Raw genomic sequence first — 144,179 nt, 5'->3', positions numbered from 1 at the left:
ACTATTCTCCCGCTTTTTTATGGATTCTGGCAGGGGTAATTATCACATATATAGCCTCTGGGGCTATATATTGTGGTATTTTTGCCAGCCAAGGTGTTTTTATTGCTGCTCAGGGCGCCCCCCCCCCTAGCGCCCTGCACCCTCAGTGACCGGAGTGTGAAGTGTGTATGAGGAGCAATGGCGCACAGCTGCAGTGCTGTGCGCTACCTTGGTGAAGACTGATGTCTTCTGCCGCCGATTTTCCGGACCTCTTCTGGCTCTGTAAGGGGGACGGCGGCGCGGCTCCGGGACCGAACACCAAGGCCAGTTCCATGCGGTCGATCCCTCTGGAGCTAATGGTGTCCAGTAGCCTAAGAAGCCCAATCTAGCTGCAAGCAGGTAGGTTCGCTTCTCCCCTTAGTCCCTCGCTGCAGTGAGCCTGTTGCCAGCAGGTCTCACTGTAAAATAAAAAACCTATTTATATACTTTCTTTTTAGAAGCTCAGGAGAGCCCCTAGTGTGCATCCAACCTCGGCCGTGCACAAAATCTAACTGAGGCTTGGAGGAGGGTCATAGTGGGAGGAGCCAGTGCACACCAGGTGACCTAAAAGCTTTCTTTAGTTGTGCCCAGTCTCCTGCGGAGCCGCTATTCCCCATGGTCCTTTCGGAGTTCCCAGCATCCACTAGGACGTCAGAGAAAAATGGGAAAGTCCGCCAATTGTTGACGCATCTGTGTCCAAACTATCAAAAAAGGTGGTTTTACCTGTTCCGGGATCTATTGCCTTAAAGGAGTCGGTAATTGATAATACACTTTCTCATACATCCTAGAGGATGCTGGGGTCCACTTCAGTACCATGGGGTATAGACGGTTCCGCAGGAGCTGTGGGCAATCTAAGACTTTTCAAAGGTGTGAACTGGCTCCTCCCTCTATGCCCCTCCTCCAGACCTCAGTTTTAGAAATGTGCCCAGGTCGACTGGATGCACTCCAGGGGAGCTCTACTGAGTTTCTCTGAAAAGACTTATGTTAGGTTTTTTATTTTGAGGGAGGACTGCTGGCAACAGTCTCCCTGCTTCGTGGGACTGAGGGGGCAGAAGTAGGAACCAACTTCCTAAAGAGTTTCATGGCTCTGCTTCTGGCTGACAGGACACCATTAGGTCCTGAAGGGAACTGAACGCTAGATGTGCCTAGATGCTCACTCCCACAGCACGCCGTCACCCCCCTTGCAGAGCCAGAAGTCAGAAGACAGGTGAGTGTTAGAAGAGAGATATTCAATCAAGGTGACAGCTAAAGGTACCACGCGGCTGGCGGGAGCGCAGCGCACCATTACTGCCCACACATACACAGGCACTGCAGGGTGCAGGGCGCTGGGGGGGGGGGGGGCTCTGGGCAGCATATTACCTACAAAACTGGTTGACATGGGGCATAAGATGCCGAGGCACAGCCTTACCCCCACCAGTATAAAAAAATTACCTCAGAAATGCTGGGGAGAGACACGCCATTACGGGGGCGGAGCTTCCTCCTCAGTCAGCCAGCACACTGCTCAGTGCCATTTTCTCTCTCTCCTCAGGCTGCAGAGATAATGCTGGTCCTCCTCCACTACTGAATACAAATATCAGGGTGCAAAAAAGGGGGGTCACAGTACATTTGGTGCTTTATAGTGGGTATTTACATCATAAAAAGCGCTGCATGTCAGTGGGCATTTTATTTTTCACAGGCATTGTGTTACTGGCGCTGGGTTGTGAACTGGCAAATCCTATCTGTGTTCTTCTGACAGATTTTACTGTGGGTCTGTCCCCTATAAGCCCCGGAGTGTCTGTGGTGTGTTTGTGCACGTGTGTGACATGTCTGAGTCAGGGAGCTCTTCCTCTGAGGGAGCCATTTTAGAGACACAGAGTTGTAATGTGGTGGCGCTGCCAGCTCACCACGAGCCTGAATGGGTGAAAGAATTACGTGATAGTGTGAATCATATCAATAAGTGATTGGATAAGTCTGAGTCTCATGCAGAGAGCTGGAGAAAATCAGCGGAAGATGTGATTTTTAGTGGTTCTGCCTTTTCATTCACAGGCGACCCCTCTGGGTTACATAAGAGACCATTAGCACAAATAGTACATACTGATACCGACACAGACTCTGATCCCTGTGTCAACAATAGTGATTCCAGGGGGATAGGTCCTAAATTGGCAAAAAGCATTCAATACATAATTGTTGCTATAAAAGTTATGGAAGCCCCTCCTGTACCTCAGGAGAAGGCTTAGTTTTATAAAGAAAAGAAAATTAATGTAACTTTCCCTCCTTCTCAGGAGCTAAATACTCTATTTAAATGAGCTTGGGTAAACCCTGAAAAGAAATTTCAGATTCCCAAAAGGATTCAGGTTACTTATCCTTTCCTTGCAGAGGACAGGAAAAGATGGGAGTCACCCCCCATGTTAGACAGTACCCTGTCAAAGTTATCTAAAAAGGTGATTCTCCCTGCACCTGGGACGGCTTCACTAAAGGAGCCGGCAGACCGCAAGTTAGAGAAAAATCTATTTATGCGTGGGTGAATGGCGCTATCGAAAAGTGGCCAGACAGCTTGTCATCTGACATTGGCACGATAGAGACGAGATACTCCTAACATTAGGTAATATAAATAGACGCTGATGCATACATGCTAGAGGCCATTAAAGATATTGGGCTCTTGGGTTCAAAAGCCGCTAACATGGTAGTCTCAGCTTGGAAGGCACCAGTGGAATGCTGACGCAGATTCCAAAAGAAATATGGAGGCTCTCCCGTAAAAAGGTGAAGCCTTGTTTGCAGATGGGCTAGATGCGTCAGTCTCGGCGACTACCGCAGGTAAGTCGACATTATAGCCTTATGCTCCTGCGCCGGCGAAAAAGAAACATCACTCTCAGATGCAGTCCTTTCAGCTAAAAAAAAAAAGTCTGCAGCGTCTCCAGGATTGAAGGAGCAGAAATCAACCCCTGCTTCTGCCAAATCTGCAGCATGACGCTGGGGCTCCCTTGTGGGAGTCCGCTCGGGTGGGAGCACATCTGAAATTTTTAAGTTAGATCTGGCTTCAATCTAGCCTGGACCCATGGGTCTTACAAATAGTGTCCCACGGATACAAACTGGAGTTTCAAGACGTCCCCCCATGTCGATTTTTCAAATCGACCTTGCCAGTTTCTCTTCCAGACAGAGAAGTAGTAACAGCTGCAATAAAAAAATTGTGTCAGGATCAAGTCATTGTCCTGGTACCCTTGTCACAGCAAGGAGAAGAGTTTTATTCTAGCCTCTTCATAGTTCTGAAGCCGGACGGCTCGGTCAGACCAAATTTAAACCTGAAAAATCTGAATCTCTTCCTAAAAAAGTTCAATTCAAGATGGAATCTCTGAGAGCAGTGATTTCCAGTCTGGAGGAAGGGAACTTCATGGTGTCAGTAGACATGAAAGTTGTTTTCTTACATATTCCCATTTATCCTCCTCACCAAGCTTATCTGAGATTCGCAGTACAGGATTGCCGTTACCAGTTCTAGACGTTGCCGTTCGGACTCTCCACGGCCCCGAAGGTATTCACCAAGGTGATGGCAGAGATGATGGTCCTCCTTCGACAACAAGGAGTCAATATAATTCCTTACCTGGACGCTTTCCTGAGAAAAGCGAGATCCAGGGAACGGTTGGTGCTGAACATTGCCCTCTCCCTGTCAGTACTCCAATAACACGGTTGGATCATGAATTTTCAAAAGTCGCAATTGGAACCAACGACAAGATTGTAATACTGGACACAGAAGTACGGTGGGTATTTCTTCCAGTAGAAAAGACTCTGGAAATCCAGAGAATGGTCAAACAAATTCTGAAACCAACGAGAGTGTCAATCCATCAATGAAATCAGTTGTTGGGGAAAATGGTAGCGGCCTATGAGGCCAGACAGTTTGGCCGATTCCATGGTCCGGATCCCACCTACACATGCACCGGAAGATAATCCTGTCCTCCAAAGCCAGGATTTTGCTCCTGTGGTGGCTACACAGTTCTCACCTGTTAGAGGGACACAGATTCGGGATTCAGGACTGGGTCCTAGTAACCACGGATGCAAGTCTCCGAGGCTGGGGAGCAGTCACACAGGGTGAAAGCTTCCAAGGAAAATGGTCAAGTCAGGAAACCTGCCTTCACATAAACGTTCTGAAATTGAGAGCCATTTACAACGGCCTTCTACAAGCGATACATCTTCAAGATCAACCCGTGCAGATCCAGTCCGACAATGTAACAGTAGTAGCATACATAAACCATCAAGGTGGAATGAAAAGCAGAGCGGCAATGGCAGAGGTGACAAAGATCCTCCTCTGGGCAGAAAGGCATGCAAGAGCTCTGTCAGCAATTTTCATTCCGGGAGTGGACAACTGGGAACCTCAGGAGACACGATCTCCATCCAGGAGAATGGGACCTCCACCAAGAAGTCTTCGCAGAGGTGACAAGTCTTTGGGGAGTTCCTCAAGTAGACATGATGGCATCTCGTCTCAACAAGAAGCTTCAGAGATATTGTTCCAGGTCGAGAGATCCTCAAGCAATAGCAGTGGATGCACAGGTGATCCAGTGGATGCACTGGTGATCCAGTGGGTGTCTTCCCTCCACTTCCACTGATTCCAAAAGTTCTCAAAATCATAAGAAGAACAAGGGTTCGAGCAATCCTCATTGTCCCAGACTGGCCAAGGAGGGTTTGGTATCCAGATCTTCAGGAGTTGCTCATAGAATATCCTCGGCCACTTCCTCCTCGTGAGGACCTGCTGCAGCAGGGGCCGTGTGTGTATCAAGACTTACTGCGGCTACGTTTGACGGGCATGGCTGTTGAGCACCGGATCATAGCCCAAAAGGGTATTCCCAAGGAAGTCATCCCCACTCTTATTCAGGCCAGGAAAGGAGTAACGTCTAAACATTACCACCATATTTGGAGAAAATATGTGTCTTGGTGTGAATCCAAGAAGGCTCCTACGGAGGAGTTTTCAGTTGGGAGGTTTTCTCCATTTTTCTGCAGGCTGGTGTGGATGCGGGCCTTAGATTGGGGTCAATCAAGATCCAGATTTCGGACTTATCAGTTTTCTTTCAAAAAAAATTGGCCTCCTTTCCAGAAGTTCAGACCTTCGTGAAAGGGGTTCTGCACATCCAGCCTCCATTTGTGCCTCCATTGGTACCATGGGACCTTAATATGGTGTTGCAGTTCCTTCAATCGGATTGGTTTGAACCTCTACAGCAGATAGAATCGAAGTCTCTCACTTGGAAAGTGGTGATGCTTTTGGTCTTGGCATCCGCAAGGCGGGTGTCTGAGTTAGGGGCTTTGTCTCACAAGAGCCCTTACCTGATCTTCCATGAAGATAGGGCAGAGTTGAGAACTCGCCAACAATTTCTTCCAAAGGTGGTTTCGTCTTTCTATATGAACCAACCTATTGTGGTGCCAGTGGCTACTGACACTTTCACTGAGTCAAAGTCTCTTGATGTGGTTAGAGCTTTGAAAATTTATGTTGCAAGAACAGCTCGGATATGGAAAAGAGAGGCTCTGTTTGTCCTGTATGCTCCCAACAAGATTGGGTGTCCTGCTTCTAAGCAGACTGTTGCGCGCTGGATCAGAGGGACAATTCAGCACGCTCATTCCACGACAGCATTGCCGATACCGGAGTCGGTGAAGGCCCATTCTACTAGAAAAGTGGGCTCATCCTGGGCGGCTGCCCGGGGCATCTTGGCTTTACAACTTTGCCGAGCAGCTACTTGGTCAGTGTCAAACACATTTGCTAAATGTTATAAGTTTGACACTTTGGCCGATGAGGACCTCAATTTTGGTCAATTGGTGCTGCAGGGTCATCCACACTCTCCTGCCCGTACTGGAGCTTTGGTATAACCCCATGGTACTGAAGTGGACCCTAGCATCCTCTAGGACGTATGAGAAAATAGGATTTTAATATCTACCAGTAAATCCTTTTCTCCTAGTCGGTGGAGGATGCTGTGCACCCGACCCAGTGGGTACTTTACCTGCAGTTTGTTCATTAGAGTTACACATGTTGCTGTAAATGGTTCATGCCTGTTGGCGTGTGTTATGTTGAATGCCACGTTGTGCAGCATGGTTGAGGTGTGAGCTGGTATCGATCTCACCATTAGTATAAAAGTAAATCCTTTCCTCGAAATGTCCATCTCCCTGGGCACAGTTCCTATAACTGAGGTCTGAAGGAGGGGCATAGAGGGAGGAGCCATTTCACACTCTTGAAAAGTCTAAGAGAGCCCATGGCTCCTGCGAAACCGTCTATACCCAATGGTACTGAAGTGGACCCCAGCATCCTCTACGGACTAGGAGAAAAGGATTTACCAGTAGGTATTAAAATCCTATTTAAATTAATGTACACCGCTTCGGGGGCCATATTGCATCCCAGTATTGCTAGTGCATGGATTGCAAAAGCTATAGTAAAATGGTCGGGCACCTTACTTGAGGATTTGAATACAATGGATAAGGGTGATGTTGAATTGTTTTTTGCGTAACATTCACGATTCAGCAGGTTTTATGGTAGTACCATGAAAGACCTGGGTTCCATGGCTGCGGGGATCTGTTCCATGTCTGTTTCAGCTCGTCGGGGACTGTGGCTGCAACAGTGAACGGCCGATGTGGAATCCAGGAACAGTGTGGAGTCTCTGCCCTACACAGGTCAGGCTCTCTTTGGGGAAGCTTTGGATGCGTGGATATCCGCGGCTACGGCGGATAAGTCTCCGTTCCTTCCCTCAGCTGCACCTGCTCTGAAGAAATCTTTCTCTTCATCAGCATCACAGTCCCTTCAGTCAAACAAGCCTAGAAAGGCCAGACCATCCAATACCTTCTTTAGGGGAGGTCGAGCTAAATCCAAGAAACCTGCTGCGGCAGGTTCCCAGGAAACTAAGCCTGCTTCCAGTACGCCGAAGTCCACCGTATGATGGTGGAAAACACGGCCTGGAGGTAGGGCCAGTGGGAGCGAGGCTCAGACAGTTCAGTCACATCTGGCTATCGTCCGGCCTAGATCCCTGGGTGATAGATATTGTGTCCCAGAGATACAGGTTGAAATTTCAAAATCTCCATCGTCACTGATTTTTCAAATCAGGCTTGCCAGTTCTGCTGGCGTACAGGACTGTCCTACAAGCAGCAGTCTAGAAGTTGGTGGAGGCATGGGTCATTGTGCCAGTATCTCCTCATTTGCAAGCCACGGGTTACTATTCAAACCTTTTTGTGGTATCGAAACCGGATGGTTCGGTCAGGCCCATTCTGAACCTAAAATCACTGAACCCTTTTCTGAAGGAGTTCAAGTTCAAAATGGAGTCTCTCAGGGCGGTGATATCAGGTCTGGAAGAGGGGGAATTCCTAGTATCCCTGGATATCAAGTATGCGTACCTCCACATTCCGATTTGGCTACCGCATCAGGCTTATCTCCGTTTTTCAATACTGGACTGCCATTTCCAGTTCCAGGCCCTGACATTTGGCCTCTCTACAGCACCAAGGGTGTTCACCAAGGTGATGGCGGAGATGATGGTTCTATTCCAAAAACAGGGGGTAAACATCATTCCATATCTGTACGATCTATTGATAAAGGCATCATCCAAGGAGAAGCTGTTGCAGTCCATTTTACTCGCAACCCGCCTACTCAGAGTCCACGGTTGGATTCTGAACCTTCCAAAATCTCATTTGGAATCAACCCAGAGGTTGTCTTTTCTGTTGATGATCCTCGACACGGAAGTGCAGAGGGTGTTTCTTCCACAGGAAAAGGCGTTGGTGATACAAATAATGATCCGGGATGTCCTGAAGCCAGCCCGGGTGTCGGTTCATCAATGCATTCACCTTTTGGGGAAGATGATGGCCTCTTATGAGGCTCTCAAGTATGGGAGGTTCCATGCACATGCCTTCCAACTGGATCTACTGGACAAGTGGTCAGAATCTCATCTACACATGCACCAGAGAATTTGTCTGTCGCCAAAGGACAGGATTTCACTCCTCTGGTTGCTCCAATTGCCTCACCTTCTGGAGGTCCGCAGGTTTGGGATTCAGGACTGGGTCCTTCTAACCACGGATGCCAGCCTCCGGGGCTGGGGAGCAGTCACTCAAGGGGAAACCTTCCAAGGAAGGTGGTCAAGTCTGGAAGCCGGCCTGCCAATCAACATCCTGGAACTAAGCCATCTACAACGGTCTTGTTCAGGCGGCCCATCATCTAAGAAATCGGCCCATTCAAGTACAGTCGGACAATGCAACGATGGTGGCTTACATAAACCGACAGGGAGGCGGGCTTGGTATGCGGACCTTCTGAATCTCTTGCAGGAAGAGCTGCGGCCTCTTCCTCTTTGAGAGGACCTGTTGCAGCAGGGGCCGTTCTCCTATCAAGACTTACCGCGGCTACAGTTGATGGCATGGAGGTTGAATGCCTGATACTAGCTCGGAAGAGCATTCCAAAGAAGGTTATTCCTACCCTGATACAGGCTAGGAAAGGGGTAACGTCTAAACATTACCATCGTATTTGGAAGAAATATGTCTCTTGGTGCGAGTCCAAGAAGTTTCCTGCGGTGGAGTTTCAACTGGGACGTTTTCTCCTCTTCCTGCAAGCAGGTGTGGATATGGGCCTGAGGTTGGAATCTGTGAAGGTCCAGATTTCAGCCCTGACCATTTTCTTCCAGAAACAATTGACTGCCCTCCCAGAGGTTCAGACCTTTTTGAAGGGATTTCTGCACATCCAACCTCCCCTTGTTCCGCCTACGCCACCTTGTGACCTTAACTTGGTGTTGCAGTTTCTCCATTCGGACTGGTTTGAGCCTCTACAGGAGGTTGAGGTCAAATTTCTTTCATGGAAGGCTGTCACGTTGTTGGCCTTATCTTCTGCTAGACGTGTGTCAAAATTGGGCGGCTTTGTCCTGTAAAAGCCCTTACTTGATATTCCACGAAGATAGAGCTGAGCTCCGGACACATCAGCAGTTTCTTCCAAAGGTTGTGTCGGGATTTCATATCAACTAACCCATTGTGGTGCCAGTGGCTACTGACTCCTCAATTTCACTAAAGTCCTTGGATGTTATGAGGGATTTGCAAATCTATGTGAAGAGGACTGCTCATCACAGGAAATTGTACTCTTTGTTTGTCCTGTATGATACCAAGAAAATTTGGTGTACTGCTTCAAAGCAGACTATATCTCGCTGGATTAGGTTCACTATCCAGCATGTTTATTCTACAGCAGGATTGCTGTGTCCAAAATCTGTTAAGGCCCACTCTACTCGTGAGGTGGGGTCTTCCTGGGCGGCGTCCCGGGGTGTCTCAGCATTACAACTAGCGGCAACTTGGTCAGGGTCGAACACGTTTGCTAAGTTCTACAAGTTTGATACTTTGGCCTCTGATGATCTGAAGTTCAGTCAATCAGTTCTGCAGGAGCCTACGTGCTCTCCCTCCCATTCTGGGAGCTTTGGTACAACCCCATGGTACTAATGTGGACCCCAGCATTCTCTAGGACTTAAGAGAAAATAGGATTTTGGTTACCTACCAGAAAATCCTTTTCTCGTAGTCCATAGAGGATGCTGGGCGTCCGCCCAATGCTTCGTTTTCCTGCACTGGTTATCTGGTTCAGTATAACTTTGTTTAGTTATGTACTGCATTGTTACTTGGTAAGTAATGTTTTAGCAGTTGGGAGTTTTTCAAGCTAGTTAGCTTGATGTGCCTTGTATGTGTGAGCTGGTATGAATCTTGCCACTATCTGTGTGAAATCCTACTCTCGAAGATGTCCATCTCCTTGGGCACAGTTTCTATACTGAGTCAGGTAGGAGGGGCATAGAGGGAGGAGCCAGCCCACACTCTCAAACTCTTAATGTGCCAATGGCTCATGGTGGACCCGTCTATACCCCATGGTAGTAATATGGATGCCAGCATCCGCTACGGACTACGAGAAAAGGTTTTACCGGTAGGTAACCCAAATCCTATTTGTTCAGTTGTATATACAAGTTCTCATTTGTTGTGTATAAGTTAATACACGTGGGAGCAAAGGTGTCCAAGGTGATTTTTAAATTAAATTAAGTGATCTCACATTGCCAACAAACCACCATCACAGCTGCAGGCCACACCCATGAGTGTCAATATATACATCCATAGGTGGAGCTAGACACGCCCTTTGGGTAGAATATGACATGCCCCTTCAGCGTTGCTCGGCGCATTCTGCTACCACCTGCAATCTCCCTGAAACTAGTTTTCAAAAGTAGGCAAGTATGCTGAATCTGGAAGTTCGGGTGGGTGAACCGGACCATCTCCATACTAAATATTCCCATGCTAGAAAACATTTGCATCATTGTCTGAATAAATAAACTGAAACACTATAATGTTCTATGTGGGCATAAAATCGGTGAGACTGTTTATACATTAAATGGTTCTTTTACATTTTAAATGAACTATAACTAAGAATTATTTAAACACACACTACTTCCCAGTGTTAAAGATATTAGATTGCCACTTGTAAAGTAGATTAAAATTATAATTTATTGGATACACACTGCTTATGCAGCAGAACAATAGATATATGAAACTTGTATTTAACTAGACATCTCTATGGACAAGCTCAGTGTCAGTAAAGCCAGATGCAGTCTACCTGTCAGTCACAGACACACAAGGCAGTCCCATTGGGAGGTGTTTCTTCCCTCCGGGACAGCCAGACCTGGCTGCGATAAGCAGAGAGCTGGCTTCCTGTAGGAAGCTACTCCCTGCCTTTCATGCAGCCCAATCCAGCATCTATGGGGTGCTGCGTATGTGCAGGTGCTGGGACCTGGGGACTGGCTGCCTCCTCTCTGGTAACGGGAGTAGCAGGAGTAGTACATTAAGTAGGAGCCGCCACTGAAAGCAACAGGATATACACTGCTCAAAAAAATAAAGGGAACACTAAAATAACACATCCTAGATCTGAATGAATTAAATATTCTTATTAAATACTTTGTTCTTTACGTAGTTGAATGTTCTGACAACAAATTCACACAAAAATTATCAATGGAAATCAAATTTATTAACCCATGGAGGTCTGGATTTGGAGTCACACTCAAAATTAAAGTGGAAAAACACACTACAGGCTGATCCAACTTTGATGTAATGTTCTTAAAACAAGTCAAAATGAGGCTCAGTAGTGTGTGTGGCCTCCATGTGCCTGTATGACCTCCCTACAATGCCTGGGCATGCTCCTGATGAGGTGGCAGATGGTCTCCTGAGGGATCTCCTCCCACCCCTGGACTAAAGCATCCGCCAACGATTGGACAGTCTGTGGTGCAACGTGGCGTTGGTGGATGGAGCGAGACATGATGTCCCAGACGTGTTCAATTGGATTCAGGTCTGGGGAACGTGCGGGCAGTCCATAGCATCAATGCCATCATCTTGCAGGAACTGCTGACACACTCCAGCCACATGAGGTCTAGCATTGTCTTGAATTAGGAGGAACCCAGGGCCAACCGCACCAGCATATTGTCTCACAAGGGGTCTGAGGATCTCATCTCGGAACCTAATGGCAGTCAGGCTACCTCTGGCGAGCACATGGAGGGCTGTGCGGCCCCCCAAAGAAATGCCACCCCACACCATTACTGACTCACTGCCAAACCGGTCAAGCTGGAGGATGTTGCAGGCAGCAGAACGTTCTCCTTGGCATCTCCAGACTCGGTCATGTCTGTCACATGTGCTCAGTGAGAACCTGCTTTCATCTGTGAAGAGCACAGGGCGCCAGTGACGAATTTGCCAATCTTGGTGTTCTCTGGCAAATGCCAAACGTACTGCATGGTGTTGGGCTGTAAGCACAACCCCCACCTGTGGACGTCGGGCCCTCATACCACCCTCATGGAGTCTGTTTCTGATCGTTTGAGTTGACACATGCACATTTGTGGCTTGCTGGAGGTCATTTTGCAGGGCTCTGGCAGTGCTCCTCCTGTTCCTCCTTGCACAAAGGCGGAGGTAGAGGTCCTGCTGCTGGGTTGTTGCCCTCCTATGGCCTCCTCCACGTCTCCTGATGTACTGGCCTGTCTCCTGGTAGCGCCTCCATGCTCTGGACACTATGCTGACAGACACAGCAAACCTTCTTGCCACAGCTTGCATTGATGTGCCATCCTGGATGAGCTGCACTACCTGAGCCACTTGTGTGTCTGTAGACTCCGTCTCATGCTACCACTAGAGTGAAAGCACCGCCAGCTTTCAAAAGTGACCAAAACATCAGCCAGAAAGCATAGGAGCTGAGAAGTGGTCTGTGGTCACCACCTGCAGAACAACTCCTTTATTGGGGGTGTCTTGCTAATTGCCTATAATTTCCACCTGTTGTCTATTCCATTTGCACAACAGCATGTGAAATTGATTGTCAATCAGTGTTGCTTCCTAAGTGGACAGTTTAATTTCACAGAAGTGTGATTGACTTGGAGTTACATTGTGTTGTTTAAGTGTTCCCTTTATTTTTTTGAGCAGTGTATTTGCTAAGATACTAGGCTCTCAATCCTTGACCTGTTTCCATTGATATTGATGGGGCAGTTACAGTATATCGGCCATCGGCTGTGCTGCACAGCTGATGCGATATGTCTGTGAAGGACGTCGTTCTCAGACATATTGCTGGTATACCTCTGCCGATGTTCCCAATTGAACAGCTGATATATCAGCCAGTGTGTACCCATCTTTAGATTATGGTGGGGTTTGCCCAAATTTAAATCTATATTGCAGTGTAAAAATAAAGCTATCTAGTCTAATATTTGTGGGCTACATGAAAAAGCAGCCAGTATTTACCCTGCACAGACAAATATAAATGTAATTGCTCCACTTTCGTGGCAACCTTTACTTAAAAATCAGAATCACGAAAGCTAGAGGGGTTGCTATCCTGCTGAAAAATTCTATAACTTGCAAAATTTCTACAAAATTAAAAAAATTCTATAACTCACATTCTATTTGTAGTGATCCTAATGGTAGGTTTGTGATTGTAGATGTTACACTTATTACACAACGCTTAGTCTTATGTGCGATTTGTGCACCCACTCACTACTTATTGTAGATAGTTTTTTACCACGTTGGTAAGAAAATTGTATAAATTCATTGATTCTAAACTCCTACTAGGGGGAGATTTCAACACGGTGGCCTCATTCCTTCTAGACCGTAGTGGCCCTATGTCCAGTCGTGACATTTCTTCACAGTTGAGAATAAAATTAATGTGTGACCAATTACATCTCAGTGGTGTTTGGAGGGACAGGAACCCCTCTTCCAGCTCATACACTTGTGTTCCGGCAGCCCATGGATCACTTTCACGATTAGATTACCTCCTCCTTTCACATAGTCTAGTTTGTTACATCCAGAATAGAAATAAAACCAACAGCCATATCTGACCATGCTGCAGTATGGCTTAGGTTAGATACACATACAAAACAGGGCTCCAACAAGCATTGGTGACTTCCAGTCTTTTTGTCCTCTTACCACAACTTCCGCTCTTTTCTGCAATCAGCCTGGCAGGATTATGTATGTAATAACGCTGAACATGAATCAAACCCAACCTCCTAATCAGTAGTGTTCCTTAAAGCCAAAACCTCTCTATCTGCGGCCTATTACATTTTTTCTCATAACCCTACTACGATTAATAAAGACAAATAATTTCAGAGTAAGGCTCAGCTCAACACTATTACATCTCAAGAAGCTGCTAAAAGAACTCCGTCATCGAGATATAGGTTTTATCGATTTGGGAACAAGTCGGGTAAAATGTTATCTCATTTTCTCCAGGGACAGCGTACTCCGACTATCATAGCGGCATTGAAGGATGAAGCAGGCGTTATTCTTCTAAGGCTTCAGATATTATTAGAAATGTTATGGATTTTTATTCTAACTCATATAAGCAGAATCCTATTTCCATAGAGAATAAAAAAAATAAGATTTTACTTACCGGTAAATCTATTTCTCGTAGTCCTTAGTGGATGCTGGGGACTCCGTAAGGACCATGGGGAATAGACGGGCTCCACAGGAGACTGGGCACTCTAAGAAAGATTTGGTACTACTGGTGTGCACTGGCTCCTCCCTCTATGCCCCTCCTCCAGACCTCAGTTAAGGAAACTATGCCCGGAAGAGCTGACATTACAAGGAAAGGATTTTGGAATCCAGGGTAAGACTCATACCAGCCACACCAATCACACCGTATAACTTGTGATAACATACCCAGTTAACAGTATGAACAACAATCAAGCATCAACCACAGATGCCAACATAACATAACCCTTTATTAAGCAATAACTATATACACGTATTGCAGAAAGTCCGCACTTGGGACGGGCGCCCAGCATCCACTACGGACTACGAGAAATAGATTTACCGGTGAGTAAAATCTTATTTTCTCTAACGTCCTAGTGGATGCTGGGGACTCCGTAAGGACCATGGGGATTATACCAAAGCTCCCAAACGGGCGGGAGAGTGCGGACGACTCTGCAGCACCGAATGGGTAAACACAAGGTCCTCCTCAGCCAGGGTACCAAACTTGTAGAATTTTGCAAAAGTGTTTGATCCCGACCAAGTAGCTGCTCGGCAAAGCTGTAATGCCGAGACCCCTCGGGCAGCCTCCCAAGAAGAGCCCACTTTCCTTGTGGAATGGGCTTTTACTGATTTTGGATGCGACAATCCAGCCGCAGAATGAGCCTGCTGAATCGTGTTACAGGTCCAGCGAGCAATAGTTTGCTTACAAGCAGGAGCACCCAGCTTGTTGGATGCATACAGAATAAATAGCGAGTCAGTTTTCCTGACTCCAGCCGTTCTGGCTACATAAACCTTCAAAGCCCTGACGACATCTAGTAACTTGGCATCCTCCAAGTCACGAGTAGCCGCAGGCACCACAATAGGTTGGCTTACATGAAAAGATGACACCACTTTTAGCAGAAATTGCGGACGAGTCCGTAATTCTGCCCTGTCCATATGGAAAACCAGATAGGGACTTTTATGTGACAAAGCCGCCAATTCTGACACACGCCCAGCCGAAGCTAAGGCCAATAGCATGACCACCTTCCACGTGAGATATTTTAACTCCACGGTTTTAAGTGGCTCAAACCAGTGTGATTTCAGGAAACTCAACACCACGTTAAGATACCAAGGTGCCACTGGAGGCACAAAAGGGAGCTGAATATGCAGCACTCCCTTTACAAACATCTGAACTTCAGGCAGAGAAGCCAGTTCTTTTTGAAAGAAAATGGATAAGGCCGAAATCTGAACCTTAATGGAACCCCATTTAAGGCCCAAAGTCACTCCCGACTGTAGGAAGTGAAGGAAACGGCCCAGCTGGAACTCCTCCGTAGGGGCATTCCTGGCCTCACACCAAGCCACATATTTTTGCCATATACGGTGATAATGTTGAGCCATCACATCCTTCCTAGCCTCTATCATGGTAGGAATAACCTCATCCGGAATGCCTTTTTCTGCTAGGATCCGGCGTTCAACCGCCATGCTGTCAAACGCAGCCGCGGTAAGTCTTGGAACAGACAGGGCCCCTGTTGCACAAGTCCTGTCTTAGAGGCAGAGGCCACGTGTCCTCTATGAGCATTTCTTGCAGATCTGGATACCAAGTCCTTCTTGGCCAATCCGGAACAATGAGTATTGTTCTCACTCCTCTTTTTCTTATGATTCTCAGCACCTTGGGTATGAGAGGAAGAGGAGGAAATACATAGACCGACTGGAACACCCACTGTGTCACCAGTGCGTCCACAGCTATCGCCTGAGGGTCTCTTGACCTGGCGCAATATCTCTGCAGCTTTTTGTTGAGGCGGGACGCCATCATGTCCACCTGTGGCAGTTCCCACCGGCTTGCAATCTGCGTGAAGACTTCCTGATGAAGTCCCCACTCTCCCGGGTGGAGGTTATGCCTGCTGAGGAAGTCTGCTTCCCAGTTGTCCACTCCTGGAATGAACACTGCTGACAGTGCGCTTACGTGATTCTCCGCACAGCAAAGAATTCTGGTGGCTTCTACCATCGCCACCCTGCTCCTTGTGCCGCCTTGGCGGTTTACATGAGCCACTGCGGTGATGTTATCTGACTGAATCAGAACCGGTTGGTCGCGAAGCAGGGACTTCGCTTGACGTAGGGCGTTGTATATGGCCCTTAGTTCCAGGATGTTGATGGGAAGGCAAGTCTCCTGACTTGACCACAGCCCTTGGAAATTTCTTCCCTGTGTGACTGCCCCCCACCCTCGAAGGCTTGCATCCGTGGTCACCAGGACCCAGTCCTGAATGCTGAATCCGCGACCCTCGAGAAGGTGAGCACTCTGCAGCCACCACAGGAGAGACACCCTGGCCCTGGGGGAAAGGTTGATTAACCGATGCATCTGAAGATGTGATCCGGACCACTTGTCCAGTAAGTCCCATTGGAAGGTCCTCGCATGGAACCTGCCGAAGGGAATGGCCTCGTATGATGCCACCCTCCTTCCCAGGACTCGAGTGCAGTGATGTACTGACACCTGTTTTGGTTTTAATAGATTCCTGACCAGCGTCACGAGCTCCTGAGCTCTCTCTATCGGGAGATAAACCCTTTTCTGGTCTGTGTCTAGGATCATGCCTAGGAGAGGCAGATGAGCTGTAGGAACCAGCTGCGACTTTGGAATATATAGAATCCAGCCGTGTTGCCGTTACACTTCCAGAGAAAGTGATATGCTGTTCAGCAACTGCTCTTTTGATCTCGCTTGTATGAGGAGGTCGTCCAAGTACGTGATAATAGTGACACCTTGCTTCCGCAGGAGCACCATCATTTCCGCCATTACCTTGGTGAATAGTCTCAAGGCCGTGGAGAGACCAAACGGCAACGTCTGAAATTGGTAATGACAATCCCGTACCGCAATTCTGAGGTACGCCTGATGAGGTGGATAAATGGGGACATGAAGGTATGCATCCTTTATGTCCCGAGTCACCATAAAATCTCCCCTTTTCAGGCTTGCAATGACCGCTCTTAGCTATTCCATCTTAAACTTGAACCTTTTCAGGTATATGTTCAGGGATTTTAAATTAAATATGGGTCTGACCGAACCGTCTGGTTTCGGGAATACAACATGGTCGAATAATAACCCCCTCCTTGTTAAAGGAGGGGAACCTTGACCACCACCTGCTGAAGATACAGTTTGTGAATTGCAGTTAACACTGTTTTCCTCTCGTGGGAGGAAGCCGGCAGGGCCGTCGGTGAGGGGGCATCTTCTCAAAGTCCAGCTTGTATCCCTGAGACACAATATCTATTGCCCAGGAATCTAACAGGGAGTGAACCCACTTGTGGCTGAACTTACGAAGGCGTGCCCCCACCGGGCCTAGCTCCGCCTGTGGAGCCCCAGCGACATGCGGTGGATTTTTGTAGAGGATGGAAAGGACTTCTGTTCCTGGGAACTAGCTGTGTTGTGCAGCTTCTTTCCTCTGCCCCCGCCTCTGGCAAGAAAGGACGCACCTCGGACTTTCTTGTTTCTTTATTTGAAAGGCTGCATTTGATAATGTCATGCTTTCCTAGGCTGTGCAGCAATATAAGGCAAATTATCAGAATTACCAGCTATAGCTGTGGAGACCAGGTCCGAGAACCCTTCTCCACACAATCCTCAGCCTTCCATATGCCTCTTAAGTCGGCATCATCTGTCCATTGCATATTCTACAGGACACGTCAAGCAGAAATCGACATAGCTTTGACTCTAGGACCCAGTATACTCATGTCTCTTTGGGCATGTTTTATATATATATATATATATATATATATATATACAGGTTGAGTATCCCTTATCCAAAATGCTTGGGACCAGAGGAATTTTGGATATCGGATTTTTCCGTATTTTGGAATAATTGCATACCATAATGAGATATTATGGTGATGGGACCTAAATCTAAGCACAGAATGCATTTATGTTACATATACACCTTATACACCCAGCCTGAAGGTAATTTTAGCCAATATTTTTAATAACTTTTTGCATTAAACAAAGTGTATGTACAGTCACACAATTCATTTTTGTTTCATATACACCTTATGCACACAGCCTGAAGGTCATTTAATACAATATTTTTAATAACTTTGAGTATTAAACAAAGTTTGTGTACACTGAGCCATCAAAAAACAAAGGTTTCACTATCTCAGTCTCACTCAAAAAAGTCCGTATTTCGGAATATTCCGTATTTCGGAATATTTGGATATGGGATACTCAACCTGTATATATATATATATCTTAAGACAGCATCTTTAATATATATATAGATATATATATATCTATATATATACATATACATATCTATATACATACTAGGGTCTCAATCTCTGCTGATAAGGTACCTGTCCACGCTGCCACAGCGCTATTAACCCATGCCGACACAATCGCCGGTCTGAGTAATGTACCAGAATGTGCACGCTATCTGCAGGATCCCTGAGAATAGCTGTTACATCAGGGCTACCTTTTGTGCAAACGTGACACCCTAGGGGAAGATTCCCATCATATCCTGGCCCTAGTGGGGAAAGGATACTGCCTGAGAATTCTTTGTGGGAAACTGCAGTCTCTGGTCTGGAGATTCCCGCTCTTTTCCATCATGAGAGGAGGGAAATTTACCTCAGCTTTCTTCCCCTTAAACATTTGTACCCTTGTGTCAGGGACAGATGAGTTATCAGTGATATGCAAATTATCTTTTATTACAATAATCATATATTGAAAACTTTTCTGCCATTATGGCTGTAACTTTGCATTATCGTAGTCGACACTGGAGCCAATCTCCGTGTCGACATCAGTGTTTATTATTTTGGATAGTGAGCCTTGAGAGACACTGAAGGTCTCTGCGACAGAGGGACAGAAATGCGTAGATTTCCTGTCTGTTCTCTAATCTTTTGTGCAATAAATTCACCTTAGCACTTACACATATCCAAACAGGTGTCCGCGTTGACGACGGAGACACCCTCTCACACACATATTAGCTCCATCTCCTCCTTAGGGGAGCCTTTTACCTCAGACATGTCGACACACACGTACCGACACACCACACACACAGGGGATGCTCTATTTGAAGACAGTTCCCCCACAAGGCCCTTTGGAGAGACAGAGAGACAGGGCCAGATTAATAATGGGGCGGATGGAGCTCCAGCTCCAGGCCTCCACATAAAAATAGGCCCTTAATCATGGCAGCATGATGATCGCTAGCCACCAGCTGGCCACATGGTCGGCCTGAAATCATAACTATTAAGATGACATTTCTGTTTTTCTCACAAAATTATGCAATTTTGATTTATTTTTACATATTTAGGGAGACATTGGGGCTGACAGTGTAGGGGTGTATTCAGCCTTCCTTACATCACATCTGTAAACTAGGCTATAAAGGTACATTCTCAATTAAAGATAGGTCAGAGCATATTGACGCATCAGCAGGATATGTAGAGCATGCCCACATGGCTCTGATCACATCTCCCCCATTTCTCACAATAGGCCCTTGAATATTTTCAGCTCCAGGCCAATGAGGCCCTTAATCCGGCCCTGCAGAGAGAGAGTATGCCAGTACACACCCCAGCGCTATATGACCCAGGAATCACACAGTAACTTAGTGTTAACCCAGTAGCTGCTGTATAAATGATTAATGCGCTAAATTTATGTGCCCCCCCTCTCTTTTTACCCTCTTTCTACCGTGAGTCTGCAGGGGAGAGCCTGGGGAGCTTCCTCTCAGCGGAGCTGTGGAGAGAAATTGGCGCTGGTGAGTGCTGAGGAAGAAGGCCCCGCCCCCTCAGCGGCGGGCTTCTGTCCCGCAATTTTGTGTAAAAGTAATGGCGTGGGCTCATGCATATTACAGTGCCCAGCTGTATATAAGCTGCTTTTTTGCCAGGAGGTAATCTATTGCTGCCCAGGGCGCCCCCCCTGCGCCCTGCACCCTGCACCCTACAGTAACCGGAGTGTGTGGGTTAGTGTGGGCGCAATGGCGCACTGCTGCAGTGCTGTGCACTGCCTCATATGAAGACAGGAGTCTTCTGCCGCCGATTTTGACGTCTTCTTGCTTCAACCCGCCAGCTTCTGTCTTCTGGCTCTGCGAGGGGGACGGCGGCGCGGCTCCGGGAAAGGACGACCAAGGTCAAGTCCTGTGTTCGATCCCTCTGGAGCTAATGGTGTCCAGTAGCCTAAGAAGCGCAACCTAGCCGCAGTTAGTATGTTTGCTTCTCTCCCCTCAGTCCCACGTAGCAGTGAGTCTGTTGCCAGCAGAAGCTCTCTGAAAATAAAAAACCTGACAAAATACTTTCCTTTCTAGCAAGCTCAGGAGAGCCCTCTAGGAGCACCCAGCTCTGGCCGGGCACAGATTCTAACTGAGGTCTGGAGGAGGGGCATAGAGGGAGGAGCCAGTGCACACCAGTAGTACTAAATCTTTCTTAGAGTGCCCAGTCTCCTGCGGAGCCCGTCTATTCCCCATGGTCCTTACGGAGTCCCCAGCATCCACTAGGATGTTAGAGAAATACATTTTGGGAATCTATTACGTTACCACATATCTCCCCTCAACAGGTGGAGGCGCTATTGACTCCTTTCGCGGAGGCTGAAGTGGATAGAGTCATTAAAAACTTGAAACCTGCTAAGGCTCCCTTTAGTGGCGAGTTTTATAGGTTGCTTCGGATTCACATAACACCGACACTGACTCATTTTTATAATTTTGTAATAACAGGGAACATGCCTTTATATTTCAATGCTGCTGTGGTTAGAGTATTGCCTAAATCCGGAAGGGATCCCACCTCACCAGTTTCATACAGACCCATTTCCTTACTAAACTCTGACTATAAAATGTTCACGAAAATTCTGGCGGATTGCTTAAAGGTAATAGTCCCTTCTATAATTCGCAAGCTACTGACCATGATACAGAATTTGAGGCCTTCTGGAAATTTGGCCCCGGAGGTTCTTTTATCTCTACGCAAAAAAAAGTATTTGATATGGTCACATGGGATCATATATTTGAGACTCTCTGGAGGTTTTGATTCCCAGAGGTCTATCTGAATATCATAAAACTCGTGTATCATAATCCCTATACCCAAATTTTGGTTAATGGTTTGCTGTCCACTCCATTTGATGTACAAAGAGGGACAAGGCAAGGTTGTCCTATGTCCCCTCTTTTGTTTGCTTTAGCGCTTGAACCCTTGGCTGTAGCATTAAGGGATTGCCCCAATTTCCAGGGATTAGAATTGGTTCTATGGAGTACAAGCTATCTTTATTTGCTGATGATATGTTGCTATTGATTTATCAGATAGATCTATACCAGCTATTCTGTCTCTCATTTCTATATTTAGCTCTTTTGCGGGATATACATTTTTTTTTTTATAAATCGTAGGTTCTACCTCTTGGTAGATTGACGCATTGTAAATTTACATCCTCTGTCTTCTCATCTTTCATGGTAGTACAGGATAAAATTAAATATTTGGGAGTATATCTGACTCAAACACTGAGTGAGTTGTATGCAGAGAATTTCCTCAAGGTTTTTAAACAAATAGATCAACTTATGCAGCAATGGCAACCTACCATTATCGCTCCTTGGCAGGAATACTGTCATAAAATTGGTTCTCTTCCCTAAAATAACCTATTGTATTGTATGCAAATGCTTCCAATCAGGATGACAGCATCCGACATCCGTAAACTTAGATGCAAGCTCGTAAAATTCCTATGGCAGGGCAAGAAACCCCGTATAGCGTACCAAAAGCTCACCCTAGATAAATCCCGCGGGGGAATTGGATTCCCAGACTTAACAGCATTCAAAACTGCTACTCATTTTCAGTTTATTAAGGGGTGGTTATTGGAGGATTCCACATTTCTTAACCTAGAATTGGAGCATGTCCTTTTCTATTCCTACTCACCTGGAGCTCTCCTGCAAACTCCTCGAAATAAAATTCCTAAACAGATTAGGGAGAATATTCTCTTTCATGATACTTACTTGTCCTGGCTAGCTATAAATAAAAGACTGGGACGCCTAACATTAACTGCTAAATATATCTCAATATAGGGTAATGTTAATTTCCTGCCAGGTCTTGACAATGCTAAATTTCTTGAGTGGAAGGAGGTGGGAATTGCGCAAATAAAATATGTTGTTTATCCGGGAGGGGCTCTTTACTCTTTTCAACAATTACAGGAGAGGTTTGGTATTTCCAGGACTGATTTTTCATGTACTTACAGCTCCATGATTATGTGATAATACCCTTGTGTTGGAGAAGAGTCGTACCTGCTTTCTCCAGACGACGCTTGCTGATGTTAGATTATAGAAGTGTGCAAACCAAGTGCACTGCACTGGGTGTGCGGCAGCCCGTTTAGCACATGGATGGACGCCTGCTTCAGACAACTGTTTCGCTTGAGCTTCCTCAGTGAGACATGTCTCACTGAGGAAGCTCAACAAGCGAAACAGCCGCACTGCACTGGGTGTGCGGGACACACACCCAGTGCAGTGCATTTGGAATGCACACTTCTATAATCTAACATCCACTCTCAGGTATCTTCGTGTTTCTCTCGAGTGACACATTGCGGCACCACATGGTGGGTAGCGAATCCTGCAATACCTATTGGCATCAGGATCGTCACTGCCATTCACCTGGCTATCTTTTACAGGCACTATGGGGCGAACAGGAGAGTAATGCTCACCCTGCACCAATGTTTTATACATGCAGGGAAGAAGCTTACACTCGGTAAGGAATTAGTGCACTTTACATTATTCTATATATTCCATGCTCTCTCATTGTTAATGAGGACTCATAGGACCCCCTGCGCTGATTCATCAGGGTAGCCGGGGTTGTCTTTTCAAAAGCAGAAGCATTTCAACCTGTTTCCAAACCTTAGGTGCAGTCACAGCACACTCATTCGCTGTATAATGCGTGTCACACAGTGAGCAGCAGCTGCCTTTGCTCTTTTCTCGCTGCAAAAGAACATATCTGGGTAAATGTTATGGGATTTTTTATATCCCCAGACCCATGCACTAATTATACATGAATGGTATGTTGTATCAGGATGAGGATTAATTGACTGACACTGCCTTTTAAGTCACAGATGTGATTATACACTATTTCATTTTCCTCCCAATACTATTACAACAGTTACAGGTGTGAAATGATTCATGGATACATACTGGTCTGGGGTTACATAGATTTATTCAAAGTATCCATGCGTAATAACATCGAAATTACAACAGAGGACTGTTTTGAAACACCTTAGATGTGGAACAGTGAGCTTTATACAATGAATATGCTTACTATAAATTAAATATACTATTATTGTGCGAACCTCTATACCAGTGATGGCTAACCTTGACACTCCAGCTGTTGTTGAACTATACATCCCAGCATGCCCTGCATCAGTTTTAGCATGAACAACAAAACCGTAGCAGGGCATGCTGGAATATGTAGTTCAACAACAGCTGGTGTGTCAAGGTTAACCATCACTGCTCTATACTGCACTGGGTGAATTTTACAGGATCTGCACTGAGACAATTTTACAATAATCTCAGCTTGTACTATGGATATTTGCATTCTATATGTTTGAATGGTGCTTTATTACTTCGCAAATACCTCTACATGAGATAATATATCACGTGATTTATAGGGAGTTTTGGCTGTGGTGCCTGAAATCTTTGTTACACTGATACGATCAACTAATTGATACTTAACCAGCCATATTCACTGCCAAATGTGACACTATCTAAAAAATCCACACATAATTGTGGGTGTGGTTTGGGGAAATTTGGCTGTGGCATGTGTAATCCTTTACACTGACATTTTCAACTATAATTGGCTGTGGTGTCCGTAATTTCTTTACACTGATACTATGAATTGATTGACACTCAACCAACCTTATTCACTGCCAAATGTGATACTATCCAAAAATCCACACGGAATTGAGGGTGTGGTTTGGGAAATTTTGGCTGTGGCATGTGTAACTTTTTACAATTATATTTTGAACTAACAATTGGCTGTGGTGTCTGTAATCTTTTTACACTTATATTGTGAATTAATTGACAATCAGCCATATTTACTGCCAAATGTGACACTACCCAAAAATCCACACGGAATTGTGGGTGTGGTTTGGGAAATTTCGGCTGTGGCATGTGTAATCCTCTATACTGATATTATCAACTATATGTGACACCCAACCAGTCGTACCTATCTCCCAATGTGAAACTATCTAAAATTCCACACGGAATCATGGGTGTGGTTTTAGGCTATTTATGTGTATATGTCAATATCTTTGTCTTGTCTTGTGGTATATTATTTTAAACGTAAGAATTAAGTTATATGTTATGTGATAACATTTTCCAATGAGTGCCTCCCAAAAAATAAGAATTTACTCACCGGTAATTCTATTTCTCGTAGTCCGTAGTGGATGCTGGGAACTCCGTAAGGACCATGGGGAATAGCGGGCTCCGCAGGAGACTGGGCACTCTAAAGAAAGATTAGGTACTATCTGGTGTGCACTGGCTCCTCCCTCTATGCCCCTCCTCCAGACCTTAGTTAGGGAAACTGTGCCCGGAAGAGCTGCCATTACAAGGAAAGGATTTTTGGAATCCAGGGTAAGACTCATACCAGCCACACCAATCACACCGTACAACTTGTGATAACCTTACCCAGTTAACAGTATGAACAACAACTGAGCCTCACTCAACGGATGGCTCATAACAATAACCCTTATTAAGCAATAACTATATACGCGTATTGCAGAAAGTGCGCACTTGGGACGGGCGCCCAGCATCCACTACGGACTACGAGAAATAGAATTACCGGTGAGTAAGTTCTTATTTTCTCTGATGTCCTAGTGGATGCTGGGAACTCCGTAAGGACCATGGGGAATATACCAAAGCTCCCAAACGGGCGGGAGAGTGCGGATGACTCTGCAGCACCGAATGAGCAAACACAAGGTCCTCCTCAGCCAGGGTATCAAACTTGTAGAACTTTGCAAAGGTGTTTGAACCCGACCAAGTAGCCGCTCGGCAAAACTGTAAAGCCGAGACCCCTCGGGCAGCCGCCCAAGAAGAGCCCACCTTCCTTGTGGAATGGGCTTTTACTGATTTTGGATGCGGCAGTCCAGCCGCATAATGCGCCAGCTGAATCGTGCTACAGATCCAGCGACCTATAGATTGCTTTGAAGCAGGAGCACCCAGCTTGTTGGGTGCATGCAGGATAAACAGCAAGTCAGTTTTTCTGACTCCAGCCGTCCAGGCTACATAGATTTTCAAAGCCCTGACTACATCAAGTAACTTGGAGTCCTCCAAGTCCCGAGTAGCCGCAGGCACCACAATAGGTTGGTTCAAATGAAACGATGATACCACCTTTGGGAGAAATTGGGGACGAGTCCTCAATTCTGCCCTGTCCATATGGAAGTTTAGATATGGGCTTTTACATGACAAAGCCGCCAATTCTGGCACACGCCTAGCCGATGCTAAGGCCAACAACATGAGCACCGTCCACGTGAGATACTTTAGTTCCACGGTCTTAAGTGGCTCAAACCAGTGGGATTTCAGGAAATCCAACACAACGTTAAGATCCCAAGGTGCCACTGGTGGCACAAAAGGAGGCTGAATATGCAGCACTCCGTTAACAAACGTCTGAACTTCAGGCAGTGAAGCCAGTTCCTTTTGAAAGAAAATGGATAGGGCCGAAATCTTGACCTTTATGGATCCTAATTTTAGGCCCATAGTCACTCCTGACTGTAGGAAGTGCAGAAATCGACCCAGCTGGAATTCCTCTGTAGGGGCCTTCCTGGCCTCACACCAAGCAACCTATTTCCGCCATATACAGTGAAAATGTTTTGCTGTCACGTCTTTCCTAGCCTTTATCAGCGTAGGAATCACTTAATCCGGAATGCCCTTTTCCGCTAGGATCCGGCGTTCAACCGCCATGCCGTCAAATGCAGCCGCTTTAAGTCTTGGAACAGACAGGGCCCCTGTTGCAACAGGTCCTGTCTGAGAGGCAGAGGCCACGGGTCCTCTGAGAGCATTTCTTGCAGTTCCGGGTACCGAGTCCTTCTTGGCCAATCCGGAGCAATGCACATTGTACTCACTCCTATTTTTCTTACAATTCTCAGCACCTTGGGTAGGAGAGGAAGAGGAGGACATACATAGCCCTTAGTTCCAGTATATTGATGTGAAGGCAAGTCTCCTGACTTGACCACAGACCTTGGAAGTTTCTTTCCTGTGTGACTGCACCCCACCCTCGGAGGCTTGCATCCATGGTCACCAGGACCCAGTCCTGAATGCCGAATCTGCGGCCCTCGAGAAGGTGAGCACTCTGCAGCCACCACAGGAGAGACACCCTGGCCCTGGGGGATAGGGTGATTAACCGATGCATCTGAAGATGTGATCCGGACCACTTGTCCAGTGAGTCCCATTGGAAGGTCCTCGCCTGGAACCTGCCGCAGGGAATGGCCTCGTATGATGCCACCATCCTTCCCAGGACTAGAGTGCAGTGATGCACTGACACCTGTTTTGGTTTTAATAGATTTCTGACCAGTGTCACGAGCTCCTGAGCTCTCTCTATCGGGAGATAAACCCTTTTCTGATCTGTGTCTAGGATCATGCCTAGGAGAGGCAGATGAGCTGTAAGAACCAACTCCGACTTTGGAATACATAGAATCCAGCCGTGTTGCCGTTTCACTTCCAGAGAAAGTGATACGCTGTTCAGCAGCTGCTCTCGTGATCTCGTTTTTATGAGGAGATCGTCCGTGATAATAGTGACACCCTGCATCCGCAGGAGCACCATCATTTCCGCTATTACCGTGGTGATATTCTCAAGGCCGTGGAGAGACCAAACGGCAACGTCTGAAATTGGTAATGACAATCCCGTATCTCAATTCTGAGATACGCCTGATGAGGTGGATAAATGGGGACATGAAGGTATGCATCCCTTATGTCCCGATTCACGATAAAGTCTCCCCCTTTCAGGCTTGCAATGACCGCTCTTAGCGATTCCATCTTGAACTTGAACCTTTTCAGGTATATGTTCAGGGATTTTAATTCAATATGGGTCTTACCGAACCGTCTGGTTTCGGGACTACAACATGGTCTAATAATAACCCCCTCATGTTGAAGGAGGGGAACCTTGACCACCACCTGTTGAAGATACAATTTGTGAATTGCAGTTAACACTGGTTCCCTCTCTTGGGGGGGAGCCGGCAGGGCCGTCGGTGAGGGGGCATCTTCTCACAGTCCAGCTTGTATCCCTGAGACACAATATCTATTGCCCAGGGATCTAACAGGGGAGGTCATTCCGAGTTGTTCGCTCGGTAAAAATCTTTCCATCGCAGCGATTTTCCGCTTAATGCGCATGCGCAATGTCCGCACTGCGACTGCGCCAAGTAAATTTGCTATGCAGTTAGGATTTTTACTCACGGCTTTTTCATCGTTCTGGCGATCGTAATGTGATTGACAGGAAATGGTTGTTACTGGGCGGAAACAGGCCGTTTTATGGGCGTGTGGGAAAAAACGCTACCGTTTCCGGAAAAAACGCAGGAGTGGCCGGAGAAACGGAGGAGTGTCTGGGCGAACGCTGGGTGTGTTTGTGACGTCAAACCAGGAACGACAAGCACTGAACTGATCGCAGATGCCGAGTAAGTCTGGAGCTACTCAGAAACTGCTACGAGGTGTGTAATCGCAATATTGCGAATACATCGTTCGCATTTTTAAGATGCTAAGATTCACTCCCAGTAGGCGGCGGCTTAGCATGAGCAAATCTGCTAAAATCCGCTTGCGAGCAAACAACTCGGAATGAGGGCCAGGGAGTGAACCCAGTTGTGACTGAACTTACGAAGGCGTGTCCCCACCGGGCCTAGCTCTGCCTGTGGAGCCCCAGCGACATGCGGTGGATTTTTGTAGAGGCCGGGGAGGACTTCTGTTCCTGGGAACTAGCTGTGTTGCGCAGCTTCTTTCCTCTGCCCCCGCCTCTTACAAGAAAGTACGCACCTCAGACTTTCTTGTTTCTCTATTCGAAAGGCTGCATTTGATAATGTCGTGCTTTCTTAGGCTGTGCAGGAATATAAGGCAAAATATCAGAATTACCAGCTATAGCTGTGGAGACCAGGCCCGAGAACCCTTCTCCACACAATCCTCAGCCTTCCATATGCCTCTTAAGTCGGCATCATCTGTCCATTGCATATTCTACAGGACACGTGAAGCAGAAATCGACATAGCTTTGACTCTAGGACCCAGTATACTCATGTCTCTTTGGGCATGTTATATAATTATATATCTATCATTTAAGACAGCATATTTAATATATATATATATATATATATATATATATATATATCTATATCTCTATACATACATATATATATATATATATATATAAATATCTATATGCATAATAGGGTCTCAATCTCTGCTGATAAGGTACCTGTCCATGCTGCCACAGCGCTATAAACAAAATGCCGACACAATCGCCGGTCTGGGTAGTATACTAGAACGTGCACGCTATCTGCAGGATCCCTGAGAATAGCTAGTGCTACCGTCTGTGCAAACAGGACACCCTAGGGGAAGATTCTCAACACATCCTGGCCCTAGTGGGGAAAGGATACAGCCTGAGAATTTTTTTTTTTTTTGTGGGAAGCTGCAGTCTCTTGTCTGGAGATTCCCGCTCTTTTTCCTCATGAGAGGAGGGGAATTTACCTCAGCTTTCTTCCCCTTAACATGTGTACCCTTGTGTCAGGGACAAATGAGTCATCAGTGATATGCAAATCATCTTTTATTACAATAATCATATATTGAATACCTTTCAGCCATCTTGGCTGTAACTTTGCATTATCGTAGTCGACACTGGAGTTAAACTCCATGTCGATACCAGTGTTTATTATTTTGGATAGTGAGCATTAAGAGACTCTGAAGGTCTCTGTGACATAGGAACAGACATGGGTAGATTTCCTGTCTGTTCCCTAACCTTTTGTGCAATAAATTCACCTTAGCACTTACACATATCCAAACAGGTGTCGGCGTTGTCGACGGAGACACCCTCTCACACACACATACGCTCTATCACCTCCTTATGGGAGCCTTTTACCTCAGACATGTCGACACACGCGTACCGACACACCACCCACACAGGGGATGCTCTATTTGAAGACAGTTCCCCCACAAGGCCCTTTGGAGAGACAGAGATAGAGTATGCCAGCACACACCCCAGTGCTATATAACCCAGGGATTACACTACAACTCAGTGTTTACCCAGTAGCTGCTGTATATACAAAAATTTTTCGCCTAAATTTATGTGCCCCCCCCCCTCTTTTCATCCTTTGTGTACCAGGATACTGCAGGGGAGAGCCTAGGGAGCTTCCTTCCAGCGGAGCTGTGAAGAGAAAATGGCGCTGGTGAGCTGAGGAAGAAGGCCCCGCCCCCTCAGCGGCGGGCTTCTGTCCCGCTTTCTGTGTAAAAAAATGGCGTTTTTTTTTTACATATATACAGTGCCTGACTGTATATATGTATTTTTATGCCAAAAGGTACTTCAATTGCTGCCCAGGGTGCCCCCCCCCAGCGCCCTGCACCCTACAGTGACCGGAGTGTGTAAGTGTGCTGGGAGCAATGGCGCACAGCTGTGGTGCTGTGCGCTACCTTAAATGAAGACCGGAGTCTTCTGCCGCCGATTTCGCTGTCTTCAAGCTTCTGTTCTTCTGGCTCTGCGAGGGGGACGGCGGCGCGGCTCCGGGAACGGACGATCGAGGACAGGTGCCTGTGTTCGAACCCTCTGGAGCTAATGGTGTCCAGTAGACTAAGAAGCGCAACTTAGCTGCAGGCAGGTAGGTTTGCTTCTCTCCCCTCAGTCCCTCGTAGCAGTGAGTCTGTTGCCAGCAGAAGCTCACTGAAAATAAAAAACCTACAAAATACTTTCTTTTACTAGCAGGCTCAGGAGAGCCCTCTAGGACAGGGCCGAAACTAGGAGTTTTGGCACCCGGGGCAAGCCATTAACTTAGCGCCCCCCCTCGCATTCAAGTGTATATGTATATATATATATATATATATATATGTAGCAATAGAGGAATAGGCGCCTTTGGGATGTACTTCCTCCCAATAATAAATAGGATTCAGCAGGAATCTCTAGACGTATATTAATATATGTTTGCTCAGTATTTTAGAGCATAAAAATCACATTAACATGTTCCATATAAAATTTATTAAAACATAAAAACACAAGCAATGGTACAATGAATTAAGTATCCATCCTTAACAAATGACACCGAACAATTATACAGAGGACAAGTAGGATAACTTTTACAGACTCCTCCTTCTCCTTATAGCAAGTTTGGAGATTGGTGTGACAAATAGAAAAACCCAACGCGTTTCGTCTTGCTCAAAGACTTCATCAGGGGTATATCTCGAATGCTTGATAAAAATTGATAGACTGTCAAATGAATTAACAAATAGGCGTTCAGGATACTTGAATACTACCCACACATCAGTGGGATATATAGATGAAAAATAGATTGGGCCTTTTATTTCAAATGCTTGACTGACAAGTTCAAATACACAGGTCTAACAAGGGTTCATATAGATGTGTGACCCTCCAGCAGATCAGCAGTGTTCAGCTCTGGAACTGAGCTGAACACTGCTGATCTGCTGGAGGGTCACACATCTATATGAACCCTTGTTAGACCTGTGTATTTGAACTTGTCAGTCAAGCATTTGAAATAAAAGGCCCAATCTATTTTTCATCTATATATCCCACTGATGTGTGGGTAGTATTCAAGTATCCTGAATGCCTATTTGTTAATTCATTTGACAGTCTATCAATTTTTATCAAGCATTCGAGATATACCCCTGATGAAGTCTTTGAGCAAGACGAAACGCGTTGGGTTTTTCTATTTGTCACACCAATCTCCAAACTTGCTATAAGGAGAAGGAGGAGTCTGTAAAAGTTATTCTACTTGTCCTCTGTATAATTGTTCGGTGTCATTTGTTAAGGATGGATACTTAATTCATTGTACCATTGCTTGTGTTTTTATGTTTTAATAAATTTTATATGAAACATGTTAATGTGATTTTTATGCTCTAAAATATTGAGCAAACATATATTAATATACGTCTAGAGATTCCTGCTGAATCCTATTTATTATTGGGAGGAAGTACATCCCAAAGGCGCCTATTCCTCAATTGCTACATATTTCTATTTTTAGTCCCTCCTAACAAGGAACTTAGCAGAATTTGGGCAGCCATATCTAATTCCCCATTTTTCTTGTTGTGTTAAAGCGCAGAGGGAGAGTATTTATCTTTATATATATATATATATATATATATATATATATATATATATGTATGTATATATATATATATATAAGAAGAGGAGAACACAAGCGCCAAAATGTGTTTTTTAAAATATATAAAAGGTGAACATGGATAGGTGAGGTGGTAGGTTTGACTTGATCACTTATCTGATTTAGATATGCAATGATCTGTCATCCTTCATTTGGATTCAGTACATGGAAATAAAAACAAAGCAAAACATAGTGTGTACCATTCATAAAACATGTCGCATATACACTGTCTGGATCAGAGCGGCATCATTAGGGATTTAGCAAATTCCCATTAGTAAATATTTCTTAGCCACATCAGTGTAAAATTTAAAAACATAAATTTAATACAATAATATAAGAATGGCTGAATGACACACGTACAAGAAATAAAAACATATAAAGCTTATCTGTCCATAAATTGGATATCTGCAAAGCGTCCCGACGCGTTTCGTCCGTCAATAGTTGGACTTCATCATGGGGATAACAACAGTGAGTCTGGAGGTCCTATTTATACCAGAGAGGGGTGATTCCTAATGTCCATTAGTTATGACCTCACTTCCTGTACTCCTGAGTTGATAGAAGATAAACTTAGAATAAGTAATTCATCCAGTAGTGAACTTTATACCGAGATCCAGGGTAAAGATATACTTAAATATCATGTGAAAATGTGTAGGGCAAGCTACAAGAGCTTCACCGCGTGAAAAAACGGCGGTGGAACGCATTTGGAACGCACCGTCGTAAATGGCAGCGGTGGAACGCACCGCCATTTTGGGAAAGTTCCGGCTGCCGTAAATCATATTTCTTACGGCGGTGGAGATAGGTTAAACAAGTATCATGTTTAGTAACCTGTATTCGTAGGCAACATGGGGATTTAATGCTGTGAACCCAGGAATAGATAAAGGTGAATAGTAGTGAATAGCGGTGAAACGCACCGCCATATTAGTGACGTCACTTCCCTTGTAAACAAGGAAGTGTTGGAGCGTAATAGATTGTGAGATAATAGTGCAGTATATGTAACTATAGATTTATAGGTACGGGAGATCAAGTGATGTGTGATGATCTATTTTTGAGTGTGATAAAAAATTGTGATTTATATACTATATGTGATCCGCGGTGAAACGCACCGCCATATTTGGGAGGGCTAAAGTGGAACGCAAAATGGTGCCCAAAGAAACTGGAAGTATTAATCATATAAATGCTGACGAATACTGATGTGTCAATTCATCCAATACAAAAGGTCATGTTGAGAATCAAACGCCATTCCAGTTCGATTTAATACTGATATGTCCATAGTCTTTTGTGAAACATTCACTTTAGAAGGCTGTTTTCTTGATTTAGGGGTAGCTGGATCATTTTGGGCTGAAAAAGAATATATATATATATATATATATATATGTACCCATATTGACAATTTTTTAGAGTCGAATTTTAAAATTAATAAATATATACTGATAGTGTATAAATATAAAGATATATAATAATAATATACAGCAGGAAAGAGGGTAGACACGTTCTGGGTGAAAAAAGTACTAGTGAAGGAGTGTGATGTGGTAGGTATTTTAGAGAAAAGGAGCAATTTCGAAGGCTTCGTTGAGCCCTAATGGTGAGAGAGTTTTCAGTTCGTAAATCCAAAACATTTCACGTTTTGATAATTTGTTAAGGATGTCACCTCCTCGTTCTCCTAATTTGACTAGTTCTATTGCCTTAAAAGATATTTCTTCCGGATTTGATCTGTGTTTTTCAAAAAAGTGCTTTGATACTGTATGGTTCTCAACTTTATTTTTGATGTTTCGGATATGTTCTTGGATACGTAATTTGAGAATCCTCTTGGTTTTTCCAACATATTTCAACCCGCAGGTGCATTCTAATATGTATATTACCATTGATGAGTTGCAATTTAAAAAGTCCTTGATATGGTATTCCTTTGTATTATTGTAGTTACAAAATTTCTTTCTGTTTGGATGGTGGAATTTGCAAATGTTGCAATTTCCGCATTTGAAGCTTCCTTTGCATTTTATGGCAGTGGTTGTATTTTTACTGGACAGGTGACTTGGTGCTAGTTTGTCCTTTAGATTGTTTGTTTTCCTAAAGACAATATCTGGTTTCGAAGGGAGGATATCTTTAAGTATTGGGTCTAACAGTAAAATATCCCAATGTTTGTTTAAAGTTTTTCTGATGATGGACTCTTGATTGCTATAGGTGGTGATAAATGGGGTGAAGTTAGCTGACTTTTTCTGTGTTTTTTTGATAAAAAGTTATTGTCTTTTTGTATTTTCGGTTTTCACTAGTGCCTTTTCAATGACATGTTGAGGATATTCTCTTTCTTTAAATCTGTCGGCATAAGTTTTGAGCTGATTCTGGCAGTCTTGTTCGTTGCTGCAGTTGCGTTTGATTCGATAAAACTGGGAATAAGGGATATTTGTCTTCCAGTTTTTAGCGTGGCAACTTTTAAAGTGAAGGTAGCTATTGGTATCTACCTTTTTGATATGGTCACTAGTTATGATTCGGGATTCAATGCTTGAAATTGTAAGATCCAAGAAGTTCACTTTAGTTTTGTTCATTTCGTGTGTGAACTTTAAGTTGTAAGAATTGGTTTCAAGTATTGTAAAAAATTCTCTAAATAACTGTTCACCTCCTTCCCATATGATCAGGATATCGTCGATATACCGTTCGTAGACGATGAGATGTTTTGCATATGGATTGTTAATGTAAATGCAGTCCTCTTCCCATGAGCCCATCAGCAAATTGGCAAAACTGGGCGCAAATGTCGTGCCCATAGCTGTCCCGCAGATTTGCATATAAAATGTGCGTTGAAATATGAAGTAATTGTGACTGAGTATGAATCTCAAAGTCGCAGATGGCATTTTTATGTAAGGTTGGCATTTCCTGGTGCCTGTTCATAAATCTTCTGCATGCTTCAATGCCCTTCTCATGGGCAATGCATGTATAAAGACTTTGTACGTCTATAGTGATCCACGTGTATGAGTCTTTCCATTCGATATTAGCAAGAATATTAATTATGCTGCCGGTGTCCTTCAGGAACGATGGTAGAGTGATCACATATTTCTGTAAAAAGATGTCAATATATTCTGATAGATGGCTTGTCAGTGAATCAATCCCAGATATGATGGGTCTTCCTGGTGGTCTATTGAGAGTCTTATGTATCTTGGGAAGATGATAAAATGTAGGTATTACCGGTGTCGTCATTATCAAATATTGGAACTCATTTTTATCCAGGATATTCTTGTGGAAGTAGTGTAAAAGGATTGTTCTTAATTCATCTATGAAAGGGTTTGTTGGATCTTTTGGAATTTTCTTATATGATGATTCATCATTCAGAAGGCGATAGGTTTCTGTCTCGTATGCGTCTCTATCAAGGAGGACGATGCCCCCTCACTTATCTGCTTGTTTTATAATGATATTGCTGTTTTCCTGGAGTTTCTTGAGGGCCTCCTTTTCTTTGTTCTTGAGGTTCGATTTAATTTGAGGTTTTAATTCGATCTCACAAATATCCTTTCGCACTAGTTCTTGGAACACATTGATATAATTACCTTTTGACTCTAGTGGGTAGAACTTTGATTTTCGCTTAAGACCTGATTTTGAGTCCTCCGGTTGTTCTAGGTTGTATTCTTTTTTAGCAAAATGTCTCTTCAGGGTTAGGGACCTTGAGAATTTATTTAAATCGATAAATGTATCAAATTTATTCATTTGTTTCGTGGGCGCAAACTTTAGGCCCTTACTTAGTAAGGAAATTTCAGCATTGTTTAAGACGAGGCTTGATAAATTGAAAATGCCTCGTTCAACAGGATCTTTATTTAGAGGTATCGTCTTTTGTTTATTCTTCCTAAGTCCGCCCCTGGTTCCTCTTCTTCTGGGAGGCCTCTTTTCATTGGGGTATTGCCTTTTAGTCGTTCCTTGAAGAAGGTTTTCCTCGTAAAGAACTGAGTCTCTGTAGTTGGGTCCGGGGACAAAAAATCTGAGTCGCTATTTGAATCGAGTCGTTGAAGAGCCGAGAATCTGTTATTTGTGGCAATTCTTGATATTGTTGGGTTCATGTTTTCTCTTCCTCGGTATCCTTGTTGATCTTGACCTATTCTGTAGTTTTTCTTTTGATGCGGTGTTTTCCATTGTTTCATTCTTGGGTCTTGAAATACAGGAATATGTTGGTATCTCTTGTTCTGGAATCTACTCCAATTATGTATTTTGTTCTGGATGTAATCTTGTTTATCTCTGAAGTATTTCTTTTGTTTGTTTTTGCTGATATCTTCTTCTATACGTTCAAGTTTTCTGGTAAGGGTTAGATTGTTTGCTTTAAATGCTTCCTTATCCATGTGTATAGTGAGTTGTTGTTCTTTTATTTGGAGATCTTCCTCGATCTTGGCTAAGGTTTTAAGGAAAACATGAACCCAACAATATCAAGAATTGCCACAAATAACAGATTCTCGGCTCTTCAACGACTCGATTCAAATAGCGACTCAGATTTTTTGTCCCCGGACCCAACTACAGAGACTCAGTTCTCTACGAGGAAAACCTTCTTCAAGGAACGACTAAAAAGCAATACCCCAATGAAAAGAGGCCTCCCAGAAGAAGAGGAACCAGGGGCGGACTTAGGAAGAATAAACAAAAGACGATACCTCTAAATAAAGATCCTGTTGAACGAGGCATTTTCAATTTATCAAGCCTCGTCTTAAACAATGCTGAAATTTCCTTACTAAGTAAGGGCCTAAAGTTTGCGCCCACGAAACAAATGAATAAATTTGATACATTTATCGATTTAAATAAATTCTCAAGGTCCCTAACCCTGAAGAGACATTTTGCTAAAAAAGAATACAACCTAGAACAACCGGAGGACTCAAAATCAGGTCTTAAGCGAAAATCAAAGTTCTACCCACTTGAGTCAAAAGGTAATTATATCAATGTGTTCCAAGAACTAGTGCGAAAGGATATTTGTGAGATCGAATTAAAACCTCAAATTAAATCGAACCTCAAGAACAAAGAAAAGGAGGCCCTCAAGAAACTCCAGGAAAACAGCAATATCATTATAAAACAAGCAGATAAGGGAGGGGGCATCGTCCTCCTTGATAGAGACGCATACGAGACAGAAACCTATCGCCTTCTGAATGATGAATCATCATATAAGAAAATTCCAAAAGATCCAACAAACCCTTTCATAGATGAATTAAGAACAATCCTTTTACACTACTTCCACAAGAATATCCTGGATAAAAATGAGTTCCAATATTTGATGATGACGACACCGGTAATACCTACATTTTATCATCTTCCCAAGATACATAAGACTCTCAATAGACCACCAGGAAGACCCATCATATCTGGGATTGATTCACTGACAAGCCATCTATCAGAATATATTGACATCTTTTTACAGAAATATGTGATCACTCTACCATCGTTCCTGAAGGACACCGGCAGCATAATTAATATTCTTGCTAATATCGAATGGAAAGACTCATACACGTGGATCACTATAGACGTACAAAGTCTTTATACATGCATTGCCCATGAGAAGGGCATTGAAGCATGCAGAAGATTTATGGACAGGGACCAGGAAATGCCAACCTTACATAAAAATGCCATCTGCGACTTTATGAGATTCATACTCAGTCACAATTACTTCATATTTCAACGCACATTTTATATGCAAATCTGCGGGACAGCTATGGGCACGACATTTGCGCCCAGTTTTGCCAATTTGCTGATGGGCTCATGGGAAGAGGACTGCATTTACAATAACAATCCGTATGCAAAACATCTCATCGTCTACAAACGGTATATCGACGATATCCTGATCATATGGGAAGGAGGTGAACAGTTATTTAGAGAATTTTTTACAATACTTGAAACCAATTCTTACAACTTAAAGTTCACACACGAAATGAACAAAACTAAAGTGAACTTCTTGGATCTTACAATTTCAAGCATTGAATCCCGAATCATAACTAGTGACCATATCAAAAAGGTAGATACCAATAGCTACCTTCACTTTAAAAGTTGCCACGCTAAAAACTGGAAGACAAATATCCCTTATTCCCAGTTTTATCGAATCAAACGCAACTGCAGCAACGAACAAGACTGCCAGAATCAGCTCAAAACTTATGCCGACAGATTTAAAGAAAGAGAATATCCTCAACATGTCATTGAAAAGGCACTAGTGAAAACCGAAAATACAAAAAGACAATAACTTTTTATCAAAAAAACACAGAAAAAGTCAGCTAACTTCACCCCATTTATCACCACCTATAGCAATCAAGAGTCCATCATCAGAAAAACTTTAAACAAACATTGGGATATTTTACTGTTAGACCCAATACTTAAAGATATCCTCCCTTCGAAACCAGATATTGTCTTTAGGAAAACAAACAATCTAAAGGACAAACTAGCACCAAGTCACCTGTCCAGTAAAAATACAACCACTGCCATAAAATGCAAAGGAAGCTTCAAATGCGGAAATTGCAACATTTGCAAATTCCACCATCCAAACAGAAAGAAATTTTGTAACTACAATAATACAAAGGAATACCATATCAAGGACTTTTTAAATTGCAACTCATCAATGGTAATATACATATTAGAATGCACCTGCGGGTTGAAATATGTTGGAAAAACCAAGAGGATTCTCAAATTACGTATCCAAGAACATATCCGAAACATCAAAAATAAAGTTGAGAACCATACAGTATCAAAGCACTTTTTTAAAAAACACAGATCAAATCCGGAAGAAATATCTTTTAAGGCAATAGAACTAGTCAAATTAGGAGAACGAGGAGGTGACATCCTTAACAAATTATCAAAACGTGAAATGTTTTGGATTTACGAACTGAAAACTCTCTCACCATTAGGGCTCAACGAAGCCTTCGAAATTGCTCCTTTTCTCTAAAATACCTACCACATCACACTCCTTCACTAGTACTTTTTTCACCCAGAACGTGTCTACCCTCTTTCCTGCTGTATATTATTATTATATATCTTTATATTTATACACTATCAGTATATATTTATTAATTTTAAAATTCGACTCTAAAAAATTGTCAATATGGGTACATATATATATATATATATATATATATATTCTTTTTCAGCCCAAAATGATCCAGCTACCCCTAAATCAAGAAAACAGCCTTCTAAAGTGAATGTTTCACAAAAGACTATGGACATATCAGTATTAAATCGAACTGGAATGGCGTTTGATTCTCAACATGACCTTTTGTATTGGATGAATTGACACATCAGTATTCGTCAGCATTTATATGATTAATACTTCCAGTTTCTTTGGGCACCATTTTGCGTTCCACTTTAGCCCTTCCAAATATGGCGGTGCGTTTCACCGCGGATCACATATAGTATATAAATCACAATTTTTTATCACACTCAAAAATAGATCATCACACATCACTTGATCTCCCGTACCTATAAATCTATAGTTATATATACCGCACTATTATCTCACAATCTATTACGCTCCAACACTTCCTTGTTTACAAGGGAAGTGACGTCACTAATGGCGGTGCGTTTCACCGCTATTCACTACTATTCACCTTTATCTATTCCTGGGTTCACAGCATTAAATCCCCATGTTGCCTACGAATATAGGTTACTAAACATGATACTTGTTTAACCTATCTCCACCGCCATAAGAAATATGATTTACGGCAGCCGGAACTTTCCCAAAATGGCGGTGCGTTCCACCGCGGCCATTTACGACGGTGCGTTCCAAATTCGTTCCACCGCCGTTTTTTCACGCGGTGAAGCTCTTGTAGCTTGCCCTACACATTTTACACATTTTCACATGATATTTAAGTATATCTTTACCCTGGATCTCGGTATAAAGTTCACTACTGGATGAATTACTTATTCTAAGTTTATCTTCTATCAACTCAGGAGTACAGGAAGTGAGGTCATAACTAATGGACATTAGGAATCACCCCTCTCTGGTATAAATAGGACCTCCAGACTCACTGTTGTTATCCCCATGATGAAGTCCAACTATTGACGGACGAAACGCGTCGGGACGCTTTGCAGATATCCAATTTATGGACAGATAAGCTTTATATGTTTTTATTTCTTGTACGTGTGTCATTCAGCCATTCTTATATTATTGTATTAAATTTATGTTTTTAAATTTTACACTGATGTGGCTAAGAAATATTTACTAATGGGAATTTGCTAAATCCCTAATGATGCCGCTCTGATCCAGACAGTGTATATGCGACATGTTTTATGAATGGTACACACTATGTTTTGCTTTGTTTTTATTTCCATGTACTGAATCCAAATGAAGGATGACAGATCATTGCATATCTAAATCAGATAAGTGATCAAGTCAAACCTACCACCTCACCTATCCGTGTTCACCTTTTATATATTTTAAAAAACACATTTTGGCGCTTGTGTTCTCCTCTTCTTATATTCACCTTTATGTGTCTAACAAACACAAATTTCTGTTTCATAAGCTGCCACTCAAAGAAATATTGAGACGTGTTATATGCTAGAATTAGGTGTTTCTATGTAATTTTGTAAAACTAGTACCACAAACATTACCTAAGCGCCGGCTTCTCCACTTCTCTACATGTATATATATATATATATATATATATATATATAGCAGCAAAAGATACGGCACTGAAGCTGATTCTCCGTAATTAAGAGACACACACGGTCCTGCATTTGAAGCGCAGGACCGTGTGTGTCTCTTAATTACAGAGAACCAGCTTCAGTGCCGCATCTTTTACTTCTGTATCTACTTACACCTGCATGCTGACCAACAGGAACCCTCCACAGCGTGGCAAGCGCAGCGAGCCTGCAAAGGGGCTTGCTGCGCTCGCCACCTCCCCATCCCCCAGACGACATTCCGCTCCTGGGATACCAGCGTCGGTATGCCCGGTCACGCATACCACACCCATACAGATATGTAGTGACACACCTAATCACATACAATCACACACATGCACACATTCATACACACATATAGCAGTCACAGAAACATACAGTGCCCTTCCCTGAGTTATACTCACTGTTAAGGCTGTGCTGCTCTTCTCCCCTCCTCTCTCCCACGCTGTTGCTGGCTGGCATGGTGGCACTGTGTGTGCAGTGCCGTTTAGCCCCGCCCCCTTTTCGGACCTAGCATTTCATGTTCACTGCAGCAGTGGCTGCAATGATTAAAGGCTCTAGCAGTGGGGTGAGTCCGGGGGAGTAGTAATTTGTCCCCCGTGCCCCCTCTTAGTGCTGCTCTGCTGTGCCGATCACAGCACGCTGCAGAGATGAAACTGAAAGTAAAGTACAGCTCCCGGCAGCAAAGGCTGCTGGGAGATGTAGTTTATTTTCAGTGTCATCTCTGCGATGCACTGCGATGCGGTGTGTGTGCCTGCCTGGCTAGGCGCGAGCTCCGCCAGGTGTAACAAGGTATCGCTGCCGCAAAGGGAGGGGGCGTTAGGGGGGGGTTAAAGTGACAGTTTCGGCGCCCCCTCCAGTCTGGCGCCCAGGTCACATGCCCCCCTAGCCCCCCCCTAGTTTCAGCTCTGTCTAGGAGCACCCAGCTCTGGCCGGGCATAGATTCTAACTGAGGTCTGGAGGAGGGGCATAGAGGGAGGAGCCAGTGCACACCAGACAGTACCTAATCTTTCTTTAGAGTGCCCAGTCTCCTGCGGAGCCTGCTATTCCCCATGGTCCTTACGGAGTTCCCAGCATCCATTAGGACGTCAGAGAAAATTAGTTTATTTTTCTTCTGTATATTCTATAGCTGCATGCAGTATCAGAGGAATGTCAAACATGGGGAAAGAGGTGTACCCCTGAGTGTCCCTAGAAAGGTCCCTCCATGAGGCGAGTGGCATTAAACTGGCAATGAGGTTTGGGGCACTGAGTGAGATAGTAGGAGGCTGTCAGCATCCAATGCACTGTACTGAGTGGGTCCTGCTCAAAGTGGAAGGGGCTGTTTTTAATAGGGTCCCAGTTACTACAGGGGGCACAACATCGGGGAAGCAGGTACTGATATCTACTGTGTTGCAACACTCTCCAGGCTTGTCTGTCCCACAACCGGCTCTCCGCAGCATAGTCCCTTCCCGGCCGCAGCGTGACGTCACCCCTCACTGCCTGGCGGTCGGTGGCAGCTTGTCCTCTCTTGGGTACACACTAATAGATATATCTGCAGATCAATTGATCTGCAGATAGATCTATGTACGGATCGTGCAGTGTGCTGTGCATACACACTGCTCGATCCGTCGGGGGACTGACGTCATGAACTGGGCGGGCGCCTGCCCGCCCGCCCAGTTCACCTGTCAATCACCGCCGGCCGCCGCAGCATGTGTACGGGCGCTCGGACGACTGCCCCGTACACATACAGCGACGCGCCAATATATCGGTAGATATATTGTCCGTCGGCTGTGCTGCGTGGCCGACGCGATACGTCTGTGAACGATGGAGTTCACAGACGTATCGCCCGTACACACTGGCCGACGCTCCCGGGATATATCGGCCTTCAAGAGAACGGCCGATATATCGACCAGTGTGTACGGGCCTACACCCGGCGGCTCTCCTCATCACGGCTGCATCTCTGCTCAGGGCGCACACCGTGGCTCTCTTCTCTCCACAGTGTGGCAGTTCCGGACGGCGGAATGCACTCCTTAATGCTGGTGCTCAGCTCTCTCTTCTCTGAAGTCAGCTCCAGCCACGGATCCCGTCTCTCCTCTCTCTCCCGGTGAGCTCCTCCTCCTTTTGGTGTGCAGCCCTTCCTCCAATCTCCGGCACTCCAGGGCTCCCTCGCTTAGGAAGGAAAGACGGATGGGCTCTCCTAGGTGCCAGTGCCCTATAGCTCTGTTCTCTCCCTGGGCCATTGCTAGGTAACACAGGGGAAGAGGAATTAATCCTTACAGGGCCACTTAAACAGTCTTGCAGGTAATGTTGGCTGCCATTCAGGGCTGCAGTGATATGCAGAAGGGGTAACCAAACGTGGGTATCACAATTATGCTAAAACATTTACCTCAACTTCACGCTTATTAACTCCTTCAGATAAATTGGAGTTATTACAGCTTCTTAAATCCAAACCTTATAGAGTTAAATACCTTTATTCTGCATTGATAGGGACAGTTATTACAGGTACCAAGGTATGATCGAATACATTCAAAGCCTGGGCTTCCGCTATCATAGGTCCAGAATCTTCGGATTACATTCTTAAATATTATGCTAATACCTTAAAGTATCTTTTTATTGTACTACCCTACAGGAAACACATATAAAATTCATTAATAGAGCATATATATCACCTGCACAGAGAAGTCATTTTGTTCCTGAAGTGGAGGGACTATGTCCAAAATGCAAACAGCCAGGAGCTACTCTGTTCCACTGTTCCTGGGAATGTAGAAAGGTAGCCAGATTCTGGAACAAGGTCATGGGACTCATTAGAGATGTCACCAAAATACAATTCCCTTGTCATGTTATTCCTATACTGTTTTGCAATTTTGATGTCTGGGTTCCTCACATGCGAAGTGTCCCAAAACTTGATTTATTCCCATTTCTCACCATTATTTTGACTGTGGCAAAAAAAGCCATTTTGAGAAATTGGACAAAGTCAACAGCTCCTTATATCTCTGATGTTCGGAATCATCTATTAGACATTCTCTATTTTGATAGACGCTCAGTGTTTACCAATATTTGAGACTGGTATTACAATCTTTTATAAAAGGTGGAGAATATATATTACTCATATTGATACCATGCTTCAAACTGATATAATGAGGGTTTTTGATTCCTCAACAGGTTATCTCCACACATTTTAACTGTTCTGTCTGGTCGGGAGCACATTCTGGTATATCATAGCACACTATACTCTGTTACTTATTATTTAATGTCCAGGGTATAGGGTAGCATCAATGCCTGATGTGATTTTGATAAGGGCTTGGGTTCAACCCTTAGGCTATTTCCTATGTACTGAATTCAGATAACTGTATAACATGCGGGACTTTCAGTTTTTGCACCTTTGCTGTTTACTTGCCTCTGTACACTAATCTAGCATCTAGTCAGATGGGACCTTCTCCCTTGTGATACCACTTTGGTTATATTTGTATTTTGGTATATTATGGATATACAGTAGTACATTTTATGTCTATATATAAACACCCTCTTTTAACAGCTTCTGCTACTATACTTAATATTGTGTCATTAGGTATGTTGACTATCATGACAGGAGCTTGTCATTGTATGTTATTTTTATTTTTTATGCTTCCTCAACTTATGTGTTGTACACGTTGGCTGCTACGACTATATTCTGATTTTTATGTACTGCTGTGTGTATCAGGTCGGTCCTGGTTAAAACTCTGGGCCTAATTAATTTCACTATGCTGATATTCAGGTTCATTATGATTTCCCAGTAGTCGGTATGCCTGCTGTCACAATACCGATGCCGGCATCACGATATGTGAAATCACGACAGGGGGGGTAAGTATGTTCTCCTGTCCCCTACCCCCTAACCCATCGGTTCCCGCAGCCTAGCCCTAACGTCCCCCTTAGTGCCTAACTGTAACCTCCCCCAGGTGGAGGTTTTAGTGATATCCAGGCATCAGCATAGATGGTTAAATCAAAATAACTAAATCACCTGTGCTCAAGCAAACCTGAACTGCTAGTGTGCCTTGAGGACCAATGTTGGGAATGCATGGTCTAGTGCACAGGTTCTCAAACTCGGTCCTCAGGACCCCACACAGTGCATGTTTTGCAGGTCTCCTCACAGAATAACAAGTGAAATAATTAGCTCCACCTGTGGACCTTTTAAAATGTGTCAGTGAGTAATTAATACACCTGTGCACTTGCTGGGTTACCTGCAAAACATGCACTGTGTGGGGTCCTGAGGACCGAGTTTGAGAACCACTGGTCTAGTGTGTATCCAGCTTTAGGCTCCGTCTAGATGGGGAGTCCCCAGACCATCACTGCATTCATCAGTGGCTAGGGTAATGTGTGCATGCCTGGCCTACCTGCTTGCCCCCTTCCTTCTCTTCCAGGCAGAGATGCCGATGCACACATACATCAGCAGCCTTCCTGCAATAGATGCACCGCTGACCGGTCAGTGAGTGACTGACCTCACCAGAAAGCTGCCCCCTCCCTTTGTCATGCTGCCCACAGAGCAGAGCCATAACTAGACTTTTGTTGCCCTGTGTCAGAGAGAGAATTCCACCCAACACACACCTTTTTTCCAATAGGGAATAAGGTGCATGCCTCGTGGGGAAGGGGCATGACAAAATAGATCCCAGAGATATATAATATCAATATACTGCCATACCCAGGATTCAAACCCATAATCTGTTGCATTCCAGCCGAACACTCTACTCCAGTGGTTCCCAAACTTTTTGGCCCTAAAGTATCAGAAATTTTTCACAGCACCCCTTGGCCAAAAGTTTCTTATTGAGAAATTCAGAAAAAAATATTAAATTAAATAAATTGTGTTTATATGTCATCCTTGGGTTCAGTTATGTGGTGAGGGACAGGAATTACTTTTGGTTTTCCACATATTTTATGACTGGAAGCCACAAGCACTGCTTTTGTCTATTACATTGACCGTAAATTATTTGAATTGGTCCTGGACCACCAACCCAGGGCACCCTTGCAAGTACTCTGAGGCACCCCAGGGTGCCATGGCACACAGTTTGAGAACCACTGCCCTACTCATTGAGCTATTTGATCCTACGTAAAAACTATGAGAACTATATGAAGCTACTTGTACTTTGTAAACAAATGGGGATATATTCAATTAAAGTCGGATCTATTCCGACATGTATTTGTCGGAATGGATCCGACAACCGTATTCAATCTGATCTAGTATTCAACTTTTCAAGTCGAATTTAGATGGGACCCAGAGGAGGAGAGGGGGGGGGGGGGGGGCGAGCTGCGGGGGGACAGCCGGCGAGCATACAGAGAGATCAGCGCTACAGAGTAGCACTGCAGCAGCATGTCACTCAGCCGCCCGACCTCACGGCAGCTTCCACCCGGCTCCAAAAAACAAAGCAGCATGCTGGAGCCGGGTGGAAGCTGCCGTGAGGTCTGGCGGGTGAGTGACATCCAGCTGCAGCGCTACTGTAGCGCTGATCTCCCTGTATGCCCACCGGCTGTCCCCCCATCTCCCTGCAGCTCCCCCCCTCACCTCCTCTGGGTCTGCATCTCAGTCCGACATCATTTTGATGTCGGACTGAGATGGTCGAAAAGGGGGCCAAAACCTGTCGGATTTGGCCCCGTTTTCAACATCAACACGTGGATCGGCAGCTATTCCGCCGATCCACGTGCTTTTCGACAAGTCGAATTTATCGACTTGTCGAAAAAATTTAGCAAAATATTGAATAGGTCAAATTAGGATTTGACCTTAAAAAGTCGAAAACTGCCATCTTTTCGACAGACGGCAGTTTTCGACTTCAATTGAATATACCCCATAATCAGCAATGCAGTTGAGCAGATCTTTGTGCAGCCACATATCCAATCCATTGCAGCCACACACTGCATAGATCTGCTCACCTGCAATGCTGATCATTTTTTCACAAAGTACAAGGCAAGCTTCAAATAGTTAGAATCCTCTAGCTTAGAATTATGTACCTCTCTATGCATTGGCTGATAGCTCAATGAATAGAGTGTCTGATTGCAATGCCACAGGCAATGTGTTCCTATCCAGGGTATGTCAGCATCTTTAAATATAATAAAGGATAGTGTGACTGAATAACAGAGATACCAAGTTAAGTTCATGAATGTTGTATAGGTATTAGCAATAGAAGGGGTGGGGGTAGGAGACAGGGGCAGTCAGGAGATGCTAGGCTTCAAAAAGGGGGAAGCTGCAAGTGAAAGCAATTAAAACAGGTAATTGACAAGTGCCGCCAACAGCGCCCCCTACCCTGTAGAGCTATGTGCGGTGGCATACTCCGCACACACCTAGTTACAGTCCTGCTGCAGAGCATGGTGCTGCATGTAGGGTATAAAGGTGAGCACTCTCCCCTCTCCATCCTGCATGCTGTTAGCAGGCACTGGTACAGACCTACTGCAGAGCCAACTCTGTGTCAGAGGCTCTCATACTGCTGCTTCTCTGTGCAGCAAGCTGCTGGAGTACAGGTGAACTGTTCGGGCTTGCTGGACCCGCACCCCTCCCACACACACCTGTCTGTTAATCTGTCTGACTATCCCCCCCCCCTCCACACACCCCTGTCTGATGCCGAGCCAGACGGAATGCCCTCAGATGATTCGCTCTGCCTCCATGAAGGGAAGTGACCCGGCATATGCTTTTGATGAGTCACTGCTGACTGCCTGCTGCCCCCCACTCTCCCACAGCTGGCTCACTCTGACAGCGGGTACCAAGAACAAATGCAGTGCAGCAGTGATCCTTCTGAGGAGGCTGACTTTCTGGTACACTGCAAGATGGGTGAGTATTTCTGAATCACAAGGTAACATCAAGATATATCACATCATTATGATGCAAACTGTCTTGAAACGCTTTGTGACCTGTTTCCCTATCTTTATGAATATACCCTTCTGTGATCAGTCAATCAAAATAACAGCAGAAAAAGAACTACGTAGACTCCAATCTGTAAATGGAGGGCATTTCTAATCAACTTATTTGACATAATGCCATATGACAGAGGTCAGTTGTGTTTCCTGAAACAACTACAGCTTTTGACTTTATAAACCTTTTTTAGAATTGTGAAAGAACAGGCAGTTGCTGTGCAGACTACTGGTACAGAGGAATTCAATTAACCAGATTACATTTCTATAAATTCACTTTTCTGCAATTGTGGGAAAGTAGTCCATTCATTACTAAATGAAGAACATCATTTTCAGTATATTCTGAATAGGAGATCATGTGTTTATCTTTACTGGGGTCATTGAGCATTGCATGATTTTATCCTGCAACCAGAATTCAAATATGTTTAACATATAAGGTACTGTATATAGAATCTCCCACTGTCTTTCATATTTTGTAAAAGGTAAGTCTATTTCAGCAGGTACCTAGACAAAAGAGGACATATGCATAATACAAAAGATAAGTTATAGACCAAGATAAACATAGGCTAATACAGGGGTGGAGTTCCAGTTGCCTAGAAACCCCCTTCCTCCACAGCCTGGCCAGCGGCCACTACATGCAGTATAAAGGGTAGAATAGAGCTGATGCACATGCCCAGTGGCAGATTTTCCTTACAAATCTGCCATGTGTGTGTGTCTGTGAATCGGAGTGCTCAAACTGTGTGGAGTTTGTATATTCTCCCTGTACTTGCGTGGGTTTCCTCTGGGTACTCCGGTTTTCTCCCACAATCCAAAAATATACTGTAGATTCATTGGCTCCTTACAAAATTAACCCTATTGTGAAACTGTCTGTGTACATGTGGTAGGGAATATATATTGTAAGCTCCACTGGGGCAGGGACTGATGTGAATGGCCAAGTATTCTCTGTAAAGCACTGCAGAATATGTGTGTGCTATATAAATAAATGGTAATAAATAAATAATAAATAATTGTACCAGAGAAAGAATCTGGTAAGTGGCTTACCATGATCATGGCCTGCATATGTCTGAAGACTATTATAGAAACTGGACTGTGGGGTACACTATAGCTTGTTACATGCTGATTATGCATCCTTCATGTGCTGGGGACAATCTCTCTAAAATGAAACCCTTGGGAACCCCCCTCCAAAAATCCTTTGTTTGCCCCTAATAAACTAGTCCCTGGTAATTGTAACAAACCTGTAAACTCAATTAGGGCCGTAACTAGGTGTGTGCATGGAGTGTGTCACCACACATAGCACTGCATGGTGGGGGGAGCTGTTGGTGGCACTTTTCAATTATCTATTTTAATTACTTTCACTTGCAGCTTCCCCCCTCTTTGAAGCCCAGCATCCTACACCCACCCCTTCTGTCACTAATACCTATACAACATTCATGAACTTAACTTGAGATCTCCTTGTTGTTCAGTCACACTGTCCTTTATTACATTTCAAGATGCTGACAGGGACCGATTGCCTGTGGCATTGCAGTCAGACATTCTTCATTGAGCTATCTGTCCTTGTGTAGAAAGGTAGAGAATTCTAAGCTAGAGGATTCTGTTTAAAGCTTACAGATGGGTCCTCCATTATCTTGGCTGATTATGTGCCTAGACGGAGGTTTAGTCACGCCTAGGCGATAGCTTAGGTTGCTGAGTTTAATCACGGACAGGCGGGTTGAGGCACGATTACATACTCAACATGCAATACACATCACCACCACTGGGTGGCTAATGCTCCACTAATCCAGTACTTTAGTTTGAATAGCAGCGGATTGATCTACATTGCAAGCTCTGGCAAATGGTCAGTGACAACTAATGTTAATATACAGTCCTGTACTTGCAACTGTACACACACAGGGGGACCAATGGTCAGACGGACTGCAAACAAATGTGTTAAAACACTTGTGTATGCAGAAGCAAGTAATGTGTGAAAGGAATAATGTAGCTCATTGACTTTAAGGTATGTAGAGTGCACTAAATATTGTGTTTTGTATATGAGCGTCTGAGTCCCCTAACGGCATAAACGAACCCCAATAGGAAAGAATATCTGCTTGCATTACTTTTACACATGAACTTGTGTATCTTTCATGCAGCGATGTGGGCAATCGGGGTACATCTGCTGGAGTGTCTGATTCCACTATCTAAAATACACAGCGGTAATGAGCACCCGTAGACATACTGTACCAATAAATATAAATGAGTGTATCCTGACGCAATCAACTGTTCGAGCAACACAGTACTGTAGATCATCGGCGATAGGAAATCTGTGTTGTACTTTATGAGAAGAGATCACTGCTACTGTACCATTTACACACCTACTGTATCTATCAAAGCGACTGCAGTTCTCTGTGTGATTTTCATATACAGTATACTGTAGTATTGTGTTGTACATTTATTGTAACCTGACCTCCCTCCCTGTCTACTGCTTGAACTGTGCAGGCTCACAGGGGGGAAGGGGGCATGGGATGGGGGTAGGGCATGGCGGTGGAAAATACTGTGTTCAAAGAAAAGTCATAATCAAAACCAAGGGGAACTGATGTCCTGGGTGCAAGATGAACAATGTGGGACACCTGGGACGCACGCCATCTGGAACGCACGACATCTGAGACGCATGATGTCTGAGATGTTCACTGTGATTGTGATACAGTATATGATGGCTGCCAGGAACTGTCCATATTCTGTGGGGGAGCTCCATCTCCTCATTTGCTGGTGGGACAGAGCTCTCGCCAGCAACGAGGAGAAGGTTAGGGCATACCGGTGGGCATGCAGGGAGATCCTCCGGAAGTACAACCGAAGTAGGACCGCGAGGTCACTCCAAAGGCGGTAGAGTGACCTTGTCCGGAGGACCCCAAGGCGCCTGCAGGCCATTCATGACTGCAAGTACAGTACATTAGATTACTGTACTTTAAGTTACTGTAATTACAGCTACTGTATAAAACAGGTCTGCTGTAGAAGCAGGTATCCGATCTATACAGTACCTGTGGTAAGCAAATGGTTAAACAAGGTTCAAACGTTAACCAGGGTTAAAAGATCAATTATTTTAGACATTTTTCCAATTTTTTTTGCATTTACTATCCATGTCAAAAATGACACTGCCTAGGTCGACACCCCTTCGGTTGACACCTACTAGTTGACACCAGATATAGGTTGACATGGCAAAAGGTGACATGAGTTTTTTAAATTGTTTTTTTTTTTTAAACTTGTTTATACAGTTCTTTACGATCCACCAGGACTATGATTGTGAATAGTAACCTGTGCCGACCACAGCGAGGCATCTTGCCCGAAGCATGGCGAGGGGACATGGGGCACTAATTGGGGTTCCCGTTCACTTTACGAAGGAAACGACACCCAAAAAACATAAAGTCGACCTTGACGCCTTTCCACAAATTGGGGTTACATTTTTTTTTCAAACATTGAGTGTCGCCCTTTTACTGTCGACCAAATGACTGTCTATCTTTTTAACGTCTGCAGTATCTTCTTTAACCTACAGTATCTTCTGCAACCATAGCAGCATTACTGTTTGCCTTAATGTACTGTAAATGACAGTCAGGTGCTGTATGGTGAGGTTCTAAGGGGCATTCATGTTGCAGATTGTGTTTCAGATACTGTAAGGGCTTTACTGTGGTACAGTACAGTAGAATGTATTCTAAGGGCATTACTGTGGTACAGTATAATGTATTCTAAGGGTATTACTGTGGCACAGTAGAATATATTCTAAGGGCATTACTGTGGCAGATTGTATTGTAAGGGAGATTTGTGTTTCAGATAGTATTCTAAGGGACATTACTGTGGCAGAATGTATTCTAAGGGGCGTTACTGTGGCAGAAATTATTTTAAGGGACATTACTGTGGCCTAATGTGTTATGAGTTGCATTACTCTTCCATAATGTGTTAAAAGGTCCATGACTGTGGCAGATCTCTACTTTGTGACATAATGTGAATATACTACTGAACTACTGTGATGTACAATAACATGAATAAGGTGCTCTACTGTGTGACACAACGTGAATCAAGGGCAGTACTGTGACATGAATAAACTGCATTACAGTGGCCTGACGTGAATAAATTGCATTACTGTGACGTGACGTGACGTGACGTGAGATGCGGCTGCTGGCCGGCTGGCTTTTCTATCATGCATTGCTGTTATTAATCTGCTACATTATCATGCATGCACTGGCAATATTGTCTGTATATGTATCAAGGGCTCCAGCCCATGCAGTCTCTAATGGTTAAGTAAACCAATGTGGTGGCTGGCCACACCCGTATGCCCGTACCCTACCACTGCATGCACTGGCAATATTGACTGTATATATATCAAGGGCTCCAGCCCATGCAGTCTCTAATGGTTAGGTAAACCAATGTGGGGGCTGGTTGCACCCATATGCCCGTACCCTACCACTGCATTCCCCTGGTAGGCCCTTCATGCCCCAGTCCAACACTGAGTGCAAGGGAAGGGGAGTTTCTTCCCGGGGTAAGAGTGAATTTGTGAGGGGGATACAGGGCTGGCAATGCATGAATCAACCTGTGGGCTGTGTGGTGTAGGAAGGAGAGATACTGTACTGCATACTGTATATTTTATACTGGATAATTTATACACTACAGCGTCACCTATGGTACTGTTACATTTTTTATTAACAGTACTACCGCCGCCCCAGGCTGATGAGGAGGAGCCAGGCCCCAGCAAGTAAGCACACTACTCTCCGATTTCTGCCTCGCTTCCCAATGGTATTGTGTAAAACAATTTTGGTGCTACTGTCTTCATTACACTACTGTATATGTGTCCTGGATACTGTACAGTACATGTTACAAATTGACAGCTTCACGTATGATACTGTTATTTCTGCTGCGGGGTACACTGGGCTCCACAAGGATTAACATTGGGGGTGTAGAGTAGGATCTTGATCCGAGGCACCAACAGGCTCAAAGCTTTGACTGTTCCCAAGATGCACAGCACCACCTCCTCTATAACCTCACCTCTGTGCACAGGAGCTCAGTTTGTAAGTTGGTGCCATGCAGTAAGCAGGAATATAAGAAAAGCTAATTTCAGAAGAAAGAATATCTGAAGACTTTAAGGGCTGCAGCAGTGTTAGATGTCAGTCAGACATCCCCTGCTGCAGCTCCATCACTCCTCCAGCAGTGCTGTACACTCCCGCACCCTGGTTGCCGGGTCACTGCAGCGGAGGCTCCGGTGTTCTTCATACGTTAGTCACACACTCGCCGCTGTCTCCCGGATCGCGTGGCTACATTAGAAGGGAAGGTAAGGGGTCTCTTTGGCCCACTGTACTCGCGATCCAGCACGGCCGTGGATACTGTAAAGGGCAGTCGCTCCACTAGCCTCCGTGACACAGGGCACAGGTATGGTTTTTGTCTCTGGGAAAAACCTTTTCATTACAGCCCACAGTGCCCGGTGGGGAAGCCAGCAGGGCGATAAGGCGTGACTCTAGCCCCTCCTCCAGCCCCAGGGCGCCATTTGGGTAAATGTTCCCGCCCTGGAGCTGCATGTATATCTCCCTCACTCCCGGTCAGCTGCCATTACACGGAGCTGCGCTGTTCCTGGGACTGCTGGGGCAAATCCTCCTCTGTAAAGCCGCCTGCTCGCCAACGCTGTGCATTTTACAGGACACTTAAGTATTCTACCGGTCAGTGGACAGTGTTAGTTAAGAAAGAGTGCATACAGTCAGGGTTATGTGGTACGAACACTGTGATATACATCCAGTACTTACTGTGTTTTGTTATGTCTACTGTTTACATATATATATATATATATATTGAGCATTTACCAATATATATATATATATATATATATATATATATATAAAATCTACATAGCTATACTGAGTATCACTTTGTATTGCTAGTCCAGTGCAGTCTTATTTGGAATAACTTCTGCATTGTACATTTGGGACTATATGTGTGTGTGTGCATGTAGCTGCTGCGTGGTTTCCATCTCGTGTATTTCACTCAGCTTGTAACCTGAGGGGGCTAAGTGCGTCAGGTTTAGGTATAGGTAACTCACAAGATATGGTATAGGTATTTCACAAGATATACTTATTGTGTATTTCTCTAACGTCCTAGTGGATGCTGGGGACTCCGTAAGGACCATGGGGAATAGACTGGCTCCGCAGGAGACTGGGCACTCTACAGAAAGATTAGGTACTATCTGGTGTGCACTGGCTCCTCCCTCTATGCCCCTCCTCCAGACCTCAGTTAGAATCTGTGCCCGGCAAGAGCTGGGTGCTCCTAGTGGGCTCTCCTGAGCCTGCTAGTAAAAGAAAGTATTTGTTAGGTTTTTTATTTTCAGTGAGCTTCTGCTGCCAACAGACTCACTGCTACGAGGGACTGAGGGGAGAGAAGCAAACCTACCTATCTGCAGCTAGGTTGCACTTCTTAGGCTATTGGACACCATTAGCTCCAGAGGGTTTGAACACAGGCATCTGTCCTCGATCGTCCGTTCCCGGAGCCGCGCCGCCGTCCCCCTTGCAGAGCCAGAAGAACAGAAGCTTGAAGACGGTGAAATCGGCGGCAGAAGACTCCTGTCTTCATTTAAGGTAGCGCACAGCACCGCAGCTGTGCGCCATTGCTCCCAGCACACTTTCACACTCCGGTCACTGTAGGGTGCAGGGCGCTGGGGGGGGGGGGGGGGGGCAATTGAAGTACCTTTTTGGCATAAAATACATATATACAGTCAGGCACTATATATGTGTAAAAACCCCCGCCATTTTTTCACACAGTAAGCGGGACAGAAGCCCGCCGCTGAGGCCTTCTTCCTCAGCACACCAGCGCCATTTTCTCTTCACAGCTCCGCTGGAAGCAGCTCCCCAGGCTCTCCCCTGCAGTATCCAGGTACAAGAAGGGTAAAAAAGAGAGGGGGGGGCACATAAATCTAGGCGCAAAAGACATAAAATCGGCAGCTATTGGGTAATCACTTATTATAGGGAAAATCCCTGGGTTATATAGCGCTGTGGTGTGTGCTGGCATTCTCTCTCTCTCTCTGTCTCCCCAAAGGCCTTTGTGGGGTCCTGTCCTCAGTCAGAGCATTCCCTGTGTGTGTGGTGTGTGTCGGTACGGCTGTGTCGACATGTTTGATGAGGAGGGTTACATGGAGGCGGAGCAAGTGCAGATAAATGTGGTGTCGGGGCCGACACCTGATTGGATGGATATGTGGAAGGTCTTAAATGATAATGTAAGCTCCTTGCATAAAATTTTTGATGACGCTGCAGCCTTGGGACAGCCGGGGTCTCAACCCGGGCCTGCCCAGGCGACTCAGAGGTACTCTGGATGCCTATAGCGTGCTCGATACCAAGCGTGAGTCCGTGAGCGCACGTGTCGCACCCACGGCCTAGCGTCTGCTATGCTAAGTGCGTACCATTATGGTACTCAGTGCGCCAATAGCGTACTTAGTCTGTAATAGAATATTGCTTAATGTTTAAAGGTAATAATTGACATTATCACTCCTTACATAGAAGATTGGATAAAGCTGAAGCCTTGGGACAGTCAGGGTCTCAACCCATGTCTGATCCTGCAGCTCAGAGGCCGGCAGGGTCTCATAAGCGCCCACTATCTCAGATAGTTGACACAGATGCCGACACGGAGTCCGACTCCAGTGTCGACGATGATGAGGCACATTTACAGCCTAAGATGACCAAGGCCATCCGCTACATGATTATTGCAATGAAAGATGTATTGCACATTTCAGAGGTTAACCCTGTCCCTGACAAGAGGGTGTATATGTTTGGGGAGAAAAAGCAGGCAGTGACTTTTCCCCCGTCACATGAATTAAATGAGTTATGTGAAGAAGCGTGGAGTTCCCCTGATAAGAAAGTAGTGATTTCCAAAAAATTACTGATGGCGTACCCTTTCCCGCCAACGGACAGGTTACGTTGGGAATCCTCCCCTAGGGTAGACAAGGCGTTGACACGCTTATCTAAGAAGGTGGCCCTGCCATCTCAGGATACGGCCGCCCTAAAGGATCCTGCGGATAGGAAGCAGGAAGCTATCCTGAAGTCAGTGTATACACACTCTGGTACTCTACTGAGACCAGCTATTGCTTCAGCCTGGATGTGTAGCGCTGTAGCAGCATGGACAGATACTCTGTCAGAGGACATAGATGCCCTGGACAGGGATACTGTTTTGCTAACCCTGGGCCATATAAAAGACGCCGTCTTATATATGCGGGATGCCCAGAGGGAAATTTGCCTGCTGGGCTCTAGAATTAATGCAATGTCCATTTCTGCCAGGAGGGTCTTATGGACTCGGAAATGGACAGGGGATGCCGATTCTAAAAAACACATGGAGGTTTTGCCTTATAAGGGTGAGGAATTGTTTGGGGACGGTCTCTCGGACCTCGTGTCCAAAGCGACAGCTGGAAAGTCGACTTTCTTGACTCAGGTTTCCTCACAGCCTAAGAAAGCACCGTATTATCAAATGCAGTCCTTTCGTTCTCAGAGAATCAAGAAGGTAAGAGGTGCATCCTTTCTTGCCAGAGGCAGGGGTAGAGGAAAGAAGCTGCACCATGCAGCTAGTTCCCAGGAACAAAAGTCCTCCCCGGCATCCATAAAGTCCACCGCATGACGCTGGGGCTCCACAGGCGGAGCTAAGTGCGGTGGGAGCGCTTCTAAGAAAATTCAGCAACCAGTGGGTTCGCTCGCAAGTGGATCCCTGGGCTGTACAAATTGTATCTCACGGATACAAGCTGGAATTCGAAGTGACTCCCCCTCACCGTTACCTAAAATCAGCCTTGCCAGCTTCCCCCACGGAAAGGGAGGTAGTGCTGGCGGCAATTCACAAGCTGTACCTCCAGCAAGTGATAATAATGGTCCCCCTCCTTCAACAGGGAAGGGGTTACTATTCCACAATGTTTGTGGTACCGAGACCGGACGGTTCGGTAAGACCCATTCTGAATTTAAAATCCTTGAACATTTATATGAAAAAATTCAAGTTCAAAATGGAATCGCTCAGAGCGGTCATTGCAAGCCTGGAAGAGGGGGATTTTATGGTATCTCTGGACATCAAGGATGCTTACTTGCATGTCCCCATTTATCCACCTCACCAGGAGTACCTCTGGTTTGTGGTACAGGACTGTCATTACCAGTTCCAGACGTTGCCGTTTGGCCTGTCCACGGCACCGAGAATATTTACCAAGGTAATGGCGGAAATGATGGTACTCCTTCGGAAGCAAGGAGTTACAGTTATCCCGTACTTGGACGATCTCCTCATAAAGGCGAAGTCCAGGGAGCAGTTGTTGATCAGCGTAGCACACTCTCAGGAAGTGTTGCAACAGCACGGTTGGATTCTGAATATTCCAAAGTCGCAGCTGATTCCTACGACGCGTCTGCCCTTCCTGGGCATGATTCTGGACACAGAACAGAAGAAGGTGTTTCTCCCAGCGGAGAAGGCACAGGAGTTAGTGACTCTGGTCAGGGACCTCCTAAAACCAAAACAGGTGTCGATGCATCACTGCAAGCGAGTCCTGGGAAAGATGGTGGCCTCATACGAAGCCATTCCCTTCGGCAGGTTCCATGCGAGGATCTTTCAGTGGGATTTGTTGGACAAGTGGTCCGGATCGCATCTTCAGATGCATCAGCTGATCACTGTCCCCGAGGGCCAGGGTGTCTCTTCTGTGGTGGCTGCAGAGTGCTCATCTTCTCGAGGGCCGCAGGTTCGGCATACAGGACTGGGTCCTGGTGACCACGGATGCAAGCCTCCGCGGATGGGGGGCAGTCACTCAGGGAAGAAACTTCCAAGGGCTGTGGTCAAGTCAGGAGACTTGTCTGCACATAAATATACTGGAACTAAGGGCCATATACATTGCCCTGAGTCAAGCGGAGCCCCTGCTTCGAGACCAACCAGTGCTGATTCAGTCAGACAACATCACGGCGGTCGCCCATGTAAACCGCCAGGGCGGCACAAGAAGCAGGGTGGCAATGGCGGAAGCCACAAAGATTCTTCGTTGGGCGGAGAATCACGTGCAAGCACTGTCAGCAGTGTTCATTCCGGGAGTGGACAACTGGGAAGCAGACTTCCTCAGCAGACACGACCTCTACCCGGAGGAGTGGGGACTTCATCAAGAAGTCTTCACACAGATTACAAATCGATGGGAACTGCCACAGGTGGACATGATGGCGTCCCGCCTCAATAAAAAGCTAAAAAGATATTGCGCCAGGTCAAGGGACCCTCACGCGATAGCTGTGAACGTGGTAGTGACACCGTGGGTGTTCCAGTCGGTATATGTGTTTCCTCCTCTTCCTCTCATACCCAAGGTACTGAGAATAGTAAGAAAAAGAGGAGTGACAACAATACTCATCGTTACGGATTGGCCAAGAAGGACTTGGTACCCAGAACTACAAGAGATGATCACAGAGGACCCATGGCCTCTGCCTCTCAGACAGGACCTGTTGCAACAGGGGCCCTGTCTGTTCCAAGACTTACCGCGGCTGCGTTTGACGGCATGGCGGTTGAACGCCGGATCATAATGGAAAAGGGCATCCCGGATGAAGTGATTCCTACGCTGATAAGAGCTAGGAAGGATGTGACAGCTTAGCATTATCACCGTATATGGCGAAGATATGTTGCTTGGTGTGAGGCCAGGATGGCCCCTACAGAGAAATTCCAGCTGGGTCGATTTCTGCACTTCCTACAGTCAGGTGTGACTATGGGCCTAAAATTAGGGTCCATAAAGGTCCAGATTTCGGCCCTATCCATTTTCTTTCAAAAAGAACTGGCTTCACTGCCTGAGGTTCAGACGTTTGTAAAGGGAGTGCTGCATATTTAGCCCCTTTTTGTGCCACCAGTGGCACCTTGGGATCTTAACGTTGTGTTGGATTTCCTGAAATCCCACTGGTTTGAGCCACTTAAGACCGTGGAACTAAAGTATCTCACGTGGAAAGTGGTCATGCTGTTGGCCTTAGCATCGGCTAGGCGTGTGTCAGAATTGGCGGCTTTGTCATGTAAAAGCCCCTATCTGATCTTCCATATGGACAGGGCAGAATTGCGGACTCGTCCCCAATTTCTCCCAAAGGTGGTATCATCGTTTCATTTGAACCAACCTATTGTGGTGCCTTCGGCTACTCGTGACTTGGAGGACTCCAAGTTGCTGGACGTAGTCCGGGCTTTGAAAATATGTTTTCAGAACGGCTGGAGTCAGGAAAACTGACTCGCTGTTTATTCTGTATGCACCCAATAAACTGGGTGCTCCTGCTTCAAAGCAAACTATTGCTCGCTGGATCTGTAGCACGATTCAGCTGGCTCATTCTGCGTCTGGATTGCCGCATCCAAAATCAGTGAAAGCCCATTCCACAAGGAAGGTGGGCTCTTCTTGGGCGGCTGCCCGAGGGGTCTCGGCTTTACAGCTTTGCCGAGCGGCTACTTGGTAGGGTTCAAACACTTTTGCAAAGTTCTACAAGTTTGATACCCTGGCTGAGGAGGACCTTGTGTTTGCTCATTCGGTGCTGCAGAGTCATCCGCACTCTCCCGCCCGTTTGGGAGCTTTGGTATAATCCCCATGGTCCTTACGGAGTCCCCAGCATCCACTAGGACGTTAGAGAAAATAAGAATTTACTCACCGGTAATTCTATTTCTGGTAGTTCGTAGTGGATGCTGGGCGCCCGTCCCAAGTGCGGACTTTCTGCAATACGTGTATATAGTTATTGCTTAATAAGGGTTATTGTTATGAGCCATCCGTTGAGTGATGCTCAGTTGTTGTTCATACTGTTAACTGGGTAAGGTTATCACAAGTTGTATGGTGTGATTGGTGTGGCTGGTATGAGTCTTACCCTGGATTCAAAAATCCTTTCCTTTTAATGTTAGCTCTTCCGGGCACAGTTTCCCTAACTGAGGTCTGGAGGAGGGGCATAGAGGGAGGAGCCAGTGCACACCAGATAGTACCTAATCTTTCTTTAGAGTGCCCAGTCTCCTGCGGAGCCCGTCTATTCCCCATGGTCCTTACGGAGTCCCCAGCATCCACTACGGACTACGAGAAATAGAATTACCGGTGAGTAAATTCTTATTTATTTATGAAGACAAAAAGATATATCTTGTTAGACAGAAGGAGACAAAGAAGGTAATCAGATGTGCAAAGGCACAAGCTGAGGAGAAAATGGCCCAGTCAGTGGGTAAAGGAGGCAAAACTTTTTTTAGGTATATAAGCGAAAATAGAAAAACAAAAGGCGGAATTATAAAACTAAAGACGGACACTGGGAGTCTTGTTGAAGGAGACAATTTAATAGCAGATCATCTTAATGATTATTTTTGCTCAGTATTTACTACTGAAAGAGAGGGGAAGGGGCCACAGTTAAGTTGCAGGGATATTCAGGAAAATGAAACAAGTACATTTACAGAGGAGAAGGTCCTAACAACAGAACTCTCAAAGCTGAAAGTGGACAAATCTATGGGGCCAGATGGGATACATCCAAGGATACTAAAAGAACTTAAAGAGGTGCTGGTAGCACCATTGACAGAATTATTCAACCAGTCATTAGCTACAGGAGTAATTCCAGGGGACTGGAAAAGAGCAAACGTAGTCCCACTGCACAAAAGTGGAAGCAAGGAAGAGGCAAACAACTACAGACCAGTGAGTCTTACATCAGTAGTAGGGAAATTGATGGAAACACTCTTAAAAGAAAGAGTTGTAGATTATCTCAAATCCGGCAATTTACTGGATCCCAAACAGCATGGATTCACTGGGGGGAGATCATGTCAAACAAATCTTATTGACTTTTTTGATTGTGTGACTAAAGTGATGGATAAAGGTGGAGCCATGGATATAGCTTATCTAGACTTTAGTAAGGCTTTTGACACGGTTCCACATCGCAGACTGCTAAATAAACTTGAAAGTTTGGGATTGGATATTAGGATTATTGAATGGATAAAATCTTGGTTGAAGGATAGAAAACAGAGAGTTGTGGTAAATGGAGTGCATTCACAGGAGGGAAATGTTACCAGTGGAGTACCCCAGGGATCTATACTTGGACAAGTGCTTTTTAATATCTTTATTGGTGACATTGCAAATGGCATTAAAGGGAAAGTATGCCTTTTTGCAGATGACACAAAGGTATGCAACAGGGTAGACACGCCAGGTGGGGTAAAACAAATGATTGAGGATCTAGGTAGACTAGAGGAATGGTCAAGAGTCTGGCAATTACAGTTTAATGCCAAAAAATGCAAAATCATGCACTTGGGTCTCAAAAATCCTAAAGCTAAATACAGTATTAATGGCACTATACTGGAAACTACTGAAGAGGAAAGGGATCTAGGAGTCACTATTTCAGATGACTTAAAGGCAGGTAAGCAATGTAACAAGGCAATGAGGAAGGCTAGTCAGATGCTTGGCTGCATTGGGAGAGGAATCAGCAGCAGAAAGAAAGAAGTAATAATGCCACTGTATAGGTCATTGGTACGGCCTCATCTAGAATACTGTATTCAGTTCTGGAGGCCATATCTTCAAAAGGATATTAATACATTAGAAACTGTACAAAGGAGGGCAACTAAAATGGTGCATGGCTTACATCACAAAACATACCCAGAAAGACTAAGAAATCTCAATATGTATAGTTTGGAGCAGAGAAGGGAAAGGGGGGACATGATAGAAACTTTCAAATATATCAAGGGTTTTAGCAAAGTCCAGGAGGGAAACATTCTCCAAATGAAGAGAAGCAATAGGACACGAGGACATGCACTGAGACTGGAGGGGGGGAGGTTCAGGGGAAATTTGCGGAAAAATTATTTCACAGAAAGGGTAGTGGACAAGTGGAATAGCCTCCCATCAGAGGTGGTAGAGGCTAAGACAGTAGAGCAATTTAAACATGCATGGGATAGACATAAGGATATCCTTACAAAGAAATAAGGATCAAATAAGGTTAGAGATAAAAATAATATATAAAAAAAAAAAAAGGGGCAGACTAGATGGGCCAAGTGGTTCTTATCTGCCGACAAATTCTATGTTTCTATTTTTTCTTTGTGATTTATAGTCACCATATATCTCTTGGATTCCCGGTTTGTGCTGACACACTGCACTGGGAGTTCTTGCTAGGTATATTGCTGCTACTATTGTACTGGGTTGCCTGATTTTGAGCTTATCATTATGTCAGCTACACGGGGCAACGGATCTCTGGCTTCTCCCACATTGCGTGGTGGTGATGCTGCAGACACTTTTGGGGACAACATGGCAGCAGAGAGTTCAGGTTCAGGGGGTTTCTTATCTCCCAGTGGGTCTGTAGCACCGGTGGCCACTAATGACCCACCTTGGGCTACCATCTCCACGTTATTAAATATGCTGGTAACAAAACTGTGGGACCTCCTATGCCAGTTCAGCAGTTTATGGTCCCTGCAGTCAATCCGCAATGGGCAGATCAAATTTCATCTCCGTTACAGCACTTGAACCGATCACTGACTAAAAATAAGTCTCACTCTCACCCGCCTAGGACTAAGAAGTCTTCTAAACAGACCGATATGTCTTTACAATCCACCGCTGTTTCGGACACATCCTCTGAGGAGGATGGCGCCATATACTGACCCGACAGACACTGACTCAGATGCTTCGGATGGGGAAGGGAAGTCACTGGTGGATGTCCCTGATTTGATTGAGGCTATCAGGCTCATTCTTCAGGTCTCTGATGATCCTGAGCCTGAGGCTGTCTCTAAAAATCCGGACAGATTTAAACGTAAGAAGGTGGTTAAACAAGTTTTACCTCATTCTCAACACCTGACTGACATAAGTCAGGAATCCTGGGAAAATCTGGGAACAAAATTCACACCGCATAAGAGACTGTTGGCTCGGTATCCTCTCTCTGCATAGCTATGTAAGAATTGGGAAACTCCGCCTGTAGATTCTCATGTTGAACGCATGGTAGTTTCCTCAGCTCTGCCAGTGACTACCGTCACCTCTCTGAAGGAACCGATGGATAGATGTGTGGAGGGTTGTTTGAAAGTGATTTACACCCAAGCGGGGGCTGTGCATAGACCAACCATTGCAGCAACATGGGCTGCTGAAGCTGTTGAAGCATGGGCTCAGGAGCTGGAGGTGGAGCTACTTTCCAACGCTTCTGATCATGCCAGACAATGTCTCTCATATATTGCCACAGCTTCTCTTTACCTTAAGGAGGCAGCTTCTGATGCCGGGGTGCTGGCGGCCAAAGCTGCCACTACGTCCATCTTGCCTCGACGTATCCTTTGGTTGAAATCCTGGATTCTAAGAAAACCCTGGAGGTGCTTCCTTTTAAGGGACATATTCTTTTTGGAGAAGACCTCAATAAGATTGTGGCTGACCTGGCTTGTGCTATAACAGCTTGCCTACCAAGTACGGCTCCTTCCGCACAGAATGCTAAAAGTACTTTCTCTCGGCCCTTTCGTCCTCCAGGTAAAGCAAAAGGTCAGGCCTACCCGAAACGAGCTTGTACTTCCAAATCTGCCAAGCCCAGACCAAAGCGGGCCTGGACTGCCCATCAGCCAGCTTCCAAAACTGACAAGCCTGCCGCATTGTGGGGCAGGCCTTCCCCTGGGGGATCCCAGGGTGGGAGGCCGGCTTCTAGGTTTTGCCTGGGAATGGTTGAAGACCACTTCCGATGCCTGGGTAAGTGAAGTCGTCACTCGAGGTTACGCTGTATCCTTCAAGAAACGTCCCCCTCATCGATTTTGCCTGACAGATGTCCCGTTGGACCCGATAAACATTCTGGAACTGCGGGCGGTGTTCAATGCTCTGACCCTAGCCCAGCATTTGATACAGAACAGACCTGTTCATGTACAATCGGACAACGCCACTATGGTGGCATACATCAATCATCAAGGCAGCACTTGAAGCCGCATGGCAATGAGAGAAGTATCACGGATTCTTCAGTGGGCAGAACGCCATCTACCGCCATATCCGAATTGTTCATTCCGGGAGTCCTAAACTGGGAAGCGGACTTTCTCAGTCGTCAGGATGTACACGTCGGGGAGTGAAACCTCCATCCGGAGGTCTTTCAACTTCTCGGCGACAAGTGGGGACTTCAAGATGTGGACCTGATGGTGTCTCTACACAATCTCAAGGTTTCGGTCTTCGGAGCAAGGACAAGGAATCCTCAAGCAGCGTTCGTGGACGCTCTTGCAATTCCATGTCACTATCTGCTGCCGTACGTGTTCCCTACTGTGTCACTCCTGGCCAGAGTAATACGGAAGTTCAAGCAAGAAGGAGTAAAACCTACTTCTGATCGCTCCAGAGTGGCCCAGATGGCACTGGTTCTCCAATCTACAGGGCCTCTCGCTAGGTCGTCCCCTTCTACTTCAACAATGACCAGACCTCCTCGTTCAGTCTGAGGGCCAAGGGTTTTTCTGAGGCGGTCGTTCAAACTATGTTGAAGGCCCGTAAGCCGGCTTCTGCTCGGATTTACCATAGGAATTCTTACTTTACTTGGTGCACGTCTCATAATCATGACGTTTTCAAGTTTAGTACGGCCAAACTGTAGGCCTTCCTACAACAGGGCCTGGACTTAGGCCTTCATCTGGCCTCCCTCAACGTTCACATTTCTGCCTTGTTGGTTTAGTTTCAAAGAAAGATTGATGCCCTACCTGATGTTCATACCTTCACTCAGGCCATGTTGCAGATTCAGCCTCCTTATGTACCATCTGTGGCCCCTTGGGATCTGTCTTGGTTCTAGAGGCCTTGCAAGAGTCTCCATTTGAACTTCTTGTGTCTACAGACCTTAAGTTGCTTTCACTTAAGGTTTTGTTTTTGCTTGCTATCGCTTCAGCTAGAAGGGTATCGGATATAGGTGCCTTATCCTGTAAGTCCCCCAATCTGATATTTCACCGTGACCGGGCGGTTCTTAGAATGCGTCCGGGTTATTTACCCAAGGTGGTGTCTTCCTTCCACCTTAACCAGGAGATTGTGGTTCCGGCCTTTAATTCTCCTGAGTTGTCATCTAAAGAGCGGTCTTTGGATGTGGTACGGGCTCTCCGTATCTATGTGAAGAGAACCGCCTCCATTCGGAAATCTGATTCTCTTTTTGCACTGTTTGGTTTTCACAAACGTGGCTGGCCTGCTAACAAGCAGACTTTGGCCAGATGGATTAGAATGGTGATTGCACATGCTTACGTACAGGCTGGCTTTCCAGATCCTGCTACCATTAGAGCCCATTCTACTTGGTCTGTCGGACCTTCCTGGGTGGCCCGCCGTGGTGCGACCCTTGAACAATTGTGCAAGGTGGCTACGTGGTCCTCAGTGAACACGTTCATTAGGTTCTATGCCTTCGATACTTCCACCTCCCTGGATGCTTCCTTTGGATGCCATGTTCTTGTTCCCGCTACAGTGCGTCCCCTCCCATAAGGAACTGCTTTAGGACATCCCCAATGTTAATCCTTGTGGAGCCCAGTGTACCCCGCAGCAGAAAACGTGATTTATGGTAAGAACTTACCGTTGTTAAATCTTTCTGCGAGGTACACTAGGCTCCACAAGGCGCCCACCATGACACACTTGGCTTCTTTGGGTTGGTATGGCATTAGCCGCTGACACCCTCTCCTGTAGTGAGTGTGTGGTGTATGTGGCTACTCACGATAGTCGTCTTTGGTACCTGCCACTGCATTGGACTGGTTAACGAAACTGAGCTCCTGTGCACGGAGGCGGGGTTATAGAGGAGACGGCGCTGTGCATCTTGGGAACAGTCAAAACTTTGAGCCTGTTGGTGCCTCGGATCAAGATCCTACTCTACACCCCCGATGTTAATCCTTGTGGAGCCCAGTGTACCTCACAGAAAGAGATTTAACAACGGTAAGTTCTTACCATAAATCTCGTTTTTTTTTCCACAGCACCACCCCCACCTTCCCGTCCGCACCCACCACAGGGCCAGGAGGAGGAGGAGGCGCCGCCAGGTCCCATCTCATCCGGTAAGCACACTACTCTCCTATTTCTGCCTTGCTTCCTTGCGACTTTCATGAATTGGGATCTCGGTGTTCGAGATCCCGGTGCCGGAATCCACACACCCCTGAAAATGGCGACGACGATGGATCAAATTGGGTGGGAGACCGGCCTCTTGATCCCAACAGATGTAAGGAAGCTGGATGAAGTGAGTATACAGCCAGGGAAGGGAAAGTTAGGTTTAGGCACCACCAGGGGGGACTTATGGTTAAGCACTAAGGGGTAGGTTTAGGTTTAGGCTGCAGGAGGGAAGGTTTTGGGTTAGAGGGGAGGGGGTTACTACAATATCAGTGGTGCAAGTACAGTAGAAAATTTTTCTTAGTGGTACTGATAGTTGAAATGGGTGTGGAAATGTTTCATGAGGGGAAATGGTAACACAAAACTAGGGGAGTTGCTACATGACAATAGGGGCATGGCCATATTATGCCAGACACCATAATGCCCCTTACACATTATGCCAAACACCGTAATGCCTTCCATATTATACCACACACCGTAATGCCTATTACAGTACATATGCCACACACAGTTATGCAACTGTTAAATCCATTTAACTTACAGGGAAATGCAGTACCTTTATAATACTACAGTTCAGGCCGCTGTGGCCATTGAATGCAAACAATAATCCCTGCGATGTGAATGCACGTAGCGTACACACGCCGACACGCTATGTGCACTGTACAGCGTCATGTGTGGCTGAATACACTTCTATACCCAAACAAGAATGGAATGTGACACCAGTTGTATATGTTATGTGTCAGATTGTGTTTGGGCTGTGTCCCCGGAGGGGGCGCTAGTGGGTCAGTGGAGGTAGATGGGAGAAAACGAGGAGGCTGGATAACGTTCCTGCGCATGAGCGCAATGGTATTTTATTTGGCAGATGATATAACACAGAATGGTAGCAGAAACAATAATAACAGATGAATAAAGTCAATCACTCAGTATGATAACTGAAAGTCTATGGCAATGGATGACAGATGACTTGAGAAAATAATATCCGGTAATATATAAACAGAAGAACAAGTGTTTGTGAAATGGTTCTGGTTTGGAAACCAGTGCAGGTTTTAAAACAGGAAACTTAGGCAGCAAGGTGTAGAATGGCAAACCTGAGCAGAGGCAGGAGTCTGACTTCACAGTGCAGGTGATGAGGCACTGGCAGCAGCAAGCTGTATCACAGGTGGAGGAATGAGACACACCTGGAGTCAGTCTTCAACTGCAGGCTGAAGCACACAAGGTGGTGATGAGTGTGAAGCCTTGTTTGCAGGTTGCAGGTATTGCTGGGCCTTGAAGTTCCACGGAGCAGTGCAGAGTAACCAGGAGTACAAGTTCTTAACCAGAGAACCAGGAACACAGGAGGAACAGGAACAGATCCTTTCACATGGGTCGCTGGAGTGACACAAAGTCCAGGATGCCTGCAGACTGATCCTGCAGTCTCTTATGTACCCCATGGTGCACAGGGATTGGATGAGTGAAGGAAAGTGGGTGCGGCCAAGCACCGGATTGGCCGCAGTATACTGGCTGTTTACAGACTGTCATGGCGGCGCCCACGCTGCGGCCTAGCAGGGACGCGGCGCGCTACATGCCCGCTGTCTCAGGAGTGTTCCCAGGCCCTTGATGATGTCCCATGGCAGGGGCATAGGTGACAGGTGACCGCAGGGAGCCAGGACGGAGTCCGCAGCGGCGGACGGATGTCAGCCTGGTAAGTCGATTCCTGACAGTACCCCCTCCTTTAGGGGTGGACACCGAACACCCACGTGGTTTGGAGGGATGAGTGCTGTGGAAGACACGGACCAACCTAGGAGCATGGACATCGGACGAATTCACCCAACTTCTCTCCTCTGGGCCATAACCGGACCAATCGACCAGGTACTGGAGACGTCCATACCGACAACGGGAGTCCAGAATTTTGTTGATCTCGAATTCCACGCCCCGCTGAGTTCGAACCTTGGGACCTACTGGAAGAGTATTCTGAAAGCGGTTTAGGACTAGAGGTCTGAGGAGAGAAATATGAAAAGCGTTAGGTATACGAAGGGAAGATGGTAACTTTAATTTATAGGCCACTGGGTTGATGACTCTTTCGACAGGGTAAGGACCAATGAAGCGTGGTGCAAACTTCATGGATGGGACCCTGAGACGGAGGTTACGGGTTGATAGCCAAACCTTGTCCCCAGGTTTCAAATGGGGAACCGCACGTCTCTTGCGGTCGGCAAAGACCTTGTACCGACTGGAGGCCTTTTTGAGGGAAACGTGAATTTTTCTCCAAATAGATGAAAACTGAGTCAGAGCATTAGTGGCAGCAGGAACATCCATATGAGGGAGTTCTTGGAAATCAGGTACACGGGGATGTTGCCCATATACTGCAAAGAATGGTGTCGTTTCAGTGGCAGTATGGTATCGAAAGTTGTGGGCAAACTCGGCCCATGGGAGCAGATCGAACCAGTCATCCTGGGAAGATGAAACATATAATCTTAAAAAAGTCTCAAGTTCTTGATTGACCCTCTCTGTCTGCCCATTCGTCTGAGGATGGTATGAAGATGAAAACTTCAGTTTGACCTGCATGGCAGAACAGAGAGCCCTCCAAAACCTCGCTACAAACTGTACCCCCCGGTCAGATATTATTTCAGAGGGTAAACCATGTAAGCGGAAAATCTCCCGTAGGAAGATTTGGGCAAGTTTTGGGGCAGAAGGGAGACCCTGGAGAGGAACAAAATGAGCCATCTTGGTGAATCTGTCCACTACAACCCAAATGGTATTATGTCCTTGAGAAGGAGGAAGGTCGGTGATAAAATCCATGGACAGGTGTGACCAGGGACGACTAGGGATAGACAGTGGTTGTAACTGACCTGCTGGAGACTGACGAGGAGTCTTGTGCTGCACACATTTAGGACAGGATGCCACGAAATCCTGGATGTCCATTTTCATCTTTGGCCACCAATATGTAGCAGAAAGGAACTTGAAGGTCTTCAGGACCCCAGGATGGCCAGTGAACTTGGATTGATGGGCCCAAGATAGCAACTTGGGACGGAGATCTGGGGAAACAAAAGTCTTACCAGGAGGAGGAGCTGGGGAGACTTGAGATGCAGCGAAAACCACGGGACTCAGGATGGAATGTGGCACTGAGTCAGATGTTCCTTCTTCAGATTCCATGGATCGGGATAACGCGTCGGCTTTCACATTCTGCGAACCTGGGCGGAAATGAAGCTTGAAATTAAAACGTGAGAAAAACATAGCCCATCTGGACTGGCGAGGGTTAAGGCACTGAGCTGCCTTTAAATATAGCAGGTTTTTATGATCCGTGTAGATATTAAACGGATGTTTGGCCCCTTCTAGGAGATATCTCCATTCCTCGAGAGCCAGCTTGATCGCCAGTAGTTCTTGATCTCCCACGGAGTAGTTAGCTTCTGCAGGAAGAAACTTTCGAGAATAAAATCCACAAGGGTGGACTTTCCCATCAGATCCCTTCTGGGAGAGAACAGCTCCAACCCCAACTGTAGAGGCATCTACCTCTAACTCGAATGGTCTGTTGACATCTGGCTGAGACAGCACTGGAGCAGACATAAAGGCTAGCTTGATCTTCTGGAAGGCTGCCAAGGCTTCTTCTGACCAGTTGGAATGGTCTGCCCCTTTCCGAGTCAGGTTGGTAATAGGAGCGATGATAGTGGAGAATCCTCGAATAAATTTTCTATAGTAGTTGGCGAAACCCAGGAATCGCTGGATAGACTTGAGAGAGTTTGGAATGGACCAATTGGCAATAGCTTCCAATTTTGTCGGGTCCATCTGAAGATCCGATCCGGAAATTATATAACCCAGGAAGGGTATAGAGGGAACTTCAAAGGTGCATTTAGATAGTTTCCCGTAGAGCCGGTTCTCACGAAGACGTCGGAGAACTTCACAAACTTGTAGACGATGAGATGGAAGGTCTTGGGAGAAGATAAGGATATCATCTAAGTAAACAACGAGGTACTTATACAGGACATCACGAAAGATTTCGTTCACAAAGTGTTGGAACACTGCTGGAGCATTACTCAACCCAAATGGCATTACCAGGTATTCATAATGGCCATCTCGAGTGTTGAAAGCTGTCTTCCACTCGTCACCACTCCGGATTCTGATGAGATTATAGGCACCGCGGAGATCTAACTTGGTGAAGATGCGGGCTCCTTTAACTCTGTCAAATAATTCGGTAATGAGTGGTAATGGATAACTATTCTTGATAGTAATGTCATTGAGACCCCGATAGTCAATGCATGGACGCAGTCCTCCATCCTTCTTTTTAACAAAGAAGAAACCTGCACCAGCGGGAGATGATGACGGACGGATGAATCCCTTCTGAAGATTCTCTCTGATGTAATTACTCATCGCCTCAGTTTCAGGAACAGACAACGGGTAGGTGCGCCCCCTAGGTGGCTTCTTGCCAGGAAGGAGATCGATGGGACAATCCCATTCCCTATGGGGCGGCAGGATATCAGCAGCCTTTTCACAGAAGACGTCTGAGAAGTCTTGATAAGCTGCTGGGAGACTTGACTGTGTCTTTACTTCGGTAGACTTAATGGGACACACTTGGGCTAAGCAGGATTGATGACAATGTGAACCCCATGAGGTAAGCTGCAACGTTGACCAGTCAAACTGTGGATTATGTAGCTGGAGCCAGGGCATGCCCAAGACAATCTCCTGGGTGGCTTGAGGGATGACCAGGAACTTGATCAGTTCAGAATGGAGAAATCCAACTCCCAGAACCACTGGAACAGTTTGATGAGAAATGTTCCCCTTGGAGATTCGACTGCCATCCACAGCAGTAATGTAAACTGGACAAGAAAGTTCACAGGTAGATAGGCAAAATTTATTTACCGCAGCTTGGGTGATAAAGTTTCCTGCAGCACCGCAGTCCACTAATGCTGACGCAGACTGGAGCCCAACTGGAGTCTCTAGCATCACTGGAAGGATGAGGTCTTGTTGAGAAGGAGCTTGACTGAAAGATCCTAACTTGACTCCTCCCTTACAAGTCAGGATCTGGCGTTTCCCGAACGCACCGTGCAGGAGTTAATCTGATGGCCCGCAGCAGCACAGTATAGGCAGAGTCTCTCACGTATTCTTCTTGCCCGCTCTTCAGGAGTTAGGCGGGACCTATTTATCTGCATAGGCTCGTCAGAAGAGGGAGACTGGGACTGTACAGAAGGTATGAACCTTGATCTGCGTGGCTCACTCCGAGCGCGTTCATTATTGCGTTCGCGGATGCGAGAGTCCAACTTAATGCACAGGGAGATCAAATCAGACAGTTGAACAGGAATGTCACGGGTCGCCAGTTCATCCTTGATCCGATCCGAAAGTCCATGCCAGAAAGCTGCTACCAGAGCTTGGTTGTTCCACTGAACCTCTGCAGCCAACGTCTGGAACTGGATGACATATTGTCCCATGCTTCGGGTACCTTGACGAAGTTGGATCAGGTCTGCCGAAGCTGATGTCGCACGACCAGGCTCGTCAAAGATCCGTCTGAAGGTTAACACGAAGTCTGTGTAGTTGTTAATCAGAGGGTCAGCACGTTCCCACAGAGGAGACACCCAACTCAGAGCAGATCCAGAGAGTAAGGAGATGATGTAGGCAACCTTGGATCTTGGCGTGGGGAAATTATGTGGCAATAACTCAAACTGTATTTCACATTGATTGAGAAACCCGCGACATAACTTAGGACTGCCATCATACTTGCTCGGCACGGGCAGATGCAGACGTGACACTGGAGCTGATGCAGCCGGCATAGAAGAACTCACAGCACTGGCAGGTGCTGGAGTAACAGGAACAGTAGGAGAGAGTACACTAGGCAGGGATTGCTGTAGTGTATCTAATCGGGAGGACATCCCTTGCAGGAATTGAAGCATCTGCTGCTGCGCAACCTCTTGACCATCCAGACGGGAGACCAGATTTTGCAAGGCCTCTGACCCCACACTCCGTCCACCATCCGAGTCCATCGATCCTGGACTTACTGTCAGATTGTGTTTGGGCTGTGTCCCCGGAGGGGGCGCTAGTGGGTCAGTGGAGGTAGATGGGAGAAAACGAGGAGGCTGGATAACGTTCCTGCGCATGAGCGCAATGGTATTTTATTTGGCAGATGATATAACACAGAATGGTAGCAGAAACAATAATAACAGATGAATAAAGTCAATCACTCAGTATGATAACTGAAAGTCTATGGCAATGGATGACAGATGACTTGAGAAAATAATATCCGGTAATATATAAACAGAAGAACAAGTGTTTGTGAAATGGTTCTGGTTTGGAAACCAGTGCAGGTTTTAAAACAGGAAACTTAGGCAGCAAGGTGTAGAATGGCAAACCTGAGCAGAGGCAGGAGTCTGACTTCACAGTGCAGGTGATGAGGCACTGGCAGCAGCAAGCTGTATCACAGGTGGAGGAATGAGACACACCTGGAGTCAGTCTTCAACTGCAGGCTGAAGCACACAAGGTGGTGATGAGTGTGAAGCCTTGTTTGCAGGTTGCAGGTATTGCTGGGCCTTGAAGTTCCACGGAGCAGTGCAGAGTAACCAGGAGTACAAGTTCTTAACCAGAGAACCAGGAACACAGGAGGAACAGGAACAGATCCTTTCACATGGGTCGCTGGAGTGACACAAAGTCCAGGATGCCTGCAGACTGATCCTGCAGTCTCTTATGTACCCCATGGTGCACAGGGATTGGATGAGTGAAGGAAAGTGGGTGCGGCCAAGCACCGGATTGGCCGCAGTATACTGGCTGTTTACAGACTGTCATGGCGGCGCCCACGCTGCGGCCTAGCAGGGACGCGGCGCGCTACATGCCCGCTGTCTCAGGAGTGTTCCCAGGCCCTTGATGATGTCCCATGGCAGGGGCATAGGTGACAGGTGACCGCAGGGAGCCAGGACGGAGTCCGCAGCGGCGGACGGATGTCAGCCTGGTAAGTCGATTCCTGACATTATGTTGTGGTCCAACACAGCAACAAATATTTACTTAAAAGGATATACACAGAAATACAACATCACAGAGAAGAGCTACAACCAATAGTACATATGTTTGCCTGCGCCTCCCGAATCCGGTCCTCAGTCAATCTTAGTAAGATGACCTTCAGGGAATAGACTAAGACCAGCCAGGAGACCCTGCTTTTATACAATAGTCCAAAACATACAAAGGAAACTGAGCTCTTCTTTCATAGGTGAAAGGGCTGGTCATTTACAGTACATGAGGGGTCATAGGTTGGTTTGAATAGGTGGGCGATGCTTGGTCCAGGTGTACTTGCAGATGTACTCCACTGGGTTCCCGCCGAATATCAGGAGTACAGTAATTACAGTATGATATGAATATTGTATTCCTGTGCAAGAGCATGCTATACTCTGCAAACTGCAATCGGAATGTAGCCCTTGAAATACTGTACATCTAGATACCAAACACCATGTTCTAACCTACTGTAGTTCTGTCCCCTCACATCCTGTAAAGCTGGATATCTCTATTGTTCTATTTCTTAAGTAAATGTAAATTGCTGGTTTGGTGTTTGTAGACTGTGTAAAATATCAGATAAGTCTTTGTGGCTTTTCTATGCGAATGCATATGCTACTGTATTTACTCATACCATGCGCTAATACGCAGGGCTTCGTGAGCCAATGTACACAGCGTGCGGGTATGCACACGCATGGCAGAACAAGCACACGCCCCGGAGGCAACTCTGTGTGGTGTTTGCACGTGGTCAATGTGGGTATAATATTTTCAACTTCGACAGTCCACCCTTTGGCAGTAACAATAACTGCCACGCATTATTAATAACACTGAAAATATTTCATATACAATATGTACAACATTCGAATAACAGGAGGAAGACTTGTAGGTGGGAAATATATAGCCTAGTGGGATAGGAAATAAAAGTGTATGCATGAGTAAATGTTTGAGGGGGATGTATCATCGTGCCATATACGTTCTAAGAAAGCTTTGAGGTACTGCGAAGTATATATTTAATCCTTCTCATCCCATATTAAGGGTTTGTACATGGGCAAACAAACATTACCAAGCTCTTTCTAGGCAAGGACCATTAGCCCTCACCTTGTTCGGCTTCTTATAATAATAAATGGGGAGCACATTTATCTGATACATGTGGGGAGGGGTATGTCTATGCCATTATGTGTGGATAAAGGTTATCGACTATGTGTGTTATTAACTGAAGTTTGCAGAGATGAGGGTAAGACATATAAAGATACATTCACATAAATTAGGGTACACTGATGTAATTTCCGGTTGAAGATCTCTGGGTAGAGGGGAAAACAAAAAGTCAAAGATACAGGCCATGAAATTCATTTACATTCATTATCACAACACTGTTTCTATGGTAGCGTCATATATCAATTTTGCTGCTGTTACAACGCCCTCGCTCCTTAGACTCCTCAAATTTGTATTATGTTTTTGCTGCATCAAAATTTGAACACATCTGAATATCAGACCGATAATTATGACGACACCCAGGATACAGAGGAGAAACTTTCCCACGCTTGCAATCACATTTTGTGCCCACTCTCCTAACCCAAGGAAGCATTTGTGTAGGTTCAACCATGAGGCCCATCCGGTCAATTCATTACCCACGGCCGCTAAAGTAAGGTTGTGTTTCCTTCTGAACTCCCACTTCAACTGCAAGATCTCATCCATCTTTTGATCGATGATCTCCATTGGGTCTTCGGTACTGTTCGTAATATAGCACAGCACTTCACACCATATTGAGTTGCCCGAGTAACACAATACCCACCTGTCACGGCTGTGATGTAATTTAAGACCATCCTATGCTGGACCAGTTCCTTCTTGTAGGCCTGCAGTTCCCTACCCGTATACCTGAAGGTGTCATCATACATCTCAGCGATATTATCTATCAAGTTCACTAGTGCATTGATGTACCTATAATTTATAATTCCTTCAGCAGTATGGGTGATATCTAATGCGAGAAGTGGACCAAGGGTTTCAACTTCTATGATACCTTCGTCATCTACAACTGTGTATCCGGTGCACAGTTCTCCCGAGTCCGTCTGTCTGTGGCAACTACCGTCGGTGTAGAAGGTAAATCCTACACCTTCCAGTGGGTTGTCACTGATGTCAGGTCTCGCAGTGAAAGTCTGGTTCGGGTATTCCATACAATCATGTGAATCAGTGTCTGCATTAAATCCTCCATCATCATTCTCATCCTCCACCCTTTGTGCATGACAAGGCACACTCGGCAAGTAAGTTGCAGGATTTATTGTGCTGCACCTCTTTATGGTGATGTTTTCAGGGGCCATCAGTGATAATTCCCACTTTGTAAACCAGACGGATGAGACATGTCTGGTTTGGGTGGAGTTTAGCAAGGCTGATACTGCATGAGGTGTATGGATTGTCAGGTCATGTCCTAATACTACGTCTTCGCTTTTACTTACCAACAAAGCTATGGCTGCAACACTTCGTAGGCAAGTGGGGAGAGACCGTGCTACAGTGTCCAATTGTGCACTGTTGTTGGCTACCGGTCTGCTGGCATCACCATGTTTCTGGGTTAAGACTCCTGCTGCGCACCCAGTGCTTTCGGTACCGTACAACTCAAAAGGTTTCTCGTAATCTGGCATCCCCAATGCTGGTGCTTGTGACAAACACTCTTAGTCTCTCAAATGCCAGTTCGGATTCTTCTGTATGAGAGACCCGTTATTGGTTTGTTCAAAGAGACCATTTCTTGCAGTGGTAGTGCTAGAATAGAGAACCCCGGAATCCAGTTCTGACAATACCTGCACATTCCTAGAAAAGGGAAAATTTGTTGCTGGGTTTGCGGCAGAGTCATGTCGCAGATGGCCTGTATTCTGTCGGTGGTCAGGTGTCTGAGTCCTTGCGTCAAGTAGTGTCCCAAGTATTTAACCTCAGTCTGGCACAACTGCAACTTATCCTTAGAAACCTTGTATCCTGTCTGGGAGAGATGAAACAGAAGCTTAGTTTAGTGTCTGCCAGCGATGACTCGAATGAGTCAGAGCATGACAACAAGTCATCAACATTATCACTGACCTGGTTTGGGAGGGTTGTGGACTCGGGGTTTCTTCCGGTGACCAGGAAGTGGAACCGCAACTGGGCCGCAGCAGAGATGGCCGGATGTAAGTTTTCCTCATGCAGGATCAGGTCGGCGGACAGGAGGCACGTGTGGACGCTGAATGTCTCCTGAAAGAGAGAACTTGAAAGGTGCTGGTGAATCACAGAAGAATACTAGGTGCTGGAGACACAACTGCACTAACGTGCACTGGGCTTGGAGACACTGAAGTGTTTGTAGGCGCTGAAGCGCGTGGAGACACTGAGGTGCCTGGAGGCACGGAGGTGCCTGGAGGCACGGAGGTGCTTGGAGGCACGGAGCACTGGAGATCACAGGTACAGTAGCAACGATGATACTCAGGCACCGGAGCACTGCCCAGCGTCTGAATTTGAACTTCCCGCCAGGGCCTGATTGGAGGACGGGCCGATGACGTCACCCGCACCTCCCGAGGACGTCGGACGCACACGCCGGCTGGACGGAGCGCCGGACGCCGGGACCCGCCAGAGAGGATTGCCGCACGGAGACCCAGCGCGCCCGGAGAGGTAAGTATGGAGACCGCGGCGCCGTGACAGCACCCCCTCCTCTAGGAGTGGCCCCTGGACACTTTCCCGGCTTCGTAGGATGTCTAGCATGGAAAATCCGGACTAGTCGAGGAGCCGAGACCTCAGAAGCCTTTATCCAACTTCTCTCCTCAGGACCATATCCTTTCCATTCCACCAGATATTGCAGATTCTTGTGAAGGTAACGAGAGTCTAGAATATTTTTGATCTCGAAGTCTGTTCCTGTTTCAGTCTCCACTGAGGTGGGGCTAGAGGTCTTTGAATGAAAACGATTAAGGACGAGAGGATGAAGAAGAGAAACATGGAAGGCATTAGGTATACGTAGGTGCGAAGGTAAACCCAGCTTGCAGACCACAGGATTCAGGACTTGTAGCACAGGGTAAGGACCGATGAATCTTGGAACAAACTTCATGGTGGGCACCTTCAACCGGAGATTACGTGTGGACAGCCATACCCTGTCAGCAACCTTGTATTGTGGAGTGGCTCGCCGTTTCTTATCTGCAAAGAACTTGTACCGGACTGAAACCTTCTTAAGATTAGCATGAATCTTACTCCAAATTTGTCCGAAGTGTTGTAGAGTGGACGTTACAGCTGGAACCTCTTCTATCGGAAGGCTTGGTAATTCTGGAACACGTGGATGGAACCCATAGTTGATGAAAAATGGAGATTCAACAGTGGAAGAATGAAACGAATGATTATGGGCAAACTCCGCCCAAGGTAACAATTCCACCCAGTTGTCCTGTGAAGGGGAGAGATAAAGACGGAGGAAAGTCTCTAGATCTTGATTGACTCGTTCTGTTTGTCCATTCGTTTGGGGATGATAAGCGGAAGAAAACTTAAGTTTAATCTGTAGAGTCGAACAGAGGGCTTTCCAAAACCTTGCGGTGAACTGTACCCCACGATCAGAGACTATTTCCTGTGGCAACCCATGCAACCGAAAATGTTCTTGGATGAACAGTAGAGCTAGTTTCGGAGCTGTCGGTAGACCAGTCAAAGGAACGAAGTGTGCCATCTTCGAAAAACGGTCGACGATTACCCAAACGGTGTTGCAACCCTTGGAACGGGGCAAGTCAGTGATGAAGTCCATGGAAATATGAGTTCAGGGTTTCATAGGAATGGACAGAGGACGAAGTAACCCAGCAGGAGGTAAACGGGGAGATTTATGCTGTGTACACTGGGGACAGGAATTAACGTAATTCTGTACATCCTTCCTCATGGAGTCCCACCAGTAAGATCTTTGCAGAAACTTGTACATCTTCTGGGCGCCCGGATGACAGGAGAATTTGGAGCTATGGGCCCACTGTAGTATCCTCGACCGGAATTTAACTGGTACGGACATTCTTCCAGGAAGAGGACTTGGAGTAGTCGAGGCAGCAGAGACAGAAATTGGATTCAGAATTAAACTCCGTTCAAAAGAATCCTCATCATCTGTGGGAGTTTGTGAACGGGACAGTGCATCCGCTTTGGTATTGAAAGTCCCGGCTCGGTACTTGATAACAAAAGAAAATCGAGTTAAGAAGAGTGCCCATCTAGCTTGGGGAGGATTCAAGCACTGTGCGGTTTTGATATACAACAAAGTTTTGTGATCAGTGTAAATGGTAGTCACATGTTTGGCCCCTTCTAAGAGATATCTCCACTCTTCCAAGGCAGATTTAATCGCCAAGAGTTCCTGGTCTCCAATAGTGTAATTCCGTTCAGCCGGAGAGAATTTACGAGAGTGAAAGCCGCACGGATGTAATTTCTTATCTGAGGCGTACTGAGAGAGAACGGCCCCAACTCCGACCGAGGATGCGTCGACTTCTAGGAAGAAAGGTTCCTCGAAATTTGGTTGTTGGAGTACTGGGGCGGACATAAAAGCTGATTTCAAGTGGGAAAAGGCCTCTATGGCTTCGGGAGGCCACAACCCCGGGTTGGAACCCTTTCTCGTTAGGGCGGTAATGGGTGCAACAATGGTGGAGAAACCTCTAATGAACTTTCTATAATAGTTCGCAAAACCCAGGAATCTTTGTATTGCTTTCAAGGAGAGTGGCTGTGCCCAGTCCCGAATGGCAGAGAGTTTCTCCGGATCCATGCGAAGCTCCATCCCCGAGATGATATAACCGAGGAACGGTATTGATGTAACTTCGAAGGTACACTTGGACATCTTGGCATATAGATGATTCTCACGTAGACGGCGGAGTACCTCTTTGACTTGTATCCTGTGTTCAGGTCTTTTGAAAAAATCAGGATGTCATCCAAATAAACCACGACACTTAGGTATAACATGTCTCGGAAGATTTCGTTGACGAATCCCTGGAAAACAGCAGGAGCATTGCTAAGACCGAACGGCATCACCAGATACTCATAATGCCCATCCCGGGTATTGAAGGCGGTCTTCCATTCATCTCCCTCTCTGATGCGTATAAGGTTATAGGCCCCCCTCAAATCGACCTTGGAATAAACGTGGGCACCGCGAACTCTATCAAATAGCTCTGTGATTAGAGGCAAGGGGTATTTATTTTTGATGGTAATATCGTTTAGGCCGCGGTAGTCGATACATGGTCTTAACCCTCCGTCCTTTTTTTTTCACGAAGAAGAAGCCCGCTCGAGCCGGGGAGGTAAAGGGGCGGATGAATCCCTTGTGAAGATTGGATTTGATATATCAGACATAGCTTGTGTCTCTGGAAGGGACAGAGGATAAATTCGACCCCGAGGCGGCATTTTCCCAGGGATAAGGTCAATGGGGCAGTCCCAAGCCCTGTGGGGTGGTAACTGGTCAGCTGCTTGTTCCGAAAACACATCTCTAAATTCTTGGTATGCCTCTGGGAGAGGTTCTTCCTCCGCCTTAGAAGAAACGCGAAGCGGACAGACAGGGGTGAGACAGTTAGTGTGACAAAAAGAACCCCAAGACCGAATCTGTGCGGTCTTCCAATCGATATGGGGATTGTGACTTTTGAGCCAAGGTATTCCGAGAACCAGATCGTGATGCATTTCCGGGATCACCAGGAACTCCAAATATTCTTGATGTAGATCCCCGACCTGTAGTTTAACTGGAACCGTGTGTTCTGTTATGATACCCTTGGATATCCTAGTACCATTGATGGCTGTCAAGGAAATAGGCCATTCGATGGACCGTACTTCCAAATTCAGACTTTGGACACAGAGAGAAGAAACGAAATTTCCCGCAGCCCCGGAGTCCAACAGGGCTTCAAAAGACTTGGAAGTAGCCTTGGTGATTAACGTTACAGGAAGCAAACAGTCCTTAGTGGGAGAAGATTTGGTCGTAACCCCCAACTTGACTCCCCCGGAACAAGCTAGGCCTTCTCGTTTCCCGGACGGGATTTGCAGGACTTGATGAAGTGACCCGCAGCTCCACAGTACAGGCAGAGCTTACCCTCATGACGACGCTGCCGCTCCTCCGGGGACAATCGGGATGGTTAATCTGCATGGGTTCGTCCGGACTTGGGACCACCGCTTGCCTTGCAGGAGGAAGCCGGAACCTAGAACGATCCGATCGACTACGTTCACCTCCACGTTCCTGCATCCGGAGATCTACCTTGACACAGAGAGAGATCAATTCCTCTAAAGAATCCTGAAGCTCTCGAGTGACCAACTCATCGTTCAGGCGATCAGAAAGACCGTTCCAGAAAGCAGCTCTCAGAGCCTCATTATTCCAACGAAGTTCAGAGGCAATGGTTTGGAAATGAACCACATACTGACCCACGGATCGGGAGCCTTGACGGATGCGGAGTAAGTCAGAAGAGGCCGAGGTCATCCTGCCGGGCTCGTCAAAAATTTGTCGAAAAGACGTGATGAATTCGGAGTAATTGGAAACCAGTGAATCAGAACGTTCCTTTAATGGAGACACCCAATCCAAGGCAGATCCTTCCAGCAGAGAAATAATATATGCTACCTTGGACCGGTCTGTAGGAAAGTTGTGTGCTAGTAGCTCGAAATGTACCTCGCAAGAAACCACGACAATTTTTAGGATTCCCATTATAACGGGACGGCGTAGGCAGCTGAAGGCGCAGAGTGGCACCTGCCGATAGTTGGACATTGCTGGAGGTGGCAACTGGTGCAGCTACTGGAACTGGTGCCGGAATTACTGAGGCTAGAGACGCCTGAATCTGATCCAGACGCCCGGACAACTCCTGGAGGTACTGCATCACCTGACCTTGTGCCGCTTCCTGACTTTGTACTCGGGAAGCCAGGTTCTGGATGGCACTTGAGTCCGTGTTCCGATTCCCCGGGTCCATGAGGCCTGAGTATACTATCACTGACCTGGTTTGGGAGGGTTGTGGACTCGGGGTTTCTTCCGGTGACCAGGAAGTGGAACCGCAACTGGGCCGCAGCAGAGATGGCCGGATGTAAGTTTTCCTCATGCAGGATCAGGTCGGCGGACAGGAGGCACGTGTGGACGCTGAAGGTCTCCTGAAAGAGAGAACTTGAAAGGTGCTGGTGAATCACAGAAGAATACTAGGTGCTGGAGACACAACTGCACTAACGTGCACTGGGCTTGGAGACACTAAAGTGTTTGTAGGCGCTGAAGCGCGTGGAGACACTGAGGTGCCTGGAGGCACGGAGGTGCTGGAGGCACGGAGGTGCTGAAGGCACGGAGGTGCTTGGAGGCACGGAGTTGCTTGGAGGCACGGAGCACTGGAGATCACAGGTACAGTAGCAACGATGATACTCAGGCGCCGGAGCACTACCCGGCGTCTGAATTTGAACTTCCCGCCAGGGCCTGATTGGAGGACGGGCCGATGACGTCACCCGCACATCCCGAGGACGTCGGACGCACACGCCGGCTGGATGGAGTGCCGGACGCCGGGACCCGCCAGCGAGGACGGCCGCACGGAGACCCAGCGCGCCCGGAGAGGTAAGTATGGAGACCGCGGCGCCGTGACAAACATATTGTATCAGCATCAACCCATTCTCAGGTTGAAAGGATTGCAAACAGTCATGTAGGGCCTGGGAGAAAATATTTGGGCTGTCAATGAAACCTTGGGGAGACGGGTCCAGGTGTACTGTACTCCCCTGTAGGTGAAGGTGAAAAGGTACTGACTTTCAGGGTGAAGAGGGACAGAAAAGAAAGCAGAATAGAGGTCAATCACAGTGAAGTACTTGGAGGTAGAGGGAATTTGCATGAGGATGACAGCTGGATTGGGCACTACAGGGAATTGGCTCTCGACTATCTTGTTTATCCCCCTTAGATCCTGCACTAGCCTGTAACACCTCCCCCCACTCTTTTTCACAGGGAAGATGGGACTGTTGGCTGTGCTGGACGTCCTGACTAGGGTAAACAGGGTAAACTCCTAATTCCACCTCTGGTTTCAGAGGGTACTGGGGGATTTTTGGAGCTATCCTGCCATCTTTTAGTTGTACTACTACAGGGGCTACATTTGCCATCAATCCAGTGCCTTGTCCATCTTTGGTCCAAAGGGAACCCGGTATTTGTGAGATAATTTCCTCTACTTGTGATGGACATGTGTCTATAATGGTGGAGTATAACATTAGCCTTTGAGGGATGTCTAATATATCTTATACATCCTGTGCATGGTTTTCAGGGATATCTAAAAACACACCATCAGGGGTACAATATATGACACACCGCATTTTACACAACAAATCTCTGCCAAGTAGATTAGTCAGAGCCGATGCAGCCAACAGGAAAGAATGTTTGGTATGCAAGGGCCCTATCGTAATCTCTGCCGGTCTACTCAAAGGGTACTGCAGCACTTTTCCCATTACTCCCATTGATGAAATTGTTTTGCCCTTAGTCTCTATACCTGCTGTGGAGTTTAGCACTGATCTGGCCCCCCCTGTATCTACAAGAAAAGGTTGTATGGTACCAGCTACCTTGACCATGACCTCAGGTTTGTCTCTGAGGCTTATAGTCAACCTCACTGGCTGTAGGATACAGGTGTGACCCCCTTCCTATTGTCTGTATGATTGGTTTCCCTGGAGGGTGTTGGCAGCTACCGTATGTGAGGGACTTGCTGGGATGAAATGGAGGCCTGCCCATCCCTCCTTGGGGGAAATCTATGTGTCTCCCCTCTATGTGGCTCAAAATCCCTTCTATACTGATGTATCCACCGTTATCTTGAGTAGTTTTCTGTGCCTAGTCACAACATGATTTATTAGCATAAACCCTTCAGCTATTGTTCTCAACTGCAATACAATACAGAGAACAATACAGCAGGGGATTAAGTCATTTACAGCAGGGGATTAAGTCTGACTGGCCAGTCACAGTTAATCCTATTAACCGTCAAGATAAATGTGGATACATCTGTATGTCCTTTGATGCCGTCTATGTATTGGGTAGCTCTGGATACGTGGCTTGTATCTAGGGGCTTGTGATCTATTCTGTCTACATTCCCTGGAGAAATGTCCCTCTCTCCCACATGTGTAACATCTACTTACCCTCCTTCTTGGTCCTTCAAACACTTGGGGGTTGGGTTGTGTAGGTTGGACTTCCAGAGCCTGTATGCATACCGTCATCAACCTATCCCCCTGCTGTTCTCTGTGCTTTAGGATATTTTTGTTGCGTTCGATGGCAGATTCTCTTAGTGCGTCTACAGTAACCCCTCTCCAGTTAGGCAAAGAAGTCTGTACCCTGACCTTTAATGCCTCTTTAAGTCTATCCATTAACACAGAGACAGCAACTTCCCTGTGGTGTGCATAATTCCTTATGTCTTCTATCCCAGTATATTTAGCCATGTCTTGTAAGGCTCTATGGAAATATTCGGATGCCAGTTCACTTTCCTTTTGTTTGATAGTGAAAATTATACTCCATTTTACAATTATGGGGAAATACAATCCTAGTTGTATGTTAATCTGCCTTACGTTCTCCTGATTGTATTCATCAGTTAGAAGACCATCTGCCTCTATTTTACAATCTGTGATGAATTTCTGGGGGGTCAATATTTGAGGGTAGGCAAGCTCTTAACACTGTCTGCCAATCTTTGTTTGTAGGTTAGTGGGCATTACCCAGAGCCTTAATAAATTTCTGGCATCCAGCTAAATCTTTCCAGGGATCGGGGAATTCTGAAATGATTGACCACAGTTCTGACCTGGACCATGGCAATACATTGCAATATTCCTGATAGGGCTTACTCCCTGGTTATCAGTTCTTCCATTGGGAACTGCTATTATCTGGACAGGATTTAACCCAACCACATCACTTTTATCTACCTCAGTGCGGGAAGCTACTGTCTCTGCATAATGCACAGTCCCATACTCACCTGTGGATACGATCTCACCCACTCTTCCAGTGGAGGGCATCACTACGACTCTTACTGGGTGGGCCGTGCCCACCTACATTTCCTGTATGGTGGCTGCCAGGGAGAGGGCTGAGATCACGCTCGGCTCGTCGTCTTCCTCAGAACTACAACCTTTGGAAGGACTTAAAACAGGATACAATCCGCATGGGTTAGGGTTAATACAATTTGTGTTTCCCTTTCATTCCCTGGTATGCTATTGGTTGTAGCAGCCTCCTCTCCATCGACATATGGCGGTGGTGGTGCACTTGCATTCACATTCTTGATTGGTTTGGAACATGCCATACGAGCAAGCTCCCTTTGCATTTCTCCCTGTTGTTGCCAAATGTTCAGTCTTTATGTCTGATCTTTTGTTTCTTGGATTTTATCAGACATATCCTATTTCTAACATTTTAGAGCACCTCTGCTTCAAAACTACCAACCCTAGGAAATGATGCCCTGTTTTCAATATCCATGCATCACAAAAAGCCTCTGTGTAGGGACCCGTACTTCCTACTCATAATATACCAAGCGCACCCTCTTGGTCTCTGCTCAGAAAATAAATGGCTTTTTCCCTGTTGTCCCTCGGTTCGCACCAGCACCTCTAAGACTACACAGGACAAATGTGGTCTAGCAACATTAGATAGTTTTAAACACAATAAAAATTACTTAAGACTCGTCTCCACCCTTTGTTGGTAGACCAAAGTCTGTTAGGCCCTGCAAGCCAATGAGTAAGTGGTGAACCGGACGAGCCGCAAACTGTTAAGTCCGTTTAACTTACAGGGAAATGCAGTACCTTATTATACTACGGTTAAGGCAGCTGCGGCTGCTGAATGTAAACAGTAACCCCTGCGATGTGAATGCACGTAGCGTACACACGCCGGCACGCTATGCGCACTGTTCAGCGACACGTGTGGCTGAATACACTTCTATACCCAAACAAGAATGGAATGCGACATCAGTTGTATATGTTATGCTGTGGTCCAATGCAGCAACAAATAGTTACTTAAAAGGATATACACAGAAATACAACAATATCACAGAGAAGGGGTGGTCTTCAGTATGCTGACTGACGGGATCCCAGCGCACAGTATACCAGCACCGGGATCCCGACAGCCGCCATACCAACACTTATTCTCCCTCGTGGAGGTCCACGACCCCCCTGGAGGAGAATAAAATAGCGTGACACGCGTAGTGCGCCACCGTGCCTGTAGCGTGGTGAGCGCAGCGAGCCCGCAAGGGGCTCATTTGCGCTCGCCACACTGTCGGTAAGCTGGCGGTCGGGCTCCTGGCGCTGGTATGCTGGTCGCCGGGAGCCCGACCGCCGGCATATCGTAGTGAACCCCAGAGAAGAGCTACAACCAATAGTACATATGTTTGTTCGCCTGCGCCTCCCGGATCCGGTCCTCAGTCAATCTTAGCAAGATGACCTTCAGAGAATAGACTAAGACCGGCCAGGTGACCCTGCTTTTATACAATAGTCCAAAACATAATACAAAGGAAACTGTAAGCTCTTCTTTCATAGGTCAAAGGGCTGGTCATTTACAGTACATGAGGGGTCATAGGTTGGTTTGAATAGGTGGGCGATGCTTGGTCCAGGTGTCCTTGCAGATGTACTCCACTGGGTTCCCGCCGAATATCAGGAGTACAGTAATTACAGTATGATATGAATATTGTATTCCTGTGCATATCATTGCGCAGGAGTATGTTATAATCTGCAAACTGCAATCGAAATGTTGCCCTTGAAATACTATACATCAGGATACCAAACACTATGTTCCAACCTAGTTCTGTCCCCTCACATCCTGTAAAGCTGGATATCTATATTGTTCTATTTCTTAAGTAAATGTAAATTGCTGGTGTGGTGTTTGTAGACTATGGGGTATATTTAAAATCAAATCCCCATAGGAAGGGGAAAAGGGAAAGAAACCAGATAAAATTTAAGGTGCACTCATCCAACTGATAAATTGTAATATGATTGTTATTGTGAAACATGTATATCCACAGCAGCAATATCAAATAAGGGCTTAAATGTCCAATGACCTAAATCAATGTAGAGGTTTTTTTATGTTATATATTTATATGGTACTTAAATGTCCTTTATTAAGAATAGAGCGAAATATTAAAATTCATAGAAAAAGAAAAAAATTAAGGGTGACAGAAATTAAACAAAATGTGAATAAAGATTTAAAAACAAAGCTAATGTGTTTTTCCCTTCATATGTTTTCTTGTATTTATTTCAATTGTGCACTCACATACATATATTTATGCAGCACTGTATCAGTGCTATGTTCACATGAGACCTGCAATTTTCTTATTAACTGGAGCCCAAATATTGTGACAGAGGACCATATGTTGTCCTCCCTTTGAGGCACAAATTGTTACATCAAATTGTAACCATGTTCTAGAAATATGCAACAATAAATCTCCACTCCTGCCCTTAAGGCTGTAAATATGGTAAATTGATTCTGATGTTATGAATTAAGGAGTGAGACAATGTTGCTAAGTATGTAACTCATGCCTGAACTCCTAGACTGTCATACAATGCCGAAATGCTGGTATAATTAATATTATGTAAATAGCCTAGGTGTTAAAGAGAACTAATGGGGGCGTGCCTTGGTAAGCAGCCTCACTGCCCTGTGTTCAAAACTGTCTGTTTTATAGATCTCAGCAACCTCTGATACCCACTACTGCTATTAATAATGCATAAATAAATGTGCAGAGAAGATGGGTTTAGTATTTCCCATATGGTGTTCACAGTGATAGGTTGTTCTGTTACACTGTATTGGATTATATCCATGTGATAACTCGCAGCAGTGATTAATATCCACTGGCCATGCTCATGATATATTATTCCTAATACATAGAGATATTTAACAAGTGTACAGGGAACATATACACCCCAAATTTCTGCACTGCATATATGAGTTGGTATTATATATAATTTTAGCAGTGGTTGTCTCTTGTACTACACAGTGTTAAATTGTGTCCATGCAGGACATATTGATAGCACTTCACTGTTGCTAGCCGTGTTTAAATGAGTTACAGTTTGTATAAGTACCAGAGGATCGTGCCCCTGTTTATAGATTGACAGCAGTGTGTATATAATTACACTGAATGTCCGCTGAACACAGAGACAGTATTACATATGAGACATTTTAAAGAGAGATCACTTCATTTTATCCCATATCTGGCACAAACCCCACGTTGTCTCTTGTTTAATATTAATTAAATATATCCCACAGCATATGGATGAAGTAACAGTAGATATAATATGCGTTCAAAGATTTCTCTGTGACACAAGCATTTTTGGCTCCTAATCACACACTATAGGTCTCGAATGTATGTCATATACTATTAGCACATTTGAGTCTTATTATTAATGCGGGAACACATTGCTTAAGCCTATGCGCATTTCACTCCTATTGAGCTTCCTCAGGGCACTATAGTAAACGGCGCCCGCCGGAATTGATAGTTTTATAGGGGAGGAAAGGCAGTGATAGGGCGTGTAAAAGCCGGCCAACCAATGCCCACCCAGTTAGATCCTTTAAAAAAAAAAAACGACCGTTGATCATTCATTTATCCCTGTCCCGCTGGATCAGGCGCTAGTGAATGCCGTCAGCTGAGTCACACAGCCGCGGCATTAGTTCTACAGCTGAGAGTGAATGCTTGGAGTTTAATAATGAATTGGTATGCCGTCAACTCGTGTGTCCTCATGTTAGAATTGATTGCTCATCCGTAATAGAGCACAATATCAATTATACACGGATCTATACCTAATCTGATCGTTCGTGATTGCTATAGTCTACTCTACCGTGTTACTTAATTATATATGTATTGCACTGAAAAATAAAAATACATTTATTATATACTAGAAGTAAAAGAAATTTATATACACTGCTCAAAAAAATAAAAGGAACACTAAAATAACACATCCTAGATCTGAATGAATGAAATATTCTTATTAAATACTTTGTTCTTTATATAGTTGGATGTGCTGACAACAAAATCACACAAAAATTATCAATGGAAATCAAATTTATTAACCCATGGAGGTCTGGATTTGGAGTCACCCTCAAAATTAAAGTGGAAAAACACACTACATGCTGATCCAACTTTGATGTAATGTCCTTAAAACAAGTCAAAATGAGGCTCAGTAGTGTGTGTGCCCTCCACGTGCCTGTATGACCTCCCTACAACCCACATAAGTGGCTCAGGTAGTGCAGCTCATCCAGGATGGCACATCAATTCGAGCTGTGGCAAGAAGGTTCGCTGTGTCTGTCAGCGTAGTGTCCAGAGCATGGAGGCGCTAACAGGAGACAGGCTAGTACAACAGGAGACGTGGAGGAGGCCATAGGAGGGCAACAACCCAGCAGCAGGACCGCTACCTCTGCCTTTGTGCAAGGAGGAACCGGAGGAGCACTGCCAGAGCCCTGCAAAATGACCTCCAGCAAGCCACAAATGTGCATGTGTCTACTCAAACGATCAGAAACAGACTCCATGAGGGTGGTATGAGGGCCCGACACCCACAGGTGGGGGTTGTGCTTACAGCCCAACACCGTGCAGGCTGTTTGGCATTTGCCAGAGAACACCAAGATTCGCAAATTCTCCACTGGCGCCCTGCGCTCTTTACAGATGAAAGCAGGTTCTCACTTAGCACATGTGACAGACGTGACGCCAAGGAGAATGTTCTGCTGCCTGCAACATCCTCCAGCATGACCGGTTTGGCAGTGGGTCAGTAATGGTGTGGGGTGGCATTTCTTTGGGGGCCACACAGCCCTCCATGTGCTCGCCAGAGGTAGCCTGACTGCCATTAGGTACTGAGATGAGATCCTCAGACCCCTTGTGAGACCATATGCTGGTGCGGTTGACTCTGGGTTTCTCCTAATGCAAGACAATGCTAGACCGCATGTGGCTGGAGTGTGTCAGCAGTTCCTACAAGACGAAGGCATTGATGCTATAGACTGGCCCACCCATTCCCCAGACCTGAATCCAATTGAGCACATCTGGGACATCATGTCTCGCTCCATCCACCAATGCCACGTTGCACCACAGACTGTCCAGGAGTTGGCAGATGCTTTAGTCCAGGTCTGGGAGGAGATCCCTCAGGAGACGATCCGCCACCTCATCAGGAGCATGCCCAGGCATTGTAGGGAAGTCATACAGGCACGAGAAGGCCACAGACACTACTGAGCCTTATTTTGACTTGTTTTAAGGACATTGCATAAAAGTTGGATCAGCCTGTAGAGTGTTTTTCCACTTTAATTTTGAGGGTGACTCCAAATCCAGACCTCCATGGGTTAATAAATTTGATTTCCATTGATAATTTTTGTGTGATTTTGTTGTCAGCACATTCAACTATGTAAAGAACAAAGTATTTAATAAGAATATTTCATTCATTCAGATCTAGGATGTGTTATTTTAGTGTTCCCTTTATTTTTTTGAGCAGTGTGTGTATATATATATATATATATATATATATATATATATAGTCCATGGAAACAGCCCGGTACTCTGCTGTCCCCGTAGGGGTATCGCTCCGGTGCCCTCCTAGGGGTATGGTGGCCCCTATATGCAGAGAAGAGGTTAACGGCGGCACTCAGAGTCTTTCACATCGAGGCAAATCAAAGCAAATGGTGCATTTATTGTCAACGTTTCGGGGGACGGGCCCCCTTCCTCAGGTCACTGCAAACTAGTGATGATCCAAAGAAAACAACTTAAATACCTTACCTATCCCAGGTCCCTGCGTCTCCAGCCGCGTCCGTGCCGTCCAGTGTGTGGAGCCCGCACTTCCGGTAGCGTGTGGCATGCGGCGCCCGGAAGTAGTGTCATCCCGCTACACGGACCCGCTGATGACCCGGCTGTAGACAGAGGAGAGCCGGTTACCATGGAGACGCGGCGCAGCACTCCAATGCCTCGCCACGTCATGTGACACAACTATGACATAAAAAACATAGTGAAGAGTGCATATATTGCTGGGTGTTACTGAAAATCAAGTGTTTTAAAACACATTAATACGTAATGTGATCATCTAGACAGTGGAAAACATGAAAAAATGACTATACATATTTACAATGGTTGCCTGCTGACATCAGCCCTGTATGACCACTAGTAGATCAAAGATAATCCTGCCATAACAGAACTAAATGGGTATCCTGTAATAATCAAATATAATAGACATCGCACAATGTGCAAGATATGTGATTAATGCTTAACATATATACTGATGGCAGCCTGGACATGCAAAAGGAGACCTAATGTGTCTACAATCAAGGAAGAGTATTACTTCAAAAATACTCTAGCTATGCGCTTTTCATAGTGCTCTAGAATATGTTGTGAGAAAACGAAAATGGCGGGCTTCTGGAGCAAGGAAAATTTAAAGGAAACACTGTAAATTAAGTTGTTCATTTAGACCTCTGGGATAAATGGTATCTAATTTGAAAATCCAACGGGCTTCCAGTTGGAGTAATTGAGTCGCTCTGTCTCCACCTCGGGGGGAAACAGGAATGTGGTCCACAATTTTGTATCGAATTGCTGCCAAATTATGGCGCATCTGTGTAAAGTGACGGGCGACCGGTTGGTCGCTTTTGCCGGTGTTAAGGGCAGCCCTAATGGCAGATCTGTGTTGGGCCATCCGTTCCTTGAAAAGGCATTGTGTCTTACCCACATAATACAGGCTGCATGGACAGACCAGCACATATATTACAAATGAAGAACTACAGGTCAAGGGCCATAAGATGCTAATTTTTCTCCCTGTATGTGGATGTAGAATAAAGTCTCCCGTCAGCATGTAGCTGCACGTAGTGCAGCCTAGACATTTGAAACAACCTGGCTTGCCTCTCACAAAATGTGTGGCTGTCGTGGCTGTTTTAAAACCCGTGACATCATTTTTGACCACAAGGTCCTTAATATTGGCACTGCGTGTGTAACAGGGCATTATTTTAGTATGTTTTAGGGACGATAAGCCATGGTCTGTGCTAATCATTGGCCACATTTGTTTAATGCGCTTATTGGTCCTAGAGCTGGTTGAACTCATTGACCCCAGTTTTTTTATCACTGTTTACTTTAGGGCTCTCACCCCTCAGTACCTCGCTTCTACTTTTGGCCATGACCTTTTTACGTGCCTGTTTAAGAATGTCGTTAGGGTAACCCCTCTGACGGAATTTTTCTGACATGGAGTCTGTCTTTCGAGGTCGTCAAGTTCGCTTGTGATTCTGCGAACCCTGAGAAACTGTGAGTACGGCAGACCCTTTACCAAGGGTGGAAACTGTCGTAACGTAACAAAGTGTTACGATCTGTGGGCTTACTGTAAAGTGTCGTCGGGATCTTACCGTCACGGAACATAATTTTGATATCCAAAAAACAGATTTCATTAGCATATGAATTAAGGGTAAACTTAACCGGACTGGCTGACTCATTGTGTTCCTCAATTGGAGTACACAATTTTTGGGGTTCGTGTGTCCAAAACAGAAGTAAGTTGTCTATGTACCAAAAATATAATGAAATATGTTTAGAAATTGACACATTTTCAAAGTAAAGATTACGTTCTATCTCCCACATGTATGCGTTGGCCAAGGACGGAGCCACCGCTGACCCCATGGCACATCCTTTCTTCTGGTTAAAGAACCGGCCATTGAACAAAAAATAGTTATGTGTTAACGTAAATTCCAATATTGTGATAAATAAATCTATGTCTGGCCCAGTGTATAGTGGATTGTTGGTAATAAGATGTCTTACTGCAGATTGACCCGCTTGATGCGGAATGCACGTATATAAGCTTGTTACGTCTAACGTATTAAGCGTAGTATGGTTATCGATGGGCCCAAAAGCAACCAACTTCCTCAGTAAGGTATTGGAATCTTTCAAGTGGGTGAAAGTGGCCTGGATGCAAGGCTGTAAATACAATGCAATCGAGGTAGATTGCTAGTGCCTCACATAGTGACCCCCTGGCGGATATGATAGGCCGACCAGGGGAGTGCTGGGCATCTTTATGTAATTTGGGAATAGCATAAAATATGGGTATTACCGGGAACCTGCAACACAACTTGTTACATATTTCCTGTGTAACGAGCCCTTCGGTCAGTGCTGTACTTAAAATATCATCGAGCTCAGATTTGTATTCCTTGGTGGGATCTGCTGGCAGTGCACTAAACGTGTCACTGTCTGCTAATAATTGGTCACATTCTGCAATGTAAAAGTCCGTGTCCATAACAACAATCCCGCCACCCTTGTCTGCTCCCCTCACGATTATGTCCTTTCTCTCCTGTAGGGACTTGAGGGCCATCTGTTCTTCTCTTATTGTTGGCCCGGGGGGCTGGTGCATCCTGCAGACTGTCCATCATGCGTGTAAAAGTTTTGATGGATGGATTGGTGGATACGGGGTCAAATTTGGAGGCAGCACCTAGTCTCCTAATCTGTGGTTGTAAGCTTGGTTTAGATGGATGTACTGTGGTTTTGTCAAAGTGTTCCCGGAGCTTAAGTGATCTGTTAAATTTAAACGTCTCTACCTTCCATTTAAACTTGTCCGGGGACTTGGTGGGGACGTACGCCAGTCCTTTGGATAAGACAGCTGTTTCTGCCGCAGAGAGAGTCACTGAGGAAAGATTGAAGATTACATCCGAGTCGATCTTGGAGTACGTCCGCCCCGTTTGCCGCCTCGACTGCCCGCCCCTGCGGGTGGGTGTTTTCTTCTGCCGGACGCCACTGCCCTGGTGATTGCCCCTAAAGGGGCCCCCTGGGAGGAAAAAGTGTGGTCAGGTGTAGGGATGTCATCGGTTTCACTGGCCGACGTGCTGCGATGTGTGTCATAAGTCCGCTGTCTGCGTGAGCCTCTGCCCCTGTTCTGAACGGTGGGGGCTGCGTTGCTTGATAACCAAGTGTAGACGCGGTGTTGTTCATAGTCAGCTTGAACTTTCTTTAATTTGTCTTTCTTGAACTTGACTAACTCGGTTCGATAGGATTCGATCTGATTCTTTAATTTATCTAGCCAATTGATGGTTTTGTCCCCAGTAAGAGTGTTGAGATGTTGTTCCTCAAACGTTTTTAATTTGTCTCGTGTGCAATTAACTTCTCTGGTGGACTCCTCGATGACCAATAGCATCAGGTCCATCGCACATTTGTTGAGGACTGAGATCCATCTTTTACAGAAACTGGGGTTGTGACGTCTAATTGTGGGGGAGTTTTGTACTCGGAATCCCCTGGGGATCTGCTTATTTCTGAAATAGTCAGAGAGTGTGCGGCCGTGGAACATGAAATCTATTTCACGTTTCTTTAATTTGTAAAATTCACGGTATAATTCACCATTCGTTGTGCCTGTGCTCTCATCAAAAGCTGGCTCCTTTAACAAAATGTGCTCCGCCTCCAGGTCTGAAAAACTTTATGTGTCATACGTGTCACATTGGAGAATGTATGACATGGCATCTCCAGGATCCGTGTCGGCAACCGACATGATATCTATTAGGTCCACAGATGGATACAGGCTCTGTCGATGTAACTGTGCAAAAACAAGCGGTGATGCACTAAAGTGCCAGTGCAATACAGTGCAGATTTGTACCGTAGGGGTATCGCTCCGGTGCATTCTAGGGGTATGGTGGCCCCAATATACAGCCGGGTCATCAGCGGGTCCGTGTAGCGGGATGACGCTACTTCCGGTCGCCACATGCCACACGCTACCGGAAGTGCGGGCTCCACACACTGGACGGCGCGGACACGGCTGGAGACGCAGGGACCCGGGATAGGTAAGGTATTTAAGTTGTTTTCTTTGTATCATCACTAGTTTGCAGTGTCCTGAGGAAGGGGGCCCATCCCCCAAAACGTTGACAATAAATGCACCATTTGCTTTGATTTGCCTCGGTGTGAAAGACTCTGAGTGCCGCCGTTACCCTCTTCTCTGCATATTGGGGCCACCATACCCCTAGGAGGGCACCGGAGCGATACCCCTACGGGGACAGCGGAGTGCCGGGCTGTTTCCATGGACTACATATAGTGGACCCCAAGCTCAAGCCAGTGGTTCCACTCCAGCCAAGACACCTGCACGGTATTTACCCATTTCAGTCACACAGGATTACAGCTTTCTCCTTGCACACAGGGGATTTTGACACCATTTTTACGCGGCACAAATCTGCACTGTATTGCACTGGCACTTTAGTGCATCAGCCTGTATCCATCTGTGGACCTAATAGATATCATGTCGGTTGCCGACACGGATCCTGGAGATGCCATGTCATACATTCTCCAATGTGACATGTATGACACATTAAGTTTTTCAGACCTGGAGGCGGAGCACATTTTGTTAAAGGAGCCAGCTTCTGATGAGAGCACAGGCACAACGAATTATGAATTATACCGTGAATTTTACAAATTAAAGAAACGTGAAATAGATTTCATGTTCCACGGCCGCACGCTCTCTGACTATTTCAGAAATAAGCAGATCCCCAGGGGATTCCGAGTACAAAACTCCCCCACAATTGGACGTCACAACCCCAGTTTCTGTAAAAGATGGATCTCAGTCCTCAACAAATGTGCGATGGACCTGATGCTATTGGTCATCGAGGAGTCCACCAGAGAAGTTAATTGCACACGAGACAAATTAAAAACGTTTGAGGAACAACATCTCAACACTCTTACTGGGGACAAAACCATCAATTGGCTAGATAAATTAAAGAATCAGATCGAATCCTATCGAACCGAGTTAGTCAAGTTCAAGAAAGACAAATGAAAGAAAGTTCAAGCTGGCTATGAACAACACCGCGTCTACACTTGGTTATCAAGCAACGCAGCCCCCACCGTTCAGAACAGGGGCAGAGGCTCGCGCAGACAGCGGACTTATAACACACATCGCAGCACGTCGGCCAGTGAAACCGATGACATCCCTACACCTGACCACACTTTTTCCTCCCAGGGGGCCCCTTTAGGGGCAATCACCAGGGCAGTGGCGTCCGGCAGAAGAAAACACCCACCCGCAGGGGCGGGCAGTCGAGGCGGCAAACGGGGCGGACGTACTCCAAGATCGACTCGGATGTAATCTTCAATCTGTCCTCAGTGACTCTCTCTGCGGCAGAAACAGCTGTCTTATCCAAAGGACTGGCGTACGTCCCCACCAAGTCCCCGGACAAGTTTAAATGGAAGGTAGAGACGTTTAAATTTAACAGATCACTTAAGCTCTGGGAACACTTTGACAAAACCACAGTACATCCATCTAAACCAAGCTTACAACCACAGATTAGGAGACTAGGTGCTGCCTCCAAATTTGACCCCGTATCCACCAATCCATCCATCAAAACTTTTACACGCATGATGGACAGTTTGCAGGTTGCACCAGCCCCCCGGGCCAACAATAATTTAACAAGATAAGAACAGATGGCCCTCAAGTCCCTACAGGAGAGAGAGGATATAATCGTGAGGGGAGCAGACAAGGGTGGCGGGATTGTTGTTATGGACACGGACTTTTACATTGCAGAATGTGACCGATTATTAGCAGACAGTGACACGTATAGTGCACTGCCAGCAGATCCCACCAAGGAATACAAATCTGAGCTTGATGATATTTTAAGTACAGCACTGACCGAAGGGCTCATTACACAGGAAATATGTAACAAGTTGTGTTGCAGGTTCCTGGTAATACCCATATTTTATGCTATTCCTAAATTACATAAAGATGCCCCCCTGGTCGGCCTATCATATCCGCCAGGGGGTCACTATGTGAGGCACTAGCAATCTACCTCGATGTGTATTTACAGCCTTGCATCCAGGCCACTTTCACCCACTTGAAAGATTCCAATACCCTGCTGAGGAAGTTGGTTGCTTTTGGGCCCATCGATAACCATACTACGCTTAATACGTTAGACGTAACAAGTTTATATACGTGCATTCCGCATCAAGCGGGTCTATCTGCAGTAAGACATCTTATTACCAACAATCCACTATACACTGGGCCAGACATAGATTTATTTATCACAATATTGGAATTTACGTTAACACATAACTATTTTTTGTTCAATGGCCGGTTCTTTAACCAGAAGAAAGGATGTGCCATGGGGTCAGCGGTGGCTCCATCCTTGGCCAATGCATACATGTGGGAGATAGAACGTAATCTTTTCTTTGAAAATGTGTCAATTTCTAAACATATTTCATTATATTTCCGGTACATAGACGACCTACTTCTGTTTTGGACACACGAACCCCAAAAATTGTGTACCCTAATTGAGGAACACAATGAGTCAGCTAGTCCGGTTAAGTTTACCCTTAATTCACATGCTAATGAAATCTGTTTTTTGGATATCAAAATTATGTTCCGTGATGGTAAGATCCTGACGGCACTTTATAGTAAGCCCACAGATCGTAACACTTTGTTACGTTACGACAGTTTCCACCCAAGACCCTTGGTAAAGGGTCTCCCGTACTCACAGTTTCTCAGAGTTCGCAGAATCACAAGCGAACCTGACGACCTCGAAAGACAGTTAGAATCCATGTCAGAAAAATTCCGTTAGAGGGGTTACCCTAACGACATTCTTAAACAGGCACGTAAAAAGGTCATGGCCCAAAGTAGAAGCGAGGTACTGAGGGGTGAGAGCCCTAAAGTAAACAGTGATAAAAAAACTTGGGTCAATGAGTTCAATACCACCAGCTCTAGGACCAATAAGCGCATTAAACAAATGTGGCCAATGATTAGCACAGACCATGGCTTATCGTCCCTAAAACATACTAAAATAATGCCCTGTTACACACGCAGTGCCAATATTAAGGACCTTGTGGTCAAAAATGATGTCACGGGTTTTAAAACAGCCACGACAGCCACACATTTTGTGAGAGGCAAGCCAGGTTGTTTCAAATGTCTAGGCTGCACTACGTGCAGCTACATGCTGACGGGAGACTTTATTCTACATCCACATACAGGGAGAAAAATTAGCATCTCATGGCCCTTGACCTGTAGTTCTTCATTTGTAATATATGTGCTGGTTTGTCCATGCAGCCTGTATTATGTGGGTAAGACACAATGCCTTTTCAAGGAACGGATGGCCTAACACAGATCTGCCATTAGGGCCGCCCTTAACACCGGCAAAAGCGACCAACCGGTCGCCCTCCACTTTACACAGATGCGCCATAATTTGGCAGCAATTCGATACAAAATTGTGGACCACATTCCTGTTTCCCCCCGAGGTGGAGACAGAGCGACTCAATTACTCCAACTGGAAGCCCGTTGGATTTTCAAATTAGATACCATTTATCCCAGAGGTCTAAATGAACAACTTAATTTACAGTGTTTCCTTTAAATTTTCTTTGCTCCAGAAGCCTGCCATTTTCGCTTTCTCACAACATATTCTAGAGCACTATGAAAAGCGAATAGCTAGAGTATTTTTGAAGTAATACTCTTCCTTGATTGTAGACACATTAGGTCTCCTTTTGCATGTCCAGGCTGCCATCAGTATATATGTTAAGCATTAATCACATATTTTGCACATTGTGCGATGTCTATTATATTTGATTATTACAGGATACCCATTTAGTTCTGTTATGGCAGGATTATCTTTGATCTACTAGTGGTCATACAGGGCTGATGTCAGCAGGCAACCATTTTAAATATGTATAGTCATTTTTTCATGTTTTCTACTGTCTAGATGATCACGTGTAGCGGGATGACGCTACTTCCGTGCGCCGCATGCCACACGCTACCGGAAGTGCGGGCTCCACACACTGGACGGCGCGGACGCGGCTGGAGACGCAGGGTCCCGGGATAGGTAAGGTATTTAAGTTGTTTTCTTTGTATCATCACTAGTTTGCAGCTTCCTGAGGAAGGGGGCCCGTCCCCCGAAACGTTGACAATAAATGCAACATTTGCTTTGATTTGCCTCGGTGTGAAAGACTCTGAGTGCCGCCGTTACCGTCTTCTCTGTGTATATATATATATATATATCATCAGTGATATGTATGTGTGAGTGAATGAATAAGATTTATCAAGTGCAATGCATCACATCAGTATGATAGAGTGTCCTAACTTAAAAACAAATATGAATTGTTTGACCAAGGTGAACTAAAAAAAATATATATATATTAACTGCATCCAATAAGAAATATATAAAATAATATAAATCGTGAACACGAAATGGTGAAAGAGAAAATCCAAACCCACTGGTTATAACCACATATGTATGCATAAATTTGTTGAGTGATTGTTGAAGTGAAGCGTGTCTATAGTGATACTGAGTATGAGGTGTGAGAGAAAATGCATGTCCCCAGACTATATAATGAAATATAATCAGTCTGAACTTTATTTATAAATTGTGTGAGAAATAGTGATGGTAATATGTGATATACACCTCTGACAGTGAGAGAGAGAAGAAATGGAAAATAAATAAATAAATATATTAATTATGATTTTTTTCCCCATTTGCATGAGTATTTAATGTCTAGACATTGTATTTTTCCGAATAACTGAATCTCTGACACTATATTATACATCTTAATAGTGGATATTTATATAAATAAATAATCATAATAAGTATAGTGAGTATAATTAATCTAATGATAAATTTGATATGTATAGTAGTATCTTATTGTTATAGTTCTTCCAATAAAATTCTTATATGATAGGTAAGTATTATATGGCTAATAATTCATTGTAAGTATAGTCAATATCACAATGAATATGATTAGTTTAGTAGTGGGTATGGTAAGTATAATAGTGCATTGTTGCTATAATGCTTCAAAAAAAAAACCTCTTACATAATGGAAGGGTTCAGATAACAATACTGGCTTATTCACCTATCATGCCCCATATGCTGTACATTGCCATCCTACACTCCCCACATGAAATGCAACCCCCTGTTCCATATTACGGAACCGGGGAAAGGACCAAATGATCTCGTGAACCACAGGTAAGTATTGATTTTGAATATAGTAAGTGGGATACCCCAATCATCTATGGTAAGTAACCTAATTAATGTTATTGATAAACAACATTTAATGGATAGAGGTAACCCTTGGACCAGGGATATATCCTTCTAGTAATTGGCATAACTTAGTGTCCAATTGTTTGAATATAGGATTAGTAACCATATACATCCTGGTCCAATATATATTCTGATATTGATAGTGGAGTGTGAGTAGATAGCAATATAATTACCCTATATATAGGAGGGAAGATGGAAAATGTCTCTTCCTATTGACAATAAACTGAGTATTGATCCTATAAAGTACACATGAGTCAGATAAATGCAGAATAATGAATCTTTTCATTAAGTCCAGAGGGAGTCAGAGAATCCAATAAGAAAATGTATCTAGATTCCTTCTTTAACAATTCCTTGGTGATGTTCCCACCTCTGATTCCCAATTCAATGTGCTCCAAACCAAAAATTTTCATTTTTTTATGATCACTGTCATGGGATCTTAAAAAGTGTCTTGCCACGCTGGTAATTTTTTTCTCTTTAAAATGTCTCATATGTAATACTGTCTTTGTGTTCAGCGGACATTAGTGTAATTATATACACACTGCTGTCAATCTATAAACAGGGGCACGATCCTCTGGTACTTATACAAACTGTAACTCGTTTAAACACGGCTAGCAACAGTGAAGTGCTATCAATATGTCCTGCATGGACACAATTTAACACTGTGTAGTACAAGAGACAACCACTGCTAAAATTATATATAATACCAACTCATATATGCAGTGCAGAAATTTGGGGTGTATATGTTCCCTGTACACTTGTTAAATATCTCTATGTATTAGGAATAATATATCATGAGCATGGCCAGTGGATATTAATCACTGCTGCGAGTTATCACATGGATATAATCCAATACAGTGTAACAGAACAACCTATCACTGTGAACACCATATGGGAAATACTAAACCCATCTTCTCTGCACATTTATTTATGCATTATTAATAGCAGTAGTGGGTATCAGAGGTTGCTGAGATCTATATAACAGACAGTTTTGAACACAGGGCAGTAAGACTGCTTACCAAGGCACACCCCCATTAGTTCTCTTTAACACCTAGGCTATTTACATAATATTATACCAGCATTTCGGCATTGTATGACAGTCTAGGAGTTCAGGCATGAGTTACATACTTAGCAACATTGTCTCACTCCTTGAAAACAGAAGATGAACTGTCCCAAGGCGCATATCAGACTTATGCAGCTAAATACAAACAAAGGGACCACCAATGTCCTAGAATGGAGACAAAAAATACAAAAAGAATGTATCAAAGCGCTCAGTCCTGTATCAACATAAATGTCCCATGCAAAAAACCTTTTTCGGAAGTGGTATCTTCTACAGGTCACCGAACCTCTTGTAGGAGATGTATAAATCCTTAATCGTCAGTCCATATGATTCCTTTCAGTGATGGATGTACCTCAGGACAAACCAAATGGGAATGATATGGTGTAGTAGGTTTATATAAAAATGGTAACACCCATGTGCAGACAAGGATGGTGATAATTTTGCGTACCAAAACTCACACTCGTTTAGAGGAAGTGACTCCCATAAAGGTATCTTTAGCCACCAATCTCGGACACCATGAGTGAATCAATCGTACAAACTCCTTTCACCAATGATCTCAAATATTATGACGTACCGTACTCACATAATCGATAGTGAGTACACTCCTATAAAGGTATCTTTTGGTCACCAGTATCCCAGAGTATCTTCTGCGTATCACCCCACTTCTTATAAATGATGTATCCTTATTCCACAATCCTTATGATCCCCTCCGATGAAAAATGAACCTCAGGACAAATCAGATATGAATAATATGGTGTAGTATGTCTACTTTAGAGTGATGACACCCATGTGAAAATGTGAGAAGGGGGGGAGATATTTTTCGTACCAAGACTCACACTAATTGGAAGTAAGTGACTCCTATAAAGGTTTCTTTAGCCACCGATTTCCAATACCGTGAATGATCTAACCGTGCGGACACCTTCATGCATAAATCCCAATAGGATGACGTACCGTACTCACACAATGTGCAGCGAATGCGTTCCCATAAAGGTATCTTTAGCCACCAATATTCAGTCGTATGTGTGGGATCCCCAAAACTCCCCTCCAAATTATTCAACAGGTGCGGAACATACCATACTCACATAACACATAACAGTTGTACTCATATAGCGGTTTCTTTGGTTTTCTTCTAGGGCAATGTGACGTATATTGATTCTCCCAAATGGGGCAATTATGACCCAAAAAAAACCCAAAATGGCACTCTTAAAATCCATAAAATTTATTAATAAACAATTACTAAAAACTTGGGATAACAGAGGGCAGATGAAAAAACAGTGTACCTGAGAGGCAATCTCGGCCGTGAATACCAGACAGGAATAACTGAACCGTCTGTGCCCAAATATAAGATAATGATCAGCAGCACTCCTGGACCGAATATTGGTGGCTAAAGATACCTTTATGGGAACGCATTCGCTGCACATTGTGTGAGTACGGTACGTCATCCTATTGGGATTTATGCATGAAGGTGTCCGCACGGTTAGATCATTCACGGTATTGGAAATCGGTGGCTAAAGAAACCTTTATAGGAGTCACTTACTTCCAATTAGTGTGAGTCTTGGTACGAAAAATATCTCCCCCCCTTCTCACATTTTCACATGGGTGTCATCACTCTAAAGTAGACATACTACACCATATTATTCATATCTGATTTGTCCTGAGGTTCATTTTTCATCGGAGGGGATCATAAGGATTGTGGAATAAGGATACATCATTTATAAGAAGTGGGGTGATACGCAGAAAATACTCTGGGATACTGGTGACCAAAAGATACCTTTATAGGAGTGTACTCACTATCGATTATGTGAGTACGGTACGTCATAATATTTGAGATCATTGGTGAAAGGAGTTTGTACGATTGATTCACTCATGGTGTCCGAGATTGGTGGCTAAATATACCTTTATGGGAGTCACTTCCTCTAAACGAGTGTGAGTTTTGGTACGCAAAATTATCACCATCCTTGTCTGCACATGGGTGTTACCATTTTTATATAAACCTACTACACCATATCATTCCCATTTGGTTTGTTCTGAGGTACATCCATCACTGAAAGGAATCATATGGACTGACGATTAAGGATTTATACATCTCCTACAAGAGGTTCGGTGACCTGTAGAAGATACCACTTCCGAAAAAGGTTTTTTGCATGGGACATTTATGTTGATACAGGACTGAGCGCTTTGATACATTCTTTTTGTATTTTTTGTCTCACTCCTTAATTCATAACATTAGAATCAATTTACCATATTTACAGCCTTAAGGGCAGGAGTGGAGATTTATTGTTGCATATTTCTAGAACATGGTTACAATTTGATGTAACAATTTGTGCCTCAAAGGGAGGACAACATATGGTCCTCTGTCACAATATTTGGGCTCCAGTTAATAAGAAAATTGCAGGTCTCATATGAACATAGCACTGATACAGTGCTGCATAAATATATGTATGTGAGTGCACAATTGAAATAAATACAAGAAAACATATGAAGGGAAAAACACATTAGCTTTGTTTTTAAATCTTTATTCACATTTTGTTTAATTTCTGTCACCCTTAACTTTTTTCTTTTTCTATGAATTTTAATATTTTGCTCTATTCTTAATAAAGGACATTGAAGTCCCATATAAATATATAACATAAAAAAAACCTCTACATTGATTTAGGTCATTGGACATTTAAGCCTTTATTTGATATTGCTGCTGTGGATATACATGTTTCACAATAACAATCATATTACAATTTATCAGTTGGATGAGTGCACCTTAAATTTGATCTGGTTTCTTTCCCTTTTCCCCTTCCTATGGGGATTTGATTTTATATCCTTGTTTAAACCAGTTGGTAGCACTTTTGTGAGCCTTCAAATCTTTTCTCATATATATATATATATATATATATATATATATATCCATAGAAATGTCCGCACTCACGTCCAAAAAATCATCACCATGGGGTGCTGCTCATGATAACCCCGAAAGGGTTTCACATATACCAGGTGTGTTGGAAAATCCAACAGAGGGCACTCACCAGTCCATAAGAGTATAAAGGTTTATTGATACATTATAATCACCAATAGTGTGTCGACGTTTCGGCCCCTAGGGCCTTTCTCAGGACAATCAATGGAGACATCCAAACAGCATGCCAATTGCACACATACTGACACTGCCTGCCGGGTCCCCTTATATAGCCCATCAAATATCAATCAACAATGTAATCAACCCAAATAGGATACCTGCAGTGTGATTCAAAACCCCCCCCCGTTATGTATATAATATAACATCCTGGACTTACAGAGCAAGCAAGAATCAAAATGCATATCACCGAAATAGGTACCATTATTCAAACACAGGAGACAGCTGTGAACGCTGCGCCGCGCGTCCGGAGCTACCGGAAATACGTCATCCGTATCGCGCGTTACCATGGCTACAGAGTTAAATCCATACGCGTTAGCACATCACTAAAATGTGCGCCGCGCTACCATGGTTACCGGTGACGCGTATGGATTTAACTCTGTAGCCATGGTAACGCGCGATACGGATGACGTATTTCCGGTAGCTCCGGACGCGCGGCGCAGCGTTCACAGCTGTCTCCTGTGTTTGAATAATGGTACCTATTTCGGTGATATGCATTTTGATTCTTGCTTGCTCTGTGAGTCCAGGATGTTATATTATATACATAACGGGGGGGGGGGGGGGGGGGTTTGAATCACACTGCAGGTATCCTATTTGGGTTGATTACATTGTTGATTGATATTTGATGGGCTATATAAGGGGACCCGGCAGGCAGTGTCAGTATGTGTGCAATTGGCATGCTGTTTGGATGTCTCCATTGATTGTCCTGAGAAAGGCCCTAGGGGCCGAAACGTCGACACACTATTGGTGATTATAATGTATCAATAAACCTTTATACTCTTATGGACTGGTGAGTGCCCTCTGTTGGATTTTCCAACACACCTGGTATATATATATATATATATATATATATATGTGTGTGTGTGTGAATCCCTAAAATAGGGTTAAATTAGATATGATGAAAGGCACCCCAACTTTGTGATTCATATTATAACTTACATATCTCGGTGCGGGTTACCCTCCAGATCTGGTGGGAGCTTTTTTGCTTGACCAATGTTGGAACCTCTAGATTTGCTATAGAGTTGGTCATCGAACCCCTCTTTTCTTACCCAGTACGAGACCATATTAGATTCTTGTTAATCTCACACGTATAGACATATAACTCTGTATATATCCTGTGAATTAATATTTTAACGGCACCATGGCTGGATTTAGTTCAAGTAAAGACCTAGGCAGCAGGCGTGATAAATGGAATAATGATCAAAATACCCTTTTTGGAGAAGAGAGTTTAAATGCAAAATCTCATGGGTGGGCAGAAGATCTGATTGAGCTTAAAAATTTGATGTACAAACAGACAAAGGTTTATTGGAATAAGACCACCTTTGATAATTATCTTAAATTTGAAATGACCCCTAGGGGACTCAGACCTAAGCTCTTTCCATCTTTTGATTTAGAGGATGACCTTAAAAAGGAATGGTAAACGGAATTACTCAGATGTTCTAAAAATTTGATTGAAATCCTTATCAAACATGATACCAGACTCCTGAATCAATACACAACAGCAATTGATATACTGGGTGAAAAACTGAAATTATATGAGAAGGAGGATGATTTTCAACAGACATATGAGAAATATGTGTCTGACCTTGACCGGTTTGAGAAAGATCTGATGGAACGCAAATGAGGGAAATTCATTCGGGACAAAAACAATTACATCAATAACACGGTTTATAAATGGAACACCAGACCAAAAAGGAAAGAATCTGGCAACATAGCTAACTACAGTTCCTCTGAACTTGAATCGTCAGAAGGAGAAGGTGCCAATGCAGCCACTCCATCCAGATGGCAAAGGGCCAATTTTTTAGGATTTTGCCAAAGGATAAGGGAAAACGATATAGGCAACTCCAACCCAATAAGATCAGAAGAGGAGGAAAGAAATGGAAAAAGATAAAAGAACAAAGGGGAATGGGAGAAAAGACCCCAACGGACCAAACGCCCATACAGGAGGACGTGAACCAGGAGAATTTCCAGGTCATCAACCTCACACAGCGCAATTTAAGCCCCATACATATTAAAATTATTTCCAAAGGTCTCAGTTTTTCCCCAGAAAAGAACATGGACAGGTTTGAAATACAGAAAGATTTACAACTGTTTGCCAGAAAAATCCTTTAAAAAAAAATTCCACAGCAATAGGGAAAAGGGTCAACAACATGAGGACCAGTCCATAATAAATCCAGCGTGGAATGATGAAGAAATTGACGCCCTCAGGATCTTACAGGAACTGGCTGATGAAGATGAGGAACCCAATATGAACATTACCAACCCTCAAAGACCGATTTTACGCAAAAAATCTACTTTCTTCCCAAACCCACAGATATGCCCACAAATTCAGATTTTTACAGAGTTAGTATCTAAAGAACTGGATACGATATATATGAAAAGAAATTTCAGAAAAAGCAATTTCACTGAGCAGGGCCGAAACTAGGGGGGGGCTAGGGGGGCAGGCGACCTGGGCGCCAGATTGGAGGGGGCGCCGAGACCCCCTAACACCCGCCGCGGTACATACTTTTAAACCCCCTTCTCCCGAGTGCCCAGCTCGGGGGGCGGGGTTTCGCGGAATGACGCGATTGCGTCGTGACGTCACGGCGCAAACGCGTCATTCCACGAAACCCCGCCGGAGGAGGGAGAAGGGGGAGCCCGGAGCCGCGCAGACGAGGAGGGAGAGGCGGCTGAAGAGCGGCGAGAACCGCTTCAAATGTAAGTCAGCCCCTCTCCCTTCCTCTCTCTCTCTCTCCCTCCACCACCTGCCGCAATGTGTAAAATGGGGACTTGTGCCTGCCGCTATGTGTAAAATGGGGACCTGTGCCTGCCGCTATGTGTAAAATGGGGACCTGTGCCTGCCGCTATGTGTAAAATGGGGACACTTGCCAGCGTACTGTGTAAAATGGGGACCTGTGCCTGCCGCTATGTGTAAAATGGGGACACTTGCCAGCGTACTGTGTAAAATGGGGACCTGTGCCTGCCGCAATGTGTAAAATGGGGACACTTGCCAGCGTACTGTGTAAAATGGGGACCTGTGCCTGCCGCTATGTGTAAAATGGGGACACTTGCCAGCGTACTGTGTAAAATGGGGACCTGTGCCTGCCGCTATGTGTAAAATGGGGACACTTGCCAGCGTACTGTGTAAAATGGGGACCTGTGCCTGCCGCAATGTGTAAAATGGGGACACTTGCCAGCGTACTGTGTAAAATGGGGACCTGTGCCTGCCGCTATGTGTAAAATGGGGACACTTGCCAGCGTACTGTGTAAAATGGGGACCTGTGCCTGCCGCAATGTGTAAAATGGGGACCTGTGCCTGCCGCAATGTGTAAAATGGGGACACTTGCCAGCGTACTGTGTAAATTGGGGACCTGTGCCTGCCGCTATGTGTAAAATGGGGACACTTGCCAGCGTACTGTGTAAAATGGGGACCTGTGCCTGCCGCAATGTGTAAAATGGGGACACTTTTTCCTGCCGCAATGTGTAAAATGGGGACACTTTTTCCTGCCGCAATGTGTAAAATGGGGACACCTGTCAGCCGCAATGTGTAAAATGGGGAATGGGGACACTTGCCTGTCGTACTGTGTAAAATGGGGACACTTTTTCCTGGAAATGAAATGTATGTTAGAAAAGGCAGTTTCTCAGGTAAAAAAGTTCTGAAAGAGATATATATATATATATATATATAATATTTTTATTCATTTATTTTTGTTATTTTATTATTTTTATTTATTTATTGTAAAATATTTTTATTTTATTTTTGCGGGGGGGGGGGGGGGTGTCAAATGACTACCTTGCCCCGGGTGACAAAAATCCTAGTTTCGGCCCTGCACTGAGGAGGAATGCAAGGCTGTAAGAGAGATCAATACATGGGAGGATACCATAATCAAGCCCTCCGATAAGGGGGGCAACATCGTTTTATGGGAAAAAGAGATGTACCTCAAAGAAGCATACCGCCAACTTGCTGATACATCTACATATAAAAGACTCTGGTTTAACCCCACAGCCAATTTCCTTAAATTTTATGAGGAACTTATTAAGGGAGCTTTGCATGATGGAACCATCAATAAAGGTGACTATGATTTTCTTAAAGTATCTGACCCAAAAACCTCCACACTGTACTTACTACCCAAAGTGCATAAGAACAGCACATGCCCACCAGGAAGACCTATTGTTTTGATCATCGAAAGCATCACGGAAAAAGGCAGCATGTTTGTAGATAGGAACCTACGTAAATTCGTAGAGGAACTTCCATCGTACGTACGGGATACTATGGATATCCTTAACAAATTGGAAGGAGTAACTCTCTCATCCGACACTTGGTTATGTACATGTGATGTTGAATCCTTGTACACAAGTATTAGTCACAATAATGGAATTAAAGCAGTGCAATATTTCCTTGATATGAGTGTACATCAACATTTCAATAACTTCCTTATACAACTTTTAGAATTCGTTCTAACAAGAAACTTCTTCACCTTTGATGACAAATATTTCCTCCAAGTACGGGGGACTGCGATGGGCAGCACTTGTGCGCCCACGTATGCCAACCTGTACTCTGGGTGGTGGGAAAAGGAACTTGTATTTAATGTACCCAATGAAAAATATACAGAGCATATCATCGGGTGGCATAGGTATATAGACGATATTCTAAACCTGTGGGAAGGTGAACGTGATTTACTTGAAGAATTCATTCTATTACTCAATGATAACAGTCTAGGTCTCAAACTCACATCAGACATAAATTCGAATGAGATCAACTTCTTGGATTTGAAGATCTCCAAAACGACTGATGGAGAAATCGACACTGATATCTTCCGTAAAACAACGGCTACAAATAGTATTCTGCACTATAGTAGCTCTCATTTTCCAGCTACTTTAAAAGCTATCCCGAAAGGAGAGTATATTCGAACCAGAAGAAACTGCTCTGATGATGAAACTTACAGAAAAAGTTAAAGAAAGGCTAGAAAAGAGGGGCTATAAGAAACAGATTCTACAAAAGGCTTATAATTCCACAAATCAAACATCTAGGAGCTCTGTGCTTATTCCAAAGATGAGATCAACTGATATGAGCCAGATAAGATTCGTGGGCACATATTGCAAAGAGTGGAAATATATCAATATGGCACTGCAGAAGTACAGATACATATTAAACACAGATGAAGATCTGAAAAAAGAATTTGAGAATAACATCAAGATTAGCTGGAGAAAATCACAGAATTTACGTGACAACATGGTAAAAAGTCATTTTACCAAACATCAGAAAAGGAAGTCACCTATGGTGGGCTGTTATCCCTGTGGTAAATGCTCAGCATGTCAACATATTAATATTACACAGGAATTTAAAGACAGATATCAGAACAAGATGAAAATTAAAAGTTTCATCAACTGTCTAACACAGGGAGTAATCTACTATCTTATATGTCCATGTGGATATAAATATGTCGGTATGACAAAAAGACTCTTCAAGAAACGCATTTTAGAACACGCATATACCATCAAAAATGCACGAAGAGATCTGGACAACATGAAAAAAAATTACCAGCGTGGCAAGACATTTTCCATCTTCCCTCCTATATATAGGGTAATTATATTGCTATCTACTCACACTCCACTATCAATATCAGAATATATATTGGACCAGGATGTATATGGTTACTAATCCTATATTCAAACAATTGGACACTAAGTTATGCCAATTACTAGAAGGATATATCCCTGGTCCAAGGGTTCCCTCTATCCATTAAATGTTGTTTATCAATAACATTAATTAGGTTACTTACCATAGATGATTGGGGTATCCCACTTACTATATTCAAAATCAATATTTACCTGTGGTTCACGAGATCATTTGGTCCTTTCCCCGGTTCCGTAATATGGAACATGGGGTTGCATTTCATGTGGGGAGTGTAGGATGGCAATGTACAGCATATGGGGCATGATAGGTGAATAAGCCAGTATTGTTATCTGGACCCTTCCATTATGTAAGAGGTTTTTTTTTTGAAGCATTATAACAACAATGCATGCACTATTATACTTACCATACCCACTACTAAACTAATCATATTCATTGTGATATTGACTATACTTACAATGAATAATTACCCATATAATATTTACCTATCATATAAGAATTTTATTGGAAGAACTATAACAATAAGATACTACTATACATATCAAATTTATCATTAGATTAATTATACCTACACTTATACTCACAATACTTATTATGAATATTTATTTATATAAATATCCACTATTAAGATGTATAATATAGTGTCAGAGATTCAGTTATTCGGAAAAATACAATGTCTAGACATTAAATACTCATGCAAAGGGGAAAAAAATCATAATTAATATATTTATTTATTTATTTTTATTTCATTTTTTTTTTCTTCATTTCTTCTCTCTCTCACTGTCAGAGGTGTATATCACATATTACCATCACTATTTCTCACACAATTTATAAATAAAGTTCAGACTGATTATATTGCATTATATAGTCTGGGGACATGCATTTTCTCTCACACCTCATACTCCGTATCACTATAGACACGCTTCACTTCAACAATCACTTAACAAATTTATGCATACATATGTGGTTATAACCAGTGGGTTTTGATTTTCTCTTTCACCATTTCGTGTTCACGATTTATATTATTTTATATATTTCTTATTGGATGTAACAAAAAATGTTGTTGTTTTTTTGCACTTGTACCCACATGCACGTTAATATAATTTTTTTATTTTTTAGTTCACCTTGGTCAAACAATTCATATTTGTTCTTAAGTTAGGACACTCTATCATGCTGATGTGATGCATTGCACTTGATAAATCTTATTCATTCAATCACACATATATATCACTGATGATATATATATATATATATATATATATATATATATAATTTCTTTTACTTCTAGTATATATTAAATGTATTTTTATTTTTCAGTGCATTACATATATAATTAAGTAACACGGTAGAGTAGACTATAGCAATCACGAACGATCAGATTAGGTATAGATCCGTGTATAATTGATATTGTGCTCTATTACGGATCAGCAATCAATTCTAACATGAGGACACAGGAGTTGACATTAATAATTAATTATTAAACTCCAAGCATTCACTCTCAGCTGTAGAACTAATGCCGCGGCTGTGTGACTCAGCTGACGGCATTCACTAGCGCCTGATCCAGCGGGACAGGGATAAATGAATGATCAACGGTCATTTTTTTTTAAAGGATCTAACTGGGTGGGCATTAGTTGGCCAGCTTTTACACGCCCTATCACTGCCTTTCCTCCCCTATAAAACTATCAATTCCGGCGGGCGCCGTTTACTATAGTGCCCTGAGGAAGCTCAATAGGAGTGAAATGTGCATAGGCTTAAGCAATGTGTTCCCGCATTAATAATAAGACTCAAATGTGCTAATAGTATATGACATACATTCGAGACCTATAGTGTGTGATTAGGAGCCAAACATGCTTGTGTCACAGAGGAATCTTTGAACGCATATTATATCTACTGTTACTTCATCCATATGCTGCGGGATATATTTAATTAATATTAAACCAAAGAGACAACGTGGCGTTTGTGCCAGATATGGGATAAAATGAAGTAATCTCTCTTTAAAATGTCTCATATGTAATACTGTCTCTGTGTTCAGCGGACATTCAGTGTAATTATATACACACTGCTGTCAATCTATAAACAGGGGCACGATCCTCTGGTACTTATACAAACTGTAACTCATTTAAACACGACTAGCAACAGTGAAGTGCTATCAATATGTCCTGCATGGACACAATTTAACACTGTGTAGTACAAGAGACAACCACTGCTAAAATTATATATAATACCAACTCATATATGCAGTGCAGAAATTTGGGGTGTATATGTTCCCTGTACACTTGTTAAATATCTCTATGTATTAGGAATAATATATCATGAGCATGGCCAGTGGATATTAATCACTGCTGCGAGTTATCACATGGATATAATCCAATACAGTGTAACAGAACAACCTATCACTGTGAACACCATATGGGAAATACTAAACCCATCTTCTCTGCACATTTATTTATGCATTATTAATAGCAGTAGTGGGTATCAGAGGTTGCTGAGATCTATAAAACAGACAGTTTTGAACACAGGGCAGTGAGACTTCTTACCAAGGCACGCCCCCATTAGTTCTCTTTAACACCTAGGCTATTTACATAATATTATACCAGCATTTCGGCATTGTATGACAGTCTAGGAGTTCAGGCATGAGTTACATACTTAGCAACATTGTCTCACTCCTTAATTCATAACATCAGAATCAATTTACCATATTTACAGCCTTAAGGGCAGGAGTGGAGATTTATTGTTGCATATTTCTAGAACATGGTTACAATTTGATGTAACAATTTGTGCCTCAAAGGGAGGACAACATATGGTCCTCTGTCACAATATTTGGGCTCCAGTTAATAAGAAAATTGCAGGTCTCATATGAACATAGCACTGATACAGTGCTGCATAAATATATGTATGTGAGTGCACAATTGAAATAAATACAAGAAAACATATGAAGGGAAAAACACATTAGCTTTGTTTTTAAATCTTTATTCACATTTTGTTTAATTTCTGTCACCCTTAACTTTTTTCTTTTTCTATGAATTTTAATATTTCGCTCTATTCTTAATAAAGGACATTTAATGCCATATAAATATATAACATAAAAAAACCTCTACATTGATTTAGGTCATTGGACATTTAAGCCTTTATTTGATATTGCTGCTGTGGATATACATGTTTCACAATAACAATCATATAAAAATTTATCAGCTGGATGAGTGCACCTTAAATTTGATCTGGTTTCTTTCCCTTTTCCCCTTCCTATGGGGATTTGATTTTATATCCTTGTATAAACCAGTTGGTAGCACCTTTGTGAGCCTTCAAATCTTTTCTCATATATATATATATATATATATATATATGTGTGTGAATCCCTAAAATAGGGTTAAATTAGATATAATGAAAGGCACCCCAACTTTGTGATTCATATTATAACTTACATATCTCGGTGCGGGTTACCCTCCAGATCTGGTGGGAGCTTTTTTGCTTGACCAGTGTTGGAACTTCTAGATATGGGGTATATTTACTAAGCTCCCGATTTTGACCGATTTGGTGTTTTTTCTTCAAAGTGTCATCTCTGGAATTTACTGAGCTCAAATCACGGCAGTGATGAGGACATTCGTATTTTTTTGGAAGTCAAAGACAAAAAATACGAATGAATACACCATCGGTCAAACGCAGCTGTTTAGGTATACAACTCGGTAATTTAATATGCATTTCGCTAATTTCTCTACTGTGAAAGTGCATTAGCGGCCGTGAGAAAAAGCGATTCGTAAAAAAAGGCGTGAAAAAATAGACCTGCTTTTGAGAAGCGTGTTTACATGTGTTTCAAATTCGACATTAATCACACCTGCATTTTTTGTTCTTTAAATGGGACCCAAGCACATTTTTCACATCTCTTACTCTGAAATGGTTGCTGCCGTGTGTAGTACTGATTTCTTGTTTACTGTGGGATACCTGAGAGTGCTCCATCAGGCTACAATAAACTAGGGCCAGGAAACTGAACATGGTCAGCAGGTTGTCCAGGTTCCGCGGAGGCTGTGCAGGCCTCATTTTTTTAGTGGGCGTTTAAACTTAAACGCTTTGGCCGATGACCAGGTCATACAGATGTTCCAGCTAAATACAAACATCATTTTCCATTTGTATGACCTTGTCAAACTGGACCTAGACCCTGAGACAGCACGCTCTCGCTCTGTCTCAGGCCTGCACAAATTCCTGGCTGTGTTGCACTTTATGGCTACTGGCAGCTTTCAGGCTGTGACTGGTGATGTAATTGGTATCTCACAGCCCACCTTTTCTAAATATTTCAATCAGGTGAGTTAACACATACATACTCCTCTATGTCTAAGTTGTGCTTCTGTTATGTAATATAACACAGTTTTGTATTTTTTACAGGTCATGACACTCACCTTATATTTTGTAATGTCCACGCAGGTTTTGGATGCTTTGTATCCACACATAGATGCCTCTATCTGCTTCCCTACCCAGGAGTCGCAGTGGCATGCAGTCAGGGTATCTTTCTATGAGCTTGCTGGCATGCCCAATGTGCTGGGAGCCATAGATTGCACACACGTTGAGCTGAGACCACCTAGGGGCAGGCAATACATTTATACCAATAGACATCTGGCCCACTCCACTAATGTCCTTGTGGTTTGTGTTGGAAATCTAAAAATTATGAGTGTTGTTGCAGGTTACCCTGGCGGCTGCCGTGACTCCTTCATCCTCAGTCAGTCATCCCTCTTTGAGAAATGTGAGGCCAGACAAATGCCTGATGGATGGCTGCTGGGTATGTTAGAAATTTTTTTGTGTGTATGTGTGTTAACCTCAACATCGTTATTATGTTAGCTATTTTTTGCCTAAACCACATGTCCTAATGTTGGCAATATCTGTCTTTCAGGTTATGGGGGATATGGCTGCTTCTCTTGGGTTCTTACTCCATTGTCCCAACCTGATTCCCCTGCTGAACACAATTACAATAATGCACATAAGTCCACACGGAATGTGATAGAAATATGTTTTGGTGTGCTGAAATCTAGGCTTCGGTGACTGGATAAGTCTGCAGGACTTTTGTTGTATAGTCCCTCAAAGGTGACTAGGATTGTGTTCTGCTGCTGTTTTCTTCATAACATGTGTTTGTGTCAACATCTGCCACATGTTGAGGAGGAGGAGTATGATGTTGGTGATGAAGAAAACAGGCAGCAAGTAGAGGAGATAGAAACATCTGGCGACAGTGTGAGTACAGATGTAGGGAGGCAGGTAATGCAAGAACTGATTCAGCGTCATTTTACCAGTAAGTCTTAATTTTTCATAATCAATATTAGCTAACCCCAATCCTAAAATATATGTAGTTATGAATTCTGTTTGTGATGCGTTATTGTTTGATATTAGGCATGTTGTTTACAGTTAGTCAATAACATTTTCATCTTACACTGTCAGTCAATAACAAATTAAACATTACACATATAGCGTTTGAGTAATTTATTACCTTAAACACTTGAATTTAGTTTGTCACAATTCTATAATCTTTAAATATCTTGGAAAATACTGTATATTTTAATGCAGGCTTGCTCATTTCCTAGTTTTTTTTTTGCTGGGTGCAGAGGATTGTGCTGGCACATTGGGCCATGTTCTGCTGGATCGTCTAACTGGGGAGGTAACTGGGGTCTGGCTAGGTGTGGTTGTCCCTGAGCTTTGATGCTGGGATGCCAACACATTTATGTTTTGGCTCAGGTTGTTGAGGCTTGCTGTGAGTTGTGTGGTTGCGGCTGTGTTGTTGGAGATGATTCTGGACAGGCTTTCTGTGATTAATTGATTGTTCTGAATGATTTGAATGAGGGCTTGTTGATGGCGGTGTTGTTCATCCATTATTCGCTGAAAACTTGCTATCAGTTGGCTGTTGTCTGCTCTCATCTGCTCCATGGTATTGGCCACTCTGCCAAGTTGCTCAATCAATCTGCCTGAGTTTCTACTGAGTCTAGGTAGATGATGGGGCAGACTGGCAAGATATTGGCTGTGTGTGTTGAGACAGGCATAGTGTTGTGCCTGTTGTGTGGCCCAACTGGACCAAAACTCTGGTTCCATTTGTGGCTGGGGTGGTGTTGGGCTCAATTGGTGGGAGGGGGTTGTTTGGGGTAGTTGAGTTATGTCAGCCGGCGTGGTTGGCTGGTGATTATCAATCGTTTGCAGGTGAAATGTGAATGTTTGCTGCAAGTCAGTTTCCTACTGGGTATCCTGGGGCATGATGTCTGGATCTGTATGGGGTTGAAGACAGCCACGATTTAGTTACTGTTGGGCTTCTGGTTGGTTTCAGCTTTATGTCAACATGCATTACTTATTAATTTGCATTTTGTAAATTATAAATAGAGTGTGGGCTAAACTTAAAATATTATTGTACATTATTTTAGAAACATGTGGCTTCTTAGGTACCCCACTCATTACAACAATTTTTAAGGAAAATTTTGGACTATGAGCCTTACTTAATGTGCTAACACGTAGAACTATAACAAATAAAAATTACACCATTGACATATTATGTTTGAAGCTTCCTTTTGGCAAACAAACACAATCCAGTACATTAAATATGTTGAACAATACACTCATACATTGTTAAAGGCTGTCAGTCTTGGCCAGGAAACTTTTTCAAATATAGTGAAAATACATATATTAAAAAATATGGCGGTAAATTTACTAAGGTGGTAGATTTTTAGAACTGGTGATGTTGTCCATGGCAACCAATCTGATTCTACTTACCATTTATCTCGCTGCTTCAAGCAAATAATAGATATAATCTGATTGGTTGCTATGGGCAACATCACCAGTTCTAAAAATCTCCCACCGTACAAAATTTTCCCCATGGTTGGCAGGAGTGGGCACACCTATTTTGCGCATATAGTTAAGTTGAGATGTGAACCATGAAATAATGCTTACCATGGGGTCAAATTACTAAAATGGAAGTTATATGTAAGATGGGATGTTGTCCATAGCAACCAATCACATTGCAGGGATTATAATCGAGAAGGTGCTGTATTAATGTAACGTATAATATGATTGGTTGCTATGGTCAACATCACATCTTAAATAGAACTTCCATCTTAGTAACGTTACCCCCATGTGTTTGCTGGTGTGGATTAGTACAAGGATGAGTGTGTGTTTTTGGTCATGTTTTTTTGGTGTGCAAAAACACTGTGTAAAATGCATTTTTTTTTATGCTTACTCACCAGACAGCTGAGGGGATTGTGGTTCCTCGCTTTGTGGTCTGGCCAAAATGGCTTCTTGTGGCAGAGCCAACACAGTGGAGATGCGCCGTTGTGGTGGAGAGGATGCGGGTGTAGTTACCGCCTCAAGATGCCATTTTTTGCTAACCATCTTCTGGAGACTGGCAGACCCCATGTGAAGGTCGTCTGTGTGGAGTGTGGTGCGATGATGAAGTTCCTATGGGATAAAATAAACATTATAATTCTGTCTTTCTATGTGTTTGCAGAATATGTGTATACACAACATTCTTTCCTGCATCGCCAGCATCCGCATCTCTTGGCAGTGTGGTTTGTGTCCTGGCTGTGCTGGCTCTCTTTCGTACTGTAGAAATATGAAGTTTGTCCTTATGATCATTATATTGTGATTATATATTTAATCAAAAACCTTATTGTGATGTGGACATATGAAGAACATTATGAGAATTAACCAAAACTTTGGTTATGCTTTTCTGGCTGACTTCGCTGGGTGTGTATACTTTAATTCTGAACCAATTAGACCAACCAATCCATACAGTAAGGTGCAGAATTAACAATATTATGCAACTACAAAACCAACCGTGGATGTTTAACACAACAAGAATATTAGTCTGTAATTAAAAATTGTTTTGTGACAAAAAATAACTCACAACAACCAAATATATTTAAAAAAAAAACAAAAAGAAAAAAAGAATCAGCGGCACTAATCACATCATGCACACAAAGGCCTACCCAGAAAAACATACTATAACCATAAATACATTCAACTAAATGGACTACACATTCAGGAAAACACATGAGTCACACTTCATTTAAAGTTCCCCCCAAAAATGCAAAACAAAAGAAACGTAAAAAACAAATGATGCAGCAAAAGGGACAGGACAACTGCTAAGTTCACAATACAAAGGACAAAAACATAACTATTTCTGTACAAAACTTCATCACCAACACATTAGAACAATGAACCAACTTACAATCACAATTAGCAAGAATAAATTTCAGGCAACTAAGGACAAAGCACATATGTTAAAACAATATAAATCTTGTACAACAAACTCACCATCCTGCCTTGGACGATCCGAATCCTGGACATTAGTCGCACCAACCACTTCTGGCGGAATAAGGGGCCGCACAGGCTCCTCCCACTCCCGATACGACGCTCTGAAGGGATGGCCACCCCCTGTTTGTCTGGCTGACTTTGCCTCCTTGGCCATTTTAGCCTTGACACGGAGCTTGATGTCGTAGAATCGCTTACGACACGTGTCCTCGGTCCTCCTCACCCACGCCCTCACTATTAACTGCCGCTACTACCTTCCCCCACAGAACACTCTTCCTGCGTGAAGGAACCTTGGCAGCATCAGGCCCAAATAGCTGACGATGATGGGTCATCAGCTCCCGCACCAATGCAACATTCTCTGCATAGCTGAACTTCACATTGCGCCCAGTCTTTGTAGTGGTGCGTGGCTGTGGAGCCACGGCACCATCACTGTCACTCTCACTCGAGGCCGCAGCACCAACCTCCTCCCCCTCACTAACCTCCTCCACCTCACTCACCTCCTCCCTCTCACTCACCTCCTCCACCTCACTCACCTCCTCCACCTCACTCACCTCTGCCACCTCACTCACCTCTGACTGGGACATATTCTGGACAAACAACAAATAACACTGCTAAAAAAAACACAAAACACACTCCTCCACTACCACTACACACCACAAATCAAACACACACACACACACACACACACACACACACACACACACACACACAATGACAATAGACAGAAAAAAAAATACAAAGACAAAAAACTAAACAAACTTTTAAATAACTACACAACAAGTAGGACAAGACTACTTATACACACAGTACAGCACTCAGCAATCGCTAAAAAACACCTCAAATCCTCCAAAAACTCCAAACAACTCTCCAACACAAAACACCACTCCCTCTCACCTCTCCACTAGCTAAACCCACGAGGTTCGGTCAGTTTGGGGCGGTTTTATAGTAATGAGCACAGACACTCCTCCATCAACAAACCAACCAATCACGGACGAGTGACAAAAACGAAAGTCAGAAAAAAAACGCGTCCGGGAATGGAAAAATACTGCCGCAAAAATCAAATGACGAATTTAAAAAAAAAAAAAAAAAACACGGCCGCAAAAACACAAAATCGCCCGCATTCTACCTTTGAAAAACACGAATAACATCAACATCGAAAAATGAAAATAATCAAAATACGACAACATAGTAAATGAAGCGTAAAAATTTCAAAAAGTTGCAAATTCACACATTCAATGCCAATCGTGATTCATCTCCCACCAAATCTACATAAATACAAATTTTAGTAAATATACCCCTATGTGTAAGTTATGCACTATGTGGATAAAATATCAGATATGTCTTTGTGGGTTTTCTATGCGTATGCTACCTTATTTACTCATACCACGCGCTAATACGCAGGGCTTCGCGATCCTATGTACACAGTGTGTGGGTATGCGCACGCATGGCAGAACAAGCACACGCACGGAGGCCACTCTGTGTGGTGTTTGCACGTGGTGGATGTGGGTATAATATTTTTGACTTCGACACCACTGACACCATTTTATGTACCACACTCAAAAATGCACCTTATAAATTATGCACCAGTGGAGGGCTGATGGTACTGCGTACCACCACCAAATTTCTTAATGGTACTCCGTACCACCCTACTTTTAGCACTGGGTACTATACAGTACTTAACAAACCATTGTTAGGGTGTTTGCATTTGGGATTTTTGCATTTGGGATGCCATCGTCGAGATACTGAGCGATACTGAGGGAGCCAGTAGGGTTAGGGTTAGGCTGTGGGCATGGGTGGTTAGGTTTAGGCAACACCAGGGGGGACTTAGGGTTAAGCACCAAGTGGGAGGTTTAGCTTGCCAGAGGTTAGGTTTTTGGTTAGGGGGGAGGGGGGTTGTATACTTAACAAACCCCTGTGGGGATTTTCACATTTCAGGATACTGAGCACCAGCATCTCGAATGCCGGCATCTCTTATGATATTTTATGATTTATTTTCATCCATTATTTACAGTACTGTATTTCATTGTTTTGTACAATAGCTTATGTTACAGTGTTATTTTTCCACAGTACCACATGCCCCATCCACCCAGGAGCCAGAACTGGACAGCTCCGGGAATGGTAATTATTATTTTTGTTACAGACACACTAGTTTCCTACAGTATTACTGTCATTTTTTAATCTCCTATATAATAGCCCTGAGACTCTGTGCCTGGACCTCTAACGCTGGGCGTGGCTAGGAGCTCTCATTGGGTTAGAAGCAGGTCTATCACAACCAGTCCACATCTGATTAGGCGAGAAATGCCCTCCCACAGAGGTTACTTCCAATGGGAGCCTCTGCCTTTAGCTGCTGTGTTTTCACAGAGCAGGATTAGCAATGGGACTGATGGAGCTCCAGCTCCAGGACCACACCCCAAAATAGTCTCACTGCATATGCAGCAACATACCCTCCAACAATTTACATATAAACATTGATACACATTCGAAAAGGGAGCGTGGTCACGGGTATGGTGGCGTGGCCATGCCCCTTTTCATATACTTTCAATGGAAACTTGGAGACTCAAAAAACGGTACAGACCATAACAAAAAGCTACTGTACCTGCCAAAAAGGTCCACCTGGAGGGTATGCACTGCATCAGCAGCAAGTCTATATGCTGTAGACACGGGGGAAAAAACATCCTTTCACTGCAGCATCCTATATCCTGCTGCCAGTCCGCCTGCCCCCTCTGCCATCAACAATCCCCACTCCCTAGCCGTGGCACAGGTGGAACAAAAGCTGCTGCAGCCACAGGCATAGATGTGTATGAAAGCGGCGCAGTGGAAGGCTTTCATAGCCCTCCCTGCGCCGCATACTCTCTGAGCCCCGGAGCCTCCTCTGTGCATGAAGTCGTGGAAGTGCTTCCCCGCCACAGCCGTGCCCAGATCCCCAGTGGCCCTGACTCTGCAGCACAGCACCTGGGCTGCCGGCCTGGAAGCCCTGAGATGGCTAATGTAATTGCTAGAGTGGGTGATATCGCGGAGGGTAATGTCTGGACGCTGAATCAATGTAAAAGATGACAGTGCTGTGCAGTGCAGTGGGTGTGCAGTCAGGGACGGTGCTACGGTCTTCGGCGCCCCCCTACAAACTATAAATTTGCATCCTCGCATACTTCACAAAGGCACAGCGCACATAGTACCCCCTGTAGTAGAGATACTTACACATGTAATGCCCCCTGTACAAGAGACGCTTACACATTCAACGCCCCCTGAGCCAGTGACGCTTACACATGTAATGCCCCCCTTTACCAATGACGCTTACACAAGTAACACCCCCTGTAGCAGTGACACTTACACATGTAACGCCTCCTGTACCGGTGACGCTTACACACGTAACGCTCCCTGTACCAGAAACGCTTACACATGTAACGCCCCCTGAACCAGTGATGAATACACATGTCATGCCCCCCTGTACCAGTGATGCTTACACAAGTAAGACCCCCTGTGGCAGTGACGCTTACACACGTAATGCCTCCTGTACCGGTGAAGCTTACGCATGTACCGCTCCCTGTACCAGTGCCACTTACACACATAACGCCCCCCTGTACCATTGACGCTTACACACGTAATGCCCCCCCTGTACCAGTGATGCTTATACACATAACGCCCCCTGTAGCAGTGATGCTTACACACGTAACGCCCCCTGTAGCAGTGCCGCTTATACACGTAACGCACCCTGTACCAGTGACGCTTACACACATAATGCCCCCCTGTACCAGTGACGCTGACAAACGTAATTCCCGCTGTCGCAGTGACGCTTAGACATGTAACGTCATCTGTACAAGTGCCGCTTAGACACGTAACCCCCCCCGTACCAGTAACGCTTACACACGTAATGCCCCCCTGTACCAGTGATGCTTACACACGTAACGCCCCCTGTACCAGTGCCGCTTACACATGTAATGAGCCCTGTGCCAGTGACATTTACAAACGTAATGCCCCCTGTAGCAGTGATGCTTACACATGTAATGCCCCCTGTAGCATTGCTGCTTACACACGTAACGCCCCCTGTATCAGTGCTGCTTACACACGTAATGCCCCATGTAGCATTGCTGCTTACACACGTAACACCCCCTGTAGCAGTGCCGCTTACACACGTAACGCCCCCTGTAGCAGTGCCGCTTAGACACGTAACGCCCACTGTACCAGTGCCGCTTAGACTCGTAACGCCCACTGTACCAGTGATAGTTACACACGTAACACCCCCTGTAGCAGTGCCGCTTACACACGTAACGCTCCCTGTAGCAGTGCTGCTTACACACGTAACTCCCACTGTACCAGTGCCCCTTAGACACGTAACGCCCCTGTAGCAGTGACGCTTACACACGTAACGCCCACTGTACCAGTGACGCTTAGACATGTAACGCCCCCCTGTACCAGTGACGCTTACACACGTTACACCCCCTGTACCAGTGACGCTTACACACATTATGCCGTAGTCACACACAACAGGCCCATATATATATATATATATATATATATATATACAAACACACACATACTGTACATACATTACACACATACACAGTCACACATATATACAGTATACACAGACACAAATTCACTCTCTTTCCAGACACTTATCTAATGGTCTGGCTGACTGAAGCTGTAGCAGCTCATCCTCCTATTGCAACACGGTCGCGTCTAGCTCCGCCACCTTTTACATTGATTCAGCGAGTCAGTCAGTACTGCCAGCCAGTCACTATTGTTAGCGCCAGTGTCGCAACGCGCCGCACTACAGGGAAGTAGACGCACTAAATAAACTACAGCTCCCATCAGCCCTTAGCGCCGAAGCATTCCGGCCCTTAGGGCTGCTGGGAGCTGTAGTTTATTGCGTACATCTTCTTCCCTGTAATGCGGCACCTTGGGACACCGGCGCTAACAATAGTGACTGGCTGCTGTGCGAGTCTCCGGGAGAGCCACTGCCAAAGGGAGGAAAGCAGCTTAGCTGCTGACAGGAGGAGAAGCAGGATAAGCATTACCCGCCCCTCCCCGACTCACAGTACCTCCAGGCCCCATCTGTGGCACCCCCACACACCCCCTCCAGCACCAGCGGTAGCTCTGGACCCCCTCCACCACCCGCAGCGGCCCCGTACCTCCTGCCGCACCACCGCATCCGCCCCTCCCCCACCCGGGGTAACCCCACAACTGCTCCTCCCACACCCACAGTGGCTCCGGAGCACCACCCGCGGCACCCACGCACCCTTCCCCACCTGTGACACCAACGCACCAGCCCCTCCCGCGGCACCCCAGGATCCCATCCGCCTTTTCCCCGCACCCCCTACTCCCCCAACCAAAGCACCTACTAGGTGATTCACCAGGCCCTGCATGTGCAGGTCATGCCGTTGCAAGGGGCTTCCTCCCCTTAACCATTGCACGCCCTTTGTCCGTGCAATATTTAACCACTCACCACTCACACAATTATGATTGGATGTAATGCTCCATATAATAAAAATATGGCATGCCACAAGGGTGTAGAAGGGTTAAGGAGGCGTAGCCCCTTACGACGGTGTGAAGAACGGCCGTAGGGCGCGATTAATCACCTAGTTTTGCAATATATCTGTAACTTCAACCATGCACAGCTGTGCATGTCAGCTGTGCGTTCCAATACTCAAAGCGTTCCTTCTCTAAGCGTCTTGAAAATGAACAGTTAAAAAAACAGTTCCTGCATTGGACTGAACTTAACCATCTTCCTTTTTCTTCTCATCCTCAGGTATGTTCATATCTCCCCATGTAATCTGGCTATTGCTATCTGCACCTATGCAAAACATCCATATTCCAAATGTATGTTCATATCTCCCCATGTAATCTGGCTATTGCTATCTGCACCTATGCAAAACATCCATATTCCAAATGTATGTTCATATCTCCCCATGTAATCTGGCTATTGCTATCTGCACCTATGCAAAACATCCATATTCCAAATGTATGTTCAAATCATTTGTTAGACAGTTTTGTGATTTTTGCTTTTGTTTGTAATGTAAAATACCTGCGTTTCAAAGCTTGGTCAGTGCCGCATATTTAATTAAGGCTCACTGGGCTGGTGTTTGTTTAGTCAATCACTGTGTAATGTAACACCTTTGATTAGTGGAACATTTGCCTCAGCTGTAGTTGGGTCAATTTCCCATAGTATATCTGTAACTTCAACCATGCACAGCTGTGCATGTCAGCTGTGCGTTCCAATACTCAAAGCGTTCCTTCTCTAAGCGTCTTGAAAATGAACAGTTAAAAAAACAGTTCCTGCATTGGACTGAACTTAACCATCTTCCTTTTTCTTCTCATCCTCAGGTATGTTCATATCTCCCCATGTAATCTGGCTATTGCTATCTGCACCTATGCAAAACATCCATATTCCAAATGTATGTTCATATCTCCCCATGTAATCTGGCTATTGCTATCTGCACCTATGCAAAACATCCATATTCCAAATGTATGTTCATATCTCCCCATGTAATCTGGCTATTGCTATCTGCACCTATGCAAAACATCCATATTCCAAATGTATGTTCAAATCATTTGTTAGACAGTTTTGTGATTTTTGCTTTTGTTTGTAATGTAAAATACCTGCGTTTCAAAGCTTGGTCAGTGCCGCATATTTAATTAAGGCTCACTGGGCTGGTGTTTGTTTAGTCAATCACTGTGTAATGTAACACCTTTGATTAGTGGAACATTTGCCTCAGCTGTAGTTGGGTCAATTTCCCATAGTATATCTGTAACTTCAACCATGCACAGCTGTGCATGTCAGCTGTGCGTTCCAATACTCAAAGCGTTCCTTCTCTAAGCGTCTTGAAAATGAACAGTTAAAAAAACAGTTCCTGCATTGGACTGAACTTAACCATCTTCCTTTTTCTTCTCATCCTCAGGTATGTTCATATCTCCCCATGTAATCTGGCTATTGCTATCTGCACCTATGCAAAACATCCATATTCCAAATGTATGTTCATATCTCCCCATGTAATCTGGCTATTGCTATCTGCACCTATGCAAAACATCCATATTCCAAATGTATGTTCATATCTCCCCATGTAATCTGGCTATTGCTATCTGCACCTATGCAAAACATCCATATTCCAAATGTATGTTCAAATCATTTGTTAGACAGTTTTGTGATTTTTGCTTTTGTTTGTAATGTAAAATACCTGCGTTTCAAAGCTTGGTCAGTGCCGCATATTTAATTAAGGCTCACTGGGCTGGTGTTTGTTTAGTCAATCACTGTGTAATGTAACACCTTTGATTAGTGGAACATTTGCCTCAGCTGTAGTTGGGTCAATTTCCCATAGTATATCTGTAACTTCAACCATGCACAGCTGTGCATGTCAGCTGTGCGTTCCAATACTCAAAGCGTTCCTTCTCTAAGCGTCTTGAAAATGAACAGTTAAAAAAACAGTTCCTGCATTGGACTGAACTTAACCATCTTCCTTTTTCTTCTCATCCTCAGGTATGTTCATATCTCCCCATGTAATCTGGCTATTGCTATCTGCACCTATGCAAAACATCCATATTCCAAATGTATGTTCAAATCATTTGTTAGACAGTTTTGTGATTTTTGCTTTTGTTTGTAATGTAAAATACCTGCGTTTCAAAGCTTGGTCAGTGCCGCATATTTAATTAAGGCTCACTGGGCTGGTGTTTGTTTAGTCAATCACTGTGTAATGTAACACCTTTGATTAGTGGAACATTTGCCTCAGCTGTAGTTGGGTCAATTTCCCATAGTATATCTGTAACTTCAACCATGCACAGCTGTGCATGTCAGCTGTGCGTTCCAATACTCAAAGCGTTCCTTCTCTAAGCGTCTTGAAAATGAACAGTTAAAAAAACAGTTAAACAAACATTAAACAGCATCAAGAAAGAAATCTGGAACATTATGTGGCCTCTCCTCACCTCTGCCATGAGAACACCAGGACCAATGCCTACTACTTCTGTGTCCAAGAACATCATGACTGCCCCCGGGACTACCCCTCAAGCTCAGCAGGGAACTGAGGGACGTGCGCATCAGGACCAGACTTTGCTGGGTCAGTTCCATTGGACATTAGTGTGCACCCCACATTCTCACACCCACCCGCACTGCTCTCATGAGACCAGGACATTTATCTTTTTCACAAAATAATGTTAGTACAGTTTTTTCCTGCAAATGTGTCTTTCTCTTCTCTTTCTTCTTACACTGTACTTCCACCCCACTGTGTGCTAATCCCGTAATGTGTACCTCCATTGGTTGCACACCCTGCCAGCAGTAACCTATGCAGTGCGCCCCACATGGCTGCCTCGGATGGGTCCTCCGTGGGCGAAGTGTGCTTCATTTGGATCTTTCCATGCAGGGTATAGCATACGCCTACACACGTGTCAGTTCTCCCATACATGCATTTGGCCCCTGTATGGCTCATCTCCCACTGTGTAACCGTGTAGTGCGCCCAACATGGCTACCTTATCTGGTGCGCTTGTGGATGGGATGAAAAATGCGTGGACCTGATGTTTTTATTGGAACCCTACTCTGAACTTAAGGACTCTGCAATCTCCCCATTTTGTGTTCTCTTCTAGGGGTGGACTATTCCACCGTGGGTAATCCTACGCAGTGCGCCTAAGATGGCTGCCGCACCTGGTGCCTTGTGATGGTGGAATACACAACCCCTGGAGGTTATTACTCAAAATGCCTACACCAATCATGCACCAATCATTCTTTCTGTGTCTTTGTCTGTGTGGTTTATCTTTTGATGTAATGCTTAAATCTTCTGTATTATGTGCATTGTGTGAGTTCTAGTTGGCGCCGCGGATGGCTGCCTCGGTGCTGCTCTGCCAAGCAGCCTTAGTTTTTAGTCTTAAATGTATAATATGTCTACTGTACAGTTGCATATGTGCAGTATGAACTCATATGTGTAATGTTTGTAATGTATGCTACGTTTTTTTCCTCCATGTTGCTGCTTGGCGATGCATTGTACCACAAAGAATTCCTAGTGTACGTGAGTACACCTGGCCAATAAAGCTGATTCTGATTCTGATTTTACACACAGACTGCCTCGTTATTGATACAGAGGCAGAGGAGGAGGAGATGGGGGAGCCTTCAGGCTAGCCTAGTAAGTATTGTTATCTACAGTACTCTACTGTACTGTATTGTACATTTATTATTTATTATTATTAGCAGTTTCTTATATAGCGCAGCATATTCCGTTGCGCTTTACAATTAGAACAACAGTAATATAACAAAACTGGGTAAAAACAGACAGACAAATTGCTGTATGGGTACTAGTCGCACAGGTCAAATAGATGACCCCCATTTTCTATGTTATCTAACCGTATTAGTATTACTTAAAAGTACAGTATTTGGAGGGTGCTACCACAGGCAAGGTGAATATGCAATAGGAGAATAAAGAGAGAGATTCACAATGCCCTATGGTGGTGCATAAATATATGTTAAAATATAACTTTTATTACAATATATTGTAAAACCAGCGAATATTAAAAGGAAAGTAGAATAAGCGTAAATAGAAAAGAAATTGTGATTAAAATAGGAATTCTGCGCACTAGACGTCACTGGATTAGCTCATGTCATTATATTATTGTATATTAAGGTTTAAGAATAATCAAGAGTGTTCTTTTATTCCTATACCATAAGTATAAAGTTCCTACATGGTCATCCGTTGTCTATACCCCATAGTCACACTGTTATTCTTCTAACCATTAATGGAACCCATAAAAATCAAAACAATCACAAACGTATTGATTTTCTTATCCTTCCCAGGACTTTCAGTATCAGATCGTTTGAAAAAAACAGGATTACAAATAACGTTTTATATAATAGCTTTGCCCACTATATATCACTTAATGTGTGTTGTGCTCTTTATTAATACTCTCAATAAATTGATCAAACAAGTTATGTGTGAGTGTCAATCTTTCAGGATATGTATTATATTCTCATATCCCACTGTATCTCAAAATTGGTGTCATAGCTATTACCATACTGCTTAGTCTTAGTTGCACATTAGTACACGTCTAAACACATAGATTGTATTGTATCCACTGGAAGAGAAACACTAGAACACATGGATACAATGTATCCACTAGGGGAGAAACAGCAGATGTCAGTTTGAGGATTAGATTCCTAGTAATGTTGTTCCTTTCTAATGTAACGAATGATAGGCAATGTTGTCCCAGCCTCACTGTTACACTGTTGCGGCTCATCCAGAGCTGCAGCGATTGCTGACATTAGCTCGTTTATTATCAAGATATTAATATATATCAAGATATCTCCCACAGAATCCTTATATATCAGTATGTGCACAACGTCCGTATAGGGATGATTCTGTCCCTCTATGTTACAACATGATATAATGAGAGCTCACTCCACTGATATCTGTATAAAAGATTATTAAATCATGTATGGATCACGCGGTGTTCCCTTCTGTGTTCTGGTATACCATAAGTGTGTATATATAGTTGTAATTGTGCCTTGCACTAATATTATCTTTATTCCTTGGTGTATTTTGCACACTCTAATTATCCACTTTTAATAAAGTTTCACAATCTATGTGATCATATATCACGTGCTATATTCAGGTCCAATGACACAACAGGATCATTGTGAAAATTAATTGTCTCACACACATGTTCTTGTATATATTAAATCCTACAAACAGTAATTTTTGATAAATACAAAATTACACATATGATGTATAATAATGGGCGTGATTATGGTTTGTTAGGAAGTTCTGTGAGTATTGACTCTAATTTACAGAGTTCACAGCACACGGTATTATTCCATCATGAATATTGAGATAGGCTATCATATTCCCTGTAGTTATGTTCAGTGAGCAAGGAATTTAATAACACAAAAATGCAAATATAAATATGGATGTGATTACAAAATAATGATGTAAAGCCTTGTGGGCACTAATTTTAATTCATGGAGTTCACAGCACACAATACAATTTCATAACGAACATTGGGATAAGCTGTCAGTATTTGGTTCTGCTGTTTCATATATATTGTATGTGATCCCTGCGACATTCATGGGATAGGACACCCCCTAATTTGATACATATAATTCTCCTTAATTCGTTATCATATATGCATTATCCAGTGACTATCTAAAGTGCGCAGCTAGCCTGACGCACGCTTTGCAGTTTGCTTCATCAGACTGCAGAACTCACAACAGGGTGAGGTAATTTAAGCATCCTAACCCGCCTCCACTACCCCCCCTATCCATGCATTCAATCTTTGATTCTGTCCTCGGCATTCTGAATGCTGGGATCCCGACAGTATGTCAAATACAGGTACAGTACATCCCCTGATCCTATTAAGAATGTCTCTCTGCCTCCTGTACTCTACTTCCTGTAGCACTGTACAACTGCAAAGTACTGTACAATAATATAGTAACTGTACTGTATTTTGTTTATACTCTTTTTTTTCTTATGTCCTAGAGGATGCTGGGGTCCACATTCGTACCATGGGGTATAGACAGGTCCATTAGGAGCCACTGGCACATTAGGAGTTTGAGAGTGTGGGCTGTCTGCTCCCTCTATGCCCCTCCTACCAGACTCGGTTTAGAAAATGTGCCCAGAGGAGCCAGTCACAGCTAGGGGAGCTCTCCAGAGTTTCTCTAGTAAAGTTTATAGTAGAGTTTATTTTTTAAAAGGGAGGCTGCTGGTAACAGCCTCCCTGCTTCGTGGGACTAAGGGTAGTGTCCGCCCTGCGGGGTCTGAGCCACTATCTCCGCTGACAGGACACTGAGCTCCTCAAGGTGATGATCGTTAGCCACCCTAGGCGACCGCTCACTCCCGCAGCATGCCGCCACCCCCTTACAGAGCCAGAAGATCAGTGGCGAGTGAGTCACCAGCCCCCCTGGCAAGTGGGGAGCTGGTGTGAAGATAGCGGCAACAGGGTATGGAGCGTAGTACTAATTGCACTCTGGGCTCAGAGGTACATAGTGCTGCGCTGTGAGGGGCGCCCTGAACCAGCACCTAAACCCTACACTGACCTCCAAGCCTGTCATGGTCATAGGATCACTGCCAGCACAATACCTCAGGTGAGTATAATCTTCTGAAGAGCGGGAAGCGCCATTAAGGGGGCGAAGCTTCTCCTCAGAGCAGACCTAGCAGCATTCAGCACCATTTTCGTGCCTGCAGAGGCGCTGTCAGTGAAAGCAAGTCCCTCCATGTCAACTCCAGCTCTCTCTAATGGTACCAGGGGGTTGCAGAAGGGTAAGAGGCTGTATACAGGCTGTGTAACCTATTAAGGTACACAGTCAGCACTGGTAGGAGTCTCCCTATACCTTGAAAGTGCTATGTGTGGGTTGGCTCCAATCTCTGTGTCTTTCTTGCCATTCTTGAGGGTGAAACTCTGTCTAACCTCCCCTGTGTGTGTGTGGAGTGTTTGGGGTCTCATTTTAGCGATGTCTAGGGACTCTGGGGGTCATTCCGAGTTGATCACTAGCTGCATTTCGTAGCGCTGCGATCAGGCTAAAAAATGGCAGTTCTGCACATGCGTATGCGGCGCAATGCGCACACGCGTCGTACGGGCACAATGAACGATGTAGTTTTGCACAGGGTCTAGCGAAGCATTTCAGTACACCGGTGGCTGCAGAGTGATTGACATGAAGTGGGCGTTTCTGGGTGTCAACTGACCGTTTACAGGGAGTGTTAGGAAAAACACAGGCGTGCCAGGAAAAACACAGGTGTGGCTGGGCGAACGCTGGGCGGGTTTGTGATGTCAAAACAGGAACTGAACAGCCTGAAGTGATCGCAAGCTCTAAGTAGGTTTTCAGCTACTCTGAAACTGCACAAAAAAACTTTTCACACTTCTGCTAAGCTAAAATACACTCCCAGTGGGAGGCGGCATAGCATTTGCACGGCTGCTAAAAACGGCTAGCTAGCGATCAACTCGGAATGAGCCCCTCTGTGTCATATGCTGCAGTGGATTTATCCTCTCAGGATGATCTCATTCCAGGTAATCAGGATTGCACTGTTTTAAGGCAGATACCAGCAAGGGAGCCTGAATGGTTTTCCTCTTTTAAATATATGAGAGCTGAGATTTCTACTAGGGTTGCACAGAATGAATCTGCAACTCAGGTTTTAGAGAACTCTATGGCAGTTTGGTCCGGTTCTGTTACCTCAGGGCCTCCCTCTGTAGGTTCCCATAAATGTGCTCTTGCCCAGATTATGCAAGATGACATGGATACCGATTCTGATATGGCAGACGGTGATGGGGATGTGCTCAGAGGTACCGCATTGCTTGCTAAAGGGGTGCAGTGGATGATAGAGGCTATTAGGGATGTGTTGAATATTACTGATACAACATCTGAGCAGGTTGAGGAGGCTTACTTCACAGACAGTAAGAAAGCCTTGCTAACCTTCCAAAGAATTGAATGCTATCTTTGAAAAAGCATGGGAAAACCCAGAGAAAAAATTCCAGATCTCTAAAATGGTTCTGGTTGCTTTACACTTTCCTGAAGAGTATAGGAAAAAATGGGAAAACCCACCCATAGTGGACGCATCTGTAAATACCGCCTTAAAGGAGCTGGCTGATCACAAAGTTGATGCTACGCTCAAATCCATATACATGGCTTCATGGATGATACTACATCCTACATGGATTTAAAAAGCTGTAGCAAAGTGGTCAGGCACTTTACTAGAGGATTTGGATACGTAACATTCAGGATTCTGCAGGATTTGTGGTGGAATCCATGAAGGGCCTGGGTTCAATGGATGCAGGAATTTCTTCCATGTCTGTCTCAGATAGCAGAGGACTGTGGCTGTGCCAGTGGTCTGGCGACATGGAATCCAGGAAAGGTGTGGAGACCCTACCCTACCCAGGTCAGGCTCTCTTTGGGTAAGTGTTGGATGCATGGATTTCCACGGCTACAGCAGGTAAGTCACCTTTTCTTCCCTCAGCTGCACCTGCTTCGAAGAAACAGTTTTCTTCAGCTGCTTCACAGTCCTTTCTGGGTTACTAGAGCAAGGCCAACCCGTCCAACACCTTCTTTAGAGGAGGTCGACCAAAATCCAAGAAACCTGCTGCTGCGGGTTCCCAGGAACAGAAACCTGCTTCAGGTACGCTTAAGTCCTCAGCATGATGTTGGACCGTGCGGCCTAAAGGTAGGGCCAATGGGGGCGAGACTCAGACATTTCAGTCACGTCTGGGTGTTGCCCGGTCTGGATCCCTGGGTACAAGATGTTGGGTCCCAAGGGTACCGGGTGGAATTTTAAGATTTCCCTCTACACTGGTTCTTCAAATCAGGCTTGCCAGCTTTGCTGGAAGATGGGGATATCCTACAGGGAGCCATTCAGAAGTTGGTGGAGGCACAGGTTATTGTACCGGTTCATCCACAGATGCAAAACAAGGGTTACTATTCAAACCTTTTCGTGGTACCGAAACTGGATGGGGTTCGGTCAGGCCCATTCTAAACTTAAAATCACTAAACCCCTTTCTGAGGGAGTTCTAGTTCAAAATGGACTCTACTGGCGGTGATATCAGGTCTGGAGGAGGAGGATTCCTGCTATCCCTGGATATCAAGGATGCGTACCTTCATATTCCGATTTGGCTGCCGCATCAAGCTTATCTCTGATTCACACTGTTGGACTGTCACTATCGGATCCAAGCCCTGCCATTCGGCCTCTCCACAGCACCGAAGGTATTCACCAAGGTGATGGTGGAAAGAGGAGCTAAACATAATTCCATATCTGGACGATCTGCTGATAAAGGCATCGTCCAGGGAGAAGCTGTTACAGTCCATTCTACTCACGACCCACCTGCTCAGTGAACACGGCTGGATCCTGAATCTTCTAAAATCACATTTGGAACCAACCAGGAAGTTGTCCTTTCTGGGAATGATCCCCGACACAGAAGTGCAGAGGGTGTTTCTTCCAGAGGAAAAAGTGTTGGTGATACAAACAATGGTCCGGGATGTCCTGAAGCCAGCCCTGGTGTTGGTTCATCAGTGCATTTGCCTTCTGGGGAAGATCTAAAAAAATCTATATATAGCAACCTATATATAGAACCCAGCGCTCATACACAATTTATTCCAACCACCAAATGTTGCTTAATTCATTTATCCTTATATATACATATCTTGTTTTATAAATTTGCTGCTCCCACAGGTAGTACTGTTCTACCAATAATGAAATCAATTTTAAGAGATAATACCAGTTATTATCAAGGGAGCGCAAAATAAAATATACAAATTATTTATTAAAAAACATATAAAAAGGGGAAAACCCACAATCAATATATGTAGGAGTCAATATACATAAATAACTCTATCCAAATATATATGGAAATTTTCATCTACATCAAATTGCGCTTTATCTCAATGGAATTTCTATTAATTGTCCAAGAAATCCTCAGGAATAAAACTGCTGTGTACTTAAAGCGTTACTCTGTGATATTTATAGGCATAGAAGTTCCTTTTATGGGAAATGAGCAACAATTGTAGCCACCATCTCCACTTTAATACTGAGACAGCTAGAAGTTCATTTGTGACACACGTGAGTTGATTAAAAAAACTAGCAGGGGGAGAGCGCTGTGTCCGTTGATCGATCGCAGCGGTATGCTACGACCCCCGCCAGTCACAATTAGGACTTGCAGTACTCAGGATATGAGTGTTTCTTTTCGGGTGGGGTAGAGACCTCCTTTGCTCAGCCTCAAACCGCTTGTTCCGCAGCGCCGTTTGGTCTCGGACCTCAATCGGAGTATCAGTTGTTAAAAAAGGGCTGCAGATGTCAAAGTTCAATGCGTCCGGTAAAACACCTTCCTTATGCGTTTCTCCACTATTATCCAGAAGTAGTTTAATCAGAGGATACATCAGCAGCCTCACAGGCTCTTTTTAAGCTCCACTATACCAATAGTATTCCTAATTAATTAATTAAATACATTCGTGTAGTGACTCCCATGAATTTCCATATACTGATTGCATATATAAAACCATTCACAGTCAATTATATCAAGAAAAAAGCAACAAGGTGGTTGATAAATAATAATAGTAATGCATACATATACAAATTATCATTGAACTTCTTATATTTAACTTTTGTATCAAATATACCATCTTTTTGACCAAGAGATAAACGCTGTTCATTTTATTTTATGTCATCAAAAATCATGTTTCTCCAAGTTTCTACTATGGACAGAGATTAGACAGTACTCAAGCTAAAAACTGGCTAACCCCTCTAAGAGGGTGTTTTAAATGTGGAAAGAGAAATTGTCTGACATGTCCCCATATGATAAATAGAAGTACTAGCTTTGAATCAACATCTTTTAAATTAACATTTGATATAGGTACAGTCATCAACTGTCAACATACATATGTGATATACTTCATAACCTGCATATTTGGGAAACAATATGTAGGAAGGACTACTAGAAGCTTAAATGTTAGGTTTCTTGAGCATAGAAGGAATGTGAATAAAAAGAACCTCAAGCATAGTGTCTCGAAGCATGTTACTTATTGTCATGTTGGGAATGTGGAGGTATTGAAAGTGCAGGCAATTGAGTATGTGGCCCCTACTCCGAGAGGGGGAGACAGATTCAACCGCCTAGGCACAAGAGAGGCATTTTGGATATTCTCTTTAGGAACTCTCACCCCTGATGGTCTGAATGAGAGTATAGAACTGAATAATATTGGTGGTTTCTAGAAAGAAAAATATATATAAAGAGTCTCATGATCATAAGAATGTTAAGATATTTATGCCCCTCCTCTAATTCTTTAAGAAAATCTTTTTCTCAAGAAATGAAGAATATCATGTGGGTCCTCCTCCTCCCTTCTCTCTTCTTCTTCTCTCTTCCTTCTCTTTTATTCCTTCTTTAAAGATATTATAATGGTTAGAACATTGATGAAATCACTATATAATATCTGATACCCATATATGATAGCTAGAGAACGAGCTTATGGAGAAATTGGATTTTTAGAATAAATAATAAATAATTAGTGATCAGTTATATATATATATATATATATATATATATATATATACATAGATTTTTGGCTATTTGTAAAAAAAAAAATGATTGTATAAGATCACATTTCTACAGAATAGAGCATTTTGAGATATTGGTTATCTAATCTATATTGTTTTTGCATTTAGAATGATAAAAATAAAAATAAAAGTTAAAATATAAACAATAGAGAGAATGATTCTATATGTAGAGTAATCAATTACATAAAAATCATATCTGATGAACTGGGCGAGTTAGATTTGAACCTGGGACCTGCTGTGTGGCATGCATGTTGCAGTTCCCCTACGCTATGAGAGCTGCTATAATATGGATGTGGTTTCCTGTTACTCTTATAGTCTTGGCTAAACATTAATAAAATAAAAAGAACAGCGTTTGTCTCTTGGTCAAAAAGAAGGTATAATTGATACAAAAGTTAAATATAAGAAGTTAAATGATAATTTGTATATATATGCATTCATATAGTGAGTACTGTAAGTCCTAATTGTGACTGGCGGGGGTCGTAGCATACCGCTGCGATCGATCAACGGACACAGCGCTCTCCCCCTGCTAGTTTTTTTTAATCAACTCACGTGTGTCACAAATGAACTTCTAGCTGTCTCAGTATTAAAGTGGAGATGGTGGCTACAATTGTTGCTCATTTCCCATAAAAGGAACTTCTATGCCTATAAATATCACAGAGTAACGCTTTAAGTACACAGCAGTTTTATTCCTGAGGATTTCTTGGACAATTAATAGACATTCCATTGAGATAAAGCGCAATTTGATGTAGATGAAAATTTCCATATATATTTGGATAGAGTTATTTATGTATATTGACGCCTATATATATTGATTGTGGGTTTTCCCCTTTTTATATGTTTTTTAATAAAGAATTTGTATATTTTATTTTGTGCTCCCTTGATAATAACAGGTATTATCCCTTAAAATTGGTTTCTGGGGAAGATGGTGGCCTCCTACGAGGCTCTACAGTAGGGTAGGTTTCATGCTCGGTGCTTCCAACTGGATCTCCTGGACAAATGGTCGGGATACCAACTACATATGCACCAGGGACTACGTCTGTCACCAAAGGTCAGGATTTCACTCCTCTGGTGGTTACAACTGCCTCACCCTCTGGAGGGCCGCAGGTTCGGGATTCAGGACTGGATCCTTCTAACCACGGAAGCAAGTCTCCGGGGCTGGGGTGCAGTCACTCAAGGGGAAACCTTCCAAGGAAGGTGGTCAAGTCTGGAAGCCGACCTGTCAATAAACATTCTGGAACTAAGAGCCATCTACAACGGTCTTCTCCAAGCGGCCCATCTTCTGATAAATCGGGCCATTCAAGTGCAGTTGGACAATGTAATGACAGTGGCTTACATAAACCGTCAGGGCGGAAAGAAGAGCAGAGCTGCAATGTCAGAGGTAACAAGAATCATCCATCCAAAACAAGCATTGGCGCTGTCAGCAATCTTCATTCTGGGAGTAGACAACCGGGAAGCGGACTTCCTCAACAGACATGATCTCCATCCAGGGGAGTGGTTCTCCATCCGGAGGTGTTCAAGGAGGTAACAGATCTTTGGGGTGTACCACAAATAGACATGATGGCCTCTCGTCTCAACAAGAAGCTTCGGTAATATTGTTCCAGGTCGTAGAACCCGCAAGCAGTGGCGGTGGATGCCCTAGTGACTCTGTGGCTTTTCCAGTTGGTGTACGTGTTTCCACCACTCCCACTCATTCCAAGAGTGCTAAAGCTCATAAGGAGAACAAGGGTTCAAGCGATCTTCATTGCTCCAGACTGGCCAAGAAGGTCTTGGTACGCGGATCTTCTGGATCTACTGCTAGAAGAGCCGAGGGCTCTTCGGGAGGACCTTCTGCAGCAGGGGCCATTTGCCTATCAAGACTTACCACGGCTGCGTTTGATGACATGTAGGTTGAACGTCAGATACTAGCTCGAAAGGGCATTCTGAACAAATTTATTCCTACCCTGATACAGGCTAGGAAAGGAGTAACGTCTAAACATTACCATCGTGACCTGGTTAATGGAGCCAGAACGTTCTCTACTAAATGGGCTCCATACATAAACACTCTTGACTTGACTACTCAGCAACATATAATTAAAGTTTTCAATGAGTATAAACCTCCACAGACATGTTGAGGTGATATATAGTATAGTATTATTCTTGCACTGGTATAGATTGTACTTAGCAAAACAAGGTCTAGGACACTGCCCCCCCCCCACCCCCACCCATCCTTCCTCCTTCTCTCCCTTGCCCCCCTGTATGTCTCTTTTTGTTCTTCTGGTTTATTTTATTCTATACTGTAATGTTTCAATTGTTATAGATGGTCAGACAAAGAGACGATCACATTATTTGCTCTTGCTAAAATACCTCAGAACATTCATTTGTACGCTAGAAATTGATGTTTTATCTACATTGTACCCTTATTAATGATTACCTTTATTGTGATCTCTCACCTACCATTGCTGTATTGGTTGCTGTATAATGTCTGACTGTTCTGCAGTATTTACTTTATGATGTAAATGGAAAATCTTAATAAATAAATATTTAAAAAAAACAAAAACAAAAAAACATTACCATCGTATTTGGAAAAAATATGTGTCTTGGTGTTAGTCAAAGAAGTTTCCTACGGTGGAGTTTCAACTGGGACGTTTTCTCCTCTTCCTGCAAGCAGGTGTGGATATGAGCCTGAGGTTGGGATCCATAAAGGTTCAGATTTCGGCCTTATCAATTTTCTTCCAAAAACATTTGGCTGCCATCCCTGAGGTTCAGACTTTTTTGAAAGGAGTTCTGCACATCCAACCTCCCTTTGTGCTGCCTATGGCGCCCTGTGATCTTAACGTGGTGTTGCAGATCCTCCAATCAGACTGGTTTGAACCTCTACAGGAGGTTGAGGTCAAGTTTCTCACGTAGAAGGCTGTCACTTTGTTGGCCTTAGCTTCTGCTAGACGTGTGTCGGAGTTGGGGGCTTTGTCCTGTAAAAGCCCATACTTGATCTTCCATGAAGATAGAGCTGAGCTACAGACAACGTACTGTGGTAGACAGTTGCGACGGACTCCTCAATTTCATTGAAGTCCTTAGATGTTGTAAGGGCTGTAAAAATCTATGTGAGGAGGACTGCTCGTCACAGAAAATCGGACTCTGTTTGTCCTGTATGATCCCAAGAAAATTGGGTGTCCTGCTTCTAAGCAGACGATATCTCGCTGGATCAGGTTCACTATCCAGCATGCGTATTCTACGGCAGGCTTGCAGTGTCCTACGTCTGTTAAGTCCCACTCTACTCGTAAAGTGGGTTCTTCCTTGGTGACTGCCTGTGATTTGACTTGGCTTTGCAACTCTGCCGAGCAGCTACTTGGTTGGGGTCGAACACATTTGCAAAGTTCAACAAGTTCGATACTTTGGCTTCTGAGGACCTTATGTTTGGTCAATTGGTTCTGCAGGAGCCTCCGCGCTCTCCCTCTCATTCTGGGAGCTTTGGAACATCCCCATGGTACTAATGTGGACCCCAGCATCCTCTAAGACGTAAGAGAAAATAGGATTTTAATTACCTACCGGTACATCCTTTTCTCGTAGTCCGTAGAGGATGCTGGGCGCCTGCCCAGCGCTTCATTTTCCTGCAGTGGTTATCTGGTTCAGTACAACTTTGTTTTTAGTTGAGTACTGCATTATTACTTGGTAGGTAATGTTTCAGCCGTTGCTGTGTTTCAAGCTAGTTAGCTTGGTTTACCTTGTGTGTGAGCTGGTATCAATCTCGCCTCTATCTGTGTATAATCCTTCTCTCAAAGATGTCCATCTCCTCGGGCACAGATTCTAGACTGAGTCTGGTAGGAGGGGCATAGAGGGAGGAGCCAGCCCACACTCTCAAACTCTTAAAGTGCCAGTGGCTCCTAATGGACCCGTCTATACCCCATGGTACTAATGTGGATCCCAGCATCCTCAACGGACTATGAGAAAAGGATTTACCGGTAGGTCATTAAAATACTTTTTTTTTTTTTCACTCAGTAATCATCATTGATGGTGAGGAGGAAGAGTAGTCACCCCAGCACGGTAAGTAATCTACAGTCTTGTACTGTACATTGTATTATACCATTGGTTTTGGTTCCCGTCACCAGCTGTGAGGTGACCAACAGCGGCATCCTGATCACAGAAATCCCAACATAATGAGGTACTGTAGGTATCTGAATCCCGACAGCCGGTATTTCAAATACAGGTACAGTACGTCCCCTACCGATGGACAGTAAATCTGCTCCTATTAAGAATGTCTCTCTGCCTCCTGTACTCTACTGTACTTCCTGTAGCACTGTTCTACTGTAGTAACTGTACTGTATCTTTCTTGAAACTACAGTACTTGTGTAAACCACACCGGCCTATATTAACACAGCAATCCTGTACATACAGTATTTATGTTACGTCCTAGAGGATGCTGCGGTCCACATTAGTACCATGGGGTATAGACGGGTCCACTAGGAGCCATTGACACTTTAAGAGTTTAAGAGTGTGGGCTGGCTCCTCCCTCTATGCCCCTCCTACCAGACTCAGTTTAGAAAATGTGCCCGGAGGAGACGGTCACAGCTAGGGGAGCTCTCCAGAGCTTTCCTAAAGAAGTTTAGTTTACATTTTTTCATTTTACAGAGAGGCTGCTGGCAACAGCATCCCTGCAGTGTGGGACTAAGGGGGGGAGCAGTGTCTGCCCTGCGGGGTCTAAGCCACTGACTCCGCTGACTGGACACTGAGCTCCAGAGGGGCTGATCGGTCTCCGCAACAGGGAAACCGCTCACCCCAGCAGCATGCCGCCGACCCCTTACAGAGCTGAAACATGTGGTGAGTTAGTCACCTCCCCCCTAGCAAGCGGGGGGGGGCGGGCGGAGTGAAGATGGCGGCAACAGGGAAAGGAGCGCGGTATTAACCGCGCTCCTGGACGGTACCAGAGGCACACTGTGCAGCGCTGTGAGGGGCGCCCTGGGCCAGCACCTACCCCTCACACTGGCCAGCAAGCCTGTCAGGGTCAAGGGATCCCAGCCAGCACTACTTCTCAGGACAGTTTAAACTTCAGATGAGCGGGAAGACATCGCCATGAAGGGGCGGAGCTTCTCCTCAGAGCGGTCCCTGCAGCATTCCAGCGCCATTTTCCTGCATGCAGTACCTGAAGGAAGATTCTGGTCCCTCCACTGCAGCTCCAGATTACTGTATCACGGTACCAGGGGGTTGTAGAAGGGAGCGGAGGCTGATATATTGACTGTGTGTCCTATTAAGGAGCACAAGTCAGCGCAGATAAGGGGTTTCTCCTTTTACAGAAAGCGCTGGTGTGGGTTGGCTCCAATCTCTGTCTCTCTCTTGCCATTCTTGGGGGGGAAAAACTCTGTGTCTTACCCCAACCTGTGTGTGTGCGGTGTGTTTGATGGTCACCTACAGCAATGTCCAGGGATACAGTGTCATATGCTGTGGAGGATTTATCCTCCCAGGATGATCCCATTCCATGTAATCAGGTTAGCACTGGTTTAGCACAGATACCAGCAAGGGAACCAGAATGGTTTTCCTCTATCAATACTTGGATTTCTCAGATCTCTGACAGGGTTGCCAGTAATGAATCTGCAACCCAGGTATTGCAGTCCTCTATGGCTGTGTGGCCCTTGTCAAGTACCTCAGGTCACCCCTCTATATACCCCCAGAAATGTGCGCTTGTGTAGGTAGCACAAGACGACACGGATACTGATTCTGACACTACAGATGGTGATGGGGATGTATTGCGGGGGTCCGCATCTCTTGCAAGGGGTGTGCAATTGTTGATAGAGGCTATCAGGGATGTGTTAAATGTTAATGATACCACACCTGAGCAGGTTGAGGAGGCTTGTTTCACTGAAAACAAGAAAGCCTTGCTAACCTTCCCTGCGTCAAAAGAGCTGAATGCTATATTTGAAAAGGCCTGGTTGAATCTTGAAAAAAAGTTTCAGATCCCTAAGAGGATTCTGGTTGTTTTTCCTTTCCCTGAGGGGGATAGGAAAAATGGGAAAACCCGCCGATTGTTGACGCATCTGTATGCAGACTCTCAAAGAAGGTGGTTTTACCGGTACTGGGATCTACCGCCTTAAAGGCGCCGGCAGATAGGAAAATTGATAATAATCTGAAATCAGTATACACTGCTTCAGGGGCCATATTGCGTCCCACTATTGCTAGTGCATGTATTGCAAAGGCAATAGTGAAGTGGTCGGTGGCCTTAATGGAGGATTTGGATACGATGGATAGGGATGATGTTGCACTGTATTTACGCAACATTCAGGATTCTGCAGGTTTTATGGTAGAATCCATGAAAGACCTGGGTTCCATGGCTGCAGGAATTTCTTCCATGTCTGATTCAGCTCGTCGGGGACTGTGGCTCCGCCAGTGGTCTGACGACGCGGAATCCAGGCTCTCTTTGGGGAAGCCCTAGACACATGGATATCTACCGCTACAGAGGAGAACTCACCCGCGTCTCCGTATCTTCCCTCAGCAGTACCTGTTCCGAAGAGATCCTTCTCCTCAGCTATGCAGCAGTCCTTTCGGCCCAGCAAGACCAGAAAGGCCAAGTCATCCAATACCTTCTTCAGGGGAGGTAATGTTAAATCCAAGAAGCCTGCCGCCGTAGGTTCCCAGGAACAAAGGCCTGCTTCAGGTACCCCAAAGTCCTCCGCATGACGGTGGATGGGAAGACACGGAGGTGGGGCCTGTGGGAGCGAGACTCAGACAGTTCAGTCATATCTGGGTGTCATCCGGCCTGGATCCCTGGGTGGTAGATATTGTATCTCAGGGATACAGGCTGGAATTTCAAGGTCTCCCTCCTCATCTTTTTTCAAGTCGGGCTTACCGACTCTGTTAGAGGACAGCACATTGCTTCACGATGCTGTCCAGAAGCTGGTGGAGGCACAAGTCATTGCGCTGGTACCACCGCATATGCTGACAAAAGGTTATTATTTAAACCTTTTCGTGGTACCGAAACCGGATGGTTCGGTCAGGCCCATTCTGAACATAAAATCGTTGAACCCCTTTCTAAAGAGTTCAAGTTCAAGATGGAGTCTCTCAGGGCAGGGATATCAGGAAGAAGGGGAATTCCTGGTATCACTGGATATCAAGGATGCGTACCTTCACATTCCGATCTGGCTGCCACATCAGGATTATCTCTGCTTCACATTGCTGGACTGTCATTTTCAGTTCCAGGCCCTGCCTTTCGGCCTCTCAACAGCACCGAAGGTGTTAACCAAGGTGATGGTGGAAATGATGATGCTACTCTGCAAGCAGGGTGTGAACATCATTCCTTATCTGGACGATCTCCTGATAAAGGCATCGTCCAGGGAGAAGCTGCTGCAGTCCATTGTTCTCGCAACGCGGCTGCTTCAGAGTCATGGGTGGATTCTGAATTTTCCGAAGTCACATTTGGAACCAACCCAGAGATTGTCATTCCTGGGAATGATCCTGGATACGGAAGTGCAGCGAGTGTTTCTTCCGCGGGACAAGGCATTGGTGATCCAGTCTATGGTCCAGGATGTCTTGAAGCCACCCCGGGTCTCGGTTCATCAATGCATTTGCCTATTGGGAAAGATGGTGGCCTTCTACGAGGCTCTCCAGTACGGGAGGTTTCATGCTCGGAACTTCCAACTGGACCTCCTGGACAAGTGGTCGGGATCTCACCTCCACATGCATCAGAGAATGCTTATGTCACCAAAGGCAAGGATTTCACTCCTCTGGTGGCTCCAATTGCCTCACCTACTGGAAGGCCGCAGGTTCGGGATTCAGGACTTGGTCCTGCTTACAACGGATGCGACCATCTGGGGCTGGGGTGCAGTCACTCAAGGGGTGACCTTCCAAGAAAGGTGGTCAAGCCTGGAAGATGGCCTGCCCATCAACATTCTGGAACTAAGAGCCGTCTACAACAGTCTTCTTCAGGCGGTCCCTCTTCTAAGAAAAAGGGCCATTCAAGTACAGTCGGACAACATAACAACAGTGGCTTACATAAACTGACAAGGCGGAACAAAAAGCAGAGCAGCAATGTCAGAGGTCACAAGAATACTCCTCTGGACGGAAACGCACGCGTTGTCGCTGTCAGCCATCTTCTTTCTGGGAGTAGACAACTGGGAAGCAGACTTACTCAGCAGACACTATCTCCATCCAGAAGAGTGGGGTCTCCATCCGGAGGTATTCAAGGTAACAGATCTTTGGGGTCTACCCCAAATAGACATGATGGCCTCTCATCTCAACAAGAAGCTTAGGCGTTATTATTCCAGGTCGAGGGACCCTCAGGCAGTGGCGGTGGATGCCCTGGTGTCTCCGTGGGTGTTCTAGTCAGTGTATGTGTTTCCACCTCTCCCACTAAATCCCAAGAATCCTAAAGATCATAAGGAGAGCAAGGATTCATGCGATTCTAATTGCCCCAGAATGGCCAAGAAAGGCTTGGTATGCGGACCTTCTGAATCTACTGCAAGAAAAGCCGAGGCCTCTTCCTCTTTGGGAGGACCTGTTGCAGCAGGGGCCGTTCACCTATCAAGACTTACCATGGCTACGTTTGACGGCATGGAAGTTGAGTGCCTGATTCTTGCTCGGAAGGGTATTCCGAAAGAAGTGATTCCTACACTCATACAGGGTAGGAAAGGGGTAACGTCTAAACATTACCATGGTATTTGGAAGAAATATGTCTCTTGGTGTGAGTCCAAGAAGTTTCCTGCGGTGGAATTTCAACTGGGACGTTTCCTCCTTTTCCTGCAGACAGGAGTGGATATGGGGCTGAGATTGGGGTCTGTGAAGGTCCTGTCGAAGTCAGAAAATATTACAGTACACACATCACGTACAAACACCACATAGATGGCCTCCGTGTGTATGCTTATTCGTCCGTGGGTGCACATATTCGCAATTTGCGTATGGTCGCACCCGCGGTCCTGCATATTAGTGAGTGGTATGGGTAATTACTGTGGAATTTGTACACGCATGGAAAAGCCTCAAAGACATATCATATATCTAATCCATATATTGCATAAATCACCCACTGTCTGCTTTCTCTTCTAATAGCATGAAGATGGGTCACACATAAATTATACTCCCAGAGACTCAAATACAATGGCCTTATTTACACAAAGCTTTGAAATCCTATGAAGAAGGCAAATACCTTTGTTTACCCCTATTGTTCCCAGTATCCGTCGAAGACAATAAATACTGGATTGTTATTGTCTTATCTGAGGACAGGACAAACAAGAAAGACAATATCCAGGAAACTATTATCAATTAGCAATAGCTAACACAATTACAAACCAGACATTTAGAAATGTGAGGTAATAACATTCATAGTCTAGACTCTTGGAGATATATATATATATATATATATATATGTATATGATTCCTAGCAAATTGTAATAGCAGGAGTGTGTGTGTATGTGTGAGTGTGTATATATATATATATATATATATATTGATATATATTGATATATATGGATATATGTGATGGGGGAAGGCTTGTCGGCGCTTAACCGCGATACCAAACTGTACTAGAGTGCAGACCAGGGTATTGTGAATAAAAAATGGTCTCCTTATTTCAGACACTCCCTTAAATATATTTGGGCGTCAGCTCCACCTTAAAGAGAGAAGCATTGGTAAGGTGCTTCATGTAAAGTGTAAAAGAAAAGGAGAATAAGGTGATTTTCAGCGACCAATGGTGTCTTACGATTTAAAGGAGACTCGGATAAAAATTTAATAAAATGTAATTAACACCAATACAAAAGAAAATAAAAATATGGCCCTAAACAAGGAGCCAAATATTAGTAAGAAATCACTAGGACTACAAAAAAATACATACAAAAATTCACATAAAAATCCAAGTTAGTAAAAAATTAGTATAGCAAATTAATAAAAGACAAGGGAGAAAAAAAATCCTAACAGTAAAAAGTTGGAAATAAGATCAACATAAAATTGTATAAATAAGGTTTCTTAGCTTTTTGAGAAGGCATGTATCATAACACCCAACGCGTTTCGTCCTGCCTGGACTTCATCAAGGGGTGACTGGCAACTGGGACAGCTCATCTATATATACCTGACTAAATGAGGAAGTGGTTACTACATCACTTCCTGTCAATCAGCAGATAGAAAACTACATCACGTTTATATACATTAAAACAAAGAGATATGGGCCTGGCAGCATGATATCCCTGTGCTGTGCAGAACCGCTTTTACAAGGAGACATTTCTATGTTTTAAAAGGGTGTAAATCACTGTTCAAACGCGTGATCGCGGACTTCCTGTCCGGATCGTGGGTGACGTCACGTCCGCCCCACTTCCGGCGTCCGGTTATCCTCACTGCGCATGCGCCGGCTGTTGGTTGCGGATGCGGCTATTCTCCCATCTGATGCTCGAGTTCTTTAAAGTGTCCATACAGCGGCGGCCATGTTCTTGGAGGGTATTCCCTCTGCATTCTTTTCTGTTCAGTCATGTGGTCGCAGCGGCCATTTTTGATGGGATTTTCCATATTAGAAATGTACTCATTGACCGAAAACAGAAAGAAATAGCTCGAGTTTTTGCTAAATTCCACTTATGCCCCATGTCCCAAGTATATGAGTTCCTTAAATGGCTCATGCACATTAGATACTGATTAAAGTGCCTTATTAAGGACAGGATTAGGTGGATGATGACAGAGTATTACATAGAGGAGGAGTAATTAGGAGGCCTGCTGTAGTTAATAGTTTACAGTATTGTGCATGTTAATTACACGTGTGGTGGGTATAGTCATTTACACGCTGGAGATTATATTATGGTTCTATGGCTGCAGACATACTGGTACGTGATCTAAGATATCCTGGTGTTAACATGACCGGTTATGTTAGAGCATACTAGCACCTTTGGTGAGCATAGAAATTCCACGTAAGAGGGTTAATACAATATCCTCATAGTCCTTGCTCAATAGGTTACAGCACCCAGTCTTCCATGATGGTTCCCCATCTATGTACTAGCTGGGCCCAGCACTGCTTGGCTTCCAAGATCGGACGGAATTGGGCATTTCCAGTGTGGTATGGCTGTATAATTGGCATGGTTTCTTAGAGGTATCGCAACGCAACGACGTGGTAAAGGAAATGACCTTGGTGCAAAGGAATGACAGTGGAAAAGACAGGTTGCCCAAATAGGAAGAAGGTGCGATCAGCTTACGTTACAAAAAGGGGGCTATTTCATAGCCCTCGTTGAAGCCTTCCGGGTGCAGGGTGTTGAGTTCAAATATCCAGTACATTTCCCTCTTCGATAGGAGGTTAGAAAGGTCACCGCCTCTCTCGCCCAGTGAGACTAGCTCAATGCCCTTGAAGGTTAGTTCATCAGGGTCCGAGTTATGGTGGGCATGGAAGTGTTTCGGTACTGCGTGTGTCAGTACTTTATTTTTAATGTTTCTTATATGTTCCTGAATACGGATTTTCAAAGGTCTTTTTGTTTTCCCTATGTATTCCATCCCACACGAGCACTTCAGCATATAGATCACTGACACCGTATTACAGTTGATGAACTGTTTGATCTTGTAGTCCTTAGGTCCGTTGGTTTTTTTAAAGGTTTTCCTATTAGGGTGTACGTATCGGCATACATTGCAGCGGCCGCATTTATAACTTCCAACGCATTTAGGCATGCTTGATCGTATTTCCGGGTTCCTCAACATGCTTGGTGCCACCAGATCTTTGAGATTTTGTGATTTCCTAAATACCACTACAGGATCCTTTGGGAGATAATCTTTCAAAACGGGATCCATAAGGAGGATGTTCCAGTGTTTTTTCAGGGTTTTCTTAATGGTGTTCTCATGTCTACTATACGTGGTGACAAATCTCACTGTCTCATCACC

At 44.5% G+C, this 144,179-nt stretch overlaps 1 long non-coding RNA gene and 1 pseudogene across 1 annotated transcript; one reads left to right on the top strand and one right to left on the bottom strand.

The window, feature by feature from the left end:
• The first annotated feature begins 51,299 nt into the window (after positions 1-51,299).
• LOC134947594 (uncharacterized) lies at positions 51,300-121,220 on the top strand. Its single transcript, XR_010182642.1, has 4 exons — positions 51,300-51,347; positions 64,439-64,516; positions 117,454-117,504; positions 121,133-121,220. It is a non-coding gene; the product is annotated as an uncharacterized LOC134947594 (long non-coding RNA).
• Positions 121,221-143,265: 22,045 nt separating this feature from the next.
• On the bottom strand, positions 143,266-143,384 carry LOC134951018 (5S ribosomal RNA; annotated as a pseudogene).
• Positions 143,385-144,179: the final 795 nt, after the last annotated feature.

The sequence above is a fragment of the Pseudophryne corroboree genome, chromosome 8 (genome assembly GCF_028390025.1).
Source record: "Pseudophryne corroboree isolate aPseCor3 chromosome 8, aPseCor3.hap2, whole genome shotgun sequence".
NCBI lineage: Eukaryota > Metazoa > Chordata > Amphibia > Anura > Myobatrachidae > Pseudophryne > Pseudophryne corroboree.
The sequence above is the reverse complement of the archived record's forward strand: the minus strand, read 5'-3'. Positions and strand labels throughout refer to the sequence as shown.